At 52.6% G+C, this 114,303-nt stretch overlaps 34 protein-coding genes across 34 annotated transcripts; 13 read left to right on the forward strand and 21 right to left on the reverse strand.

Moving 5' to 3' along the window:
• Positions 1-3,041: 3,041 nt before the first annotated feature.
• On the reverse strand, positions 3,042-3,889 carry SMAC4_06787 (uncharacterized protein; the record flags this gene model as incomplete). Its single annotated transcript, XM_066090517.1, has 2 exons — positions 3,042-3,119; positions 3,251-3,889. 2 exons carry the CDS (start codon positions 3,887-3,889, stop codon positions 3,042-3,044), a joined length of 717 nt encoding a protein of 238 aa, XP_065947292.1.
• A 2,821-nt stretch (positions 3,890-6,710) lies between these two features.
• Positions 6,711-10,138, forward strand: SMAC4_06788 (uncharacterized protein). The gene is made up of 3 exons (XM_003344963.2): positions 6,711-7,252; positions 7,342-8,788; positions 8,870-10,138. The coding sequence occupies exons 1-3, from the start codon at positions 7,161-7,163 to the stop codon at positions 9,791-9,793; spliced, it is 2,463 nt and encodes an 820-aa protein (XP_003345011.1). The 5' UTR covers positions 6,711-7,160; the 3' UTR covers positions 9,794-10,138.
• Positions 10,139-16,659: 6,521 nt separating this feature from the next.
• Positions 16,660-19,962, forward strand: SMAC4_06789 (uncharacterized protein; the record flags this gene model as incomplete). Its single annotated transcript, XM_003344964.2, has 3 exons — positions 16,660-17,615; positions 18,614-18,862; positions 18,955-19,962. 3 exons carry the CDS (start codon positions 16,660-16,662, stop codon positions 19,115-19,117), a joined length of 1,368 nt encoding a protein of 455 aa, XP_003345012.1. The 3' UTR covers positions 19,118-19,962.
• Positions 19,963-20,133: 171 nt separating this feature from the next.
• Positions 20,134-21,406, forward strand: SMAC4_06790 (uncharacterized protein; the record flags this gene model as incomplete). Its single annotated transcript, XM_003344965.1, has 3 exons — positions 20,134-20,235; positions 20,293-20,728; positions 20,778-21,406. 3 exons carry the CDS (start codon positions 20,134-20,136, stop codon positions 21,404-21,406), a joined length of 1,167 nt encoding a protein of 388 aa, XP_003345013.1.
• Positions 21,407-22,221: 815 nt separating this feature from the next.
• Positions 22,222-24,073, reverse strand: SMAC4_06791 (uncharacterized protein; the record flags this gene model as incomplete). The annotated part of the gene is made up of 1 exon (XM_003344966.2): positions 22,222-24,073. The coding sequence occupies one exon, from the start codon at positions 24,071-24,073 to the stop codon at positions 22,277-22,279; it is 1,797 nt and encodes a 598-aa protein (XP_003345014.2). The 3' UTR covers positions 22,222-22,276.
• Positions 24,074-25,358: 1,285 nt separating this feature from the next.
• SMAC4_06792 (uncharacterized protein) lies at positions 25,359-26,045 on the forward strand (the record flags this gene model as incomplete). The annotated part of the gene is made up of 1 exon (XM_003344967.1): positions 25,359-26,045. The coding sequence occupies one exon, from the start codon at positions 25,359-25,361 to the stop codon at positions 26,043-26,045; it is 687 nt and encodes a 228-aa protein (XP_003345015.1).
• Positions 26,046-26,283: 238 nt separating this feature from the next.
• SMAC4_06793 (uncharacterized protein) lies at positions 26,284-28,676 on the reverse strand. The gene is made up of 2 exons (XM_003344968.2): positions 26,585-28,676; positions 26,284-26,528 (listed from the first exon to the last, which is right to left on the reverse strand). The coding sequence occupies exons 1-2, from the start codon at positions 28,208-28,210 to the stop codon at positions 26,409-26,411; spliced, it is 1,746 nt and encodes a 581-aa protein (XP_003345016.1). The 5' UTR covers positions 28,211-28,676; the 3' UTR covers positions 26,284-26,408.
• A 1,063-nt stretch (positions 28,677-29,739) lies between these two features.
• Positions 29,740-31,549, forward strand: SMAC4_06794 (uncharacterized protein; the record flags this gene model as incomplete). Its single annotated transcript, XM_066090518.1, has 2 exons — positions 29,740-31,299; positions 31,320-31,549. 2 exons carry the CDS (start codon positions 29,740-29,742, stop codon positions 31,542-31,544), a joined length of 1,785 nt encoding a protein of 594 aa, XP_065947293.1. The 3' UTR covers positions 31,545-31,549.
• A 325-nt stretch (positions 31,550-31,874) lies between these two features.
• On the reverse strand, positions 31,875-34,148 carry SMAC4_06795 (uncharacterized protein). The gene is made up of 3 exons (XM_003344970.2): positions 33,637-34,148; positions 32,274-33,573; positions 31,875-32,210 (listed from the first exon to the last, which is right to left on the reverse strand). The coding sequence occupies exons 1-3, from the start codon at positions 34,137-34,139 to the stop codon at positions 32,037-32,039; spliced, it is 1,977 nt and encodes a 658-aa protein (XP_003345018.1). The 5' UTR covers positions 34,140-34,148; the 3' UTR covers positions 31,875-32,036.
• Positions 34,149-37,010: 2,862 nt separating this feature from the next.
• Positions 37,011-38,125, reverse strand: SMAC4_08154 (uncharacterized protein; the record flags this gene model as incomplete). The annotated part of the gene is made up of 4 exons (XM_003344173.2): positions 37,011-37,438; positions 37,499-37,527; positions 37,618-37,906; positions 37,949-38,125. 4 exons carry the CDS (start codon positions 38,123-38,125, stop codon positions 37,400-37,402), a joined length of 534 nt encoding a protein of 177 aa, XP_003344221.1. The 3' UTR covers positions 37,011-37,399.
• A 4,471-nt stretch (positions 38,126-42,596) lies between these two features.
• Positions 42,597-44,531, reverse strand: SMAC4_08153 (uncharacterized protein). Its single transcript, XM_003344172.2, has 2 exons — positions 44,271-44,531; positions 42,597-44,210 (listed from the first exon to the last, which is right to left on the reverse strand). The coding sequence occupies exons 1-2, from the start codon at positions 44,445-44,447 to the stop codon at positions 43,275-43,277; spliced, it is 1,113 nt and encodes a 370-aa protein (XP_003344220.1). The 5' UTR covers positions 44,448-44,531; the 3' UTR covers positions 42,597-43,274.
• A 1,058-nt stretch (positions 44,532-45,589) lies between these two features.
• Positions 45,590-46,777, reverse strand: SMAC4_08152 (uncharacterized protein; the record flags this gene model as incomplete). The annotated part of the gene is made up of 1 exon (XM_003344171.1): positions 45,590-46,777. One exon carries the CDS (start codon positions 46,775-46,777, stop codon positions 45,590-45,592), a length of 1,188 nt encoding a protein of 395 aa, XP_003344219.1.
• A 762-nt stretch (positions 46,778-47,539) lies between these two features.
• On the forward strand, positions 47,540-51,757 carry SMAC4_08151 (uncharacterized protein; the record flags this gene model as incomplete). The annotated part of the gene is made up of 3 exons (XM_024655217.2): positions 47,540-48,477; positions 48,536-49,070; positions 49,135-51,757. 3 exons carry the CDS (start codon positions 47,540-47,542, stop codon positions 49,312-49,314), a joined length of 1,653 nt encoding a protein of 550 aa, XP_024511129.1. The 3' UTR covers positions 49,315-51,757.
• Positions 51,758-52,104: 347 nt separating this feature from the next.
• SMAC4_08150 (uncharacterized protein) lies at positions 52,105-57,337 on the forward strand (the record flags this gene model as incomplete). Its single annotated transcript, XM_003344169.2, has 3 exons — positions 52,105-53,210; positions 53,262-54,986; positions 55,099-57,337. The coding sequence occupies 3 exons, from the start codon at positions 52,105-52,107 to the stop codon at positions 57,335-57,337; spliced, it is 5,070 nt and encodes a 1,689-aa protein (XP_003344217.2).
• Positions 57,338-59,403: 2,066 nt separating this feature from the next.
• SMAC4_08149 (uncharacterized protein) lies at positions 59,404-59,809 on the reverse strand (the record flags this gene model as incomplete). Its single annotated transcript, XM_003344168.1, has 2 exons — positions 59,404-59,650; positions 59,715-59,809. The coding sequence occupies 2 exons, from the start codon at positions 59,807-59,809 to the stop codon at positions 59,404-59,406; spliced, it is 342 nt and encodes a 113-aa protein (XP_003344216.1).
• Positions 59,810-60,109: 300 nt separating this feature from the next.
• Positions 60,110-62,036, forward strand: SMAC4_08148 (uncharacterized protein). The gene is made up of 2 exons (XM_003344167.2): positions 60,110-61,472; positions 61,553-62,036. The coding sequence occupies exons 1-2, from the start codon at positions 60,370-60,372 to the stop codon at positions 61,671-61,673; spliced, it is 1,224 nt and encodes a 407-aa protein (XP_003344215.2). The 5' UTR covers positions 60,110-60,369; the 3' UTR covers positions 61,674-62,036.
• Positions 62,037-63,431: 1,395 nt separating this feature from the next.
• Positions 63,432-64,577, reverse strand: SMAC4_08147 (uncharacterized protein; the record flags this gene model as incomplete). Its single annotated transcript, XM_003344166.2, has 2 exons — positions 63,432-64,247; positions 64,312-64,577. The coding sequence occupies 2 exons, from the start codon at positions 64,575-64,577 to the stop codon at positions 64,028-64,030; spliced, it is 486 nt and encodes a 161-aa protein (XP_003344214.1). The 3' UTR covers positions 63,432-64,027.
• A 1,950-nt stretch (positions 64,578-66,527) lies between these two features.
• SMAC4_08146 (uncharacterized protein) lies at positions 66,528-68,247 on the reverse strand (the record flags this gene model as incomplete). The annotated part of the gene is made up of 2 exons (XM_003344165.2): positions 66,528-67,420; positions 67,469-68,247. The coding sequence occupies 2 exons, from the start codon at positions 68,245-68,247 to the stop codon at positions 66,736-66,738; spliced, it is 1,464 nt and encodes a 487-aa protein (XP_003344213.1). The 3' UTR covers positions 66,528-66,735.
• A 472-nt stretch (positions 68,248-68,719) lies between these two features.
• Positions 68,720-69,856, reverse strand: SMAC4_08145 (uncharacterized protein). Its single transcript, XM_003344164.2, has 2 exons — positions 69,235-69,856; positions 68,720-69,177 (listed from the first exon to the last, which is right to left on the reverse strand). The coding sequence occupies exons 1-2, from the start codon at positions 69,635-69,637 to the stop codon at positions 68,849-68,851; spliced, it is 732 nt and encodes a 243-aa protein (XP_003344212.1). The 5' UTR covers positions 69,638-69,856; the 3' UTR covers positions 68,720-68,848.
• A 1,385-nt stretch (positions 69,857-71,241) lies between these two features.
• SMAC4_12945 (uncharacterized protein) lies at positions 71,242-71,436 on the reverse strand (the record flags this gene model as incomplete). Its single annotated transcript, XM_066091179.1, has 1 exon — positions 71,242-71,436. One exon carries the CDS (start codon positions 71,434-71,436, stop codon positions 71,242-71,244), a length of 195 nt encoding a protein of 64 aa, XP_065947294.1.
• Positions 71,437-71,664: 228 nt separating this feature from the next.
• SMAC4_08144 (uncharacterized protein) lies at positions 71,665-73,449 on the reverse strand (the record flags this gene model as incomplete). Its single annotated transcript, XM_003344163.2, has 3 exons — positions 71,665-72,438; positions 72,512-73,207; positions 73,276-73,449. 3 exons carry the CDS (start codon positions 73,447-73,449, stop codon positions 72,079-72,081), a joined length of 1,230 nt encoding a protein of 409 aa, XP_003344211.1. The 3' UTR covers positions 71,665-72,078.
• Positions 73,450-74,181: 732 nt separating this feature from the next.
• SMAC4_08143 (uncharacterized protein) lies at positions 74,182-74,575 on the reverse strand (the record flags this gene model as incomplete). The annotated part of the gene is made up of 2 exons (XM_003344162.1): positions 74,182-74,376; positions 74,456-74,575. 2 exons carry the CDS (start codon positions 74,573-74,575, stop codon positions 74,182-74,184), a joined length of 315 nt encoding a protein of 104 aa, XP_003344210.1.
• Positions 74,576-76,055: 1,480 nt separating this feature from the next.
• SMAC4_08142 (uncharacterized protein) lies at positions 76,056-77,790 on the forward strand (the record flags this gene model as incomplete). Its single annotated transcript, XM_066090753.1, has 3 exons — positions 76,056-76,381; positions 76,468-76,518; positions 76,691-77,790. The coding sequence occupies exons 1-3, from the start codon at positions 76,204-76,206 to the stop codon at positions 77,788-77,790; spliced, it is 1,329 nt and encodes a 442-aa protein (XP_065947295.1). The 5' UTR covers positions 76,056-76,203.
• Positions 77,791-78,256: 466 nt separating this feature from the next.
• On the reverse strand, positions 78,257-79,454 carry SMAC4_08141 (mitochondrial 54S ribosomal protein bL28m). The gene has a single exon (XM_003344160.2). The coding sequence runs from the start codon at positions 79,144-79,146 to the stop codon at positions 78,346-78,348; it is 801 nt and encodes a 266-aa protein (XP_003344208.1). The 5' UTR covers positions 79,147-79,454; the 3' UTR covers positions 78,257-78,345.
• Positions 79,455-79,699: 245 nt separating this feature from the next.
• On the forward strand, positions 79,700-81,131 carry SMAC4_08140 (uncharacterized protein; the record flags this gene model as incomplete). Its single annotated transcript, XM_003344159.2, has 2 exons — positions 79,700-80,017; positions 80,088-81,131. The coding sequence occupies exons 1-2, from the start codon at positions 79,865-79,867 to the stop codon at positions 81,129-81,131; spliced, it is 1,197 nt and encodes a 398-aa protein (XP_003344207.2). The 5' UTR covers positions 79,700-79,864.
• Positions 81,132-81,363: 232 nt separating this feature from the next.
• Positions 81,364-84,410, reverse strand: SMAC4_08139 (uncharacterized protein). Its single transcript, XM_003344158.3, has 3 exons — positions 83,734-84,410; positions 83,508-83,666; positions 81,364-83,440 (listed from the first exon to the last, which is right to left on the reverse strand). Exons 1-3 carry the CDS (start codon positions 83,779-83,781, stop codon positions 81,521-81,523), a joined length of 2,127 nt encoding a protein of 708 aa, XP_003344206.2. The 5' UTR covers positions 83,782-84,410; the 3' UTR covers positions 81,364-81,520.
• A 384-nt stretch (positions 84,411-84,794) lies between these two features.
• SMAC4_08138 (uncharacterized protein) lies at positions 84,795-86,335 on the forward strand (the record flags this gene model as incomplete). Its single annotated transcript, XM_003344157.2, has 2 exons — positions 84,795-84,936; positions 84,995-86,335. 2 exons carry the CDS (start codon positions 84,795-84,797, stop codon positions 86,248-86,250), a joined length of 1,398 nt encoding a protein of 465 aa, XP_003344205.2. The 3' UTR covers positions 86,251-86,335.
• A 19-nt stretch (positions 86,336-86,354) lies between these two features.
• SMAC4_08137 (uncharacterized protein) lies at positions 86,355-89,086 on the forward strand. The gene has a single exon (XM_003344156.2). The coding sequence runs from the start codon at positions 86,416-86,418 to the stop codon at positions 88,573-88,575; it is 2,160 nt and encodes a 719-aa protein (XP_003344204.2). The 5' UTR covers positions 86,355-86,415; the 3' UTR covers positions 88,576-89,086.
• A 419-nt stretch (positions 89,087-89,505) lies between these two features.
• Positions 89,506-91,189, reverse strand: SMAC4_08136 (uncharacterized protein; the record flags this gene model as incomplete). The annotated part of the gene is made up of 1 exon (XM_003344155.2): positions 89,506-91,189. One exon carries the CDS (start codon positions 91,187-91,189, stop codon positions 89,615-89,617), a length of 1,575 nt encoding a protein of 524 aa, XP_003344203.1. The 3' UTR covers positions 89,506-89,614.
• Positions 91,190-91,986: 797 nt separating this feature from the next.
• On the reverse strand, positions 91,987-94,010 carry SMAC4_08135 (uncharacterized protein; the record flags this gene model as incomplete). Its single annotated transcript, XM_066090752.1, has 2 exons — positions 91,987-93,597; positions 93,657-94,010. The coding sequence occupies 2 exons, from the start codon at positions 94,008-94,010 to the stop codon at positions 91,987-91,989; spliced, it is 1,965 nt and encodes a 654-aa protein (XP_065947296.1).
• Positions 94,011-94,611: 601 nt separating this feature from the next.
• SMAC4_08134 (uncharacterized protein) lies at positions 94,612-95,519 on the reverse strand (the record flags this gene model as incomplete). The annotated part of the gene is made up of 2 exons (XM_003344153.2): positions 94,612-95,343; positions 95,407-95,519. 2 exons carry the CDS (start codon positions 95,517-95,519, stop codon positions 94,992-94,994), a joined length of 465 nt encoding a protein of 154 aa, XP_003344201.1. The 3' UTR covers positions 94,612-94,991.
• Positions 95,520-98,004: 2,485 nt separating this feature from the next.
• SMAC4_08133 (uncharacterized protein) lies at positions 98,005-103,333 on the reverse strand. The gene is made up of 3 exons (XM_003344151.3): positions 103,023-103,333; positions 102,229-102,596; positions 98,005-102,062 (listed from the first exon to the last, which is right to left on the reverse strand). The coding sequence occupies exons 2-3, from the start codon at positions 102,465-102,467 to the stop codon at positions 99,005-99,007; spliced, it is 3,297 nt and encodes a 1,098-aa protein (XP_003344199.3). The 5' UTR covers positions 102,468-102,596; positions 103,023-103,333; the 3' UTR covers positions 98,005-99,004.
• A 2,194-nt stretch (positions 103,334-105,527) lies between these two features.
• SMAC4_08131 (uncharacterized protein) lies at positions 105,528-107,978 on the forward strand. The gene has a single exon (XM_066090751.1). It carries the CDS (start codon positions 105,932-105,934, stop codon positions 107,168-107,170), a length of 1,239 nt encoding a protein of 412 aa, XP_065947297.1. The 5' UTR covers positions 105,528-105,931; the 3' UTR covers positions 107,171-107,978.
• Positions 107,979-109,090: 1,112 nt separating this feature from the next.
• Positions 109,091-113,978, reverse strand: SMAC4_08130 (uncharacterized protein; the record flags this gene model as incomplete). Its single annotated transcript, XM_003344149.2, has 1 exon — positions 109,091-113,978. One exon carries the CDS (start codon positions 113,976-113,978, stop codon positions 109,173-109,175), a length of 4,806 nt encoding a protein of 1,601 aa, XP_003344197.1. The 3' UTR covers positions 109,091-109,172.
• Positions 113,979-114,303: the final 325 nt, after the last annotated feature.

Genomic DNA, 114,303 nt, shown 5'->3' on the forward strand with positions numbered 1-114,303 from the left:
AGGTACGCTTTCTCCATACCTCTAAGACTGGATGTTGTCGACTATCTTGTCTTCCAAGCCTCATTCTGTTTAATCTATAATCCCCAGATACAACTGCTCACTCTCATAGGCCCGTTTCTTATTTCTCCCCAACATAATCCGTCTTTGCCCTCATAACTCTTACTTACCGGCGCTCTCACCTTCCACATCTCGTCTCTTCCTCTCATAATCCTTCCGCCAACTGACAGCTCTTCCAGGGAATATCATGTAACATAAGGTAAACGAGGTTGGTAGGTACTTTTTCGTGTAACGGCCGAAAGAGTCAAAAGGACTTCATGTTCCTCCGTATCGGTTTTTTTCTCGGATAGCAGCGTACGTACCTAAGTCCTTTGTCATCATGTGTACTCGTGGAATTTTGGGGTGCTGCATTGTGTGTGTGCGTGTGTGTTTGTTTACCTCTCCATCCACACAAAGAGGTTGCCCCTATGCTAAGTTGGTGTACAACTGCCACCAAATACGTAAAATAATTTTTTTAATTCTTTTTTCCCCCCAAAAAACCCCCCTTTCTTTTCATCAAATATATATATATATATATATTTAAACCCGCCTTAATATCCATTGAAAAGTCTTTTCTGCGGCTCGCCTTAGGCAGAGAGATCGTGAATGTTGCCTGGAAGAGTTCCCTAGGTACTCACAAAGCAGGGTATTCAGGCAATCAGGCAATCAGGGGACAGAGAGAACTCGATACCAGTAGGTAGCCGACTGGAACGACTGGAAAGTCTGGAACGGAAGGCTGAGCCGGGAACCGGCGTGTGTGCCAGCATGTTAAAAAGGATCGATCTACCCATCTACGAAAAGCTAGCGCGTAGATATGTATGTACCTAGCCGCCATCCCTGTACCAGTTGAGGTTTGTTTGCCTTTTTTTCTCTGCCTTGGGGTCCCTTGCTCCTACCGGGGAAGCTTCCTGGTGTCATATTGTGCTTTTTGTGTCTTTCAGCATCTACCCTGAGGTCAGTGTATGACGGGACATTTAATGAGTCTGGAGGGGAACTGTCGTGCGTTAGCAAATTGTGGGAAGACTTCTTGACTTCACGCGATTTCTGAGTTTGGCGATATTATCAGTTGTGTTGTTGTAGTTCTCTTCAACGATGTTGACTTTGGACTAATATGTGTCTGGGTGTTTGCTTCCTAGCCTACCTACATAGATACCTTCTACCCTTAGGAGGAAGAGATTGGTGCTAGCTGTGGGTATGTAGAACAGTCGATGTATCCTGCATTGAAACCCAGAGCCAGAGCCAGTCTCCATCGGGCAGACAATTGTCTCCCGTCCTGACGGTTCGAGTGTGGAATATTAAGAACGTGCCATCTACGACTCTGCATCCATTGCTCAAAGACCGGAGCACAAAATTTGTTCGACCCAAGAGGTAGCTCGTTCTCGCTGAAGCTGAACAGATCAGGCGCAGGAGGTCACTTGTCCTCCTATAGGGTCATGTCTTCGATATTTCAGAAACCGAGCAAGTCCGACTCCGAGAATAGACGGCTGAATGCTGTGGCCATATTGACTTTTTGTTCCAGACTATGGTTGTTGCCTTACAGATGACATTATCAGCGGTTCCTTCTGGTGGCTATAATGCAAGCTTTGTGGAAACTTCTCCTCGGAGGGTTGATGATACTTAATCAATCCTTGAAGAAGGAAAGATTAGATGGTCTCCCTTAAGTTCCAGTTCACAAACTAGACCAGTGCTTCTCCAACAGCGGCAGAGAACTCGTACCCCTGTCTTCGTTTGATCGTGGCTAATGTAGTCGTGAATGCTTGGGGAGGTATCGCTCGTGACGAAGCGTGTACCGGAAGTCACTTTTGCCGCTGGCGCTTCTATCCTGGTCCCATCAGGTAATTAAGTCGTGTTCTTGATCGATAATAATCTTCAATCCTCGATTATTCGCACGCAGATTCGTCTGTTGGGTGTTTATTTTGCAACATTGAGCGAATATTTTCGACCGCGACCGGCGGGGTATAGTTATGGGATGGAAATCTAGCAAGATGGGAGTTAGCATGTATGACATAGTTTGACTAATTGGAGTTTACCCATTGGGACAAATAGAGGATATGGTATCTATTTTGGTTAACGAGGAGGGAAGAAACGACCTGTCGATGGTGGCCGGTAGGGCTTCTTTTGAGCGTTGCAAGGCGAGTAGAGATAGGTCGAAAGCTGCTCGAGAGCCCTTTCCATGATGAAAAACTGGAAACAACAAGGCATCGTCTCTTCCGAGAAAGTAAAGTGTTGATGGTGACGGTTGTTCATGGCATAGAAGATGGGTGGGTAGGTAACTGGGAATCGTGGACCTGGGATGAACCGCCTCTGGGAAGAATTTTACTTGGCAGTAATCTGGGATTGCGAAATCGGGACAAGAAAGACATGCACTCCGGTCACCATAATTCACCCCATTGCGTCTTCCCTAACATCAAGCAATTATTCGACTGCCGGATGCCGAGTTATTCCAGGGGCGAATTTGCTTGGCGATGACCTACGGTGAACGATTGAAGGATGATGCTACTAGGTACCTAGAGGTAGCTACCTGATTGATGTTTGTTTCATCTTCCAACCCAATCACTGTTAGCATCGTCGGATTAACACTATTTGTCCTTCACCGACTAGTTCCCACTGCTACCCAGTATCGATCAATTAATCTGCAATCCAAGGTCATCAATCCAATCCTAACTGTGAGCGCAACGCACTACCAACTCGGCGAATGCGTTTTGTAGCCTCGAGGCTTTTATGGCAACAAACCCGGCTCCATGAAATTTGCCAGTCAGTCTTGGCAGTCCATGTCACAGCCCATGCATCACACCAAATAACAAGCGGCCGGCTGAGGCTCAAGGAGAGGAAGAAACACAGGGTTCTGCGTATATGACCTTGACTGTATGTGCCAAACATTACCTTATTGACGACAACCATCGCAATCCACATTGTCATGGCCGGGGTGATGACAACTATAACCATACGAAAGAATAAATCTATTTGTTCTTCTTGGTCTTCTTCGAAGGGGACTTCTTCTTCTCCTACTCTTCATCGGGACCGTCCTCATAGCGATAACGCTTAGCGGCGGGCTCAGATTGTTTAGTGGCAGCTTTGGCGTCCTGTTGGGGAGAAGCGTGAACATGTCAGTATGAAGAAAGAAAACAAACGGAAACGGTGGATGAGCATACCTGTTCCTAAGTTTTGGCCATGGCTTGGTTACCGGTATGACGGGCTACATCGGCCAACCAACTACAGCTTGCCAGTTGAGGAGTGACTGATCGCGACCAAAAAACCGAAAAGCTGGCAAGCACTTCTGGTTATGGTTTTCAAGGGTGTTCGCAACTTCCTTCCACAAAGAGGTGAGCGCTGCACGAGCTTCCTCGTCCACTGCGGGATCACGGGTCCGCAAAAACTCAATCTCCGGCTCGTTATCGTGAAGTGCGGGTGACAATTTGGCATTCTGGCCACTCTGTTTATCATCGCATTCCCTCCGCGGTCCCAGATCTTTCCATCTCTCGTGAGCATTGTCTTTGTACTTGGCCTCCCAGTACCTCTGCACCTCGCGAGCGTGGCTCGGCGTTTTGGCGCTGAAGCAGACTTTTTCGCCAACTGTGACATCTATGGGCACAAAGTCTTTATTCGCTTCCAGTTTGTGCCCTAGGAACACATCCTTCACCCTCCTAAATGCTTCGTTGGTACGGGGTAATGGCAGTGTTCCGATAGGACCGTCAATGAGCTCCACGAGGAGTGGGTATTCATACGTCTGCCATACCAACTTTAGCGTATCTAAGTCGGGCTGAAGGAGGCGCGCAACCCTTCCGATGTGTTCGTTATCAGGAAGACGTCTCGTATGGAAGGGGATTGTTGCGAAGGCAAAGAAGCTCGACATTTCCTCAAGGATATCGACAACCACAGAGTTTGAAATAGAGAGGTCGCGGCCGCTTTTCGCCAATAAGTTGCCCCAAAAGCGTCGGAAGTGCTTGGGCCGCACAAACAGCCAGTCCCGCAAGAAACAACTGTCTTTACAGACAAAGGGAAGGACTGGGTTCAGGAAGGGTGCCTCCCAGAACATAGGTCGGTGATTGGGAAAATATTAAAAAATGGCATCGAGCCCAGCACGAGAGCCTGTAACGGTGTCAGTGGTGAGGCCCTCAGCGAAGTAGTTATCAAACCCCCATTTGCGGTGGATGGCAGCGTCCCTGTGGACGGCATTGGTTGCACCCCCCGCGAGGTGGACGATACAGTACGCAGCATACGCAGCGTTTATGTCAGAGCCCTCAAACAAGTGAATGACAGAGTCCCTGACGAGGCCGAATACAGTGCCCCCTGGAATGATAATTTCCTAGAAGCCGGCGGGGCCGATGACGGGGCCTGAGATGATGTCAGATATTATGTACCCTCCGGCGAGATTTTTCGGCGTGTTCCTGGAAGGTGGTCTAGAAAGCCCTCTTTGATGTCAAAGACAGCCTCAGGCTGCCCGTCTTCATCGATGTCAGAGACTTGGTCAATATCCAGATTAGAGCTCAGCTTGTTGATTTGCTCGTATGCAGTTCAGTGCCAGTTCCACGTGACCACAAGCTTCGCAGTCGTCGCTTGCTCTCCGCTGGGAAAATCTGTACGCAAGCAAGGTCAGTAGTTGTCAGTTGGGAGGTAGGCAGGATAATGGATGACGAACATAACTCCCTCTGGGATTCCACTGTTCTTCGATTTGTGAAGGATGAAGCGGTTAAATTTCCTTGGAGGCAGGTAAAATTACGACGTTAAGCTGATGATGATGGTGATTCAAGAAGTGTCCCAACTTCTAGCGGGGGGGAGTCTATTATTTGTATGTGTATAGAGGGATTGTCCTGTTAAACTTGTGTCCATCTAGGTACGCAGTTCTCTTGCCATCAGGTATGTTGATTCCACTATTTTTTTTATTTTTTTTAGTTCTGTTACCGTGAGCAACAGCCCTTCAACTGCCATAATGCCATCTGTCTTTTGCTGATAAGGCGGCGGCAGCTTCACTTTCCACAGAATCATGGAAACTGACCTCTACCGGTAATCTGGTGCTGCATCGTGAATCGGGCATTACCTCAAACTTGTCCATGAAAGGTTCTGTCGAAATTATTTGCTTGAGCAACAGCCGCGACATCTTCATGACAGTATATTGGGAAGCAACATCCAAGACTCACAAACTCCCAACAAAGGTTATCGAAGAAAGTGCGATCAAGGAGAGCTCTGATGTGAGAGATTGATGGTGATAGTTGGCAAGAGGGAGGAAGAGTAAATCATAAAACCTGAAGGACTGCCATATCCTTCATCTAGATACCCAAATGTCGATGACTAAGCTGTGAGGGAAAGACAGTCGAGTCAGAAGTTAAGTACATGAAAATCGAGGCGTACATGCAGGTCGGGCCTGCGGTGTTATGCTGGGGAGCGGATATTTTTTTGGTTCGGGACTTGGTGGGAAGCTGCCTACCTGTCTTATGCATGTCCCAAATTCAAGGATGGAGAGACCCAAGTACCAGCTCCCATTTTGTTGAGCTCTGAGGTCCTTTCACATTCAGTTCCCAATCTTTGTTCAAGGCGCCTTCTATGTTGCGGTTTAACTCACATTCATTTGGGATCTGCTCTCGGAACTTCCGTATTTCCATTTGACCCATGAAAAACTGTAAGCTCGTCGATGCTCAGAGATTTTGGCAATACTACATGTAAGATTCTTCAGACCTGCCAAACATTCCTCCAGGTCCCGTTTCCTGCATGACATGAAAGTCAAATCCCACAAGTCCAACCAGACTGGAAGCAGCACCCCCTCTCGTCTCCTTCCTGCGCGATCTCCTTCCATCCCGTCGCTCGCCCGCCCCGCTACCTCTACCCCGCGCCAAACCTGCCTACCAGCAAACAGCAAGCCAAGGGAAGGGTGCCCATTCGGGTACATAAGCTCCCTTACCTGGCCCTTTTTCCGTGGTTGGCTCGGTGGTGTAAAAGGCAACATACCCTGAAGTGGGATGATCTCTCGTCTGACTGAGGTCCTTGAGGATGATACGGGTTTGAATCCTGAACGGGACAACCACATTTCTTTTTTTGTACCTTCTTTTGCACCTTTTATCCATCTTTCTTTTTGTATCTAGATTGAAACATCGCAGTCCCGTTCGGGCGACAGGAAGATTGCATGTATCTCTTAGGTAATCGTTTCTCTTGGTCGTGCAACACACACACACACACTCCTTGATATCAGCTCCCGTCTTTCCGTCGCTTCGCTCACCAACCGTGGCAACAAATTAGTTTGTTGTTGGACGGGACCCTGTACGGCTTACTAGTCCCGTACGGTAGTCGGCACTAGTATCGCGTGTCCGAATTGGTATCAATCGTTCAGTCCAATGACAAAGACGCGAGATGTTTAATAATCAAGCATCACGAGATCTCTGTGGTGTTGAACAAAACAAGGAGAAAAGTGTCCCAAAAGGGTTGCAAGTAAACAAAACCAGGTTGATGTTGTGTGACCCTCCACAAATCCGTACCCCGTGCTATTACTCCACAATCCCCAAACCCCAGAGTCCGGAACTTTCCCCTCTTCTTTGTGCCGGTCTTGTCAGGGTTGTCTTTGACATGCATCAAGGTTGCATCGGGGTGGTACGTACCTTTTCCCTTGGTCAACCAAAAGTGCCCCCCATTTTCACATGTCAGACATGTCCACCGTTGGGGATGCGACGACGATTGGGTGGCATTCAGGTGAGCATGATCATGACGACAGGCTAATCATATGCAATCCCGACCCCGGGCGCCGACGACGACCCTTGCTAAGACATTGCTGCAAGACAACGAACACATTCTCGAACCTCACCAGCTCACCTCCCCTCACCTCACCTCACTTCTTCCGGTTTCATCGATGCCCAACCGGTTTTGCTTCTCTTCCGCCTTCTTTTGCTTTCCGATAACCTCACATTGACCGCCACGCATCCCGACCAAGGCACTTTTCATCATCACGGCCCGTCCCAACCCCATGGACAGGCGATAGAGTCGTGCGAATTTTTGAAGTGGGCGACTGCCGTTACAAAGCAAGAAAGTTCTTTGTTTACCGCCTTGGATTCAGCCCTCTTCGGGCACGTTGGTGCCAGGCCGCGCAACCCAACATTAGGCACCGTCGGGAACTTCGCACTCCTTAACACCCGTTCACCATGATAGACCACGTTCTCGGGCGACCGTCTGTCAAGTCTCGGAGACTGCAGGTATTGGCCGTCTTGGGCTTTTGGTCAGCCTACCTCTTCAAGTACGTCTCTTCATCTGGAACCCTAGATAGGTAGCTTTGGCAACAGTCATCATCAACAGTTTAACTGACACCATCCCCGTGCCCTGCAGAGGTGACAAACATGGCCCGCCCGGTTTCCGCATCTTCTCCCGCCTACTCTCTCGACGTCTAACGACATGGCAAACCGTCATCTTAACCATGATCTACCTGTACGCGGCCCGCAACTTCAGCACCCTCGTCGGGCTCGCTAGCCCTGAGCCCATGGCCAACATGTACGACGCCACCTACTTCCGGGCCACATGGGTTTTGACCGCGCTGGACGCCGGCTTCTGGACTGCCATGAAGATCAAGCAAAAGTGGCTGCGCGACATCTCCAGCATTGCTTTCTCCGTCTTCTACCTCTTCGCCGCCGAAAAGGCCGACGAGAAAGTCCGCAAGGTTCGCGGTAACCTCACAATCGAGCACCTCCGCGTTAGCTGGAACAAGGGCGTCACGTCGCCGTATCTCCGTTTCATGCAGGATCTGGTGCGACCGCGATTTACAAGGTGGCCGCCTAGGCAGATTAGGATCCCCAGGCCGGCGACGAGCGATTATAAGGATCCGGTTGCGGCTTGGTTGTACTATGATGGTCCGCTGGCGGATCTGGAGCATCATAACAAGATCATTCTGGATATTCCCGGCGGCGGCTTTGTGGCGATGGATCCGAGGTGTAACGACGATAAGTTGTTTTCTTGGGCTGCCAAAACGGGATTGCCCATCTTGAGTCTGGATTACAAGAAGGCGCCCGAGTTCCCTTATCCGTATGCGCTTAACGAGTGTTACGATGTTTACAGCACCATCATCAAGACCAGAGGACGCTGCATCGGCTTGTCTGGACGAGAGGTGCCCAAGATTGTGGTCACGGGTGATAGTGCGGGAGGAACGCTGGCGACTTCTATGACGCTGATGATCGTTGAGAGCGGCTCGTCACCTGTTCGTCGCTTCCAGGGAGAGGTCGATCTCAAGGTTCCCGATGGTCTAATCCTCTTTTATCCAGCGCTGGATATGAACATTGGCAGCTGGATGTCAGACGAGCAGATGACCTTGATCAAGGACCGACGGATGCGAGGTACGAACAAGGGAATCGTCCGGCGCAAAACATCGCAGTACAACGACCTAGTCGGCACCCCTGCCCCCTCAGACGACGAAGACGATGGTCCATCATCATCTGGGTCCAACCCCGAGCCGAGTCCGGTAAAGGAGAAGGAAGCATCGGCAGCGGCTCGCTCAGCACCCGAATATGCCCACTCCAGTCCTTCCACTTGGTCCCACAATGACACTCCTCCCTCCGCCTCCCCCACTGCTTCCAAGTCCGAAGAGTTCAAAACCACCGAAAAGCAAAAGGCTAAATCCTCCGCCGTCACCACCACCACACCCACACCCACACCCACACCCACCGCGCCGCACAACCACCACCCCCAACCCCTCCGCACCCGCCTCGCCATGTCATCCATGATCTCCTACTTCGCCGACCGCGTGCTCACCCCCGAGATGATGCGCGCAATGATCATCCTCTACGTCGGCCCGCACAACCGACCCGATTTTTCATCCGACTACCTCCTCTGCCCCATTCTCGCGCCCGACATCTTGCTCGCCAAGTTCCCAAAAACCTATTTCCTGACGGGCGAGCGCGACCCGCTCGTCGACGACACGGTCATCTTCGCCGGCCGGTTGAAGCGGGTGAAAGCCGCGATGGTCGCTTCGGACGGCCAGAGGACGCAGTACAGGGAGGAAGACATCGACGAGGCGCTCAGAAAGACAAATGGCAAGTGGGACGAGAAGCAGGCGGCTGAGGTGAATCTGGTGCCGGGGATTAGTCATGGGTTTTTGCAGTTCCCTGGTGTTTACCCCCCGGCGTGGGGATTGTTTGGGAAGATTGCGGGATGGATGGGGGACGTGTTTGCTGAGGTTGAACGGAAGGAGAGGGAGGAGGAGAGGGTGAGGAGGAAGATGGCTACTATGGGTGTGAAGCACGAGGAAGGGGATGGAGCGGGAGTGGCTGGGAAGGGTGGGAAAGGAGGACATGGAAAGGGTGTTGGCTTCGGAGGTGTCAAAGAGCACGACGCGGAAGAACGAACGGGGCGACGCCAACATCAACGCCGGGGATCGGGAAGTAGTGCTGAGGAGGGCGAGGATCGACCGCTGGAAATGGGCAAGGTCCGGACAAGAGGGAGACCGGCGTTGAAGAAGAGTGAGGGAAGCACCGCAACAGCTAATGCTTCCATGGAAGGCCTCGTAGACAAAGATGCAGACCACCATTTCCATCTCGTCGAGGGCCAAGGACTTGAAGACGAAGAAGCCGGTAGTGATACAGCGACCGAGGCGGCCATTGCGGGGACTGCTGCGACGGCGAATACAAAGGTCAAAGCAAAGAAGCCGCCGAGGAGGATGAAGTCGAGGAGAGTCAAGACGGACGATGAGGATGAGGCGTTGTTGGTCAGGTTGGATAGCTCGGATGATATTTTGAGCAGGAGGATGCAGGGTTTGGCCGGGGGGTTGACGGGGTTGCCGGAGGCCGAGTGAGTGGGCGCAGGTGGTTGGGTGGGGGTTTGGATGATGATGGTTTGTGAGATATAGGTGTGATGACTTTTGGATTTAGATCTGGATGTTGCTTGGAAATGAATGAGCTCCATTGTAATGTGAGGTGTGAATCGCGATGGCTGTGCTGGGTCATGATGTTTCTTGTTGGTGATGGCGCTGATGGGTGCGTTAAGCGTGTTCTGTTACAGTGGGGTTTCAGTGAAAGCTTCCTGTGGCGGCGATGAGGGATTGCCCTACCAAATGAAACAAAATCTCACCTCGGTCACTCGCGCGCTTTGGGCCCTTGAGTGCTTCTCATCATTGTTCCGTCTCCGAATTGCATGTTTTTGCTCTTCATGAGTCGTGGAAAAAGGTTTTGTGATCTTGAAAACATATTTGAGTGAATTACTCGCTAGTGTCCCAGAGGTAATGAAGGTGCGCTGGTTGTGACGGGGACATCAAGACGGCGGGGGAGCTGTCATGTCTCACCTGGTTGCACTAGGGCGCTGTAATTACAGGAGTCACCATCGGACGGGAGTCAACTTGGTCCATATCTCCAATGTTTTTGGTTGAAGAATAAAGGGGATGACAGTAACAAGGTTTAATGGGTTTGAATGAAATTGCGCTTGTATGTATCCTGTTCATACCTCCTTTTTGTGAGTTGGGGATTGAAAATGGGTGTGGAATGTGCGAGTGTCAAGGGGGAGTTTTGCCCTTTCGTTGGCGGCGTTTTCCGAATGAGTGCTTACAAGAGTATCTTGTAGCGAGACTGCATACTTCTAGCTGGCAGGCCGTACAAGTTAAGGGTGCAGCAGTATTTGCAGGGGAGCGGGAGCGAAAGCGACACGCTCGCGAAAGAGCTGGCTCACTTGGCGGACGTTAGGGTGAGTACATCTACCTCTGCTGCTTCCTCCCTATCATATAGCTCCTGACATTCCTTGGTACTGTCAACAGGTGGAAGACATCTTACAGCTACACTGAACATGTTACTGACAAGATACTTATACCAGCATTACGAATATTTGCAGCTACTGTGTGAGTGTTGGCCTTTCGGATGAGCTTGTCGAAGTAGACCCGTTGCGTCTGTGGAGTTTCTGCGCTCCTCTTACGGGAAAGCCTGGTGCATACAAGAAGGGCAAAGTGACTCTGGCTGGTCCAGCTCTGTCTTTAGGTACGTTGAGGCTTTTTGGTTCGATAATCAAGTTTAGTCCACTAACTAACCGATCTCCAGACGACCACCTTTCAGTAAACAAGGAAGGACACATGGAATGCTTTGGTAAAAGCGGAGCTTAATGACACCTCAAGCTTGTTAAATGCAGAAGGTTGAGCACCTGGTGTGCAAATAGACATTTCTGAGTCATTTGGTAGGCATCTCACTGGAGAGCCTCTGGGTCAGAACGGTTAGGTTGGAGTGGGTGGTTGCTTACAATCATTGCATCGGCTGCAAAGACCTGTTGGTTTAGTCTAGTTTAAATTTCTATCATCAACAGAAAACGCGAAAATCTGGCAAATAACCGAGTTTCACTGTCGAATTCGAGTCACGTATTGTGTCTGCACCACTCAGGAAACATCCCAAAAACAACTTCGTTACCTGTCATGCCAGTCTTGAATCCACTATTAGGAAGATATGCCACCGTGCTCAGAGGGTAGCGCAACGAGCGCTGTGCCAAACAGATATCTTCCTATGATATACGACTTAGGTCAGCGGGACCTTCATACACTAGCAGCAATTTGCGTGAATTGGCGGAGTTAACCTACAGAATGTTTTCGCCAGTTGGCTAGTGAGGGCGGGAGCCGGCAGCGTGTTGTCTGGTCCAACGGTGAAGATACAGCGCAGGCGGGGTCCATCCAGCGGCGAAATTTCACAATAGCCTTGCAAGGCAAGAAACATATCAGATGCCTCATGTCACCGGGATATAAAGTGTAAGAAGTCGAGGGGCGGCACTGTAGCGCTCCGGTCTATCTGCCCGCCATAGCAAGTAGAAGAGACGGGATGGGCGATAGAGGAGCCTTTGCTCATCAATGGTCGAGTGTCAAACATGTTGGCGACAATTCAATAATGTCTTTGTTTCGTTTCTGCTATTCTTTGCTTGTAGCGGTTGAGCTGCCTGAAGAGCCGCCTGGTAGTAAAAGAACGGGTAGTCGTCGAGTTGTAGTATGGCCTTCTGATCTGGATCTAACGGAAAAGACAAAGATATTTACTCCGCGGGCTCCAGGCCTTGGCTAGAAGGGCCACAATATGCGGGAAAGGAGTCGATTTCGTAGCGGCAAACAACAACGGCTTTGTCAGAGAGGCCAGCCAAACGGCAGCCGTGCCCGTAAACGGGGAAATTTAACCGCCGCAACGAGCACAATGGCAATTATCCACTTGCTAAGATGGAAAGCAGGCGCTTACTTGACATGGCCCATCAGAACAATGTGTTACCATGTGGCCAAGGAAGAGCGACCAACACTCCAAAGGAAGGGGCCATCAACGCATAGGAAACAGTCACCAACCGCGAATGCTCATTGCTGTGGTTGGTCACGAACGTGGTTGAGTAGTGGAATGTCCTACCCTCAGCGATTGAACCTCCCTCTCTTTTCTCCCCTCTCAACGAACATGTCATCCGCTTGCTTTATCGGGTTGTCAGTCACAGGCCACTTATGAAACACTCGCGCGCGCTAATTCATCATCTGCATCACGGATATGGCCCGTTCTTGCAAGTATATGGCATCCAGTGACGGCACCTGCACCAAGTGTAGTTCTTTTCTGGGTTATTAGTTCCACGTTCCTGCCTCCACTACATTGATCACTGCTCCGAGGGAACGACGCCTTCCCACACAAGAAACACCACAAATCACACGGTGTTACTGACTTTCTCTTTAACTTCACGTGCCTAGGTAGGAGTGGCTGCCCTTGGATACAAGGCCAACTACCTGGTGCAAGCGTGCTCTTGAATCTCTGCTTGACCCGAGAATCCCTTCTGACTGCTTTGACCTTGAAGTCGAATAACTTGCTCTTTTGTCTCCGTTCGTAAGCTCCAGTCTGTTGATGATTTTATGGATGCTTGCCACCTACACTTCATTGGTCTTTGGGGGCTGTCTTTCGAGGCTGAGGAAGGAAGAAAGAGAATTTCGCAGCAATTGTAGGAGAAAACTTCCTTGTCTGAGCTTTAGTTTACGAGTGTGAAGAATATTTCGGGAGGAGTTGGGAGTTCCTGAGGTACAGCTTCAATTGTCCAAACTGTACTAGGATTGTTACCTTTGAGCAGATACATGTCATAGGAGAGCATTCCTTTTCTTTATTCTCGGCAAGGATCTCACCCGCGCGTTTGTTGGTTTGTTAGTCACAGGTCACTTATGAAACACCCGCCCGCGGATTTGACTACAAAGATGACCTGATCCCTTGGGGGTATAAGACTTCCGGTGACATGAACACTTGCCCCAGTTGTCCTGCTTTTCTGCATCATCCATTTTACCTCTACTCAATTTGCCGCTTCGAGGAAACGTCCCTCTCAAAGACCCAAATAAAGAAATACCGCAAACCACTCCCACCACCCAAGACCAGTACAACATTCAAGAATGCATTCCCAACCCATTCTAGCTCTCATCCTCTCCTTCTGCCTAGCTTCCATGGGGTACGTCCCCAAGTCCCTGTCCAACTCTCTGCAATAGAGGGCAGGGGTTCACGACCAGCTGTCCTCCTCGTTTGGAAAACGGGCGGAGTGGAATGACTATGGGAAAACATGCAAGGATTACGATTTCGACGAAAGCACCTGCAAACTCACCGCTCGCTGCCTACCAGAGGGGCAAGGAAGACAACGACAAGAACCGCGTTGGGTCCACGTTCAACATCAACGATTGCCTGGTAACTCTGCTACCTATTCAGACGGAAGGAAAGTGGTAAGGTACCTGACAAGGTCTTTGATTGGAGCTCTGTTCAGCATATAATGGAGAGAAAGCTTAACGAGGAGTGAGTACCTACCTTACCTCTCGTACGTGAATGCATTGAAATGAGCTGCTAGAACTGACACAAACAACCTAGACCCGAAATCTGCAAGGTGAAAAAGAGCTGTAAAATGGACAACGTGAAGGACTTCTACTCGGGCTTGGCGCTGAAATGCGACGGCAATTCGGAGCTGAACTTAGGTACGTTCATTACTCCCCTTATCTCACTCACGTTTGGCTTGATGCTCGGAAAACAGGGGGGACACATCAACACAGCTCGGATGGTCTGTCGACTGATGTCGTCATGGCAATGCACCGTGTTAGTTTAAATTTTTTTTTTTTTTTTTTTTTTTTTTTTGGTTATGCTAATACATCGTCTCTGTGATAGGTTACGGGGTCAAACGAAATAATGACGGATACCTTGTTTGTGTCTAGAAACACTAAAAGTCAGTATGAAGTTTTGGAGAGCGTGGTGCGGTGGTTTTCAGGAATCTGTATGGAATTTGGAGGAGCAGATGGTCGAAAGATGTGAAAGCAGGACTGAGCACAGGCTACGGTAGAATTTTGATGTTTGAATGTCTGTTGACGAGGAATCCGAATGTTCAACTGGCTCTCTTCACCAGCTCATCCCTGATGAAATTGATGGCACCCATTTGAACATGTTCGTTTCTTTCTCATGACATCAATGGAAGTTTTAATCAGCACCTTACTTACCGTACCTTCTTTGTCTGTTTGTACTTGCCGGTATTCCCTTTCCCGTTCTTGCTAACAGTCCTTACACCCAAGAGGTTGGCTGTTGCTGATGATGAGGACCGGCGAAGGTTCCCGTTCGGTTGCCCGATGGAATGGTAATTCGGGGTAGGACTGGATGTTGCGCCCATCGCGGCTTCTTTTGTACTGGGAACCATAACTCTGCTCGCGTGGAAGGTGAAAGGCTGCTAGGACACCGCCCGACGACCGACCGACCATTTGCCAGTCTAATTGGCAGATATCTTCCGCTTCTTCTCGACGTTGGGTAGAGGCCACCGTGATTCCATACCTACGTGACCGGAGCCTTGCAAGAAAGATCTTTCCCGTTGAACCTTGAGGTTGTCATAAAGGTATCAACACACTTGCCATTCTTGGGCTAGTTCCTTCGCTCCTGTCTTGACCTGGTTCCACGCACTTTCTCTCCATACCAGCAGCCAGTCGCATGGTCTTTCCCTCCTCAACCCCCAAGTACTTCATTGATGGCATGAATCCCACGCCCTCCCCTGGCATTCCAGCCAGAATTCTTCTGTTCCCCAGTTGAATATCACCTTGGTCTTTTCGGCTGGTCACTCGGTCATCTCTCTCTGCGCCGCTATACCTCTCCGTTGAGACTATAGTGATGAGCGGAGAGGATTAGAACCATGAGCGACAGGGTAAATGATACAGTGGAAACGATATTTTCTCTCTCCACTCCGCCATCAAAATCCGTCATTGGGAATCACAAGCTAGCATCGAATAGTCCCTAGTCGCTCTCTAATACGCAATACCACGAGTCCCACAGTCGATACCAATACCGAGGACCTTGATACACAGACACTGGTGATTGTGCTTCAACTCCAAAACATCAAAGACCTCCGAAACGAAAGCAGTCAAGAACAGATCTTGAGACAGCGGCCGCCAACCTATAATGCCAGAAGAAGTTGACGTATTGCCGTCGACCACGTCGTTTCTGATAGATCCTTGAGCGAGAACATGGCCAATACCGGTTCCAGCGCTGCGGCCGCTAGCCGCCCAGATTCAACCACTCCGTGCCCGAGACCCTAGAATCCAGCCATGAGGAAGTGTGTCATATGTACGGGTGTTATGAGGCAACGACCTTTGATTTGCAAATACACACAATTACCCTCGTTTTCTTCTCAAAATTTCATGAAGGATGCGCCCTTCCTGCATAGGTATACAATTGCGGTAAGCACTACCAGTTGAAAATCAACGTGCACGACTAGAGTCCCGACAAGTAAGGCGGACCTGAATGCCAATTGAGTTTCGATAACCAGGACGTCGTTCTTTGTCAGAGCTTGAGCCTTGAGCAAATAAGAATTATTCCTCAATGAACAAAGATGCCATTCTTGCCCTCTCCTGACTCCTCCAAGAAGACCCTGCAAGCTTCTGCAAGAGGCCCGTCGTTCTTTTGCTCGTGAAGATTAGTGCAAAAATCAGGCTAGCCTGCAGAGCATCGTCGGTGGCTTGCACAGCGTTGCATCGATCACACGCCACTAACTTTGCACTAACAGAGCTACCAGGGGCCTACTGCTTAAACTGTTAGTAGCCAGCAGAACGCAGGTTAAAAGATGAATGCAACGTGGAGGTGTGTCTCCGTTTGACATCGATGTGTCTCCGTTTGGTGGCGAGCCTAAACCGCCCTTTGCTTTTTCTCCAATCTCCAATTGCCTTCGTCTCGTGTGTCTGTTACTTTTTCCTGGCCAACCTCTTTCCAATGCCAATGCTTCAGGCACCTTCTTGTTCATCTGTTAGATCTTAACTGTTGGCCCGGCCATTTTGGCGAACCTTGTTCTCAACTACGTCCCAAACTGGACGACAATCGATCATATACGACGGGCCCAGAATTCCCAGGACGTGATTCGAACCTTCATTTGACCCAAGGACCCTTTCTCCTCGATCAAAACTTCAGCCACCGGATTTGCCGTGTTCCTCTTGTATCGGAGTTCTGTTCGCGGCTTGTCACCCTTCCATTCTCAGGTGTGTGATGTCCTATCCTGGCCCTTTGCCGTGGCTCGATTCTGGACATAAAAACACACCCGACGTGTTTGGTGACTTTCCGTTCCGGTGTCAAGCCGTGATCTTAAATGACTCCTCGCTTCTCGTCGCAAACCCCGCGGGATGTTTCCAGCTAATAATGGGGTTAAAGCCTAGCGTCAACCCTTCCTATTGTGGCAGCACCGAGCTCGCCAGCCATGGATCTTGTGGTGGATCTCGAAACGGCCGATCTCGATACTCTCAAGCTCACGATTGAGCTTTATCTACAGGATCTCAATGAGCTCCAATCAGCCACCAATGGGAAAGGGAAACGCCGTGAGGGAGAGACGACGGACCTTGAGGTCGCCATTGACACTTACATGGTGGAGCTTTCCGTCGTCAATCAGCTCATCATCGACCGCACCATGTGCGCCAGTATTGCCAACGCTGTTCGCCAGGACGCAGTCACCATTTCTGAATTTGTCCAGGCTGAGGAGCAGGCAAGGAAAGACCACCAGTTGGCCTTGGACTTGAACAAAACAGAAGATAACGCTTCTCATCCTGAGGCTCGACCTTCAGAGTCTACAGATGCTGTCACTGAACGCCAGGACAATGATTTTCTCGACAAGTTGAGCGCCATATACGTCTTAGAGCCAGTGAAGGACGGCGCAGCTGAGTCCTCTGCATGGGCTGCTGGTCGCCAGCGCACAACAACTCCATGCCCCAACCCCGAGGTTCCGGCCATGAGAGAATGCGTGATATGCAGGGACCAATGTCGCTTCTTTGACGTAGCCACGTTTCCATGTCAGCACGATATGTGCCAAACATGTCTAACCAAGCTCTTTACGGACCTGTTGACAGATCAGACATTGTTCCCCCCCAGATGCTGTCACCAGCCAATCTCTTTGGACAAGTGCCGCTTCCTGTTGGAACCGACGCTGGTAGGAAGGTTTTTGGCGAAAAAGCTCGAGTATGAAACCCCCAAGAAGACGTACTGCTACCGACCGACTTGTTCCCAGTTCATACCGTCGCAGGCTATTAGCAATGATGTCGGCACTTGTGTCAAGTGCCGGGAGAGGACATGCATCGTTTGCAAGGCCCAAGCTCATGTCGGTACGGACTGCCCTGAAGATTTAACAACAAAGGAGGTGCTTCAGATGGCGGAGAAAGAAGGGTGGAGGAGATGCTATTCCTGTAAAAGGATGGTTGAGTTGAACTATGGCTGTAACCATATCAGTGAGTTTACCCCATTGCGTAATATCCTGGTGAAGAGTTTGAACATATGATAGATCTGACCGTGGTTTGTAGGTTGTCCCTGCGGCGCTGAGTTCTGCTATGCATGCGGCGAAATTTGGAAAACATGTCGTTGCGAGTTGTACAGCGAGGAGGGTCTCATGGGTCACGCCAACAGGCACGTCAATCGAGATGCGGGAGGTAGACAGCTTCCAGTGCCGGTGAGGCAGCGGCGAGTAGCGGCAGCGGCGCGACACTTGATTCAGAATCATCAGTGTAACCATGAAGATTGGGGCGTGCTTGTAGGGCTTCACCAGTGCGAGCAATGCCGGGACCATCTGCCAGCCTACCTCAATGAGTGTCGACAATGTAGACTGGCAGTCTGCAACAGATGTCGTATGAATCGGCTATAACCAAGTCTACACCAAGGCGACAGCACCACAAATACCTTTAAAGACAAAAAATTATTAGAGGAACGCACTCTGGTGCTTCACAGCAGTGATGCATCCCTTTTCAGGCGAACGGACTTGGGCAAGAGAGGGGTACAGACCGGTTCCAACCCGTCGTTGCAACCACCTCGGATCGATGGAAATTGTTGCATTCAGCCGCGCGCGCGTTCCGATATGAGCCCATGAGGGGTTGAGATAACAGAGTATTCTGTTGACCGAACTCTCGAATTGCCAGGACAAAAATTTATCGACGGCGAGGTAGCGACTTTTCTTTTCAAGTGCCAGTTAACCTGCACCAGCGATGGATATGAAGTCAAAATACGTAAACAATTAGTGCTATCCCAGACATTGTCAGACCAAATATGCATCGACCTTGTCGCCTCGTCATTGCCCTTCTTTTATTCCTCTTCAATCTTACCTCTGCCTTCTCTCTGCCAAAATGCCCACCCATCCCTCACTGGACCCTCCTCTCCGTCAACGTAACCTACAGCAACGACACAAACACGCCCGGCGTGGTCTCCCTGGAAGTGTTGAGCTCGACTACGAGCGCCGCCGACCTCTTCACCTGCAACTTGCAGTTCAACAGCATCTGTCTGCCCACCGAGACGCGACTGCCGAGCGATAGAGATGTGCTGGTGAGGTTTTACATCAACATCGAGCTGGCACGCATCACCTTCAACAAGACGTGGGATTGCGGTGGTGGTGACGAAGGAGGGGCTGGGTCGCCAGAAACGCCGAGGTATGTCCTGGTTCTGTTGTAGTTGACTTGATACTGGCGCTTAAGCGGCTACGCCCTGGTGACATACGCTGACTCTGAGTGTGAACCACTAGGCCACAGTATGCCATCGGTTTTGCCGAGTTCCATATGGCCTGTCCCGAGGTTATCACGGAGGACATGACTTGCGTTGGACCTTCAGAGGGGGTGATGGAGCTTGATGGGGTCATAGTTGAGGCGCCGCCGCCGTCGCAGGAAGAGGATGAAAGCAGTGGATAGATGGAAGAAATGGGATGATGTATGGAAAAGAAGAATCAGACGAGGTGAGTTGCCTCACTGGATGATTCCCACTCAACTGGAGCTGTTGTGGATAAACCACCTGTGGTTATCTGGAATGACGCCAGAGAAAGCCTGGTGATCGGGATGCCGAGGATGATGTTTAGGTTGAAAGAGAGAAAACCTCAAGCATTCCTGGAAAGAATAGTTTTCGTTGCAGATTCTTCAGACCACTTGGCAGTTCTCGCTTGAGCTGAAACCTTGTCATTTTCCTAACCGGAAATCCGGGCATTGCCCAAAGCCCGAACATTCTCAGCCAACGTTCCATTTCACCTCGAAGTCAAATGCTCCCTTATACCAAGGGCTCGTCCCTAGCTCGGCGTAATAGGGGTAGCAACAGAGATGGAAAACGTGGGGATTCTGGGGTATCGGAGGCAAGGATTCGGGCCGTTTGCAACGCTGTGAAGCCGGTTGCTACCCCGGAAGGAAGGCCCAGAAGAGTAACAGAAGCCGACAAAGCACCGGTACTAGTAACCGAAACAACCTAGACCCAACGGTTTGCATGGCTGCATCCCCACAATCTCCAACGACTGGCACCCTGGATGAGCCTGGGGCCCCGGATTTCTGACTACCCTTTTGGCATAAACACATCTGGCTCTCATGCAAGTCATCTGGGCAACTCTGCCAAGGGTGGTATGGCGGTGCTTGGTATCAAGATCACATGTATTGATGGCCTTGGAATGTTGTACCATGCCGGCCGCTGAAGGGGGTATCGAAAGCGCCCAACGTCATCTTTGATGGCAGTACTTCGGTCGTATTAGCAAGATGGTCGAGAAAAACTCTGCGGGCGACGCATGCATCGTGGAAGGGTCTCTGGATGAAGAGGCGTCGTCGTCCTATTAAAAAGTACTTAAAGAATTAGCCAAACCGCCGAGAATGCATCTTGATTCGGACACTCCGACACACTTCCTCGGCCATCCTCCTTCTAAGCTTCCGGTCTTCGTCTTCAACTCGATAATATGAAGTTCTCCATCGTCTCGGCTGTCCTTGCCTCGGCCGCAACGGTCAATGCCCATGGATATCTGACCATTCCTGCTAGTCGTACCAGACTTGGCGCGGAGGTAAGCAGTTGCCCTGACGATCGTTGGAAGATCGATCGTGCTGATCTGTGTTTCTAGGCCGGCTTGGACACTTGCCCCGAGTGTTCCATTCTGGAGCCCGTGACCGCATGGCCCAACGTTACGGAGGCCAAGGTCGGCAGGAGTGGTCCTTGTGGCTACAACGCCCGTGTCAGCATCGACTACAACCAGCCTGCTACCAACTGGGGTAACGCTCCTGTTGTGACCTACAAGGCTGGCGACACTATCGATGTACAGTGGTGCGTTGACCACAACGGTGACCACGGTGGCATGTTCTCCTACCGTATCTGCCAAGACCAGGCTCTTGTCAACAAGTTCCTCACTCCTGGCTATCTTCCAACCGCTGCGGAGAAGCAGGCTGCTGAGGATTGCTTTGAGAAGGGCACCCTTCCCTGCACGGATGTGAATGGCCAGAACTGCAACTTCAGCCCTGACTGCCAGCAGGGCCAAGCTTGCTGGAGGAACGACTGGTTCAGTAAGTTAGCCTTTACCATACAAAAAGACTTTGACTAATCATGACTTAGCCTGCAACGCCTTCCAAGCCGGCAACCGCCGTGGTTGCCAGGGTGTCGACAATGCTCCTCTCGGATCTTGCTTCACCACCATTGCTGGTGGTTATACTGTCACCAAGAAAATTAAGATCCCCAACTACGTCTCCGGCCACACCCTGCTCTCTTTCCGCTGGAACTCCTTCCAGACTGCTCAGGTTTACCTCTCGTGCGCTGACATTGCCATTGTCGGCAGCGGCGGCGAGACCAACCCCTCCAGCACCAAGACCACCGCCACCGCCACGACTCTTGTCACCAGCAGCAAGACTGCGGGCGCTTCTTGCGTTCCGGTTGCCACCGTTGCTGTGACCTTCAACCACCTTGTCAGCACCAGCTACGGCGAGTCCATCAAGCTTGTTGGTTCCATATCGCAGCTCGGCAGCTGGAGCACCTCATCCGGTGTTGGCCTGTCCGCCTCGCAGTACACTACCAGCAACCCGCTCTGGACCGCCACAGTCAAGCTCCCTGCTGGCACCAAATTTGAGTACAAGTTCGTCAAAGTGTCCAGCAGCGGTGCCGTGACCTGGGAGAGCGACCCCAACAGGTCGTACACTGTTCCCCAGAGCTGCTCTGACTCGGTTACTGCTGCTTCGTCGTGGAAGTAGGCTGTTTGTCAATGGGCTGCAGGAAAATAAACGGATGTAGGATATCGGAGTGTCCGGGTGCAAGTGTGTCGGGTTTGAAGGGAAGAAAAGATATGGATGCTGGGGGACAGTGGTGTTAGCACTACTTCTCTGTCTATAATAGGGATGGAGGAGTTGTATATACATTTTCATATTGAATTGGGGAACGAATTCCATGCGATCAAGCACTTTCGAGGTCCAATGTTCCAATCCTTACCGGAATTGTTCTGTCGAAGCTGTCCAACACTGTGCGTGTCAATGAGATGAGGGTTTAACTCTCAGGGTGACGTCTTCATCAGATATCCGTTAGTGCACTAACTGTCAATCATCAGGCGGATGACGGCCGGACCCGCCTGGATGGCATGCCTGGCACTACGCGTACAGTGTATTGAACGAGGAAATGCCACCGCTATAAAGATCAAGGGAGGAAGAAACAACCTAGGGCGCGCCAGCTTGGAACCTTGCGGGAATCGGAATTGAGTGTGTCGATTTATTAGTGTTTTTTTTGTGATGATGATGGAACTGGAAATAGAAGGAAGTGGTACCTCTAACGGGGAAGAAAATTGTGCGGGCGGGCTGTTGGTATCAAACGGAAGTCGCTGGACGATGGCCTGGACGGGGTCGCTGGATCATTCTCACGGGGGTTGTGCCTTCCCATGTTACAGCGCACTCGTCACCCTCCTTAGTAATCAGTAATCACCGATCTCCCTTGAAACCTCCTGCCATTCTCTTTCTTCCTCTTTCTTGACAACATCAACCTTCAAACAATTGACAGGTCACACCGATCACAATTGGAGTCAACCTGAGAAATGCTTATACATCAAAATTTCATGTTGAGTGACTACGGAAATATCAGATGCCAGAAAAGAACGCACCCTCACCGTTTCCTTCGGCCACGACGACGGAGCCGGTCTTGTTGATGATCTTGGTCATCTTGTTCCTTGCCAGCGGCAGGTCGTCATCCTCGTCTCGAATGTAATACGCCCAATCCGAGTCAGGGTTCGTCTCTGTCTGGCTTTGGCCATTTCCAAGATAGGTGAAGCGATTGCCATCGTACTCAAACCTCCAGTCCTCGAATCTGACCTGCCTGATAGTCTCGAGGTAATGCAACGTCGACCCGGGCCACAACGCCGTGACCTTGTCGTTGGACGAACCGGACTTATACCAAGACTTGCACGGATCCGACCACACAGTCTTGGGCATGAACTGGTCCTTGTGTGCAACGAAATCCCGGACGGCCGCCACGTCGGGCGTAAAGGACCGGATGTTGTGTGTCTGCCAGTGGTCGATCATCTTGACAATGTAGTCCGTCTGCGCCTCGATACCAATCAACAGAGGCCCAGTTCCAACCGGAGAGTTGGGTCCAAGAATCATGAGGTAGTTGGGGAAGTCGGCAGCCGCTATTCCCAGATATGATTCCGGATCCTGTGCCCAGACGTCTTGCAGGTTTTTGTCACCGGCAACAATGGGGAACCGTGGCCGATACGAGGAATCGAACCCAGTGGCACAAATAAGCACGTCAGGAACCTGATGCTCGGTCCCATTGTCGCACTTACACCCTTCTTCGGTAACCTCGGCCACTCCAGAGAACACGACTTGGACGTTTGGCTCCACAAGGGCTTCCAGAAATCCAGCGCCCGGACTGAGTCGACGACAGCCAAGGGCAAAGGTCGGTATCAATTTCTCCTCCAACTCCTTCTTTTCTGCTAGCTTCGCTTTCATGTTGTTGAGCATGTACTCGCGGAGGTTGTTGTTGTCCTCTGAACCCTTGATCATGAAAGGAAGGACACTGCTGTTTCCACGTTCGATGCTTTTGCGATAGGCAAGCAAATGACCAGCCTCCTCTGCAAACCGTCGCCTTTCCTCGTCTGTATACTGACGGCCTTCGAACCCAGGCAACGCTGAGACCCAGGTTGCATTACGCATGAAAACCGTGACTTCCTGGACGAGCGGCTGAATAGCTGGAAGGATTTGGACGCCAGATGATCCGTTACCGATAAGTCCAACACTCTTTCCCTTCAAGTCTACCGTCTCATCCCAATTAGCCGAATGGAGGAGAGTGCCCTTGTACTTGTCCAGTCCTGGAATGTTTGGCCACTTCCACTTGTTGAGGAATCCTCCAGCATTGACGAGTATGTCGCACGTATCATTTGCGGTTTCTCCCGTTGTCAGGTCCTTGATGGAAACGTTCCAGCCCGATCCAGTCCACTTGGCTCCCACCACCTGCTGCTGTGTTTTGATGTACTGCCGAAGGCCATACTTGTCGGCGAAGTCGTTGAAATAGGCGTAGATTTCCTGGCTACTGGCATACACGCCTGACCAGTCTGTTTTGGGCTCGAAGGACCAGGTGTAGTTGTGTGCGGCGACATCACAAGCGCAGCTGCCGCCGTTGTCGTCAGTGAGTGCGTGGAAAGTTACGGAGCAAAGGCTGGTGACATACCCGGGATATTTGTTCTCATACCACGTTCCCGATGCCTCGGGGTTCTTCTCATACACCGTCAAGCTAAAGTCGCTAACATGCTTTTGAAGCTTGTACGCTAGCTGCAGGCCTGAAGCTCCAGCACCGATACAGATGACCTTTACAGGACGCTCTGTGTGGATTGGCTTGTCTAACCGCCATTCAGGCGAAGCGAAGGACTTGAGGACCATCTTGAGTCGAGGAGGGTAAGCGCACAAAGACTGAACACGACACCAGTTCCTAACCTCATCGCAGAGGTTTCAGAGCATTTAAGTAGTTTCCATTCCCGATAACACAAGCTCATCTGATCACTCTTCATTCCTCTCCACTCCACTCTCCTCTCCACATAGTCTCGGGTCGGACCGTGACCATCACGGAGTTCATGCCTGATTCAAAGGCGCGAACGGAGGGGATCACAGAGATTTTTGGCCTTCTTAGCTTTTTAGGTGGTAGTACTACTGCACTCCCTCGTAAGTCATGAAACCCTTGTCCATCGAGATGGACTTCGAGGCCTGAGAGGGTCAGCACTTTGCGTGCGAAGCTGAGGGGGATCTACTTGTAAGTTTCCCAATACGAACGAAAGGGTTGCATGGGATGCTCTCCGCTCAGTAAGTGCTGTACATTTAGCTGCAGATTTCCAAGACTTTACCTTCCTTTGAAGGTGCTAGTGACCGACAGCGGTGGTTACAATGCATACGAATCCGCTGGCCGGTCTAAGAGAAGCGCGTAACTGAATGGTGGAGCATCTTGTAACCGACGTAAAACATGGCGGGCACCATGGACGCTAAGAACCGTGGTGTGTGCTGCATTCAGGAATTTGGTTGAGGCGATTTCGAGATGCAAATGTTCTTGTATGGGTAACCACGAGCTTCTTATCTCACGGTTACACACCCCGCCACGCTGATGGATATATAGGATTTTGCTATAAGCATATGAGTGCGGCCCGCCGTGCATGCCCTCTACTGCCGAGATACCAAGAAGTACCGTCCATCTGGGCAAACGCGGATAAAGTGCTGACATGATGTCTTTCATCTGTTGACAATATATCCTTGGATAATATTGTCCCGCTCGTCAGCGGGGTTGAACTGCCTTGCCTTCATTGTCCGCCATGATGATGACTGATGCAGATAAATGAAGGGGAAGTAGTCTAGGTATTTAGAGAAGAAAAAAAATCACAGCCTCCTTGTACTTAAACCCACCGGAGGTCTGGAAGTGCTTACAGTCCCATCAGTCTCTTGGATTGTCAACCGCATATCTGGTTGACGACACCACAATAACACACATTCCATCTTACCACAACCTCTTTATCATCGGTCGTACCCACCCGAAAGTCAATTGCGTATACCCGGCTCGTGCTTGCCTACACCCGACATCACTCGACAGGCACCACCCACGCGTGCCTTCCCTTTTCCACCTTAATCACGCCCTATTCAATACCATCGGTCGTCCCTGCCTTCAGCCACGCACATACCCAATATGTACCTCCTTCCCAAACCTTCATCCCACCTCCTAGGCGGGGTTCTCGCCTCTCTCTCCCTCTCCCTCTCCCTCGTTATCTTCCACTTCCCCGCTTCCGTTTCCGCCTCGCCGGTCTCCCCAAAACCAATACCAATGACAACCCCAAAGCACCTCAGGGACATTCACGCCAGGCTAGAGGTACCTCTATCATACCCAACAGACCTCTGCTCAACAAACACAACCACCACGACTCCCACAAAAATCCCACACCTCTGGTCCGTCTCAGTACAAAACATAACCTACTCCATCCCAGGTATCTACGACGTCCCCGGCACCGCCACATTCACCGTCACCAACACTTTCACCAACGTTACGGAGAAAATAGCCTGTGGGCTGCGGTTCGATAGTCTCTGTGATGTTTCGTTGAGTACCACGAACACCAAGACGCAAAGCGTCGGAGGGGGAGGTGGAGTGTTGGACGTCAGTTTTCAGGCGCTGATTGAGGTTGCTTACGTTACTGTTGTTGAGAGCGTGAGTTGTGAAGGAAAGAACGGCAGTGTGAGTATGAGTGTGGGTGGGATGGCGGAGGTTTATCTGGGGTGTGATTTTGAGGGGAGTCCCAGGAGGTGTTGGGGGGAGGAAGGGGGGTGGGTTGATGCGGAGGTTTTGGGGGAGGTGCCCGGTGGGGAGACTGGTGGTCGGTAGTGAGGGAATGACGGGCAGGGGGGAGTTGACTGGAGGGACCCAGATGGAGGTGTTGATTGGGGGGTGGACGGGAGGTGTTGTGGGAAATCTTGTGATATGAGGGTAGAAGGAAGATAAAGAGGGCGGAGAAGGGAGGCCATAGTGCTGGCTCGGGGCCGTGATGCTGGTGTTGGCGCACCATTTGTTCGAGGTAGTGTGTGGATAGGATAAGCCACGATGGGACGCGGACTGTGTGGTACGATGAGATGAATGAAGTAAGAAACGATTCCGAATTGTGTATCGAAAACCGAAAACGCCAAAGTGGTATCCTAAAATGCAAAACTTTTCCCGAACCCTGACAAGCAATTTTCCTTTGCAATCCGTTCATTCGCTTCCACTGGTTCCATTGACGTGCTCTTCTGCACCGTCGGCCTCAATCAACTCGCTCCCATTTGGTGGGAAGCGGGAGAAGATCAGGACACTCGCGGCGATCATGGCAAGAATCTGTAGCTAACGTCAGTTCCAGGTCACAGATTTGAGATTCCAAGGGATGAACTCACAGCATTGCAATAAAATGTCAAATGAGGCTTCCCGGCCTCTGCTAACGCAGCAAAGACAAACCCAAAGAAGCCCTGCGTTGCCAACCTGCCAATGTTCTCCACCAGGGTCAACGCATTGAGCGCATCAGCCCTTTGTGAAGGCGAGCACATCTCTGTCATCACACCCTTGGCGGCCGGCGCGGTACCACTGGCAAACGGAAGCATAGCCGCAGCCAGGTAGATATGCCACTTCTTGGTTGCCAACGCAGTGCAACAAGTTAACAACCCATCAGCCACCAAGCTCCAACGGAGGAAAAAGAGATCAAAGTGCGTATCCTCCGTCTCGGTCGGTGGCTGTGTCATCATGGGCTCTTCTTCAGCGTGAGTACCCATCGGAGCCTCCAGTTGCTCGGGTTGGATGAGCAGACCTTGAGTAGCTGGATCCCTTGCATCGGAGATGGACTCGCGGCGCGGCCGGCGTTGGGACTGTCGCTTCGCGTACCATTTCCGACCGTACGAGATAATGCGCGGGAAGAGGACAATCAAGAAGACAGCCCGCATCATGGCAAACTCAGACATAAGCCAGCCATTGTCGCTCTGGTGGAACTCAAAGACAGCCGTGGCATACATCTGGATAAGCATAGCCGCAAAGTCCGTCGCCAGCACACCCAAAAACACACCCGTGCACAAAATCAGCACACCCATGTGCTTAACCGTCTTCCCACTTCCCAGTCTCACCCTCTGCGGCGCCAAGACCTTCAACGGCGCAAAAAAGCCCGCAATCCCCTTCGCTTGCGGCCCGGTTTTCTTGCCGCCGGACATGCTCTCCGGGCTGACGTACGGTAGCGCCAACTGCACATAGACTGTTGAGATCAAAAACGCAACAAACGCCACCTCGAACGGCCTCCGTATTCCCCAGGCATCACCAATCATGCCGCCTGTCAAGTAACCCACCGCCTGGCCGAGCATGAAACACCCCTGCAACATGCCAAAAACCGGAGTCCTTCTCGCTGGCGAAACCACTTCGCCGACAATGATGTTGATGATGAGGATATAACCCACCGGCCCGCCCAAGACGGTGATCAACTGCGTCGCCTGAAAAATTACGATCCCCGACCTGCCGCCGGCCAAGACACCCAGAATTTGCGTCAACACGCGGATGGCGGGTACCAAAACCTGGGCCATGAGCGCCAAGCGAGGACCGATTTTCTTGACCAGCCAGCCGGCGAAAAAGAGGTTGACGGTGCCGCAGATGGTGGTGCTCATTGCCAGGAAAGAGAAGTCGGTGGCGGTTCCGGCGGCGATTTCGTTGCGGCTGCAGCGGTCGCCGGTGCCGGTGTAGGGCGGGTGACGGGTGTAGAAGTCGTCGCATTCCATAAGATAGAAGACGTAGAAGATGGGAACTTGGGTGAAGGAGAAGGAGGTGGTTATTAGGAAGGCGGCGAGGAGGATGCGGGTTTCGACGTGTAGGCGGGTGAGGAGGGTGAGGGGGTTGAGTGTCCATTGTGATTTCTTGTTATTGTTGACATCGTGATGGTTTTCGATGGTGTTGGCGATTTCGCTATCGGTGTTTGGTGATGATGATTGAGAATTGTTAGCGTCAACTGTCCCATTTGGGAGCAGTGGCGTTGTCTCGTCGGCGGCCATTGAGATGCCCGTTTACACCGAGAGAGCGGTCTAGGTAAGTGCTTTCGGTCCCGAAGAGGTGAGATGTTTGCTTTAGGATCAGATTAGGAAAAAGAAGAGATGAGGGGGGTGCAAGGTTTTATCGGATCTGAAGTGAACTGGGATTGCTTGCGCCCTTGCTGCGATCATGACCGAATGCACTACCAAATTTCAATAGTGAATCACAATGATGCCGCCGAAGCCGAGAGGGGATCTCATCGCTAGAGGTAGGCAAGCGCTTATCCGGGTCGGGGATCCGATCACGTCACTCGCACAGTGAAGCCGAGATTGATGTAAGTCCGTCCGGGAGGATCATGACCGAAAAGAAACAGTGAGTGGCAAAAATGCACTGGAACAATGTTATCGCGACACAATGGAAGGACGGGAATTGACGCCAAACCGACATCGGAAGGTGTTAAGGGAAGTGTGCCTGTGATAAGAACTTGCAGATGGTCTCACTAACAAGAGTCTTTGTTGATGGTGAGATCAACTTGTTAGTGCATTATCGCTGGGTAATGACACCCGGCACGCCGGTGTGACTGCTGCGGTGCACTGCACCCGGGGTACCCGCTGTTTCGGCGACTCGTCCCCCACCAACAGCGCGTAGTGAGTCGACGCCGTAACACAACGGCCCGGGCGGGCGCCGTGTGGGGGCCTGTGTCCCGTGTAACGTCCTCTCATCCATCAAAACTGACCGACCTTCATCTTTCCTCTTGCAACGAACTTCCATCTCATTTTGACTCTTTTCAACGCCTTTCCCAACGCCCGTCCCGTTCATCCGTATCAATACTTATTAACTTGTCCTCACTGTGCTCGACACGGCTCTCCCGCGTGCATCCGTCAACATGGCGTTCTCGCATCTTCAACCGATTGGAGCAGCCACCGGCTTTGCTTCTCCCGCCGTTAGCTTCGGTATTTGGACGTTGAAAGCTCTCCGTTTGGCTGTTGAGATATGACCGAGCCTCCGAAAAACTCCACTTGACTGTTACTCTGACAATTATCCAGGTGTTTGGATACCAGGAGCTGGAGCTGAGTGGTTACCGGCTATGTGATGATGTGCCAGCCCTTTGTCTTCCCAACGTGCTGGATCTGGGTACTGGACGATCCTAACTCGTTTACCAGACTGACTGAGCCTCCGAGTGACTGCCTGGGTTCTGGAAAGCGAGTGACCCAATGGGGTAATGCAGAAAATGAGGGAGCTGAGGCCCTTGTTCACACCCTTCTTTGACACGACTGCAGTCAACGAGCCCAGTCAAGGAGTCTAGTCGTTTGCTTTCCCGGGATCCCGGGTCACCGACATTAGCGGGACCAGCCTGTATCATCTAACGCATTGGGTGAGGTGTCTCGGTGTGAAGGAGGTCATTACCAAAGACGGACGGCACTTACACTTGTGATACACTAGATATAATATATCACATCTTATGGGCGCCGACTACTTAGTCTCACGGTAGCCCTCTTCTCGGAAACGGTTCTGTTCTGTCATCATCAACCACTTCAAATCAGTCAACATCATGATCGACATCCTCATCATTGGCGCCGGTCCCAGCGGCCTCTGCGCAGCCAAAACCTTCCTTCAACACAACCCAAACAGCAAAATCGTTATTCTCGACAGCCACTCGACCGTGGGAGGAGTCTGGTCCAAGGAGAGACTCTATCCAACCCTCAGAACGAACAACCTGTACCCAACCATGGACTTCAGTGACTTCCCCATGAAAGACGTTGGGATCGGCCGTCCAGGACATCACATCACCGGAGAAGAGATGCATGCCTACCTGACCGCATACGCCCAACACTTCGATCTCATGAAGAAAATCCAATTCAACACTCGCGCTGTTCGAGTCCAACAAGGCCCTACAAACGACGGTTGGAAGGTAGAAATCCAAGGACCAGCCGACCTCATCAGCACAGTCACAATACCAACAACACTACTAGAAACCAAGAAACTCGTCATGGCAACTGGCATCCTCGGCGTGCCCAGCATGCCCTCTCTCAGTGGCAGCTCAACCTTCGACATCCCCCTTCTACACTCCTCCGCCCTCGGCCCTCAGTACCAATCCGTCCTCCAAAACCCCAACATCAACCGCGTCGCCGTCTTGGGGGGTTCCAAGTCCGCCTACGACACCGTCTACCTCGCCGCCACAACGGGTCACAAAGTCGATTGGATCATCCGCAAGTCCGGCCGTGGCCCTTCATGGGTTTTCCCTTCCCACACCAAAATCGGACCCTTCAAAGCGTGGCGCGAGAAACTTGTCAATAGACAGATTTCCACCTTTTTCTCGCCTTGCGTCTTGCCAGACCGATCCGGTAACCAAATCAGTTGGATTCGCGAGTTCTTGCATACCAATAAGATTGGCAAGGCTGTTACGAAGAAGTTCTGGGAGATTATGCACGAGGACACCATTAAAGACTGCCGCTACCGTTCTGACTCCAAGTCGAAAGGAAAGGGCGACGACGAGCGGGGAGACTTTAGTGTCCTAGAACCACCCCACAGTCCCTTCTGGTACGGCACCAGCTCCGGCACGCTCAACTACGAGCAGGACTTTAAGGCCTTGGTGACCAGCGGACAGGTGACTGTCCATCGAGAAGACATTTCCCATATCAGTCCGCATACCATCCACTTCTCCGACAACGCTGGGGCTATTACCGTTGACGCCCTGATCTGCGCAACTGGATACTCAGCTAAACCTCCCATTGATTTCTTCCCGCGTGAGCTACACTTCCAACTCGGTATCCCGACCTCTACCGATTCTCTTACCGAAGAACAAAAGGTTGCTTGGGACGAGTACGATAAGAGGGCAGATGGGATTATAGGAGAGAGATTTCCCCAGTTGGTTTCACCACCCTGGTCCACCACCGATAACAACACAAACCCATCACCGCCATCCACGAAAATAGACACAAAATACACACCCTGGCGTCTCCACCGCGGCATCGCCCCTCCCGGCCTGACTGCTGCCGGTAACAACTCCCTCGTCTTCCTCAGCATGCACAGTTCTGTAACCAACATCCCGCGCATAGAGCTGCAATGTCTCTGGTCTTTATCTTACTTCCACGACAAAGTCACCTTACCCGTACGATCAATCCCCCACAGGGTCGATTGCACCATTTGCGTTCCGGGCCTTGCTCCCAGAATTCCTCCCCGAATTTGCCCAGAAGAGGCAGGGGAAGCAGGGAAATTTGCGTACAAAACCAGCGGGTGCCTCACTTACGACCCGGCTTCAGATCCAGCCTGTACACAAATCTTCCAAGACACGGCGTTATTTCAACGATGGTGTGCGCTTCGATCCCCTCTGGGACATGGAGGACATTATCCTGATTTGAACTTTGATCAGCTGGCTTATTGGGATTGGTTGGTGGGCGATATGGGATTGGATGTTAGGAGGAAGGGTGGACGGTGGTGGAGAGAATTGGTTAGTTCGTATGGGAGTGAGGATTATAGGGGGTTGGTGGGGGAGTGGATTGAGAAGTACGGGAGGGACTTGAAGGAAGAGAGGAACGGGAATGGGAAGGACGAGGAGGGGAGCGAGAGGAAGGATATGGGGTTGGTGGTTGTGAAGCAAGGCACGGAGATGGTTTGAGGGAGTACAGGAGAGGGTTGGATGAACGAGTTAGTGGTGACACTCGGTCAAAGGGCTATGGTACTGAGAGGGGATGAGAAGCTCAAGTGAGTTGCATGCACGGCGTCTGGATCACGGCAACTTTTGCCGATTTCTTGTTCAAAAAGTTCTATTATTGTATATATATATTAACGGACGTCATTACATAGACAACATCAGTGGCATAATTAAAGACACATCATCAACACACTTTAAAGCTTCTTGCAAAGTCTGGTGTTGAACTCAATCTCCTCCCAATCCTCGGTGCCGGGGGTAGACACGGCATAGAAGACACCCAAGGGATCCCACTTCTTGCGAAGCTGCTTGAGCCTGGGGTAGTTGGAGCCCCAGAAGTGGCTCTGCCAGTTAGGCTGGAAGGGGTCGGCCTGTTTTTGTCTTGTTAGTCAACTAATTCCTGTATCAAGGCCACAAAGATCAAGAGAACTCACCTCATTAACATAAGTAGCGCCACTCATCGACACATTCCTAAAGCCCTCATCCATGTTGTTCGTCAAAACATTCTGCAAATCGTCCCTGACCGCCAAGCTGGGGTTCTCCGGCGAGGGCAAGACAACAATCACAAAGTCTGTCGCGTTCCTCCACGCCGGGTGAGCAGCTGACGTTGAGACAGGAACGTTATGGCCGGGGTTGAACAGATGACCAATCATGCCACCAAACAAATCCGGTCTTCCAGCAGGGCTGACCACGTTCCTCATGGCGGCGATGATATCGTCATTGCGGTTGGCAACATCATCGTGGTTGAACATCCACCCGCCCGTCAATGCCGTCTGACCAGCTTGCTCGGCCTCGAACAAGTCGATGTAGAGATCATAGAAGGTGGGGTACTGGTTGATATTGAACTCGTGCGGGATGCCGGCAGCAGCGAACTCATCAAGCATGGGCTTAACGATTGCCTGGAGCTCGGCTTGGGTCTTGCCGATGGCCACAAAGGGGCGCACGCGGAACTGGTAGGGGAAGATCTCGAAGTAGACGTACAACCCGTTATCGACAAAGTGGTTAGAGTACTTGTGGAAGATCTTGGTTCCTGTCCAAATGACCTCGTTGTCATAGGTGTGGGTGGTGTTCAAGTAAAGGGTGGCTCCCGTTGCGGGCAAGTCGGGGAAGGTCTTGACGGTGGTGGAGAGAATGACAGCATAAGAAGCCGGGCCGCCTCCGCGAAGAGCGAAGAAGAGGTCAGGGTTCTGCCACTCGTTGGCGTTGACGATCAGGCCTGAGGAGGTGATCACCTCAAAGTTGAGGACGTTGTCGACGGCGAGACCCTTGAGAGTGGACCAGGGACCGTGGCCGCCGCCTTGGATGAAACCGCCGGAAAGACCAACGGTGGCGCATTCACCGGTCACGAGGGCCATGGGAGGCTTCAGAGCGTGACCGGCCTTGAGGATCTCGCCAGCTTGAACGCCGGCGCCCATGGTCACAGCAGGACCGCGGTAGGAGCCGGGACCGATGTACCTGTCGGTCCATTTGAGGGACTTGAAGCTGTGGGTGTTGATGATCAAAGAGCCGTAGCCGACGGAGCGGCCGAGGAAGTCGTGGCCTGTATTGCGGACGATCAGGCGGAGGTTGTTCTGACGGGCAAAGTTGACACCGGCTTGAATGTGGGAGGCCTTGGTGGCCATGATCACGTAGACACCATAGCTGCCGAGGGTGCAGGGGTCGGAGGGGTTGGAGGTGGGACGGCAAGTGTCGTTGGTGAAGTAGGTCCAAAGACCGTCAGCGGGCTTTTCGACACTGTCGATTTTTGTCAGTTTGGGTATGAATTTGGGGGGTGGGATATGAAAGAGAGTAACATACGTCCACTGCTCGTTGTAGGAGAGAAAGTTCTCCTTGGCTTCAGCGCACTTGGCCTCATCGTAGGTCTGGATGGTACCAAAGGGACCGTCAAAGGTGTTGTGGCAGACAGCACCGGCAGGGACGTTGACACGAAGAGTGCCGTCAACCGTCCTGTTCAGGTTGTTCCACTTGTAGGCAGAGGGCCAGCATGGACGGCCAGGATAGCATTTGCATCCATACTTCTGGCCGTTGTAGGTGGTTGTGTCGAGTCTTGCGGCATCAATCCAATCCAGGATGGTGTCGAGGATGACTCCCTTGGTCGAAACGATCTGGGCTGTTTGGGTTTCAACAATGTCTTCTTGCCCAAGCACCTGAGAAGTGAGAAGGGCAAGCACGGTGGCTGTTGCCCTGAAGGAGGATTGCCACATCATGATGGCTTGCTGAAAGGCAAGGAAGAAAGGAAGGACGGGAGGAAGAGGGGGCGTGCCGTCTCGGTCCCAATCTTTCCTGGGAAGGAGGGACATGGTCTGGGTTTATATCCATCCTGCTTTCCCCCTCGAATTGGTCATTCTCCAGTTCAAGTCCAACCCAAGAGGTGCCACACTCCGGATTCCGCATTCCAGCCCCATCCGACTTGCCCGCTAACACTCGCCATTCTCCGCTTCCAAGACCACAAGGGCTGACAGCCTGAAGATGGTTGCAGCTATTTTCTCCATGCTCTCCCTATTTCCTCCAGCTCGCCAAGCCTCGGTACCTACATGTTCGGAAAGGATTCCCGTCCCGGCGGGCGTGGCGTGCCAATCGCGACGAGGCCAGCTTACCTTTGGGTTCTCGATGAGGTTTAGACGATGCATTAACTCGAACGTGGTTTGCGTCGGCGGATGTAACTGCAACCAGCTGCAGTCTGCTGCAATGCGACCCTGTCGTTTCGCCGTAGCGACTCCTCTAATATGGGGCACCTGAAGGTCTTGAAGTCCAAAAGGGTTCTAGAAAAAGGGCCTGAGCGCTCTCGCCAGTGTTCGCTTAACTCGGAACTCGGTCAACTGCCCGGATCGGCACCATGAAGCAATTTGATTGAAGCCGCTTTTGAGGGGGAGGGGCCGCTTTTGAGGGGGGGGGCCGGGGGGGGGGGGGGGGGGGGGGGGGGGGGGGGAGGACGGGAATGACCGCCTGGGGGAGGAGGATATTGACATGTAGATTGTTGGAGGAGCCGGTTATCATGCGAATTTTGGTGTTCGTTCCAAGTGCTTGTAAATTGCTTGTTAGCGTCTGTCTGTGCGCTGCCATTCTCATTTTGTGGATGTGGCTGATGCTTGGCTTCTGTAGCGTGGGATAATTGCAGTGTTGTATTGCCATCTGCCGTTGGCGTTTCGTTTCTTTCTTTTCTTCTGCTTCGTCACGTCTTTGATGGCCTGCTGCATGGCATCACGCGAAAACGAAGGAAAGCAGTCCGGTCTCCGACTAGTGACTTGGAGATTGCTTTTTTGCATCCTTCACCGCAACGGCAACCACGGCACTTGTCTTCGAGAAACACGTTTCCTCGGTTAGCCATTCCGAGTCTTTGCCTTTTCTGCCTGGGAAATGGTCAGCATACCTAGGGGTATGCCCACGTGCAGCCGATGATACATACCTCTCCTATCCAAACTCCCACGCTAACATGTTCTCCTGTATAGCTTTGCCCATCTCCCTGATTCGACCGAGTGTCCGAGACACTCATGCTTCAGAAGTTCCCTGAATATACCACACTTTTCATTCCCTTTCTCAACCCATCACGTTCATCTCACTAACACCTCTCTCCTGCCTCCCATAAGTCCCACTCGTCAACACAGGCAAATTCGACACGATCGACCATGGCCTCAATACATTCGCATTCGCTGACAACATCTCCCTCGTAAGTCTTTGAAGTGGCCAGAAAACTCTCATCTTTCCAATCGTTGAAACCGGGACATATTTCGTCCTCGCTCTGAGGCACCCAAAGAACATTGTCATCATCGTGCCTAGTGGGCGTGACGTTGACCTCGCAGATAAGTTCTCCGCGCTGGCCCTGCCTGTCCTTCGTTTTGTTGACTTTTCCAGAAAGTCGACACACCCAACCAGGCCTCCCAAGTCTGATGTCAGGAAGTCTGGTGTTGCGAGGTCTGGTGTTGCGAAGTCTGATGTTGCATTCGGAGCAGTGGCCGTCGATGATGTATCGCTTGACGCACCTTGCGTTAGGACATTCCGAAGGAATGAGGTTGCCCCGGTCGGCATGGCGGGACTTTTCGCATACCGTTTCGATCTGGTTCCCAGCCGCTGTTCTCTGAAAAGTTGGCCTTTGAAGGCTGAAACGACATTTCCATACCCATAATGTGTATTCACACATGTTAACAGCGCCACTGGGAATGGCCGTGCTGCTTTCCAGGAAATGAAATCCCGTAGTTCGGTAATTCTGGATTCTGACGATCCTGGGTTGGGAAGATCTCGTGTGGCAAACCAAAATTAAGAGACCTCTGGCTAGCTCAATACGAGCAGGGTGAGCTGTTGAGTGATCGTAGTCTCTGAAGCAAGCAGGTCAACCTATACATATTCTCTCGGCGTTTGACTCAAATAAGCATTCCAGCAACAGCATTCGTCAAGGCGGCTCAGAATAGTGTTGGGTGTGGATTGTTGGTTCGTTGGTTGACGATGTTGGATGATCCAACAACCCCTGTTCGTTTTCATTTTCAACTTCTGCTTGAAAACTTCGGAAACATTAACACCAATGAAAACCTTATAATTGGACATTGCAAGATACATGAACCGCATCCGGTCATGATTTATACAAAAGCTCACATCGTTTTATCCCTAGAACCGTTGCGGCGTCGGCAACCTGGCATCCCAATCAACAGCAGCCACCAACATCCCGCTTTCCGTCGCCAACAAACAATCACCAAACACCCGTTACGTGCCGACGGGTGACGGAGGAGATCTCCTAAGAACTACCAAACCCCGAGTAACTACGGGTTTGGAAAGTTGTGAGCTAAAGGCCTTGACTTTCGTCAAGTTTATCCCGGCTTCAAGTTTCCTTCAACACCGCCGGAGAAAAAGAAAAGGAAAGAAAGAAAAAAGGGAAGAAAAAGGAGAGAGAAGAAGAAAAGAAGCAACAGTTTTGACAAACCCTTTCCTCCTTCCCAGTTTGAGGTCCATCACCTAGACACATACCGCCACGAGGCCAGCCTATACAGTTGTCCTATCTAGCTACTTGTCTGGCAGAACTAAGAAATGTTAAAGAACAGACCCTCTACTCCTCATCCAAACGTAGCTCAGTGTATTCCCATTACGAATCCCCTCGCTCTTTCATGGCTGCTTTTGTTGGGTTTGTTTACAACCCCTGAAAAGGCCAGTCCCATGGAAACACTCTGTTTTAGACACAGGGTGCCTATTCTAGAGACATGAGGTAACAAAAGAAGAGCCTACGGCGTTTCATCGTGCCACTGTTGGTCAATCATTACTGGGACCTGGTAGGCTGCTGACCTGCCACAGAGATGTTGAATTCGTGACTATCGCGAAGTTTTGCAATGAAAAATAAGCAAAGAATGTCGAAAAGAAAGGATGTAAAAGGATCGTAAGAAGGAATCTACCAAAAATCACCAAGACATCCAGTACATGTACCAGGATATCCCTCCAACTATCACCGTCTTTCCAACTCGTGTTTGAACCCATAATGGACCGCCATATCTCCCCTGGGGTCCAGTCTCTCACATCAATCTAACCTCCATTGAACGGGTTATTGAACCCAAACTTGGGGTCTGGACTCTTGGCGCACTCAGCAGATTGAGGCGGTATTTCTGGCGTAACCGTAACGCTGGTCACGATATTAGCTACGGTAATTCTGATATGAAGGAGTGTACAGCATTCCAAGTACCTTGTTCCATGCCGGAATCTGGAGAAATGCTGCGTAGTAGACATAGACGTCAGCCCGAGCTCCAACTACCCGTTGCCCAGGTGAGATTTGAAGGTACAGAACCATCATAAACGACTTACCGGTTTCCATAAAGCCGTTGGAGCTAAGTCCAGGACAGGTGTTGCGCATCCAGTCGATGGCGGCGGCCCATTCGGCAGGGCGGCAAATGTTTGGAGTCCAAGCGCACATGTAGGCCTTGGAGGTACCGTAACTGCTGAACAAAGCACCGGTATAATATCTCAAATTCACCTCCGAATCATAGCACTCGTTAAAGAACATGTTCCAGGCGTGGTCGAAGAAGTCGCTAAACTTGAGCCCGTCGCCGCCGGGGCACGCCGTATAGGTCCCGGCAGGCCAGTTGTAGGCGCGCTTTGCGAGGTTGTTAATGCGCTAGTGCATGAGGCCGGATACCTCACGCTCGGTAGCAGTGTCGGTATTGGTGGCGTTGAGTAGGGTCGTAATCTGATTGCCGTCAGCGTCCAAGGTGAAGAGGTAGGTACCGTCCGGGAGATCCTCTGGAATGGTGTAAGTCCCGGCCAACACGGAGCTGGCCGCAGCGAAGAGGGAGATCAGAGCAGTGAGCTTCATTGTGCAGGAGTATTGGTCGGTGGTTTTCTGCCCAAAGCTCCAGTTGTGATTATTGCTGGGGATTGTTGAGCGTCAACATCATGCAGAGGCGGACATGTTGAGAATATATATACCCACGAGCTAACAAGCCTACTTGACGCACGTCCCACTAGGATATCAAGAAGCCCACTCAAATATTTCGCGATGTCCTCACCAAGACGAAACGTGAAGGCATCATGGCTGCACCCTGCCATGGGCGCCGACAAAGACCACTGGCGGTGACCTCGTGCAGCTGACTCGGGTAATACCCTACTGTTAGTAAGAGATACAGGCATTGCGACGCAAGATACATACCTATATCTATGCCGGAGCTGACAATGTAAATATGGTTGCGAGCTGACTCCTGAGTAAGTCCTGTGCATACCTGACCGAAGCTGTACGGAGGGGACGGTCGTAGTCAACAGTGACAAGACTTTATCTATATTTGTCAGTGTTAGGTAACAAGCGTTGCTGCACTTACAAACCATCTTGGCGTAAGAGAGATAGGGGGTTGGTCGCGTTTGGCTCATAGGTAGGTAGCAACAGGCCATGGGTGCTGTACGTAAGCTAAGTTCACTCAAGGCTCACCTAGGTAGTGTTGGCTTGTGTAAACCTTCACGGGCCTAATGTCGAGTTGGCTCAGAATTAGGTACGACTCAGCTTGCGCACGATACCGCTAAACGAGAACATAGGAACGACGTGCAATTTCCAGGATACTGTAAAGAGCTTTGAGGTCGATTTGAGGACTGATGGGATCGTAGGCAACAGCCTCTTTGGATGGGACGTTTCCGGCTCGATGAAGTGGGTAGGTAAAGATATCCGGGAGCCCAAGGGGAGGGGCAGATGGTACATGGAATATGAATGAAAGCAACCCCAGGTGCTCAAATATAAGGAGATGCGGTCCTCAGATAGTTCCTGTACCTCGAATCAATACACTCACGTGTGTCTAAGAGACGATTGCGATGATGGATAGAAAATCCGAACCTACGCAGTCCAAAATCTAATTATCAACGTCACCATGGATTCCTCTTGTCATGCAGGCCAGCAGTAGTAACTGGCACATGCATGGGGAAGTAAGGAAGGACCGTCCATGTTGACTTGTAAGCCATGGGATGTTATGAAAAACGAGAACTGATGATGGGCGTTACTTTCTCAACAAAAAAGAACAAATGTGCACACCCATGCTCCCCCTTTGAGCAATTCCACAGCTCCTTCCATTCAATCCCCATACCCAAACTTGGCACATTAACAGGGTTCCGCAGAAGCACAACATCCATTATCTCCTTGAAATTTGCACTTGCTTTCTTACTTTCATTACTGTTGACAGCGGTTGGGACGGTCCTTCATTTCAACATCCTGTCATTTTGCCGTTCAACGGAAGCACGACCCGCACTCTCCCAAATCTCTGCGTGCCTTCCTTGTTCCATGACACAGGAAGACACTGCCGGATATTCGTTTCACCACCGTCCACAAACCTCCTCAACTTCCATCACACGAACGATCTGTCGTTCATTTCTCAATATGTCTAAAATTATGGCACCGTCGCTGGCAAAACCGCTCGTTATTTGGTATCTACCTTCTATACGCCTGTATTTGGCGGTTTATGATGCACAGGAGAAATGCTTCTCGAACATAAAATGCTCCTTGTTGGATCCAGGAATGGAGTGAAACATTGACAGACCGAGTCATTAGTATTTGAATATTTTCCCCTGGCTTCAAGGTTTTTTGGTCGTTCTCACGGAATTCGATACTGACTGAACCTAATAAGTAAAGGATGGTGGGCATTCGAATATCTGCAACTACAGTCATCTATCTACGCCTTTCCTCTCTGGGAATGTTTTATCTTCAGCGACTTACTCTTAAGGGGAAGAATGATACCAGCACCGAAAAACAACAAAGGGAAAAACAAAAAAAAAATGACAACACAAACGACACGATCCGTGAAAAAACCACCAGCAACCAACAACACCTATCCTAGTAACAATACCCACGGTCCCTTCTCCCTGCTCGTAGTTCTTTCAAGAAGCCGCAGACCCCTGCGAGCGACATAATAACCCTTGCTGCCTAGAGAACAACACTCAACCTCTATATCTCTAGCAAGTAGAACTAGTGACCAATGGAGCAGACGACATCCTTGTCCTAGGTCCAGGTTTCCCTGATAGCCGCACGGCTGCATAATTTTCCTACCTAGATAGTCTTCTGGTACTGCGTTCAAGATCCACTGCGTTTCGTTACGTATGAAACCACACCTTCGGTCCACTGGCCCAGACTCGCCGTCATCAGTGACATAAAGTCCTGCACAAAGAGGTTCTCCACGGCTGTTTCGAAAGCCGCACCTCTTGCATACCCAAGTTGAACGTGAGGCCCCCAGCTGGCAACGGTAGCAGTGGATGGCGACAGTGAGCTTGGTGGTTTTCCTGTCAGAACAATTCAGGGATTTGTCGTCGTAGGTTTGAAGCGAAAGCGGGCACGCCTGCGAGTGCAAATTTCCCCAGTCATCGTCGGGGTACATGTCAACGACGAGTCGACATGACCAATACATCCGGTTAAACTTGCACATGGGGAGTTTCGGAGCAGTTTTTGAGCTGATCTTTGGCAGATGAAGCCGGTGGTGGTTGGATAACTGGCTTGGTGCCGGAGTGTCCGGGTGACGATATCGAATATGCAACGAGTGGTAGAATTCAGAAGGATGTTGTGCTCATATATGGCCGCCCATCTGCCAGACCAGAGAAGGTTTACTTTATATTCGCCATCCCGTTGGCCCTCGCTTCCTTCAAAGAGTTCCAATCACAGTCCTTCGCCTCCGGTGATGTGAGCCAGCTCTCAGATATTCCAACATCGTCTCCGAAAGCAGCAAGTGTAAAAAAACATCACCAACCTGCCGGCTCATGAATGTCGTTAAGTCCTTTGATTCAGGGCATGAACACAGCTGGTTGTTTCCCTATGTTATCTTGACCACAGTGTATTCAATAGTTCAACTCCTTTCTTTCATCAAGTCGAAAGTTGGTGCGTTGCATGTGCAATTGAGGTGACAGTCCAGGAGTGTCTTTCCATCTCATACCCGGATTCGGCCATCACTGGCTGGAATCAAGCCGTGTGTGGTCTGTGTCGTGTCCACCGATCCGTCAGTCTCCGGGACCGCGGGAAATCCATAGTCCAACAAGCCGTCCACCGAACGGCACCGCAATCATCACCAACGTGCCGCTAGCAAATTCTCGTCTAACATGGGGGACAACTAACCCAGCCCGCGTTTTTGTGGGAGTCCAAATGCCAACACTCTTTTTCGACTTTGTCTCTTGCCATCTTATTGCCGGCAGTAACATGAGATCTGAATACGTCAATTGAAATTGTTCAGCAACGAGCATCTCAGCCTTCTCGACGCTCTCACTGCACGATTTCTTTTTTTTTCTCTACCATCATGCGCTCAAGTCCACCATGATGGTAACAACACGGGTGACACTCGTCAGCCTGATTTATCCCATACTGGACTTTGTCAGACGTTTCGCAGAACCATAGCAGTTGCATCATCATGACCACCACTGCCACCACCACAGCCATCATCATTATAGGACTTTTGATGCCTCTGACCACCGACTTGACACTGCGTGATTCTGATTTTGACCCAAAACCGTACTATTGACTAGAGATATAACGATGCCAACGTTACAGGCTCATAGCCCTGAAGCCCACAAGCCATTGCGCGTGAAGGTTCATGGCAACGCCCAATCAGACTCAATCTCCTTTCATACCGTTTGCACCACTGCACTTGCAGCCCGAAAGCGATAGTCGCGTCAGAGCGTCCAGGTCTACTAACGGTGCAAGGTCCAGCATAAGAACACCCAAGTTCCAGCTGCTAGTGAGCCAACCTAATGTTGTGATCGAGGTAAAGCCCACCTCAGTCTCAACCAAACATCTACGTCATCGCACCCTCCTCAACCAGTCCAAATACCAAAAATGTGCACCTACACCAAATCCCTCTTCTCCTGCTCGCACTCACACCTCAACCTCCTCCACCGATGTTTCCTCTCCCGTCTCATCGGCTTGCCCTGTCCCTCCACCGCCCGCAGCCTCCGAGAAGTTCACACCTATCCCCGCGCTTGCCGTGCTTGTCTCGGAACAGCGCGGGATTCGTATCGGCACCTGCGGAACCACTGGGGTCTGCCCGGACGATCTGAGGAGGTGGAAATGCTGTTACTGCAAGACCGAGTGGGAAGGAGGAGGAGGAGGAGGAGGAGGAGACTGGTGTAATGCGTTGATTACGTGGATTGAGGAAGACGAAAGGGAAAAACTGGTGAGGCAGAGGAGGTGTGGGCATGGTAGGTGTATTAGCTGTGATAGTCGAGGGAGAGTTCTGGGAGGCCCGGGCGGGGAGTGACGGGGGTGAAGGGATGGGTGATTAGAAATAGGATTCGGAAGCTTGGGAAAAGAAGGGTAGGAAATATACGTAATGTCGATCATGAGATTTTGAAACACTGAATGACTGACCAGTCGGGAGGAAAGGGAAGAAATTTGTAATGCGTGGGTACGGGGAGAGACGGGCGAGTGGAAGTTTCTTCCTGATTATGGAGCGACAGGGGTTCAATCGGGGATTCGGGGGACTGGAGAGTTTCCGCGGACAGGGGAATCATGATGAAAAGACCGTTGGACACTCGTCGACCCGGCAGCAAAACTGAAACCCAAACTGTTCCTGAGGATGCGCCAAGCATTTTGCTGAAATGCAGGGATTGGAGGATGCCAAGTGGAAAGATTTGGGAAAAGTGGTTGATTCCGGGAAAGATTCCTGCGAAAGGGCGACCCAGTTGGCGAACCGCGGAGGGCGGGCAGGTACATGAAAGTGGCCGCGTACCCTTCGGTCCTAACAAATGCCAGAATTCTATCTGCAGGTCCCGTCTGTCGGGTGGTGTAATGGCGGGTGTTACCTTGCGTACCTGCAGGTGAAACAGATTGACGACATGGGATGAGATGAGGCTGACAGCCGCTTCCCGCATAGGAAGGGACCACAAACAAACAAAGGTCACAATCACATGCCAATTCGTTGGAAAGAGAAGAATGTAGACCAAAAACCGAAAATGCTATGCTTTTCCTTACACATGCCCCTGGGTATAAACTAGAACGAAAATGAAACCTAAATCTAGAGCTTCTGAGCAACAGGAGTGTAGTCCTCGTTCTTGAGGACGTAACGGTACCTGGGCTTGCCAGCCTCGAAATCGAGGATAGCCTGGTTGGCATCCTTCATGGAGATCTCCTTGACCCAGGGCTCGACCTTCTTCTCGACCGCGAGCTGGAACATCTCGCGGATGTCCTCGGGGGAGCCGATGAGGGAACCGGTGAGCTTGATGCGGTTGAAAATGAGGGCGAACTGCTGGATCTGGGGGAGACCGTCGTCGGGAGCGCCGACCTGGATGAAGGTGCCGTCGAGGTCGAGGAGAGAGAGGTACTCGTTGAAGGGCATGTCGGCGCTGGAGGCGGTGCAGAGAATGACATCCAAAGAGGACCTGTTCTTGGCGAGCCACTCGGGGTCCTCAGCGGTGGCGATGAAGCCGGTAGCGCCCATGGCGACGGCATCCGCCTTCTTGCTGGAGCTGCGGGAGATGCAGACGACCTGGTCGGCACCGAGGGCCTTGGCCCACATGACACCGAAATGGCCAAGACCACCGAGGCCGATGATACCAACGCGCTTGCCAGGGCCGACACCGTGGAACTTGAGAGGAGCGTAGGTGGTGACGCCAGCACAGAGCATGGGGGCGGCGAGAGAAGAGGGGATCTGCTCGGGGATCTTGACGGCGAAGAAGGAGGGGACACGCTGGTAGGTAGCGTAACCGCCATAAGACTTGCCGCCGTTGAGGTAGACACCGTTGTAGGTGCCAACGTGACGGATGCGGCAGTAGTTGTACTTGCCCTCAGCGCAGATCTTGCACTGCTTGTCGGTACGGTTGCGGCAGGAGTCACTCTGAGCACCGACACCAACACGGTCGCCGACCTTGACGCCACCCTCGACCTGAGAGCCAGCACGGACGACGGTACCGACAACCTCGTGACCGACGCAGCAGGGGTACTTGGTAGGGCCCTATATGCATTGTTAGTATAAGAACTTGAGAGCAGTTACCATATTAGGGGGAAAACATACCCAACCGCTGCGGAGGGTGTGAATGTCAGAACCGCAGATGCCGCAGCACTCGATCTTGATATCAATATCGGTCTCCTCCCAGGTCTTGGGCTCGAACTCGCCCCAGACCATGTTGCCGTTGGCAGACTCCTTGTCAAGGCCGAGCCAGCCTTCGAACTTATAATCGGTGCCCGACATTGTATCTGGTGTTGCTGTATCTGTGGTTGTGGGAGAGGTTGTGATAGGAATGTAGAAGCAGTCTCAAAAAATGACCCAGAGTCCTCGGGGTCTTTCACATCTTTATATAACCTGCATCTTGGAACATGTTTTCGATCCACCTCGGGACCGGCATGGATACATCATCACTCAATATCCATGATTTTGCCTCATGGAAGTTTCGCCGTTGGTTTTTATCGGGCCCACAACTGCGGGAAGCGTTCGGAGACCAGGGAATCCACGTATCCACCCCGTGAAGCGTCGGTGGTTCGCTGTGCTTGATAAGCAACAGAATGCTAGAGTGCTGGCAGAGGCAAACAGCGGTAAAAGATTGTTGTGTTGACGAGTTGAAACCTCGGAATGCCATAGGTTGTTTCAGTCTTCTTGATAGAAGATTCCGGTCCGTGTCTTTTTTTTTTCGAGAGGCGGCTCTGACTGAAACCCGAAACTCCGGTTCAGGCACAACTTTCGTCCTAACCTGTGTCTAACCCTTCGTATCATAGCGGCCATTGGCCAATGGCGCTGCGGGATAACGCCTTTGTGGGGACGATTGACGCTGAGTGCTGTCTCCGGAAACTCGGATCTCTGAATCGCAAAATCTGCCCCTTTTATCACCGGACAACGCGGATGGTAACGTATCCAATGTTCGAGTCAGATATCTGGTGAATGGGCTGTTTTGGATGCAACCTGAATATCACAGCACGTGGCAGTGAGAGCCACAAAACATTGTTGTTCTTCGTGTCGTTGGTACTCGGACTGCTTGCCAGATTTGGAGTGACGTGACGTCGTCGAAGAGTGCAAGGATGGGGGCGGCACTTGTCTGAACTGCCGAGACATTGACAGCCACGCGGGGCATGGATGAGCCTGCGATACAGCGGGTCTGTCCTTCTAGGGTTTGCTAGAACAGCTGCTGCAACAAAGTGTATTATTAATAAAAAAGCTGTTGAAGAGTATTTTCCTTTAGCAACTTGTGAGATACGCAAAGACCTCTCGATCATCGTACGTACCCTAACAAGCCTTGGATCGCAAAGCCACGATTACGTTCAAGCAAGATCTTTGTCGTGGGTACGGGACTATGTCCCATCCTATCGGAGAGTATAACGTCAAATCACAACGTCTTTGATTCAGAAAATCATTGATATCCGGACAGGTGCACCAGGCGTTTGGGACACGGCAGTCGATGGCGGCGATTCTAGTCTTTGACGCTCAAGCAGGCGAAGTTCTCGTTCGTGCTGATCCGCAGGCACATACACCCACTTCTGCTCGTCCTTGATCCAACTTCGCGATGGCATGAATGCCTCGAGCATGTCATAGTTGTCGCGGTTGTAGGGGAAGTCGACTGTGGGAGGGCCACTTCGGTCGAGAAATGTATCGGTACCGCTGGCGGCATCGGAGGGCGTCATGCGGAAACGGGATCGTCTGTTGCCTTGATTGGCAGTGTTTCGGCGAATGGACCGGGTGATGGACGCCAAATGCGCTTGCAGTAACCTCACATACCACAGCTGGCTGTGAAGGGCCTTAACAACCACTTGGGCGTGCTCCGCGACGAGTTTCTTGTTCCAATCTGGGTCGGCACCACGGGGGATGGTGGGAATTTGCACGCCGCTGTCCAAGTGATCCTGCCAGTGGGCGAAATCGACAATGATACAGAGGAAGATCCATCGAAGACGACAGGTATAGCAGAAGCAAACAAGGCTAGGGTCAGGGGATTGGACGTGTTTATAGTTTGCATTGACTCTTCTAGGGCTGAGGGCATCGCCATAGGCTTCGTTGAGTGCACGGTGGGCGTTTTCGTCGAGATCCTGGGCCAGGACAGGAAGGCGGAAGCACTTGGCGAGAGAGGAATAGCGCCAAGCTATGATATCGCGAGTGATGAGGTGTTCTTGGGACAGGATGAAGTCTCGAAGTGACTTGTTGACACGGCAGAGGATAAACAGCTCTCTGGGTTCGAGGAGGGTGATGATCGAATATAGGAGCTCGTAGGGGAGGTCGAGCATGCCTCTGGGCGGCACCGTAGAGGCCCGTTTCGCCTTTTCCTTCTCGCGTCTCTTTTGCCTTCGGTCGGTCTTTTTCGAGTGTAACGGTATGGCTTGGGTAAGGTCGACAAGTGGCTCGAGATGGTCGGCATCGGCGTCGGCGTCGGCGTCTTCGTATAAAACGGTGGCCTTTACTTTTGTTTTGGCGTTGGCATTGACGGCGGTGTTGGTGTTGGCGATATCTGGTGGCCCCGCAACATTTACAGCGCTCACATCGCTAAAGGTTGAACTCCGCGAGTGGCGGCTCGATCGCGAAGTTGATGTTGTGGTGGGCATTTTGCAAGAAAAGAAAAGAAAAGAAGACAAAAAGAAAAAGACAAAGGCGGCCTCGCTGGACGGAGCCAGAAGGGCTACGATTTCATGGAAATGAAGAGACGATTGCATGAAGTTGGGGAAGGTGTTAACGCGGGGAGAAATGACGCTGGACACCTCAGCTTTCCAGTGATGCCGGGCGCCGAGGAAGGAACAGGTCCGGGGCAGCTACAGCTCCCGCTGGATGCTACCGAGCCTTATCGAATTGCTGATAAGAGAGCTGACGGGCCGGCAAAGGTGGACTTGCAGCCACAATACAGTTGGCACAGCACTCTGCCGGCCCGGTTGCTCATTCGTACTTTCCGTTGCATCAAGCTTCGAGCTTGGAGCTTCTTACTCGGATCGCCAAATCGGCAGTCAACCCCCACATCGTGACTTCCACTGGGCTTCTTGTCTCCTTCTGCCTGGCCAGATTTCTTCTGCAAAACTGACGGTGAAAATTTCCTCCTCGGTTCTCAAACAATGGCCGAAGCCAGTCAACAGTCAGTCCTCCATGTCCAATATGGAATCACCATGGCAGAATCCAAGGCTCACATTAGCCTGTATCGTCAACTACACCCTCACCGGCTCATACCTCTACCAACAACAACAACAACAACGACAACAACAACAACAACAACAACAACAAGCCATGTCCCTTTTACACATATAAGAGGATGAAGCGAAGCAAGTGCTTCCCCATTCAAATACGATGACTCCTCTTTCATCTTTGCGAAAACTGCTGCGATGACCTCCCTCGGCTTGCTTCTCCTTGGCCTCAGTGCCTTCCTTTCAACGGCATGGTCTTCATCCATCATCGACAACCGCCAGTACTACCCTGGTGATCCCTCGGAAGGTGGACCAGTCACTCCTCAAAGCTGCACAGAGACATCCTTCACCAGTCCACGCTGGGGCATCTACAGCCCAACATTGGTTACGGTGAACGGGTCCAGTGGTGGCTCACAAGGCGATATCCGTTTCTTGACCGTCAACATTGCAACCAATGTCTCCGCAGCCTGCATTGCAAGGAACATCAACCTTGATCCAAAGGGACCAGACGCCCTCAACATATGGCATGACTGCGATATCCCCAACCTCAAGTTCCAGTTCAATCTCACCAGCTTTGATATGCGGTTGCGGGGGACCTGGCTTTGTGAGAACACAACTGGCTTCACCTTCACTGCACAAGGTGTCTGGGAGCAGCCACTGATCCAAGGCTGTCTGGATGACTGGCAAGCCCCACGAGGACAGGAGACCCTGTGTATCATGGGCAACTCGCAAGTCTGGGGATCTCTGACCACACCCGTCCAGATCCAACCTCAACTTCCCATACGCCCATACACTCCATCTGAGCTGCCTGAACGCTGTGTGGACAGATCTTGGGACCCCCAGTGGCTCGTGGAGAGTCTCGTTTATCGGAACTATTCATCCATCTCCGGCGGGAACAGTACAAAGGAGACCCAGGAACTAACATTTGAACTGACCAACATCTCGAATGAGAAAAAGTCCCATTGTCTCGTCACCAGTCTTGGGAACTTCACCAGCGCAGATGGTTCTACACCATGGGTTCCTTGTCAAACAAGCGGCCCTGATGAAAAGCTCAGTGTGATGCTTGCCGTACAAAGCGGCATCTTGGGGGTTAGACAGGATTGGAACTGTTTAGACGGCATCGAAGGCATTGAGCCGTACGTGTGAGGTCTCTAGGTCATCCACCATGCCACTGCTGACAAACCCGTTCTCTAGAAACCACTACAGTGGAACTGGCTTCATGCCTCTGAGCTTCACCTGCGGACCTCCCACGAACCAAACGATCCGATCCCTCCGTGGCCGTGTCTCAAGATCGAAAACCCCCAACACCTTCCGGTGCACCACGCCCGCTACCAACTTCACAGGCTACGAGGCCAGCCAATTGCCCGTCATGCCTCATACACTTTACACAAGAAGCTGCACGGTCGGCTCCGTCACCAATACTTCGTCCCTAATTGTTCGTGGATATGAGATCAGGACCGAGACCATTCCAAGGCCCAGCAAGTCCAAGACGGTATCTGGAACTTTTGACCTGTACAACCCTGGGTCCGGTGACACCTACAGGCTGCATGGGCTTCAGATACAAGATGACGGCGCTTGGCATGAATGCAAACTGGCCCCCACAGAATCAGGAGAGCAACAGCCACTCCCTTGGCAGCTATACCATTGTGAGTACCGTTTCGGCCCTGGGCTGCGCGACATCGCCTTCAAGCTCAAGTGGGAGTGTGATGATCGTGATCCCTTGCATCCGGTAGGTGCTCTTATCTCCCAGCTTTCATCCTCAAAAACTTATTTTGACCCATCGTGCTGCCTAGGTGCTGTTTGCTGCAACGGCAAACTCGAAACTGCCTGCCCAAGACTGCTCTGAGTGGAGAACCCTACAAGGGTTTAGCAGCTCATGTCGCTTGCCGGAATTCTCAATACCTGTTGAGTCGCTGAGTTGGTCTTCACTCTCTTCTCCTATGGAGAGGGGTCCGACTTTACCTTGGGTTTAAAGGCCATTTTGTGCCTTCCGGTCACCACAGGTATTGGCCGAAGGATTAGTCCACTTATTCAAGGTGGACATCCCGACACGGCACGGGGAAGCGGTGGTCATCTCAGAAATCACCCGGCAGGCTCTGAGACTTATCCCACGACGCAACGCAGCGAGAGATAACCTGGGGTCGCCTGGAAGCACCATTGCCCAGAAAAGCCATAAGCGAACTTGGTCTTCTTTTCTCCCGGTGCCTGGATAATCTTTGGTCCCTCGTCCCAAGCCTTAACAGCCCACTTTGCCCCCGGCACTCCCTCTGGTAATTTGCGGTCAGCCTTTGTCCTTGTTTGCATTGCTTCTGGGTTTGCATATCTTCTATCTTGCCAGTGACCAACATTTCACCTTGTCCAGCTCTCCACGCTCGGTAGCTGGTCTCGAAGGCCTATGACACCTTCACCCGCTCATGGACTCCAATTCCATTGTGTGCTCGGCGATTGGCCACAGCCTTGCGATAGGAAGACAAGTCAACCGCCGGGTTGACTAGGATGAGCACATGGGTTGCAATCGAGCTGGCTAGATGTGGGGTTTCCAAAACGATGAATGAGCCTAGAGTGGTGAGGAAGGAACAAAAGGGAGGAACCAGCAGGTACTTATCTGACAGCCCATGTCGAGCAAAGAAGAGCAATGTCAATCTTCACTGCCTGTGAGACCTATCGCAATCACTTATGCAATCACGTATTTGCCCGAGCTCGGAGCTAGAGGATTGCAATACTGGAGCGCAGCCGTGTGAGAGCATGTGATCGCGGACTGCTGTGGGAATGGCAGTTTCAAGCTGGAACGTGGGAGCGAACATCACGTTATGACCGCCACATTGGACCAACGCGTGATAAGGGATTAGGCGATCGTCGTCTTATCTGATATCTTTCGGAGAGCGGGCATATTTCCGACCTTGCCACTCAGGCACACAACCGCCATCGCTGGCTGTTACCACAACACTGGAAAGACTTGTGTGTGATTAAACGATCGGTGCTTGAGAACCTCTATGGCTGATGGGCGTCTCCAAAGATTGACTATCACCGGGCACATCGTTATCGACTCTAGATAAGCCGCGGTGATGTGTCGGTGATATATCTCGGGTTTCTTGTTTTCTCGTGATAACTACTCCAGTGACTGAGAAAGGCATTACGCAGCCTGTCAAGCCTGTCACCCATCCGAAACCGGCTACTCGGCCACGAATAAGCAAAAGCCGGGGACGGAGGAAGGCTGAAAAGCTTAAAGGGTTAAAGCTTAAAAAGGCCAAGGCCGCCAGCCTCGCACCGTCGTCGCCTAAATAAGCGAGTCCCTTACTCTCCAGCACCTAAATGGAAACTTCCGTTCCCAATTTGAGAACCTTGGGGTCCTGAAACGTCATTCATTCATACTCATCTTCGTGGCGTGCTCATGACCATCACTTTTGCCATTTGGCACTCCCGGACTTCCAGCCGTCAACTCACAGTCCTCTGGATTTGGGGCTCCACATGCAGGAACGATTTGACGATCATCGGCCAAGCCGTCTTGCAGATCAACAGCTTTGACAGTTTTGACACCGTCCAACTACCGGCTGACAGGTGCAATTCTATGCACGAACCCGTCAATGATCGACAGGGATTTACCGCAGCCGCTACGATCAACTCAAATATCTCCTTTGAACATACACATATGCTCAAGATCTTCTTGGATCTTCTCATGATCAACTAAGGGGGATTGCTCTTTATATTTTAGGAACGGACAAAAATAACCCCTTTTCCTTCTCTGACTGGATGTTTGCTGGAAATGACCAACTCGTGCACAGAGCAGAATTGCGAGCTGATGGGTTGGAAAGCGATCAATACGGGGAAGAGTGCTTTGCCTCAAGTGGCTTTGTTCACGATAACTCCACAAACGCAAAACACTCAAAGCTCACATGAACCTTCTTCGGACTTCCTACGGTGATTGATGTCGGCTCTTATGGACCAACACTGCTGCCACCGCCGATTTCGGATGCGGCTGGGTACTCTGTCCTTCACCAGTAACACCAATCAACAAAGCTCGAAACGCACTAGCGAACATGATCAACAACACTAAGAGCGGTTTCCAGCCGATGGAGAACACCAAGACTTCGTCACCGTATCTATTCCGTCTTGATTCTCCTGAGGCTTTACCTTGATGGCCCGGGCCCGAGTCAATGATGGCAAACATGCGCAGATTTCCCACAAGCTGTAACTGGATACCCTTTGTAAACCCCAGCAACCGGGCAGAACGCCAGACCAAGACTCAAAGCCAAGATGGTGATGAGCGGTTCTTGGTTCCACTCTCCTTGGGCTCGTCAGCGGTCTTGGGGTGAAGACAAGCCTACTCGCCAAGATTAGACAATCTCCTTCAGCTCATGGAGTACGGTCACAGCTCACGGTGGAACATGGAGGAGAAGAAGGCGCGAGAGACAAAGTTCTCTCGCTTAAACTTGGGTATATCTACTCCATCATCGCTTCCTCGTTGGCAATGTCGGTCTCGATATCTCGTGTTCAGAGTCCAGATCACTCCACGACTGGTTAGAGTAGTCTAACGCTTCACTCCTTTCGCCAAACATTCTCTTTGATCACCTATCCACCTGGTGATATTCTCTTTCACCGCTGCTTTACAGTTGCTCGTCAGCAACTGACCGTGCATATCCTATCTCCGGTCGACGAGCCATCAGCAGCATCCGCAGGCCGGACGTGCTGCTCGACATCAGATCTTGTCAGACGAGATAACGACAACCAGGGTGCTTATCAGTCACCAGTCGTCACACATCATCATGGCATCTCCATACGACACGCTTGTCTCTTACGCACAAGCCACGAGTCAGCTTCGGTCGAAGACGGCATCCGGGCTTGACCCTTCCCAGCAACAACAAGTTCTTGACTCTTTCAAGGCTTCCTACATCAGCCTATCAGCCTTCATCCAGCCCACCTCCAAGCCAGCCCTCAGTACGCCGGACCTAAGCACAGTCCTCACTCATGGCTCCCTCCGGGACTTTGTCAACAATTTTTCTCTCCCTACCACGGCTCTTGACGTGCAACAAAGGGGCAGACTTACCAAACCCATTGTTTGTATCGCTCTCCCCAACGGCCCTGTTCTCGCTGCAGTCTGTCTGGCCGTAGCAAACACCTGCATTGCTTCGCCAGTCAACTGTGACAAAGCTGTTGGGCCGGAACAGTTCCGCGCTGATGTACGGCAGGCGGGTGCTTCGGTCATCTTGACCACCGTGAAGGATGCCGAGCGGTTGGGACTTACGGGTCCTTCATCATGGACTGTTCTTGAAGGGCTAACGGTGTTGCTGATTGAAAGTGACGACGCTGGACGTGGTCAGTCTACGCAGGTTTTCATCAGGGACTTGGCCGGACAGCTAGTCACACCCCAAGCAGCAGGCTGCTCCCAACCAGCGCCAAACGGTACGGATGATGTAGCCATCATCTTGTTCACTAGTGGTACTTCCGGTACCAAGAAGCTTGTACCCATTACGATTCAGAACATTGTTGCAGGTGTAGCCTTCGTTATCGACTCGTGGGGGTTGACACCGGATGATGTCTGTCTCAACATGATGCCCTTGTTCCACATTGGTGGCTTGGTGAGAAACATATTCTCGCCCATCTTCTCGGGTGGGTCTGTCATCTGCTGCTCAGCCTTTGATCCGACCCTATTTTGGGATGTCGTGCAGGACCACGGGGCAACGTGGTACTATGCTTCGCCCTCGATGCATCAGATGATTCTGGATCAAGCGGAGGACCGCCCGGAAGCGCTTGCTAAGAGTAGGGTCCGATTGGTGTGTAATGCCGCTGGTGGACTGCTTCCTGCATTGGCAGTCAAGCTGAAAGATACCTTCAATGGCGTGATTGTGCTTCCAAGTTATGGAATGACTGAGTAAGTGCCTCGTTTGTTATCGTCCTTTGAACTTTCACTGACCCAACCCAGATGCATGCCCATCTCAACCCCGCCAACAGACTACAAACTTGACAAGCCCGGCACTTCGGGTATTGCCGTCGGTCCCGAACTTGCTATCCTCGACTGGAACAACATTCCTCAACCCTCCGAGACTGTTGGTCGCATCTGTGTCCGCGGCGAGCCCGTCTTCCCCGGATATCTCACTGCCGAGGGTCAGTTTGACAACAGCACCTTCACCCCAGATGGATGGTTCGACACCGGTGATCTTGGTCGTCTCTCACCAGACGGCTACCTCTTCATCACCGGTCGTAGCAAAGAGGTTATCAACCGCGGTGGTGAGATCATCTCACCCTTCGAAGTCGAGAACGCCATCATTGCTGCCGCGCAAGACCCTGAGTCACCCATCTTCAACCGGGTCTCTCAAGCCCTCTCTTTTTCCGTCCGCCATGATGTCCTCCAAGAGGTTGTCGGTGCTGTGCTCGTCACGCCTCCTGGTGCTCAGCGTGTTGATACCAGGCAATTGCATCAGGCACTGAAGAAGTCCTTGCAACAGGCAAAGTGGCCTAGCGTGATTGTCTACATGGATGATGTGCCCAAGAGCAACAACAAGGTGCTTCGTATCAAGCTGGCCGACCGCTTGGACATTTCCGAGGTGACGGACAGTTCTCGCTACTGCGATGTTCACTACGAAGCTACCTGCCCGCCCCTCAATACTCCTCTGTCGGTTAGCATTTCATCGGCCCCTTGCACCATTGATGAAACCACGATCTATCGCAGCATAGCCGCTCTTTTGCCGCTGGGCATCGTCCATCGCGTTCACCAGAACCCTCAGTCTGGCGGCTTTGAGGTCTACCTCGCACCAAAAGAAGATAGCCCCGACGTAAGCGAGTTCAACAAGGTCATTGACTCGCTCAAGTCCAAGCTGCCCTCTCTAGTACCCGGGTACCTTGTCCCACATCGTTTCCACATCCTACATACTCCTCTACCGGCAGAACTTGGCATCATGCCCACCCGTGAAGCTCTCGAAACCCTTCTCCACGAGCAAAACAACCGCCCGGGGACTAATGACTCGTCAGCCACGAGCAACACGGCTTCAAGGGTAACCCGCATCATGGCCACCATTCTCGGTCTCTCAGCCCACGAAATTACTGCCGACGCCGACTTCTTTGACCTAGGAGGTGACTCCCTCCGTGCCGGCAAGCTCCTATCTGCTCTCCGTTCCGAGTTCGGTCTTTCACTTCCTATCGACCTCGTATTCCGCGGTGGCTCTGTTGGCGCCCTCTCGGCCTTCATCGATGAGAAACTTGCGTCCCAGCCTAGCTCTGCCAATACCTCCGACAGCGACACCTTGTTTGACTCTGACTCGGAACAACAGACTAGATGCGAAGGACCACCGAAGCCGATCAAGACACACAGCTCGACGAACCCATTCCTGATGTTGTTCCAGCTCGTCCCCTTGGCGATTCTATACCCGATTAGGCGCGGGGCGCACTGGACTGTCTTCCTTCTGGTTTTAGCATACATGGAGCGTTGGCCTACAAGCGGATGGCCCTTTGGTCGATTGGTCAACATTGTGACGACACTGATGTTTGCGCGATTGGTTATGTCGGTCGCGTTGCCCATCTTTGGTATTCTGGCTAAGTGGCTGATCATGGGTCGGTACAAGGAAGGAGTATATCCGATGTGGGGTTTATACCATACACGGTGGTGGTTAACGCAAAAGGTGATTGCTTTGACTGGACAGGGCGTTTTCAAGTAAGTTTTGTGCCAAGTCTTTTTCCCTTTCTCCCATGTAAACAAACACTTGGTGATCATGTCTTATATACGCTGTTCCCGAATAACGTCACTAACATCTTTCCTCTCACAGGCACCATAACTCCACTATTGTCTGGTACTACCGTCTTCTTGGAGCCAAGATCGGTAGCGGCGTAGAGCTGAACGAATGCCAACTGGGTGAATACGATCTCCTGACCATCGGCCCCAACGCATTCCTCGACAAGTGCATCGTCCGCCCCTTCGCCGCCGAACACAACACGTCCATGTATCTGGGCAAGATTACCATTGGCGCCAACGCCTCGGTCGGTCTTGCTGCCAACGTTGCTCCCGGAACCCAAGTCCCTGACGGTGCTTGCATCGGTCCGAACTCGTGCAGCTGGGAGTTGAATGATGCCACGGAGGCCAACCGCGATCTGTCCGTCCACCGCGCGCCGCAGCCGCACTGGGCCTTGACATTGTTCCTGACCATGCCGCTCTACGGTCTTGTCAGTCTGGTTGCCGGCGGCCCGTGGCTGCTCGGTATGGTTGGCTTGGTTGAGAGCAGGCCCGCGAAGGACCCCAATGCTGCTGTTCCTGTTGCTGCGTTGCCGAGCATCATCATCTGGTGGGCTGGTGACAACCGGATTGCGTATCATTATCTGGCTAAGGGCCTGGGAGTGATTTTCAGTCCGTTCTTCGAGTTTGCCGCTGTGATGATTATCAAGACGCTGTTGGATTTCATCTTCGGCAAGCTGAAGCCAAGCAGTGCTGAGGGTCGTGGACAGATTGAACGCTGGAGATTGGATCTCATGAGGACGATTTATCCCAATAAATCGATGCAGAGGTTGACTGGCTTGTTTGGTCAGCATTATGAGATGACTTCTATTGTCCTTCGTCTGCTTGGAGCCAAGGTTGGCAAGCGTGTTTACTGGCCGGGTACTGGACCGGGCATTACGGATTACCATTTGCTTGACGTTGGAAATGACGTTGTCTTTGGGTCTCGCTCATACCTTATCACTTCTGATGGCCTTGGTTCCGAACCTATCAAGATTGGTGATCGCGCTATGATTGCCGATCGTGTGGTCTGTCTCCCCGGTGTGACTGTCGGCAACGACACGGTGCTTGGATCAGGTGCACTCACCCGCCGAAACAAGGAGTACGTCACCAACGGAGTGTACGTCGGCTCCAAGGGCGGTGACTCTCTTTGTCTCTCGACCGGCGCACAACCCAAGGGTGACAAGAGCAGAGTCTCCCGACGCAACGGTCGTGCCGCGCAGCACCCAGCCCTGACACAGGAGAAGAAGTCTTCCATCGAAAGCGTCCGCTACCTTCAAGGCACCAACGACCCCGAAAAGGGTCATAGCACTCCTAGCATCACCATCACCCGCCCCGTCTCGGATGTCCCTGGTGACTTCAACCACTCTGGCTCCGACACCGAAGCCGAAGACCCTGCCAATGACCCCGCCGTCAGCAGCACCCCCTTTGGACGCGCTTTCTACCTCGGACTTGCTCCTTACCACGTCTACTCCCCCCTAACAATTACCTTTTACTCCATCTTCAACCGCCTCTTCACGGCAGTTTACTGGGGCGCCCCCTCCATCTCCACCATCCAAATCATCAACCTCTTCATAACTACCTACCCCCTCCACCCAGTCTCGCACGCCATCCTCACGCAACCCATGGCCCTCTTTGGCTTCTTCGCCGCCATCTTTGCCGTCTTCAACACCTTCCTCGCCATCTTATCTCTGCTCATCACCATCTCCGCCAAATGGATCCTCCTCGGCCGCCGCCAACCAGGCACCCACTCCTGGGACTTATCTCCCTACTGCCAACGCTGGCAACTTTTATTGTCAATCGAACAACTCCGTCGTTCCGCCTTCGCAGGCCAAGGCGTCCTGGGGATGTTAACCTGCACCGCATACACAGTGGCCTATTTCCGCGCGCTAGGCGCCAAGATCGGTAAAAACTGCGCTTTATTCGCCAACGGTCGTCCTTCGCTCATCTTCACCGAGCCCGATCTTCTTGCGCTGGGAGACAGGGTGACGGTTGACGATGCGAGTTTGGTGGCACATATCAATACCAGGGGCAAGTTTGATTTGAACTTCTTGAGGGTCGGGGATGGAGCGGTACTAAGGACGGGAAGCAGATTGTTGAGCGGCGCGGAGATGATGAGGGATGCGTGTCTGTTGGAGCATACGCTTGTTATGGGCGGAGAGACGGTTAAAGAAGGGACGACGGTGCAGGGGTGGCCTGGGGAGGAGTTTAGGAGGACGGGACGGAGATGTGTTGTTGATGGGGTTGGGATTGATGTTACCGGTGCGAAGGGGGGGAGGAAGATGGTTGTTGAGTAAGGTAGATGATGGGGTACACTGAGGATTGAAGGCAAGGGTAACTGGGCTGGAACCAGTGCGTCATTTAGGAGTTGGAACGGAAAGGATAGAATAAAATAGGAAGGAGTAATGTAATTTTGTGTTTCAAACGAATGCTATGCTCGTTAGCACTTTGAACAACAATCGGCTGCGTGCTCATTTGGGTTTGCTTGTGATGAAACCTCGCTGTATGAATAAATGAAAGGTTTAATAAGCATTCCGTTGGCATGCAAGGCTTCGCCCTTGCTGTTTGCTGGATTGGACCGGACCGCTTCAAACACTCGATTACACCACTTGTTTGCGTTAGCCAGTCTGACTGATGGTGATAAGATGTCCGGGTGCCCCTGCTATGAAAGCAATTTGTCGAGTCTATCACATAGCTATATCTTACCCCCAAGCCCCACCTAGTAGAGGCCCTCCAACATTGAAGTCCAGTCACGCCTCCAGCTTGACTGTGTCTAGCCTTCCGCGTACTCTTTCGTCGTTCTACATCCGCCCACCACTATTTCGACCAAAAGTTCAACCGCATCGTCAAGAGGGGCACGTTGATCGAACCTCGAAGAGGAATAAAAAGACCGACTTCCACATCAACCTTTTCCGCTTGCCTTTCCACATTCACATTCCACATGTCCCCATTCAACAGAGGTATGCGGGCAAAATGAGCAATTGGGGCTTTTCTTTAGGTTGGTGACCCACTGCACATGCTAAAGAACGCTTTTGTCCAATCACCATTGTTCGTTATAACCAAACGGGCAACTGGAGTGCATTCGGCGTTATCGACATCTGCCTTGTGTTCTTCTGGAGCCCGGGCAACCTATGTACATACCGAATCACTAGTTCGGGTCTTTGAGACAGGATGCATTGGGAGCAAGGAGCCCTGGTGCATCTTTGGTAAATATGTGCAAGCAAAAGCTCCCTTACAAACACAAGCATCTACTTATCTATGTTAAGCCATGCAGTTGGAAGAAAAATGGAAGTGAGTGATGCGAAAGCTTTCCTAGCCCGTTAGCCGAATATGAGTCGAGACTCAAACACAACCAGATCCGTATGCAACCAAAGAGGGAAACTGTGATGAAAGCGAGGCGGCTCAGGTCGATGTAGCTCACTCCCCGGTAGCGTGCCATTGAGCGCTAACCATAATATCGGTCAGTTATCCGTGACGGTCGGAACGGCCCGATAACGGCGGGCATTGCCTCTTCTTTTTAGTGCCTCTGCATGTACTGTGTATTATGCATGTACTGTAATATCTTGGTAAGCTCGGGGACATCAACAGCAGCAGTTTGGACCTCGCGCACACAGCAGCCATTTCCCCGGTTTCAATTTCACCACCTCGACAACGAACCACTTACGATGATGGCCGCCCATCAGATCCCGCCTGACCAACTTGAAGGACCAAGTGCTTCAACCAAACCCCAACCCAATGAAATCAACACGGCGTCCAGCTGTGTGCCAGGAGTGACTGGGCTAGATTGAAAACTACCCGGTTAACGGCAAGTTGACAAAGATAAGTGTGGTCTGGACAACTGGGAATGGAGAACGACATCACCTTATCTGGCTGCTCAGGCCCTACTCAGCAGAAAACCCCCCATTTTGCAGTCTCTGGAACATTTCTGCCCCATCATATGCCTTCGCGATCCGCCTCAGCTTTTCCAGGTTATTCCGCCCGTACGACGCCAGCGGGTTCTGGTCCCTGTTCGCGTCGTTCATGTACACAAATGGCACGTACAGCGCCCTTGGCTCCGTAAGCTCCCTCCACTTGTCTGTGGTAGAAATCGGCACAGCACGAGCGGCTTCATCGTCTCTGCCATTTTCTCATTCGACAAGGGTTGTCCACCACTGTAGAGCTCCTCCTCTAGCACCGTTCCCCGAGGACCAAAAGTATGACGACAAGCCGAGGGGATTTCCCCACTTTTGCACGCCCTGTCGGACCAGCTCGCTGCTTACTGGACATAGCCGCCGCTAAGGATCAGTCCGCCAACACCAACGGATGGCAAGCGACCACCAACCACCACGACGTTGTCGGCATCAAGAGCGCTATAGACCTCTCCCTAGCATAGACCGGGGCCGACAGTGACGTCGGAGCGATCGCAAGATAGGGAGACGGCCCTCGATCTCTGCAAATCGATGAGAATACCCTCGCTGCCGATGCTGGACGAGCCCGGGTTAGGAGAATGGCCTCCGCTGTGAACTGCAAACTTGGTACCCAAGAAGCTTATAACGCGCATTGCCTTTGAAACATCGGCCGCTTGTCGTGGTAAGACCACGTAGCGCGATTCCATCTGACATGTTTCCGACCTGATGGGACGGTGTTAGCCGTGCACATGAGGCATTCCTCTCAGAATCTGGCGCTTTTACTTACCAGTTGACCTCAACTGTTGTCTGGTCGATGGGTGATATATCAACCTGCTGATTGCCCAAGGCAAAATGCACGACCTGACAGGCAATCTCAATCATGGGGAAGAAGACCGAGCATGGGTGTATTTTCTCTTAAGCGGCAGCGTGGAAGAATCATTCAACCCGAGGTCTTTTGCAAACGAAAAGAAAAGAGAGTCAACAGACTCATTGTTGGTTGCAGCTCCAAAAAGACCCGGTGTCCCGAGGGTAGCTACAAGCGCAATAATGGTACGTGACTTCATTTGGAGAATGTATACATGTTTACCATTGTTTCTTGGAGCCTAGAGGTCCCTCAGGATTTATATATATACTTACGCTGGATCAAGACGACGTGATCACAGCTGACAGCAAGACTGAAAGACCAGATGTGAGGCGGCCAAGTATTGAAGTCTGGGCAGTTTAGGAGCGCCGGGGAGAGCACGGCCAAAGATGCCGGATGGACCTGGTACGGTATCAACACCCTCCCAGGCTCATACTAGATCAATAATAATGGCCAATCGGAATGGGTTACTGAGGGAAAACAGGGCCAGATATTTACTTTTAGTCAAGATGGTTAACCATAAAAGTGCTAGTTAAATCGCCCATGCCCCAAGTATACCCCCAACGACTTCTGTCACTCCATGTCCCCGACATACCTACCCCTACACGTTCACCCCCTCTTCTTAACAACCTCCAGTGCTGGCTGCTCCGCTATTTACGCTTTTTTTCCCCCATTTCCTCCCAAAGTACATAGTCTTTCAAGGTCCAACGTTTTCAACATGGCCACTTCCACCGAAAGTCCTTCCAAGTTCAAGGTGACTCCCGAAAAACAAGCGAGTCTTCCTCACTTTGCCTACCAACAGCTCACGTGCAGACCCAAATCCGTGACCGGCGTCAACCTCAATGGCAAGACAGCAATTGTAACCGGCTCCAATACCGGCGTCGGTCTCGAGACGGCTCGCCAACTGCTTGACCTTGGTATCAGGAAGTTGGTCTTGGCCATTCGCAACGAGACCAAGGGCGCTGCCGCTGTCGCCAACCTGACCAAAGGTCGAGAGGCCAAGCACAAAGCTAACATTGAGGTTTGGAATCTGGACCTGTCCGTCTATGATTCCATTCTTGCCTTCGCTGCTAGGGCCGAGAAGGAACTCACCACGCTTGACATCGCCGTCCTAAATGCCGGTATTTGTCCCGTCACGCGCTCCTTCAACCCACACACCGGCCATGACGAGGTTATCCAAGTCAATTACCTCTCCACTGCATTACTGGCCATTGTCCTGTTGCCCGTCATCCAGTCCAAGCGCCAGAATCAATCCGGTCCCAGTCGTCTGACCATCGTCAACTCCGAGGTATCGGGGTGGACCAGCTTCAGCGAGGTCGTGGGGAAGAACCCGACGCCGCCCTCAATTCTGGCCACTTTGGATGATGACGACAGCGGCAAGAAGGCCGTCAACATGATAGATCGCATGCAGGTGTCCAAGCTGCTGGGCCAGTTCTTCCTGTCGGAAATCGCAAAGGTGGTCTCCCCTTCGCTGGCCGTCATCAACGCTACATCCCCTTCGCTGGTTCTTGAGACCCAGTTTAACCGTGATCGCGACGGTACGCTTCTTTACACCATTGGAAAGCTCGCCATGAAGAAGGTGGCCAATACCGCGGCGGTCGGGGCGCGAATGATTACGGATGCCGCTGTCAACCATGGCGAGGAGACGCATGGAGAGATGCTGAGCTTTCAAGAGCTTGTTCCGTAAGATGAGTTCCATTTGCACCTGGGCCTATCAATCAATCAAAATTTAAAAAGAAACTCACTAACATGACATGATGTAGCTTGGCACCCATTATCTATACGGAGGAAGGAAGCAAGATCTCAAAGAAGTTGTGGGACGAGACTATGACTGAGCTCGAGTTTGCAGGCGTGAGGGAGATTTTGGCTACATTGAAAAGTTAGCGAGGCACACCCAGTTTTCACATCCAATACGTGACATGGTTCGTCTTTCATTGGTACCAGCGACACCTACAACTACCTGTACTTGCCGCCATTAGCTTTCAAATGAAATTATTACTATTACACCCAGCATCCGCATAGTGGGTTTTATAACGTATCGATCCAGAAACTACCTACGCACCTGCTCCACCTAAAAACTATGGGAGACAGACACCTTCCTCTACCTGATTCCGTCGGGTGTCATGGGCGTCTACAAAAGGCAGAAGCACTATCTCTACAGAATTCGGGCAGCATGAAGTGCCTGCCATAATTCTGCCCTCCCTTTCCTGCTCGACAGCCCCAGTCTACACTACTCAGTCTTGGACCAACCAGCAAACCGTCTCTGGAAGATTGAGCTTTCCATCTTTTGACAAGCCAGCTCCCAATCCGTCGTCCATTTCCTGTAAAAGGGCTGATATCCAAGCAGTCCACTCCCAACCCATCTGCCCAAGACCACGCTCAAGGCGATTGACACGCTTTGGCCGAACGGCACCCACCATGGCAAGGACAGATACGTACCACCGGCATTAAATGTCTAGGTAACACCCGTCGTTCGGTCAGCCACAACCGAAAAGAGGCCGATAAAGGATTACGGTAATGTAGGTAAGGTAGGTAGTTACACTCACGCAAAACACCTGGAACAAATTAATTCTCCCTCCATGCACCAGCAGCTCGTCCTGGTAGCCGTACCAATTCTCGAAAAACACATCGGTCAGCTCAAACACACTGTTGTCGGACTTTTCCGCACTCATCAGCATCTTGACAATGTGCTGCTTTTCTTCTTGCTGTTGCTGTTGTGGCTGCTGTTGTTGTGGCTGTTCCTCCAGCAGAGCCGAATACGACCGATGGTTCACGTGCGGTCGGATGGTGAACCGACCGTCTTCGGGAATCAGAAATGGTACTGGGGCTGGTGCTCGTGCTCGTGCTCCTGGTGGTACATGTAGCCGAAGAAGGTATTTCCCGTCGTCGTCGTCTCAACGACCAGCTTGTCCTGCAGACACTCAATGTATTCCTTCTGCGCTGCGTGGAAGTGCATGGGAGGTTTCTTGTCCTTGTCGGAGATGAATTCGGCGCCCTTGTGCAGGTCGAAGGTGGCTTTGATGGCAAAGGCGCGATAGGGGTCGTGGTGGGAGAGCAGACGGGCGGTGACTGCGCCTTTGAGGCGGAATTGAAGTACGGAAAAAAGAGTGTGTGGTCTGGTTGGTTACTATAGGTAGGTAAGGTACGTAGAGGTAGGTAGGCATTTTCTGGTGTTCCAATCTCTGGCTTTTGAGGTCTGTGCTGTAAACTTTTCTCATTCTTTGGTTGTCTCGATGGATTGTGACAACGACGGTATAGGTAGTAACAATGACGGGCATAGAATGGAAAAACAAATAGCAGGGCAATGGAAATAGACGGGCACTCACACTTCTACATTCTGTGTCATTCTCGCTGTATTTTACACTTTTTCTGTCTGTAGCGGGCGGCGACATTGCGGTGGAATTTGGACTGGAAAAATGAAGCTTGACTGGACGGAGCAGAAGCCTGACGACCATACAAGAGTGAAAAGCGGTGGGAGTCAAGAGAAGCCGATTTGGAGGTAAAGAAAGAAAGAAAGAAAGAAAGAGAGTACGTACCTTAGGTAGAGAGCAAGCAAGCCTTTGTTACATTCAGGATGCACCCTACTGGCAATGCCTTATGCTTCGGATCTTCACCAATGACTTGGTACAACTTGCATTGTCTACCTTAGGCGGTTGCAGGATCAAGCAAATGAGAGAGTAACACTCGGTTCAGCAGGTAGGCAGGATGCGGATAGAAGGACTGACCAGGAAAATTCAGTCCCCGGCTAGAAGATACTTTGCCCTGTGTACATACAGGCCTAGAAGAACAGTTACCATAGGGGTCCAGATTATAGTCCAGCTCAATTCGGACACCGGCACAGAGTAGGATTTGTTATAGATGCGCCGTGTGTCAACGTATACGACCCGAGCGCGCCAACGGCTTGCAGATCCGGCGGAGAAGGTTGCTCTACATATGATACGTATAGAGTTAGACTTGAAGGGGGCTGTATTGTAGGACCCGGAGAACTAGGGGCTTTCACTCCAGTGACAGCACTGTTGTTGCGGTACCTGTAACGAATCCAATAAGGTACCCAGGGTTAACATGATAGTACCCTGAATTCAATATGTAGTCCTGCCATGTCGGTCGAGCAGTTCCCCACCACTTTTCTCTGCACCACCATCATTCGCCTCGGAAACAAACCAGAGCATGAATCCTGTCCGCTACAACCTCACTAGGGAATGTACAAGCATTGCGACCTCAAAGTAGATCTGAGCCACTTAGAGTCTCAGGCCATCACCTGCCATCCGCTGCCAACCGTATTCCACCAGCAACCCAGCAGCAATAGCCGCGCCCGTAGGCCAGAACCCCCGCGAGAACCAGGTCCAGCAACTAGCCGGATCCGTCAAGTCCACCAGGGCAATCATGGAGCCGACCGAGACCACACACCCTCCAACCGTGATTGCGTAATACGGCGCCCCCATACCGCCCCAGTACCCGCTGGCGACCAGAAGCGCGCTCATGGTCAGGTACAGGCCAAACAGGATAGGTCTCGCCCAGCTACCAAACAGCATGGCCATGCTCTTGACACCCCACCCTTAAGTCGTCCGCCAGATCCTGGTGCGCGTAGATGGTGTCGAAGATGACCACCCACACGACGCTGGCGGCCACCAGGCTAGACGTGCTGAGATCCCGCCACGGAGCGGGAACGCCCATGCCGGCCGACCCGACCATGATGCCCCATTCCAGACAGAGGCCGAGGACGAACTGAGCAAAGTGCGTGTGGCGCTTGTCATACGGGTAGTAGGTGGTGCCGATGATGGTGGCCATGGCAGCGAGCGTGGCTTGTTGTTGTTGTTGTTATTTTTAACGTCTACTTCCGCCTCCCGTAGGGCATGAGACGTGCCGCACCGGTGAGTCTAGCATACAAGATTAAGAGCAATGCCCTAACTGTCCACCAAAACCATTAATCCGAGGGCAAACCGAGGCCTATTGCCAGTATATATCATGTGTTGCCCATAGCGTAAACGCGGCCCAACACTTGTAATCGAATAGCAGCGAGCGTGGCGTCCAAGGGCAGCGGCAGCAGAAACGCGGCCGCGCAGACTGCCTGGACGCAGGTGAGAGGAAGGCGGCTCATGGGGAGATAGCGCCCCGGGGAATGGGACGCGTCTTTGTGCGGGCGATTTGGGCGTCAATGGGAGCGTCGACGAGGCCGTTCCAGGCATGAGCGGCGTTGCTGAAGAAGAAGGAGCCGGCTAAGAGGTAGCACCCAACGCGGGCGACAGAGAGGAGCGGGAGATGATGGATGGCAGCGGCGTGAATGGCGCCGAAAAGGTGCGGCGCGAAGACCATGAAGAAGGCCGCGGGCGGGGAAAGACGTGAGAGCTGGACGTAAGGAACCTATGAAGCCGGGAGCAGGTCAACCCAGCCGCCGGCGTAGTGACCGCCGTATTGTTGAGAGAGCTGTGTCTTTTTGAGAAGTTGCGTCTCCTCATTGCTGGACCTGTCGCTGTTGCCACGAGCTCGGAGGGCTGTCTTGGTGGTTGATACCGTTTGGCTCATTTTTGCTGATCTTTTAAGAGAACTTTCGCAGCTGCCGGATCTAATGTGTCGAAAAGGAACGGAACGGAACGGAATGCGATGACTGCTTTCATTTTCCCAGGTTGAGAGGCACTTAATATATATCTGCTCCCAAGTATGTCCATGATAACTGACTCCCTGTTCCGTTTTCTTAATTTTCTCCTTCTTTCTTCCACAACTAAACAAACTGAGTTGTCTCCGGAGACATGGCAAGTTGTTCCGTAGCCGATAATAGGTAACAAAACACAGTCCTTTAGCTAAGGCTTGACATGCTCTGACTCGTTTGAATATTACATGGCCCGAGTCCTACCCGACCCGCCTGTCTGGGAGGTGTTGGCGATAGACGCGTCTTCGATGCTTCACACAAAGTGTCATAAGGAAGGCCTTGCTGCGGGCCCCGGTTCAGAGCACAAACCAACAAGGTACCTCTAGGGGAGGTAGGCGCAACAGCATGCTCTCTTGTTTGCGTTGAAGCCAGAAGAGGAAAATGGCCGGGTGAATGTTCTGCGTTACCTTGGATCAGCTCTTTGCCTTTTTCATGCTCGGACTTGGCCTGTTTTAGATAAGTAGATTAAGGTAGGAATTCGCATCAATACTCTACTGTGGAAGCGACAAAGGCCAGTGTTCCATTTTGGCACAGGCCGACTGCTACTACCTACTCCTTCCAGTTGGTCAGGTGGGAGTCGGACTGCGGATCAACATCTTGAACGGTACGCCAGCAACTGTTGAAAGTGCCACTGCCCCTGGGGCGGAGAAGTGGTCATCGTGCGTGAACTCGGGGTTTTCGAGGGTTTCTCGTGTCTGGGGAGAATATGACATCCAAGACCAATCGTTCGTCTACTGTAGGTCACCTCAGGACAGGAAGTCCCGTTCTAGCATGGGCACTTGTTAAAACGGCACACTGTCTGGCGTCCGTCCGTGGGGCGAAGGCGAGGAGGGTCGGTGAATACTGGTAAAAGGGAAAGACGGATAACGGAACGGGTTGATGACATGCTTAGCGCTGAATGAGAGGCTGCCAATACCTCTAGGGAAGGGTAGCAGAGTTACAGCGGTTACCTCTAAGGCGCGTTCAGCACATTGCACGCTCCTTGAGTTGCATACAGGTCTGGTACTTGTTTGGTTCATATGCAAATAACGGATCAGGACGGTCGCTCCTTTCGCATCACTAACCTCCGAATTCCAACTTCCATTCTCTTTCAATCATTCTGGTATGTATGCTAGGTAAAACTGAAATCTAGTACCTGCTTCCCTTATGCGGTTCATTACACACAAAGGCCAGCTGATATCAAGTCTAAAAGTAATATCAAACATGAGACAGCACGCAGTCCAGGAAGTGAATACCGCATCTCTCGAGCTATACAATAGAAACCCGCTGACCAGACATCCCGTCCCATCCTATCGGCCATCACAGTTCACAGATGATACCTAAAATCCAGCTCCCATCCCCCGTCCTCACCTTCCTCGTATCCTCAATCTCCCCCTTCCCAATCCCCTCCTTCCTCCGGTTACACTTTCGAACATACAACCACAACCCGGCAATCAAAAACTCCGCCACGACCAACGCTCCCAGCGAGAACGCATTGCCCAGCAAATACGGCTTCTCGCGATAAATCTGGCCCGCCACGATTCCCGCGGTATTTCCAACCGTCTGCTGGAACCCGATCGCCGCCGCCCGCCGATAGTGCGGCGCAACATTAACATTGAGCAAAGTCAGGTTCAGTCCCGGACCGCTATACACCGCCGAAGCGCAGAGGAACGTGCCAAAGAACTTGACCCCGTTGCTCGTCTTGCATATGATCAAGATATACCCCAATATCCCAAAGATATTGGGAAACGCCACCAGCGGGCCCCTCACACAGAGCTTATCCGACAGGAAAGCCAGCGCCATGAAGAACCGCCCGCCCGTGATGTACACGGGAATAGTCAGGTACTGCGCCTCGACGCTGTCGTGGCCCATGCTCTGGATGATGCTCGGCAGGAACGTGCTGAAGCCGTACAGCAGGATGTCCTGACAGAACTGGATCGCGCCGCTGATCCACATCTTCTTGTCTTTCAGGGCAATCCGGATATCCTCCCAGCTGAACTCCTCGCTGCCCATGTACTGCGCCCTCTACTGCGCTCTGACTCTCATCATCCACTTCTCGTCTTCGTTCAGGAAGTAGGCCTCGGTGGGATCATTCGGCAGCGCGAACCACACCAAAAGTCCAATCAGGATGCTGAAAATCCCTTCGATGAAGTATACCCACCGCCACCCGGCCTGGCCCCCGATTCCGTCCATTTTTAAGATCAAGTACGCCAGAAGCCCACCGAACGCACCAGCGATGGCCGTGTATACGAATAGGTATGACATCCGCTTCGCTTGCTCCTCCCGCTTGTAAACCATGGTCAAATACAAATTCAGTCCCGGAATTAGTCCACCTTCGCACATCCCCAGAACTAAGCGGGCGGCATACAGTCCCCCAATGTTGGTGATAAACCCCGAGAGAATTGTCGTTAATGACCAAACGACACATAAAGTGGTGAGCATAACGCGGGGCGTCAGCCGTTTCAACAAGATGGCCCAAGGCGCTTCGAACGCGACGTAGGTGGCGTAGAAGACGGAGACGACGGTAGAGAATTGCGCGGGCGTGGCATGGATGTCTTCGGGCATGCCGGCGACTTTGACGTTGCTGATGTTGAAGCGGTCGAGGAAGCAAGAGAGGTAGACGAGCATTATGATGGGGACGAAGACGGAGTCGAGCTTGAGGAGGAGGGCAGCTTCGGCTTTGGGGTCGAGGACTTCTTCCGTCTCAGCGCCGGCGCCGGTGGCTGTTGGCTTGTCGGTCATGTTGTCGGTGAGGAAGGACTCATGTTGGCGTTCAGGGTCCGAGTCCTTCTTCTCCGAGAGCGAGGTTGATCGTGGTGGTGAGGAGGCCATGGTGCGAACATTGTTTGAGGACGGATGAGGGAGTGTCCTCGTTTTGTTCTGTCTGCTCATGGTATTGACATGGCTGTTATTGGGTGGCGACGATCGCAACACCTTCCTCACCTTCCTCTGTCGGTCTAGTGAGTCTAGTCATTCCCATCATTGTTGTCTCGGAGTATCTTCGCTAAGACGGACGCAAAGTGTCTGTCGGGAGGTGGACATGACGTTACAATGCAACGACTGGCTCGAGCGGTTGGTATCTCCCATGCGGGGAGCGAATCAGGGCCAAGACTGTTGCAGATCGTCAGCGAACATGTCCTGGACCGGCACAACATCTCCGTTATCAGTCCCGGTACTTCGAGATAGCCGTTTAAACATGTCCCCCTTTCGAGTTTGCTGTGCGAGGTGTCGTGTAACGACAACATAAAGCATCAACCAACGTCGACATCACACACTGGCATCGATCTCTCCTGAGCCCAACATGTTCACCATCCGTTCCGACGCGCTCTATCCAATGACTTTTTATTGCCAAACCCATCCCAAACTCCGAGCCATATAAACATTACGAGATATTATCCTTCCAAGCCATTACAAAACCATGCTAATGCGCCCTTTACAACTTCTCCTTGTTGGAGGGAGCGTTGAAGCTAGGGTAACCCTTCTCCTTCCACTCATAGAAGCTCATGCCGTTGGCACACGAGGGCATGCGAACGACCAGGGGAACAACGATATCCTCCTCGACACCGAGGGTCTCGGCCTTGTGGACAATGGTCTCCTTGAGGATCTCATAGCCAGCCTTCTGGTAAAGGCCGATGGACGAAGGGGAAGACTCGAAGTAGATGGGGAGGTTGCAGCGCTCAGAGAGGTCGAGACCGAACTTGGCGAGGGCAATACCGGCCTTGCGGCCCTGGCATCTGGGGTCGACGCCGATGACGTGGGCATCTGTTGTAGCATGGATTAGCCAATGTCAGTCAGGCCAGAGGGGTAGGAAGAACATACAGATGTAGGGCTTGCCACCAAAGAGGTGCTCCCTCATGTCGTGCAAGGGGTTAAGGACCTTCTCAGCCCTCTCCCTCGCCTCGCCTTCGAGCCACGGGACGCCAAGGTTCTTGCGCTCCTCCTCGGAACGCTCCTTGACGAAAATATCTACCAGACCCATGCCCAAGATCTCGCCGTCGGCCATGTCGATGGCCTTGAAGGTGTACTGGGTGGTCGAGGTGTGCCACCACTCGAGGGTGCCCTTGGCGTGGGCGTCGCGGAACTCAGACGCCTCGGTGTCAACGCCGGGGAAGAGGATCTTGAGCATGATCTCGCCCATGCGCTCGCCCTTGAAGGCGGCGAAGTAGGACTCGTACACGCGACGGATGTCGGGGATGAGGGCGGGAAGGACGGCGATGACCATTTTGGCGGTTGTATTTAGGGGTGTTTGGGATGGTTTGGTTCGGAAAAGAAACGGCTGGCTGTGGAACGGATGGATGGATGGATGGATGGACGTTGGGCGGTTCGGATCTGATAAGATCTCTTGGGCTTTTGATAAAAAATGAAACAGACGGAGAGAAGGGAGCAGGCCGGTTCGTTCCCTCTTTAAAAGGGTCAGAGATCTCGTGTGCGTTCTTTATCTGATGATCTGATCAGATAAAAACGAAGTGCCGATTCCTTTCCGCCACTCCGAAAACCGCAGCCAAGGAGGCCATGGCTAGAAAACTCACCGAGTGCTAGGCCATCCCAACAAAGAGAAGCGCCCAGAACGACTAGAAGACGCCGCCGCGGGAGATGGTGAGCCGTGGTATCGCAGGTATGCGCCAGCTTCGGTGGTCTAGGCAACCTGGGCGACGCCGGCCAACAAGAGTCAGCATGGCGCCATGGTCGGGCTAAGCGACAACGAGGGGACGACCTGGCCTCGCCGTCTTGGGGTCCTCTCCACACCGTGATTCTCGTCCACCAACCCCAGCCCGAGTTTATCCGGTGCGCAAGGAGTGTCTCCAGGACGAGCTGCTGAGCTCGGTTAGAACATGGTTTGGAAGCAGCTGAAAAACAACTGAAGCTCTTACCCAGCGAACCAAGAGACGTTCAAGTATAAAGGAGTGTCTGGGCCATCAAGATTGATGATCATCATGGGCCACATGTCAATTTGATAGTCAGCACGATCCGGGAGCATGGCACCCACGTGTGATGCATCATCCATGGGCACTGAATCTGGCGAAGGAAATGCTGATCGGTTGTCCACACAAGACGACAGCTTGATAGATCCGAGGAGGTGGAACTCACACACTCAAAGCCAAGACACCGCACTGTCTTGGCCATGATTCGATCCGGGATGATTCATGGCGTCGTGCCATTCCTAATTTGTCCACAGGCTGGGCCAGATGTTATCGGTTTGCGCTTCGCATTCGCTCGATACGAGGTTTCCGAGCGTTGGGTGGATGCTTGTCGGGAAAAGTTTGTCCAGCGATGTTCCTTGTTAGTGTTTTGGGTCTTGGAAGGTCTTGGGACCGAGGGGCCCGGCCGTTCCAGCTTCCCCGTTTAGAGTTATCAGATCCGTTTTCGGACCCACCTGGGGAAGCTCGCTTATCGCTGGGGCGGGGATCCGGATGTGTGACAACGGAACTGACAGACACTCGCGCATTTTCCATTGTTTGGAGGTTTATAACTTTGATTCATGACATGATCGGATTCTTGGGACTGATGGGAAAAAGGGAAATACAAGTTTGACTGGGAGAAAATGGTAGGAACCAAAGAAAGAAATAGGCAACTCCGATCCCAACGACTGACCATTCCCAAGCACTCCACTCTCTTGGCCCCTGGCCATCACTCCTTCCCCAGACTCGCGGGAGGATATTCAACCAAAGAAGACGGAAGGAGCGCTGGATGACGAGCAGGGAAGAGTCACCAATTCAAGAGACTCGTCGCCGACCTTTGTAGATACCTATCCGTCACTCAGTCAGCACCTTCCAACTCTGCCCTGGCCTCAGACTCACCGGGTAGACGTACCTTCCCCCAAATCCACTAGGCGTAACTACACGTACACCCCTCCCTCTTTGCGGGATCAAACGAGGGCCAAGGGACGCACAGGTATCCTCTCGGACACGCTACCCCGGATGCTCCGCATTGTGTCGTGGAACAGGGGCCGGTGTAAGCCGCCATTGCTGGAGCAGCTGCCGTGATGCCAAAGAGAATGAGGATAGTCTGGAGGAGTTGCATATTTGTGGATTGAGTATATGGTGTTTTCGAGTTGAGTGATATCGTCCAAAGAAGTCAGGCAATGAAAGATGAAGTGGTTTGTTTGTTTGTCGATGCAAACTAATCACACCAAGAACAGATACCAGGACAAGGCTCCCTTCTTATGGTTTACTCAGAATCATTATGTCTCTGAAATGCCGATCGCAGCTTACAATTGAGGCAGAAATAGGTGCCTAGGAAACAACTCACAACTTATTTGCATGCCGGCCAAGACCGCCGACGGGAACGGAGTTGAGATTGAGTTTAAACAAAGTCCGATACTCAGCCGCAACTATAAAGTGATCATCCGGCTTGGAAGCTTGTACAAACACCTTATTTGTAACCTCTTGGCTTTCTTGGTGTTGTTGGATTCGCGCCGTTCCAACGCCAGCAATATTGATCGTCACCAACCACGCAGCGTCAGCCTGGCTTGGCTTCATGTACACCGCGCGTTCCTTCCTAAGCATGACCGCTCATCACAAATTGGGGAAATGCAACAGCGATAAGGAATGAAATTGAAAAGAAAACGGAAGCATCGTTCCTTCCAAATATCAGAAGTAGAAGCGCCTATGTAGGCAAGAACCATCAACCCTCCTTCCTACTCATCATAATCATCCATCTAACTTAGTGCCTCCGCTCATTCAACTTCTGCATCTCCTTGGCATGCTTATACACCAGCTCCTTGGCCTCGGCATCCTCCAAGTAAATTGTGAACGAATCATCATGATTGCGTCCGTAGGAATACCCGCCATAGCCAAACTGCCAGTACATGTCGCCGGCCATCTTCTCCTGGACGGCAATCTTCTGCCAGCCGCCAATGACCTCGATTCGGGTTTCGTTCTTGACCTGGCCAAGCTGGTCCAGACGGCCCTTGTCGGTCATCCAGCCGTACTCCTCGAGCACGACAGGCTTCTTGGCGGCGCGGCCCGAGACGGCGTGGTCGCGGATCCATTGGTTGGACCACTCGACGCTCTTTGACCACCACTGTCGACATTGTCAGTCAGTTCCATCCAGTTCAGGGTATGTAATGCAAGGGTGAGTGGGAAAAAAAACTTACATCAGGATACAAATGCAGCGTCCCAAAGTCGACATTCCTCAACCTCAACTCCTTATCAAAATCACCTCCATCCCAGCCATTATAAAACCCATCATCGCTCTGCCTGTTATACCCGCCCTCACCACCCCACGTAACCAGATGGTTCTTGTCTAGGCTCTTCACATACGTGCTCATCTCATCAATCCACTTCGTCAACACCTCAGGCGTGCAATTCTCGCTCCTGGGCAAGTTCCTGGTCCCATCGGCACCACATCTCGGCTCGTTCGCCAGCTCCCAGCCCAGAATCGCCGGTGAGTCGCGGTACCGCGTCACCATGGCCTTGACGTACTTCTTGAAGGCGGCCTTGATCTTGGGCTGCGTGTAAAAGTCGTCGTGGTACTTGCCGCCGTTGTTGACGGTGTAGACGTCCATGCCGCCGTAGTCGGCCCAGTTGTTGGTCAGCGCGACAAGGAGCTTGATGCCAGTTTTGGAGGCCGAGTTGACCACCTTGTCGAAGGGGCTGATGTCAATGGTTTGTTTGCCGTCTTTCTCGAACCATTGGAATACGGTCTCGGTGGCGCCGGCACCTTCGCCGCCGTATTGGGGAAGACCGGTGGGGACGTAGGTGCGGTTCTTGTCGTTGAACCCCCAGGTACGGAAGACGGTGAGGCCGGCGGCTTTGGCAGCTTTCATGCCCTTTTCGACGTCGGATTTGTCCTGGAAAGGCGAGGTGAGTTAGCATGTGCGTTTATCATGGGATGGGACGGAAGCGAGAGGGTACTAACGTTGAAGGGAAAGTAGTAGGCATTACTACCGGCAAAGTAGAAGTTCTTTCCATCGAGCTTGAAGTGGTCACCCTCAGCAGTGACAAAGCCCTTGGGGACCTTGCCCTTACCGGGGGCAGCCGACACGCCGGTAGCGAGCAGTGAGAGGAGGGAAAGGAAGTGGCCTTGACGCATCTTGATGAGTGCCTGTGGGGGAGGAGAGAAGACAGAGACAGAGTCAACTGGTGAGCCAAAAGAACTCCATTATTCACAAGTTGCGATGTTGTGGACTTTTATACTCGAACTCACCCATAACGTCACTTACAAAAAGATGTCTTCGGACAATTTCCTAATTGGGAGGGCGGAGGTTGTTACCCCGGATTTCAGGGGATCAAGAGGTGTTAGTCGAGCCGAGGCTTGGCATCCAATTGTTAACGGCGACGGACATCGTTGGCCCGCCCTCGCCGCCGCCTTACCCCATGTTTTTTCTTCTCCAGGTTTCCCGGCCGGTCGGTTCCTGGCAGGTAGGGTTACTCTCTGATCAATCGGTGAGACGATATCGATCAGGATCAGGTTGGCCAATAATGAGGCATCATGAGGGAACCGTGTTGGTGGTTGCGTGTTTGGCGTGTAGCTAATTCTAGAACTGCTAGGACTGCATACTCACGCCGATGCCCCGGGTTCTTGGTTCAAAGACCCTCGTGACTGTCTGGCTTACGAGTCACAAGGAGTGGAGAAACGAACGAACGAACGTAGACTTTCCACGTCCTCTTCTCAAGAAATGAGAGGAGATAGAGGATTGATTCGATAGCCCATCTCTCTACTATCCAACATCCATCTCCAAACAACAGCTCATCAACACATTCAACCACGAGTTACCGCAACACATCTCCCTCGTCTTCGGCCACCGCTCTTCCCACAGACGACCTAGGCCGTGGTGACACACTGCTCGCAAATGGCATTTGCAACCTGTCCAACAACAGGAGCAAGAGTAGCACCGCAGGCCTGGGCAACACAAGGCATCACAGCAGCCTGCATGGCCGCGGCATTCTTGCACTGGCACTCAAAGTCCATGTACTTGGTGCAACCGATCTCGATGGCAGCCGCTTGGATGCAGGGGACCTGAATGGGTATCAATCTGTTAGTCGGCCTGTTGTGTCAAGGAAGGTGAAGAGAGGTGAGTGTCTGTGTCCTAGCTTACACCGCACTCGGGCATCTGAGTTGTGACGGGGCAAGAGGAAGCCGGAGGACCGGTTTGCGGGAGCGCCGATGTGAAGGCGACGGAGGAGAGGAGAGTGATGAGGATGGCGGCGCACTGCATTTTGGCTGGCTTTGGCTGGGGGTTGGGTATGTTGCGAATAGGAAAATTGGTAAGTCACTGAATGTGTAAGTGAAACGTGTCTGATGTTGCCATCTTTATCAACGTTGACAACATCGAGGCTTTATACTTCATCAACTACCTTCTTCCCCCTCCATTTCTTCATCTTCAAAGCTCACAGACTTCTGTGTATTTGTTATTGATGAAGTCCGTTTTCCCACAACGGAAGTCCGAAGGCTGTCATGCACTTGACATGAAAGCCATATTGCTCCCTGTAGGTCAGCTACGAACGTTGAAGTAGGAGATATAGTGCATAGATTTAACCGTACGACTCTGACTTGTGTAGATGCTCGGCAAGGTGAGTCCGAGGTGGTATTCGAGCTCGCCGATGAAGAGACGAGTCCGTTGACAGCAGTGTGCAGTTGGAGAAGTCCGACCGGTAAAGCTCGCCGGGAATATCATCGAGCTCTTATTACTTCATCATCCATTGCCTGTCCCGAGTAACAGGTGCCGCAATCATAAGAATCAGGTCGTTCCCAGAAGCCAGGGAAAATCGTCGGTCCGTTCCATCATATAAGATCGAGTGCAATGGCAAATCCGGGTACCATCGCCGTGCGTAGCTCATCTCGAAGCTAGGAAGATCAACAGCGATGCCGACAATCGGAGCTCAGCCACGAGTCATAGACCGCCGTTCATCGCATTCAGCCTCGTCCATGGCGATTCAATCCCATCACCACCAAGCCTCAATCAATTTCCATCATTCAATCCCAAGATGACGCTTCGTTACATTGAGATGGCTGGGTGTTGGCTTGGAGGTCGGGCGAGATCGGGACGGATAATGATTCCGAGATGCCGTTGATGAGAACAGCTTGATGGCTTGGTGTGGTGAGGGGAAGCTTGGAGTTTCAATGTGAGCTGATCAGTTGTTCGTTGCCGGTGAGGGGTCTGCCGAGGGGTGCTGTGAGGGGGGTCGAGGAAAGATTTTGCACAGGCCCTAGCCCAGCCATTTCTCACCGCAGGTGTCAATCCGACAGCGCCCGAAGATAGGAAGTCGACGCCCTGCCACGCATCTACCACACTTCCATTGCACACACATTGACACGCCTGGGCCAGCCCGCCCGAATATCAAGCTCCACATGTGGCGCCAATTGAGCGGATTGAGAGGCCACTGGGGCCATTGGGCCCTGGACTTGGCGACTGGACAGTGGTCACAGTGGGGGATGCTGTAACGTCGCCGGAGCTAAACATCATCGAGATTGGCCTGTCCTTCTCGTTCCAAACCCAATTCGTCCTGTGTGAATCATCCGACGAGTTCGACACCGAGTCCGATCTAAAGAAGCTGTGTCCCCTTCTTGATCTTTGAGTCGGTCCTTTCCTCTCTTTTCTCCTCCTGTCCTCTCCTTCCCTCCACCACCACCACCACCACCGACTGTCTGTCCTCTCCTAACGATCCTTCCTCTGTCGACAGAAATCGCCCGCCACGATGCTTTCCTCGGTCAGACTTGTTACGCGCAGAGCCGCTGTCAGAAGCGCTTTCGCTTCTTCCGGCCGCAACTTGGTTGCTGTCCGCGCCGCCTCGTTCTGGGCTAACGTCCCTCAAGGTCCTCCTGTAAGTTTTGTCATGTCATGTCATGTCTTTAGGGTCTGGCGCATTGCGCAATGGAGAATGGATGTATGCTAACCACCATGCGCACAACAGGATGTATGTCATTCCTCCTCAGATACCAAGTCACAATAGCTTCAAAAGCTCGAGTTATATCCGTCTTCGCGCTGTGTCTGTCTTCGGTGTTACTAACCCCGCGCTCTTCCGTCACGTCTGACAGGCCATTCTCGGTACGTAATGCGACATTAACACTTCGAGTTGCGCAAAACCACAAAGCTAACATCCTGTCCAGGTATCACGGAAGCTTTCAAGGCCGACTCCTTCGACAAGAAGATCAACCTCGGTATGTCAACACCCCGAGCACATGCTATATTTGCCCCTCACACACAATCACCTGTCGCCGACAAAGGTCCCTGGCTTGGCATCCTACGCGACTCCACCACGATCTGCCGCCATGATATAATAAAACCACACTAGTGTAGCTTCAACAACAGCTAACTAACGGATTCGGACAGGTGTCGGTGCCTACCGCGATGACCAGGGCAAGCCTTATGTCCTCCCGTCCGTTCGCAAGGCCGAGGACAAGGTCATCCACTCCCGCCTGAACAAGGAGTACGCCGGCATTACCGGTGTTCCCGAGTTCACAAAGGCCGCCGCCGTTCTCGCCTATGGCAAGGACAGTTCCGCCCTTGACCGTCTCGTCATCACCCAGTCCATCTCGGGTACCGGTGCCCTCCGCATCGGCGGTGCCTTCCTCGCCCGCTTCTTCCCCGGAGCCAAGAAGATCTACATCCCCACCCCCTCGTGGGCCAACCACGGCGCCGTCTTCCGTGACTCCGGTCTCGAGGTCGCCCAGTATGCCTACTACGACAAGAACACCATCGGCCTCGACTTCGAGGGTCTGATCCGCGACCTCAAGGCCGCCCCCAACAACTCCATCTTCCTCTTCCACGCCTGCGCCCACAACCCCACTGGTGTCGACCCCACTCCCGAGCAGTGGAAGGAGATTGAGGCTGTCGTCAAGGACAAGGGCCACTACTCCTTCTTCGACATGGCCTACCAGGGTTTCGCTTCCGGCGACATCCACAAGGATGCCTTCGCCGTCCGCTACTTTGTCGAGCAGGGCCACAACATCTGCCTTGCCCAGTCCTTCGCCAAGAACATGGGTCTCTACGGCGAGCGTATCGGTGCTTTCTCCGTCGTGTGCGCCGACGCCGACGAGAAGAAGCGTGTCGACTCCCAGGTCAAGATCCTCGTCCGCCCTCTCTACTCCAACCCCCCCATTCACGGCGCCCGCATCGCCGCCGAGATCCTCAACACCCCCGAGCTCTACGAGCAGTGGCTCGCCGAGGTCAAGGAGATGGCCGACCGCATCATCAAGATGCGCGCCCTCCTCAAGGAGAACCTCGAGAAGCTCGGCAGCAAGCATGACTGGAGCCACATCACCAGCCAGATCGGCATGTTCGCCTACACCGGCCTGACCCCCGAGCAGATGGATCAGCTGGCCAAGGAGCACAGCGTGTATGCCACCAAGGATGGCCGTATCTCCGTTGCTGGCATCACCAGCGAGAACGTCGGCCGTCTTGCTGAGGCCATCTTCAAGGTCAAGGGTTAGATGTGTTAAACGACAAAAGATTTAGACTTGTGAAAAAAAAGTTTGTAAAAGGCAGTTTGGAGTTGGTTGGCTGTGGCGGGACTTTCATGATGGTTTCTTTTTTCTCTCTTTTGAATGATACACAAAAAGGGGATGGCGGTTTTGGCTTTTTACGTAGCTTGTATGATGATTAATGGTACATGACGAATCAGAAATCTACGGAGCGATTCCCTTGATATGATTTGGACTATTTCGCCATGATATGATTTTGCTTTTGATTTGCAGCACTTTGGACACTGCCAGTGTAGGTCGCGAGTTCTTTCTTACGTTGAGCAGAAAGGCCTAGCTTAAAGGCCCATGACGGCTCGTAGACCTGTATGAACATAAGACAGCCTTCGGTGAGACAGACAGATCAAGAATCATACAGGACAGTTCATCGATATTACCGGTCCAGCGGTCTACAATACTTGTCTTCAACCTCTAAATCCCATTTTTATACAGACAAAAGATATGGTACAGCCGTCATCCTTCACACTTCAACGGTATTCACACCCTCTTCAGAACCGTCTCTCCGATCTAAGCCGCAATCTTCGGCTTCGGCTCCTCCTTCACAAACAGATCCTCCTCCTGGCCAATCTCCAACTCGGCCTTCTCGTCGTTAATAATCCTATCCGCCTGCCCCTGCAGTTCCCCCTTGGTCTTTGGCTCCTTACCCTCCTCGAACGCAAACCCCGCAAGCTTAAACTCCCTCAGCTGCTCCTCCAGACTCTTCTCGCCCTCCTTAGTGGCTGGCAATCCAAGCATCTCCCTCTCCTTCGCAAACCGCTCCCTCACCGCAGGCGTCTGCATGATCCTCCACCTGAGCATCCATCCCCACGGCCCAAGCTCCTTGACGCGCGCGGCCTTGTGGCCGAGGAGGTACTCGTCCAAACCACCGACTTTGTCAATCGTGCGGAGCACCCTAGTGGTGACGCGCGTGCGCACGAACACGCCCAGCGATTTCGACCAGAGACGCTTCTGCTGCACGTTGGGCCGCCACTTGCGCCGCGTCTTGATCTCGTTGCGCTTGGACACGTTGTTGCCGAAGCGGATCAGCGCGGAACCGTAAAGACCCGTGTTGGATTGGTGGTAGACGCGCCGAGGACCGTACGGGTACGAGGGGATCTCGATCTTGGGGAAGTTTTCGGCTACGTGGGACGGGACGACGCGCGGGTCGAGAGGGACGCGGCCGGAGACGTTGGGAATCGGGATCGAGGAGGAGGGGACGCGGGGTTGGTGGTAGGACTGCGAGGCAGTGGTTGAGAGGGCGCGGAGGCCGGTGCCGAAAGTTGAGGGGGCGGCCGCCCGGAGGCACGGGCGGATGAGGGAGGATGACATTTTTGGTGGTGTGATGTGATTGCGCGATGGGTATCTTAGTTGTTGCGCAACGACGGAGTGGCCGATGTCGTAGGCCGAGGGTGATGCGCCGGGACCGAGAAGGAAGAGAAAATGCGACGGCGGCGCAATTAATGGATTTTGGACGAGCGGGCGGTTATTCGTCGCTGTCGGTCGTCGTCGTAGTCGAGTCCGCGTCGCCGGGAGTGGGAATGTCTCGGACACAGTCAAGGGTTCGAGATTCGGGATTGGAGGTCCAGCTCTGGGTGGGTGCGGCCTGGGCGGGACTCAGCGGCGTGACGGGGTCCGGGTCGGGTCTCTCTGGCAGGCGGCAGCTTGACAATCGGATCCGGCACACGGGACGAATTTGTTTTGCCAAGCCGGGTCCGTGCTCCAATTGCTTGCTTGTCTTTTGTCTTCTTGCGGTGTTGTGCATTTTGTGACCAGCGGATGCAAATAAAGTGGAGAAGTGAGCTCTTACTGCGTAGAGAGATGGGACCGATCAGCTGCTTTCGCGGGGCAGCTCCCGACTGATCCCTTGTCGTTGAAAGCTTATCGGAGCTTATCAGTTGTGATGGTTGGAGATGGAGGAGGTACCTTGATGGGACACGACGCGGTTCCTTTCACGAAACAACGCTGAAGAAACCTTTAAGCACCACAGATGATCTCAAGAGACCGAAGAGGGAGCCAAGTCGCCTACGATTTAGCAAAGTAACGAACCATGCTCCCACCAATTGACAACTCCGTCCTCGAAAACAATCCCCAGTTCGCCAACCTCTACAAGGGTCTAACAGAGCTGCTCCTCAATGGAGATGGTTCAACCAAGCTTCCTCCCCAAAACTCAGTGGCTCAGGAACGCAAATCTGTCACTGATGTAAGTCATTATTTCTCATCTCATCCCATTTCCAACACTACTTCAGAGCGGCCTCTAACATCCCCAACAGGAACTCAATAAACACCGACTTAAAGCTGCCGAAGAAACCCTCCTCATCCACGCGCTTTCAACCACCGGTCCTGATCCCGTGCCTATCCTCATTCCGGAACGAGACTCCTACCAGTCCGGCCAGAGACCTTCGATATCAGGTGGTCTCCCAGTTCAACGCCGCTTCGAAAGACCATGGCTTAGCCAACAATCACCAGTTACTGTTCCGCCCAACTTGAAACAACCACTCACCGACCTTCTTCTTCTTTTGCCGTCCTTTCTTGCTTTGGACTTCTCCTCTTCATCTCCTGAACAACCACTAGACGCCGAGACCCTCTCACTAATCTTGACCTCGCCTCCTCTTTCTCAACTCCCTTCCCTACTTCCCTACCTCGGCCCTCTTCTTTCACAAACCCTCCACGCCCGCGCTTCGGAACTCACCAACATAATCCGCCTCGCCCACCCCTCAATAACCAACTCAACTCCTTCTACCACTACCACCGGCACCCCCAACCTATCCTCTACATCCCGCCTCATCCCCCACCTCCCAAACAAAATCTCAACCCTAACAACCTCCACCTTACCAAACCTGCACACCACCCTCCTAAAATCCCGTCTCACCACCTCCTCGAATATCACCACCCTCCTCGCAAAATACACCCTCGCCCTATCCAGCCTCATCAAAACCCTCGAAGCAAAACACGGTCCTATAGCGCGCTCTCTCGAATTTAAGGCATCTGAGACTGCGCTGTTATCCCGAAAAGCTGAAAAGGAATGTGAATTGGCTTTGTTGGGGATTAGGAGGGAGGTGTATACGCCTGAGGTCAGGAGGGCTTTGGTGGAATGTGGGGCGTGGTTGCGGGGGGAGGAGAGGAGGTTGAGGGAGGAGGTGGAAAGGGGGAGGGGGTTGTTGAGGGGGTATGGGGTAGTTTTGAAGGGACAAGAGGAAGTGGAAGGGGATTTGGATAAGGAAAAGGTGATGAGGGAGATTGCGAGGGTTTATGGCGAGATGGAGAGGGAAGTGGAGGCTGTTAGGAGGGATTTGGAGAGGTTGGGAGGGGTGTGAGGCGATGATCGAGATGGGGAGGATGGATGTTATGGGTTATGACCGGGATGATGAGCTATGAGATATGATATGGGCGTTTGGGCATTGCTAGGTATTATACCAGGGTATAACTTTCGTCGACTACAATGGAATAGAAGGTTAAGGAAAGGTATGTCCCGGCCATCTCCAGTCCTCACATGGAATGTAATTACAGTCACTGACAAGTCACAGCAAGTTCATGAGCACAATCAAGCACCTGCAACAGGGAATCTATTGATAATCCATCCACCAGTCTTACCCGGTGAACAGCATGTGGTCTAAATGGTGCGACGAATCGAAGCTATATAGCAGCATCAGATGCTTCAAACTTTTAGTGCATGTTTTCCAAAACACAACCTAACACGGTGCGCTTAAAAGCGCAAGGTCCAGCCAATCTTAGGTCCGATAATAGGAAGCTCATCAGCAACGCTCTGGACATCCTTATCACCACGACCAGACAAGCAGATGACAACATCCTCATCCTTCTTCATGGTCTTGGCCAGCTCAAGAGCGCCCCAAATACCGTGAGAAGTCTCGAGCGCAGGGATGATACCCTCCAGCTGGGACATCAGACGGAAACCCTCAAAGGCCTGAGAATCCGTGGCAGCCACGAACTCGGCGCGCAGGGAATCCTTCCAGTTGGACAGTTCGGGACCGACACCGGGGTAATCGAGACCGGCAGAGATGGAATGGGTGTCCGTGATCTGGCCGTGCTGGTTCTGCAGGACGTAGGTACGGACACCGTGCAAGACACCCTTGCTACCGGCAGTGAGGGTGGCACTGTGGCGGGGAGTGTCGACACCGTCGCCACCGGCCTCGACACCGAGGAGCTTGACGCTGGGGTCGTTTGAGAAGGGGTAGAACATGCCGACAGCATTGCTACCACCACCAACGCAGGCGACGACGGCATCGGGGAGCTTGCCGCGCTTCTCCAGCATCTGCTGCTTGGTCTCGTTACCGATGATGGATTGGAAAGTGCGCACAATGGTGGGGAAGGGGTGAGGGCCAATAGCGGAGCCGATGATGTAGTGAGTATCGGCAAGGTTGATGACCCAGTGGCGGAGAGCCTCGTTGACGGCATCGCGGAGGGTGCGGCTGCCGGCCTCGACGGCGATGACCTTGGCGCCGAGAAGCTTCATGCGGAAGACGTTGAGAGCCTGGCGACGGACATCCTCGGCACCCATGAAGATGGTGCACTCCAAGTCGAACTTGGCGCAGACGGTAGCGGTGGCGACACCGTGCTGACCGGCACCGGTCTCGGCGATAATCTTCGTCTTGTGGAGTCTGCGCGCGAGAAGCACCTGGCCGAGAGCGTTGTTGATCTTGTGGGAACCAGTGTGGTTGAGATCTTCACGCTTCAACCAGATGTTGGCACCACCAGCATACTTGGTGAGACGCTCGGCCTTGTGAAGCTGACCCGGACGACCCATCCAGGGGTAGTAAGAGCGGTACTCTTCCCAGAAAGTGGGATCATCCTGGATCACATTGAAACCCTTCTCAAGCTCGGAAAGACAGTCCATGAGCGCCTCAGGGACGTACTGACCACCGAACTCGCCGAAACGCTTGGGAATGGTGCTGTGGAGAGCGGCGAGCTGAGAGTTAATGTCGGCCTCGGTGATGACGCTGTCGACAGTGGCGGTACCCGTGGGCTCCTTGGCGGCCTCAAGAGCGTCGCCCATGCTGAGCTCGTGAGCGGATTCGTCAAAGTTGCGGCCGCAGAGGTAAGAGCAGTACTCCTGGACAGCCTGGGGCTCCTCGCCCTCGGCGGCCTCCTGGAGAGTGGCGATGATCATGCTACCAACAACGACACCGTCGGCAATGGCGCCGACGGAAGTGAAGTGCTCATGGGTGCTGACACCGAAACCAACAGCAGCGGGCTTGTTGCCGCTGTACTTCTTGACGCGGCCGAGGAGCTCGGGAAGGTTGGCGTTGAGAGTGCCAGAAGCGCCGGTGACACCCTGGCGGGAGACGACGTAGATGAAGGAGTCGGCGAGCTGGCAGAGAACGCGCATACGGTCGTTCGAAGTGGCGGGCGCAATAAGAGGGACGTAAGAGAGACCACCGCGGCTGCAGAGCTGGCGGAAAGAGACGGCCTCCTCAGGGGGCAAGTCGACAATGATGAAACCGTTGACGCCGGCCTCCTTGCAGTCGGTGAGGAGACGCTCCTCGCCGTAGCTGAGAAGAGGGTTGTAGTAGCCCATGAGAAGGACGGGAGCCTTGAGGCCACGCTGGCGAGCGTCGCGGACCATCTGCAGGGTCGAGTGGATAGTGACGCCATGCCGGAGAGCGATCTATAGGGAACGAGGAGTGTCAGAGAGGCATTGCGCGCCATTGTGATGATGCGGCGCTTCTTCTTACAGTGTTGGCAGTCTGGATGGTTGGGCCATCGGCAATGGGGTCGGTAAAGGGGACACCGAGCTCGATCACGTCGGCGCCGCCCTTCTCCATGGCCAGGAGAACATTGGGGGTCTGCTCGGGCCGGGGGAAACCGGCCGTGACATAGGTGACGAGCGCGGGCTGTTGGAGAAGTGTGTTAGCATGGCGTTTCGGAACAAAGACTGCAGTGGTGATATGTCAAACATACCCTGTTCTGGGCCTTGCAGCGCGCAAAAGTCTGCTTGATACCCTCCATGGTGTAGCGGTGGTGTATGAGTGCAGTGCAGCTGGATGGGGATAATGACTTTTGCACAATGCTAAGCAGGAGGAGTCGTAGAAGCAGTCTTTCAAGAAAAAGACCAATCCAGGAACCGGAGAGGGAATGGAGAGAGTGTTGGTTAACAAGGAACAAAGGATGGATAAAAGGCAAGGAAATGTGGCCCTGTCAGAGTGGAAGACTCCAGTGGATGACTCCAGTAAGATGACAGTGCACACACACAATTGCCCGATGGCTTTGACAACCGAGAACGCGGCCTGTTCGCCCCGCAAAACCCGATGTCGCCTTTGACTCACCCGATTTTTCAGTCTCTCTCTCGATCCGGCCGCCGTGTTTCCAATTGCCCACTGCGGCACGTCTGCCCCGCCATCCCGTTAGACCCGTCCACTGTGCCGTCTTTGACGTTGCCACCGATCCCGGACCCTGCACGGTCCGCTGCCACAAATCGCTAGTGTCTTGGTATCTTCCTCGCCTCCAATTCCACTTTGCCTGTTTGCCTGCCACGGAGCTCCAGCTGTTTGGAGAAGTTGGCCGCCGGCAATTGATGTGAGCTTATGATTTTGGGGTTGATGAGCATCGCCAGAATCATACTGAAAATTTGGCTGTCTGAAAAAGTGGTCCTAGCTTGTTGATCAAGCTGCTACTGAATATGGGCATGGGTTGCCACATACGAGCCAATTTCAAGTCTGTGTCAATTCTCAAATGAACTGCTTGGTGTTGTCAGTCTTTGCCGACTGCTGACAGCTTTGGTAGCTCCCAGAATATCTTGGGTTTAATAAGGAGGGTTAGGGTTGTTAAAGTAACTTTCTCCGGCAGGCAAGCAATCAACAAATGGCTGGCTGGCAGGCATCCCTTTCCTCTGTATCAAGACAGCACCGACTCCAACACACGTCGTCATCATCATTGTCGCCAACCTCCAACAACCTCCTCCAATTCTCCAATTGCATCCTTATCCTCCATTGACCTCCTTGAGAAGCATGCGATAGTCTACAATGAACAGATCACCCTCCTTCTCCTCTGCGTTGTTCCCTTTGCCTGGTGCACCCTCGTCGTCGTGGGCCCTTTACCGTGCTCGTCTCTCGAATCTCCTTCAGAGTGTAGACACTGCTGTCTTTGTCGCATTCTGGTTATTTGGTGCGTCTATACTCTCTGTCATCTGGTCTTCACGAAATGTGCTAACATCTCACACCAGGCCTCATCAACAATGTCCTTTATGTCATCATCCTTTCGGCCGCCCAAGATCTTGTCGGAAATGGCATCCCCAAGGGCGTCGTCCTCCTCGCCGATGTTATGCCCAGCTTCCTGACCAAGCTCGTTGCTCCTTACTTCATCCATCGCATACCCTATGCCTCCCGCATTTTTGTCTTCGTCGCCCTCTCCTCCGCCGGCATGCTCCTTATCGCCTTCACACCGCCGTCTCAATCGGTGGCCGTCAAGCTGATTGGTGTCGTCTTGTCTAGCATCAGCAGTGGTGGCGGCGAGCTGAGCTTTTTGGGTCTCACACATTACTATGGTCACATGAGTCTGGCCGCTTGGGGTAGTGGTACCGGCGGTGCAGGTCTCATCGGGTCCCTTTTGTATGTGATGCTGACGGATTGGATCGGCTTCAGCGTCAAGACCAGCTTGCTCGCCTCTGCATTTCTGCCCATCATCATGCTTGTCAGCTTCTTCATGATCCTCCCCCATGGGCCACTGCGCGCGAGTGCCCGTAAGACCTATGAACCCCTTGCCGATCGTGACTCTTTCCAGGAAGAAAGAGAAGGGGCGGAGGACAACTTTGGCGATATCCCTACGAGCACAGCATCATCCGGCCTTCTTGCTCCCGGACCTGCAGTCGCCGCCACGGCGTTTTCAACGCATCCCACGGAAGATGCTCGGAATGATTCACTTGCTGCGAAAATTCGACGATCCAAGTCGCTCTTCTTCCCGTACATGCTCCCGCTTTTGCTGGTCTACATTGCCGAATACACCATCAACCAAGGCGTCTCCCCGACATTGCTCTTCCCGCTGGATTCATCGCCTTTTACCGAGTTCAGATCGTTTTATCCCTTTTACGGTTTCCTATATCAAGTCGGTGTTTTCATCTCGCGCTCATCGACCCCTTTTATCCGCATCCACCATCTGTATCTGCCGTCTTTGCTTCAAGTCGCCAACCTCGTTCTTCTTACTTTGCACGCCCTGTTCAACTTTATCCCGTCTGTTTATATCGTTTTTGTTGTTATCTTTTGGGAGGGTCTGCTCGGTGGTGCTGTCTATGTCAACACCTTTGCTGAGATTATGGAGAACGTCCCTGCCGAGGATCGTGAGTTCAGTTTGGGTGCTACCTCGGTCAGCGATAGCGGCGGTATCTGTGTGGCTGGCTTTCTCAGCATGGCAATGGAGGTATGGCTGTGCAATTGGCAGGTTGACCATGGCCGGGATTGGTGCAGGCGCATCAAGGTTGGCTGATTGGAGACAAGTATCCGTTGGTGAGGCTGACAATTCCTGTCTGTTCACAACTCTGCACGGCATAAGCCAAGATCTGCATCTCTTTCCCACCTACTTGTGTCGAGCCCAAGTGCCGTTCGCAATCCGCGTGGCCATCTTCCACCGAACATCACTTTTCTCGCTAACATGGACGCGTGTGAGAGCACTAGTTCGCATGCGGCATCTACACGATCACTCCACCAGCTATGTGCTGCATGCCAGGCCATGTTCCCTCGCCACTCTCCATGGCCTTTCGAGAAAGGAACATCATCTGGTAAAACGCTACGTCGCTGTACTTTGAGGGACTTTGAGGTTGCCGCTGCAGCCGGATGTCATCCGTGTGCGAGAATATCATGTGTATTCTCCCGCTCTAACTACGCGGCCGACACAGAAATCAAGCTTTGGGCATCCCGAATGGGCGACATCGAAGTCGAACTTGATGTACGCCAAGGGATCCTACACCACTCGGAGTCTCGTGGATACACACTCGACGCAATTTTGGACAGTCGCGTGGATTCAAAAACAAATCTCGCTATTATGCCCATATCTGCGCTTGGGAGGGATAACTCATCTTTCAGGGCCGGAAGCGTCCCGTTGCCTGACTCCAACATCAGTCATTTTGCCCTGAAGCAAGCTAAGGATTGGCTGCAAATATGTCAACAAACTCACACACAATGTAAACCACGTCAATCAACAAGCAGTTCATGGTCGCAAGAGTCGAAGTCTATACGACTCATTCAAATCGATCCTTCACACGAACAGACGTATACATGCCGGCTCATCGACCATATGTTGAACAAGGATGTCGACTATGTCACTCTCAGCTACCGATGGACGGCTGACGTTAAGAAGACCATGTTATCGCGAGAGAATCAGCGTCTGTTCTACCAGACCATCCCGACAGATGATTGGCCATCAATCTACCGCGATGCGGTCTCGGTGGCTCGCTACTTGAACGTTGAGTATATCTGGATAAACGCATTATGCATTGTGCAGAATGACTCAGCCGACTGGAGGGAGCAGGCCGCTTTGATGAACGTCATATATGAGAGAGGCATTATCAATGTTGCGGGAGTCATGGGCGGAGAAGCAGATGGTCTTCAGATTCATCGTGATCCGCTGACTGTCTACGACTGTGCGCTAAGCCACCCATCTGGAGATAACCGGGTCCTCTTGGAGGAATTTCGCAACCCGTCTCTCGTAGATTTCTTTCCCCTTTATAAAAGGGGATGGACGTTTCAAGAAAGAATACTGTCCACTCGAACCCTACACTGCAGCACACAGCTTGTCTGGGAATGTTACGCTGGCACGGCTATCGAGAGCTCTCCAGTGCCCAATCCACGCTATCAGGTCTATGTGAAGAAAGCCTTGGCAGAACCTACTATCTTGGTCTCGGCACTGACAGCGGAGTTGATCACAAAGTTTTCCAAGTTGTGGTTGAGACTTCTGAACACCTTCAGCAACATGGATTTAACCGAGCCACATGACAAGTTACCGGCATTGCAGGGGATCGCCAACCGACTTGGACAGCATCTCAACCTAGATCCAGCGAGATTCTACGTAGCCGGCGTATGGCTGTCTGACTGCAGTCAGCTATGGTGGGAGAGACGTAGCCATCACAAATGGCACACATCTGATGACAATGACATGGCTTGTTATCTTAGTGAGCGCTCTCCTTCCTGGTCCTGGGCAGATTGCACCGAGAAATTCGAGATCGATTCCATCGGGGTTGGGGCATTCCTAGCAAAGTTCGGATCTATTCCAGTTCAAACCGGCAATGCTGCCCTGCCATACATCCCCTCCCGCGATGAATGCATTTCGGAGGTGTTTCTGGAGAGCAATGCCTCAAGCTCAGATCAGAAAGCACTCACGGGTATCACAATACAAGGCAAATTCATCAATTGGTTTGATACGAAGCCGATCCTCGAGCTCGGAAAGTCCGACCATTCCTTCGACATTCGGGGCTATTTTCCAGACCCGGACAATGTCAGCGAGCAACTCTTCTACGACGTCAATATTATGCTTGATCGTCCGATCATGCAGTCGACCCAGCTGGGCAATTTGGAAGTGTTGCCTCTTTGTTGTGACTTGCGTGGCAGCTTGGTTGGCATTATCTTGACATCTTGCGGTTTCGATTCAGATTCAGGTATGGTTGTCTATAGGCGCTTAGGCTACTGGCGAATTTCCTGGACGCCCGTGAGCTTATGCAAACGTTTCTATCTCAACAGTAGGCCTCGCGAGGAGGGGGGGATACCGCCTGTATTGGAGCGCGAGTTAGATGGGATTCCACCTTTCAAGATTATCTGAAGCTCTCACAGCCCGTCTGCATTCGGGGACGGAAAGACCGGGGCGTGGTCTGTCTTGGGGCGGGACGAATGGCATTCACGAAAAGTTCTTTGGTGCTCAAGCACTCTTCCGCTTCATAACCCTTTCCTTTATAGAATGACTCCCTTCATTCATGTTATTGTTTTACCGTTCACCTCGTTCCACTATCTCCTTCGCATGTCCTCAATTAGCCGCTTCAATATACTCCCTAACCACTCGTTTTGCGGATGTCGTCTATCTTCTTTTGGTCGGTCGCCCATCAATATATTTCTCTTGTCCACCCATTTGCAATGCTCTCTCCCAGATTCTGCGCCTTCCGTCAACATTAGCCCGTCACCCAAAGCCCCTTGCATTTATGTACATACCTACAGTAGGACGACAGTCCCGTCTGTTACCCGCCTGTCGGTATTGCGATGCATGGCATGTGCAGATGACAGTTAATGGGATAAGATCTTTCTCCGCATTATGATCTTGTTTACTGCTCGGGCGGATAGTTAGCTAGACCTAGGTATTGCTTTACTGTTATTCCCAGGCAACTTCAACAGTCACGACGGCCTTCATTCAACCGCGGTCGTGTCAGCCCATACATACCTGTTTGATCCTGTCGCGCAATTTGCAAGCAAACTCGCCAGTGATCGAGCGCATATAACACTGACTGACTATAACGCCCTAAGAATGTGCCAAAAAAAAATAAGAATAAAGAGAAAAAAAGAAAAAGTAGAGTTACAACTCTCCGGGTTTGAGGTCGTAACGTGTACGAGAATGGGAGCCGGGGGCCCGGGGGGAGGGGGTTTGGGTTGGGTTGGGTTGGTGGAAAGGACAGCGTATGTGAAACTTATCCCTTTATCCGTTACGCCATCCCACCAGCTTGCCACGGAACAACCCACAGAGGAAGTAATACATATAATCCCTACTACAAGGGCTGAATTTCTGGATAGTCTAAATGCTGTTCAACCCTCCTCGGGTTATTCAAGTTTCTATGCCGTCAGAATGCCCTGTCACATTCAGAAAGCCATGTATATCACACTCTCCTCCGTTCAACCTCATCCTCCTCATCCTCATCCCTCGCAACCCGCTCCTCCCCCTCCACCTCCTCATGCTTATTCAACTTAATGTTAATAAACATGGTAAAAATCCCCAAATCATACGTCAACCTCAACGCACCCGCCACCACAAACGCCACCCAGAACCTTCCCCCATCAGCCAACACGCCCGTGATACTCGGTCCCATCGTCGACGCCAACGTCCTCAGCGTGCCGGTAATTCCCATCACCGCTGTCCTCTCCTCGGGCTTAACAACCGCAGCAATCAACGCCGCCCTCGGCGCTTGATCCATGTTATTCAAGCCAACCCTAACCAGCAGGAGCGCAAACGTCGCCGTGACGCTCTTGGGCAAAGGAAAGAGCAACACCGCGGCTGAAGAAGGGATGTGCGTGAAGACCATGGTGTTGACAAGACCGATGTGTCGTGCCATGGGGCCCGCGAAGACGGATGAGAGCGCGGCGAGGAAGTAAGCGACTGATAAGAAATCGCCGAGGGTCGACTTGGGTAAGTGGAATTTTTGGTCCATGTAGTAGGTCGTTAGGGACATGGAGACCATGCCGTCGGCGACACAGTCGACCATTAACAACACCCAGAGGACGAGCATGACTGAAAGTGCCGATTTTGAAATCTCCACCTTGTACCAACCCTTTTGCTGCTTCTTTGGTTCCTCTTCCTCCTCACTTTCCTCTCTCTCCACAGCAGCTCGCGACGACCCAGCCTCCACAGCTGCCGCAAGCAAAGGCTCAGTCTCCCTCGTCGCATCCGTCTCCGGCTCCAACACCTGCACCGGTTCCCTCAACCCCCTCCCTTGCCCTCCCATTTTGTTCCCCCGTCTACCACCAAGTTCACACTTCTCGCTCATCCCCCAAACCCCCAAAACGTTCACAACGCCCATAGCCACATACCCCCAAAAAACCGCATGATACGCCTGCTTTCCCTCCCACCCTCTTCGTTCCATCAAAAACTGCACCACACGTCCCGCCACCGCCGTGCCCGCGCAGCTGCCGGCACTGCTCATAGCAACATACCACCCCAACACCTCGGCCCTGGTCTCCGGTCTGGTTAACTCACTAACCATTGACTCCTCAATCGCGCGAAACGGCCCAAAGTCGCCGCCCGTTGCAGAAATAACCCCGACCACGGCCGCGCCTAGGAGAACAAAGTAATTCTCGCATGTCGCAAAGACTATCCCCGAGCAGATCATCATCACCGCCCCGATAAGTAACGTCCTCCGTCGACCCAAACGGTCCGCAACCAGTGTGAGCAACAAAGACAGAACTACGTCCCCTAACAAGGTGAGAGTCATGAAAAGACCAATTTGGCTGTCGGAGAAATTGAGGCTGGAAAAAAAGAGGGCGAGGATGAGAGAGGAGGCGCCGTAGGAGAGCATGCGGGTTGTTCGGTTGAGGATTATCAGGAGGGCATCGTGGGGTGTGGAGAGCAGGGAGGGGAGGCCTGTTAGGGCGAGTAGACGTTGGTTGCGGGTTGTCATTTCGGTACCTCTATATGGAGAGGAAAGGCGGGAAGTGGAGGGGTCGTCTGGCGGTGGCATGGTGAAGGGTTTGTCTTTTTTTTTTTTTTTTTTTTTTTTTTTTTTTTTTTTGAAATTGGTTGGAGGCTTTGGGATGCTTGTTGAGGGTGGCGGTGGTGACACGGTGAGTTGTTGATGTTGTTGATTGTTGACGTTGAGGTAATGTTGATGTTATGTTTGGGTGTCGTACCCGGCTTGGTCGCGTGACCCAGGTGGATGAAGTGACGACTGAAGAGATGGATGTCGCGATGCACCGAAAGCCAGAAGAGGAAGTAATCTGTGTCGACTCAACAATGTGATACAGAAATATGATGAAGCAGAACTGAAGTCTACTCATAGTCCGTGTAGCAACATCGACAACGAGGTATATATCCAAGTCAAACAAGGCTGAATCTAAGGTTGACTCAACGTCGTCGTTGAAAATCACATCTGGATATTTCTTACTCCGCTCGGAGCCGAACCGGCAATCACCATTTTCACCACTGCTAACCCTAGATATCGGCGAAATCCTTCATATGACGCCATTCGTCGAACCCTGGGTCTCTCCCCGAATCGGTTGGTCGGTCCGGTTGGTCGGGCATCCTAAGCCACGCCGACGACGCCATCGGTCTTGGCCAATGGCTTGTTGGTCGGTGGTCGGTGATTGTCCGGGTTTAACGGCACCATGACTGTAATATCAATATCAACAACATCTTGCAACGAAAACGAGGCTTGTCAAAAACAAAACAAAAACAAAACAAAAACAGGATTATGGATTAGCCTACAGCAACGTCTTGCAATAGTCCATCGTTTTCAATCTGACGAACCGACACATTTACTTAGATATGGCCTGTCACACCAGCCCAAAGCCCCTCCTCCGTCCCCTCCATCTGCCTAAACGATTCTCCCCTCCTTACCTTGTCCACCGCCTCCTTTGCAATCTCCCTAATGGCTCTTCCCCCCAAAGTAAAAGGGGTATAGAAAAGGTAATCATCCGGGAAGTTACAGACCGTCACTGTCTCTTCCCCCTTCTCAGCCTCTACATTTCTCTTGATCCTCTTGCCTGCTCCTACCCATGCTGCCTTGCCTTGACCACCTGATTTGTTATGACCAGCTGCGTTACCACTACCTTGACCCTGATCCTGACCAGCTGCCTTACCCTGACCAGCTGCCTTTTTCTGATCACGAGCACCACCACCACCACCAGCAGCAGCACCAGCCTTCACACCCTGACCAACCCGACTTTCCTCCGTAGTCTCCGACGAATTTGAACTCGACAGCTGCAAAACACCCTCCTCCTCCAAATCCATCACCATCTCATCTTCGGACCTAACCGGCTTAACACAAGGTTCCCACACCTGCTTATACCATTTACTCATCGGCTTCTGCCCCAGTCCATTCCCATCGCTGAGCCCAGAGCTGCGCAGTTGCCCTTCTATCAGGGCCGAAGTGAGGTAGCTGACCATGTCGTAGGTTATGAAGTCACGGATGGGGGGCTTCGGCTGTTTGGGCTTCGTTTTTCGGCTCTGGTTGACGATTTTCCCCGCTTCCTGGCTTGCCTTCTTCCGCTGACCTGTAGGGTTTCGCTTCCCGACACTGTTTACGCTTGCACTCCTACCATCAAGTGTCCCGACTTCATTTGTGTCCGCGTCAGGGTTAAGGTAGAGATCCTCCAACCCGATATCATCCGACCTCTCCGCCCAAATGTACAGTTTATCACCCATAACCTGGTTCCACGTCTCGGTCAGCTTCGCGGCATTGCGCATCTGCTCGGCTTTCGAATGCGGAGCTGGAGTTTCCGGACGGTTGGAGCTCCAGCCGGGCGTCATGGAGATGTCGAACAGCGCAGGGAAGAATACGCGGAAGGTATCAGGCTTAGCTTTGGCTGTCTTTGCTTTTGCCAAGTTGGAGACAGCCACGCCAGCTGCAGCGGTGGACTTGGCTTTATAAACTTCGGGGTCGATGATCTTCATTGGGCCGGTCTTGGTCTTGGTCTTGCGCGGGAGAAGTTTAGGGTTGCTGGACAAGATAACCGTCGTGTTATTCTGTAGAGTGCTCTCGTAAAGACGCTCTATTTGCTCGATGACGTGGTCGGTTAGCTGGTCAATGACGGCCTTTCCGGTAGCGACGGGGAGAGTGGCTAGGGACCAGATATCCCATTGGCCGAAGTTGAAGACCCAGAGCGTTTCATTTGCTTTGGGAAAGGTAGTTGAGTTTTGTAACTCGAGGAAGGTTGTTATTTGGGCGCTCAGGTCCGGCAACGCTTTGGATACGGGGAACAGTCGAGGTTGAAAGGTGTAATCGTAGCCTGGACCTTGGGTCTTCTTCAGTTTTGTCGTGTTCTTGATCGTCTGTCTGACGGCTTCAACGTAGATATCGTTCGAGATGAGGGAATGGGCCGGCGGGTGGATGTTAGGAGGTATGAAGGAGAGGTAGTGGGAGCATTTTAGCTGGAAAGGTTAAGTTAGCACGCAACAACAGTCACACCAGGAGTTGATAACAGACTAACCTCCCGACACATAACTTCCGTCCAACCGGGAGACCGCATCTCCTTCTCTCCCCGTGTCCAAGCGGGAGTCGCTACATCGTCCTCTCCAAAGACGACCACTCGCAGTCCGCTGGGGTATTGTTGCGACTGGAACTCGTAATGTACATTTTCGTCCTTCATATCTTCGCTTTTGTTCTCAGACCATCGGAAGAGATCGGTTGAAGATAAGTCCTCGCCAAAACCCCGTCTAATGACGAGTAAAGTGGCGAAGATCATGGTTGAACCGATGATGAGTTGCAGTAGGACTCTCGGTCCTCTGTGCAACATTCGCGCCGAAAAGAAGGATACGAACGTGTGAAAGTCGCATGGCTTCATTGTGCCGGTGGGCTGGCCATGAAGGACCATGCCGTTAATGGGCGATTTGGGTTGACGGAGAAGTGATTGCAGAGTGTCCTCGAGGAGTCGCAGTCGTGGTGCGCTATTGTATACAGTGGACTTGACGCAAGAGTAGTTGATAGGTATGAATGGCGCAACCAGACACAGAGAGCGATGGTGATGTCAATACGAGGGACCAGCTTGGGGTATAGTGCGACAAGAGAGATGCTGTTGATCTTCGATCCAGAACGAGAGGTGCCGGAGGGGTAAGTTGTTGGGAAGTAGACAATCAGATGGAGTTCTGCTGGAGATGTTAAGCGTGTTCCGCTCAAGTCTAGCCTTGAATGGGACGACTCACTCGGTACCTGCCCTGAGAGTTGGGTTGAAACGACCGTGAGATCAGAGTGTCTGTGACGTAAAGGTCCGGGTCTGGATCAGTGCTCCGGGGGAAAGGCCGGTGCCCAGTCGCTGCCAAGACGGAACTTCAGGGGTAACTAACGGGGCTTCAACGGTTGCCAAGGGCCTGAAAATAGGCATAGATCCGGGGGCTAGCGGTGATGAACTCCGCTGTGGTTTAGTCGTTCGAGAAAGAACAAGCCAGAGAGAATGGAAAATGCATTCATGACGAATCGAATGTTACCGGCGAGAATCTGAGTAAAAGTAGGCACATACAACGCACCGTCCCAAGCACGAGTCAAGTTTCCGTAAATGGACTATTCGAGAGCGGATCCATACCCCCGTGGCCCTCCTATTTCCGAACCCCCTTCAAAGCCACACCGGCGCCGCCCGGACGCGTCATGTCTCGTTCGCCAGGGTGAAGGCCACGTAAGTGATCTCCGCATGGATGAGAGCACCATGTATGCACAGCAGCCGGCTAGACGCAGTGCCATACTGAATCTGTTTTCCATCAGGAGACCTGAAACGCGGGCTTCGTCACCCTCTGTTTCCCAAGTCTTCAGCCTCGCAGTGTTCATCTTCCACTCACGCCTGGAGCCTGTTAAGACGCCTCGTCTCGAGCCATGCCCCCAAGATGGCTAAAGCAGCCAATGTCGGGAACAGCTTTCCCTGAGGAAAGTCGGTGATCTTGCCGAACTCAGGATCGGTTCCTGCAGTGTTGGGATACAGGATTGCTGCCACACCTGCCAACCAGTAGACACTTCCGAGGAACCCAGCCGTTCGGAAAGATTCCTTCATCCGCTCACGTCTCTCGGCCAGTATGGCTGGTATGGGGACCGGACCTGATTTTGAAATACGGCCGGAAGGAAACCAGGTGTAGAAGAGGGTAGCCAGACCCATGACGACGGAGATGGTGATAGTCTGGCCACAGTGAAACCTGCCGAGGCTGCTTTAGTACGGGACTCAACATTGTACGATAACCGATGGGAAGGGTACATACTTTGCATGGGGCTTCCAGGCCGGGTTAAAGATGTGGGTTTCGCTGTAGTCGGCCGCCGGGGTAGCGAAGAGGAGGAAGAGAGAATCGATGGTGAGGAGGATCTTGCCAAGCATGGTGGTAATGGAGATACTGTTTGACTGTCTGTTTGTATGTGATCTATATGGTCTACGTTGGTAGTTAGCTGTTCGGAGGAAGATGAAGCCGTGTCGACCACGTTGATGTCGAGTACAATGGTGGTCGACGAGTCTTGTATCTGTCCGGTTACTTGACGAAGAACGTAAACATGGAAACAGCAAACCAGCTACTTTCCCTTTATGTCACCAAGAACGACATTGACGGTGGAACAATGCCGTCATAGATGTTGAATATCCCATGCATTGTACAATTTGCCTGTAATGATGCATATTGCCGTCCAGAGTCCATCGAGAGCCGCACAATGTGCCGAAGGCCATCATCGTCTCCGTCAACGTGGCCACCATTATCACCAAGGTCAGTATACCTAGGTAAGTTTAAAAAATGCCCATAGTCAGTGGTCAAGACATCAGGTGGCTGGTGTGATCGTGAGCGATGCCCTGGGCCTTCCCACGACAGTTCCACGAGATGGATGCCGAGATGGCCAGTGAAGGCACTCAGCGTCTTTTTGATATCCCGAGTCGGGCAACTGAACAAACAATGGGACTCGAGCCCAGCTCATTGTCCGCGAGGTATCCATCTGAACTGTGGCAGAACAGGTGAATGGCTTCCTTAAGCGGTGGTCTGAAGAATGGGTTGCGAGGGTAATGAAGGTTTGGTGATCATGGTGTGACAAGACAGTCGGCCCATATATTCCACTTAAACAGCCCAGGTGGTGGGTGATAAGTTCCTTGTGAAGCCCTAAAACCTACCACAAACTCGGTCGATTGCGCTGTGGGCTGGCCACCCCTCCGCTGAAGGCTGAAAGCGTTACGGTGCCGCCTTCCTCCCGCCGCTGGCACCCCCGCAAAACCCCAAAACCAACCCAAAACACAGACTGGATTCGCCGCCAACCGACCAACAACGAACCACAAAACAACCAACAATCCATCCTCCCTCGTTTTGGCAACAGGAAACCTTTTTGACTCTGTTACCCATAAATTGATTCTTCATTGGTTTGAAACCATTAATTCCTATCATTACTGTTCCTCAATTCTGCTATTGCCTCGACAGCTTCTCCGTTCTGCGCAAGAACCTCGATGGCCGTCCTGATGACAAGTACCGGTCTGGAGCAAGAGCGACGGTGAGTATCCTGACGACACCTCATTGTTCAAATGCGCATGATAAAATAAAAGAAGCTGACATCGAAGCTCTCCTAGCAGGGTTTGACCGTCGATGCCTATCGAGATGACATCATGTCCTGAGACGGAGGATATCCCAATGATCGCCCTGCCTCTGGTTTTGTCCGCTCCTCTTAAAGGTATGGGCGCCTCGGGTCGCTGTCCCTCGAATGACAAGATATCTTCGACACTTCGGAATTACGCTTTCGCTAGGGCACAAAGCCGCCAAAGACACAATCACAAAATTACACGGAGTGGTTTGACATCCCACAACCCTCGTTGGCGCAAATGGCGCTCGTCAGAGGCCTGGCAAGTATCCGGACGTCACTGTCACGAGCCGCTGTTAATACAGCGGGGTTCCTGCAACCAACCCACTGCTCCCCTCGTTACCCCAGGGCGTGTGGCCCACAAGTCTTCCACGAGTCACCCACGACTCCCCGCCCCATGCTATAATTCATCCCAACCATAGCCCTCTTCGCCAGCTCACCTCAGAACATGGGAGTTAGTCACAGCCCAAGACACAAAGATCAGTCAAGATGGACAATTGAGTCCAAGTTCGACGTCTTCCGCCTTGAGACTCCTACTCTAGACCCGACGGTTCTACAAGGCCGAAACACAAAGCCGCCTACAACCAGTCGTCGCCAACGTCGTTTACGTTTCACAACCCAACATCATATCAAGACAAGGAAGACAACCCGTCACACGCCCGCGCTACTTATTCACAGGTATTTCACCGCCTCGAAGCTAAAGCAACCCTCTCTGTTGCTACCCGACCTTGCCGTCATCGCCGACCAGGCGGCCGAAACATCATACTCGGATATCAAACATCGATCCTCATGTAGCCGGACATCCCTAGTCAGGGCAGCTGATCCACAAGCGCACATGGCTCGAAGTCGTCATGGTCCACCTGCTCTTCGCCCTTATCTGACCGAATCCACCGAGTGGCTTGGCTAGTCGGAGGCGAAAAGACGAAAAGGTTTGAAGCCGATGAAAAGCTTTTAGGAAGACCATGCCATGACCTTTTGCGCCAGCTATTTCTGAACCGGAAGTATTTTTGGCGTTCAAGAGATACGTACGACCCGAGCCCGAGACGAGAAGAACGGAACGAGCCTCAAGCGACGGCAATGAGGGCGAGTGTCGATCGACACATGGCTGGCAGCGATATCCATCAACGACATCGACGTTATGATCCACGTCACATTCCTACACCACCATGACTAACGGCATCCTGAGTCACGATCAGCGACAAAAACCATCGGGAGCTCGAGTCCTATCGCGAACATAATCTAAGAAGCACTGCAGCGAAGACACTGTCAACGATATCACCAAGGTGATATCTTTTGGAAAGCCAGCATGCGAAGCGAGAGCCAACACACAAATAATGGTCAACAACTCATGAGTCACGATCACCGACAGACACCGAAATCTCGAGTCCAATTCACGAGGTAAGTAAGAATCATCCCATTGTCTAACCTACTACCATAACTCCCCAAGTCATCCATCATGCATTCTCAATTCCCATCTCGTCCATCTTGCTAAAAGCGCAAGGCGCGAAGCAAAGCAAAAGACCGACAGTCAGAAAAAGCAACCTCATCGCGAATCATGCCCATCATCATCATCACCAAGCAAGCAAACACGCATAACGCAGCAGAAAAAACTCCGTTTCCTTGCAAATTCCTCCTATTATTTTATCTTTGTTTTTTTGCCCCAGGCAACGCCTTCCTTCCATCTTCCATCATCATTCTCATCATCCGCTACCTCATGTTGTTGTTATGAGTTTGGAAAAAAGCAAGCGAAGCAAAGAACAAGTGGGCTAGCGCTATTGGTTCATTCGTCCTCTCTGTATCCCCAACGGAGAGACGAACGATAAACCACAAGCTGCCACTATTCTTTGCTAGTTCCAAGCGGACACACACACACAAATGCGGCGGCCGCTGGTAAAATACGATACTAACTGATTTTGCTATGGAAAGGGAGAGCGAAAGAGAGACGATGATGACTCACACGGGGTGCCAAACCCGAACGGTCAAAATATCGAGGTATAGGTCTCAATGTTGCCCTTTAAACTTGGAAAAGCCACGCAAATCGTCGGCAAGCCATGAGGTAAGTAGTGCCCACCCAGAGAAAATGTCTGCCTGAACAAGCTGAAGTAAGATAGGCGAGAGAGCATGGCATGATGGCACATACATGTTATCCATAAAGTATGGATGTCGAGTCGAGCAAGAAGAATAGCACATCGGACGGACCTCATCTGAGTGGGACTGGAGGTAGAGGGCAAGCAGACCAAGTGGACGCGACGAACCCTCTTACTCCTCCTCGGAGCTCTCCTCATCCTCGCTGTCTTCCTCGCGATGGTGCTGCGGAGCAGGATCAACAGAAGCCCTTCCCGTACCCTCGATCGACTCCATAGGCTCTTGACTACCGGAGCCTTGGCGGCCGGCCTGGGCGCGAAGCTCGTTCAACTGTTGGAGTCTGCGCTCCTGTTCCATCTTGCTCATCGGCTTGTTCTTCTTAGTCTTCTGTACCGGTTTAGACCTTTGCGGGGCAGGTGGGGGAGGAGGCGCCGCCTGGGCCGCCATGGTGCGTTCCTTTTCCCTTTGCAGGTGGGGGAACGCCTTGATGGCAAGATCATAGAGCTGAGTCAGGGCTTCTTGGGACAGCTGGTCTATATCCAACTCCAATTCGCCCGAGTCGTTCTCGCCCGTGCCGGTGTCATCCTTGATAATCTGAATGGCACGTTCAAGTTGGGAGCCTTCCAGCTCAGCAATACCGGCCGCAATAACCTCCTTCTCGACCGTGCCCATCTTGCGCTTGGGTGCGGGCTTCCGAGCCGCCGCCTTCTTGGGCATACCTCCCATACCGCCTCCATGACCACCGCCCATGCTCGAATGGCCACCGCCAGTCTTCTTGGCAACATTGCCACCACCAGTGTGGTGAGAGCTGCTGCCACCGGACGGCATGGCCTTCTTGGGCTTGCTGGCCGCAGGCTTGGCATGGTGCGGCTTCGCAGGCGCAGCCTTCTTCGTCGGCTGCATGGAGGCGATCTTAGACCTCTCAGTGATGATCTGCTTCTGAAGCATGGCGACGACAGACTGAGCGATCTCAACGTCAGCCATGTTAGGGTTCATCTCGAGCATGATGTCGTTGATCTTCTTCTGCTCCTCCTCCAAACGCTTCATGTAGCTCGCCAGACGTTGTTGGGCCCCCTTAAGCTCCTCATCCACCTCTGGCTCACCTTCAGATTCGGGCTCGTCCCAGTCTGACTCGTCCTTCATCCTAGGACTAGTGTTCGATGAATGATGAGCCGCAGGAGGAGGAGCATGCTTAGCCAACCACTCGTCTTTCTTAGACATTTCACGGCGGTAAAGACTTTGCAGTCGCAGGGCCTGGTCATATACAATATGCTGCTCGCCGTTGAAAAGCCTACAGTTCTTGATGATAAGGTCAAAGTCGCGCTCAAACTCCTTGGAGTTGGCGTAGTCGCCCGCGTTGAGCTTGCTCTGCATCGTCGACAAGTCCATCGGCTTCTTGATGATCTTGTGGTAGGTGGGGATGTTAAGGGCAACAGGGTCGACAGGCTTCTGGAAGGCCTCGTTGAACTCGTAATATCTCTGCTTGCGGAGTTCAGTGAGCACCTCTTCGCAGAAACGGAGTTCAGGGCTGAGCTTCTTCTTGCGCTTAGTGTCATAGACAAGGTCCTTGGAATGAGTAGGCTTCACGGGGCGCTTGGCACGGCTGTCAGGCTTGGTGGAATCCCGACGGATGAGGGGCATGCCATTGTTGTTGGCAGGGATGGCGAAAGCAGGAGACTCGATGGGCTTTGAGGACGAGGGGGTGGGCACCGCCGCGGTGTTGACGCGAGGCTGTTGAGGGCGCTGGGGAAGATGCGCCGGGGGAGAAGAGTGGTGAGTAGCCGATCTCGGTTCCGCATGACGGGTCGTGTGCTGCTTCGCAACGTCCTTCTTCTCGGGCCTCGACGGCTCAAATGCTGGGCAAGTACCTAGTCGAGACAAGATAGTATCGCGACACGACCGAGCCGCACCAGTAACGTCGTGAAACTCGCCGTTGAAGGTGATGGAGTTTTGCACCAGCTTGTCCAGATCACGCTTAAAGTCTCCTAGGGTCTGATACTTAGTCAGGGTCCCGCGGAGCCGCCTCTCCATGGTCTGAATGTCGACCGGGTCCTTAACCTTGGCCGAGTACTCATTCCACAGGCCAGGCCAGAGCTCGGACACGGGGAGACGGAAGTGATAGCCCGCTTTGGTCTTCTTGACGCCAGCCAACACCATACGAATCTGGCGGTTCATGTAGTCCGAGATGGGCAAGTGGTTGATCGAGTCATCCGCCAGCGACTTGGGTTCGTTCCTGGCGGGGGCCGGAGTGGATGCAGATGACGCGGCTGGCTTACTGTCGACGTCCATCTTGTCCTCTCTCTTGGCCTCGCTCTTAACGCTGGCCTGGTCTGCGGCAGGGGACACCTTTGCGCGTTTGGCGACGGGCTCATCTTCGCTGTCTTCCTCGCGCTCCCTGTAGGGCTTGGATGATGACGGGGGCGCGTCCGACATGCTCGTGTCTGCGGTAACGGGAGCGGCAGGGGATGGCTGAGGCGCGTCCTTGTCCTCCTTCGCCTCTTCGCCAGCTGGTGTGGGGGGCGGTACGTCACTGACAGTAGTGTCTTGCGTCTCCTGTTGAGTCGCTGTGGGTGTCGCCTCGGCGGGCTTCGACTCTTCTGTTTTGGCGGGCTCCTCAACGGTCGCAGGCGCATCAGTCATCTCCACGTCTTCTTGTTGTTTTGCAGGAGACGCGGGAGGTTTTGGCGCGGGCTCAGTGGTGGGGGTTTCAGTTGCGGAAGGAGCAGGGGCCACATCCTTCGCTTCGTCTGCTTTCTGTTCCTTGGCTTCATCCGCTTTCGCTTCCGTGGCTACGTCAGCTTTTGGTTCGGCAGGCTTGTCCTCCTTGGCCTCCTCGGCAGCAGCAGGCTTCTCTTCCTTGCTCTGTTCTTCGGCGGCCGGTTCAGGAGCCTTGTCCTCTGCAGGCGATGCAATCGACTCCTTGGGCGCATCACCCGCCGGTGGCTCTGGCGCATCAATCTCCATCTTGTCGCCCTCGACCTTTTCCTCCTCTGGCTCTGCTGGTTCCTCGGCCTTCTTTTCCTCTTCTACTGGAGCGGGCTTTTCTTCCTCTTTTTGGGCCTTCTCGTCACTCTTCGCCTCACCTTCCTTTGACTCTTCTGCTTTGGGGGCGTCTCCTTCCTTCTTTGCTGGAGTGGCCTGTGCTTCTTCCAAAGGTTCGTCTTTAGGAGTGGGGAGACTATCGGTTTTGGTTTCTGGCACGAGAGTTTTAGGGGAGACCTCTTCGTCGTGACTACGGGAAGAAATTAGCGTTCAAGGTTCAGGTTTGGAGGGGTTGGCGGGATATAAGGTTTGATGGGTGGCGAAGCGGCGCAAGTGAATGCGTCATCTTCAGGTGAAAGGGATCTGAGACAAGATCGGTAGGTACAGTAAGGTAACTGGCAGGTAATGTAACTCACCCATTCACTTCTGTTTCTTTTTGATCACCGTTTGCAACATCCTTCACTGGCGCATCAGGGGTTGGTGCCGCAACAGCATCAGCAGTAGCAGGAGCAGCAGCAGCAGCATCACTCTTGGGCGCCTCCGCTACAGGCGCATCTGGAGTGGTAGTAGAAGAAGCCTCAGTAGCCATGGTGACGACGGGCTTCTCGGGGAGACCCGCGACACCGTCAGCTTGTTGGCTTGTCATAACTGCCATACAGTAAGATTGAAAAGAGAGCTAGAAGACGAGATGAAAGGATATCCACGTGGATATGCTTTGAGTCTGTGTGGTGCGCGCAACTGAAAAGGGGGGGTATCTAAGCAAGGATTTGGGGCATCAAAACAACTGAAGAAATCGTGTCAGCGAACGCCGTGCACTTTGATGCAAAAGTAGTTGATTCGGTAGCCAGAGTTGGTATATAAGTTTATCAAATGGATGTTGTGGTGCTATCGCACGAGTGCAGTTGTGGATGCAGTGCAGTGTTGTGTGTGACACGACAACAGCTGGTAAACCGCCGCAAGTGCACGCAATTGCGACCTGAATGCGGCTGCGAATAGTGGCGCTCGCGATGCGGCGCGCGACGACGACAATTGAGGTGGAGTGGGAGCGCTCGAAAGTCGGGAGTTGCGCGAGGGTTGGGGTTGCGAGAGGCGCGAGTGGTGGTACGTGCACACGCGTCGGTCGGTCGGGTCAGATCGGGGGATGAGGGGGGAAGAAAAGCGGAAAAGAAGGGGGAAAGAAAATAAAAATAAAAAGGTGGCCACCACTCACGAGTTTGCGAAGTTGCGTAGTGCAGGGGGACTCGAGGCTGAGTAAGATCAAATCCGGATGTGGGCCTTCAGCCTTGCGTTGGAAAGTGTGCGATGACGATGTCGGGGGTGGAAAAACGTCGTGAAATCAGACGGTCGAGGGCTGGAGTGCAGTGATGCAGGCCGCTGATTTTGAAGGTGTGGCTGGACTGGGCTGGTTGGCTGTGCTGGTTGGGCGGGCAACAGCAAAAAAGATATTTTTTAGTCAAGGGTTGGAACTTTTGGACGGAGGGATTCGCAGGTTCTCTTGTACAAGTCACAAGAAACAATGGGAGGGGGAGTGGGGAGAAGCGGCTGGCGTCGCGTCAGAGTCAGGCAGCCTGTGAGGGGGGGTCGTGGCTTCTATGTTGTTCGTGGTTGCTGATTGGCTGGATGGTCGGCAGCGGGGGGGTGTCTTGTTGTGTTGCGCGTCGCAGTCTCCCTTTTTTAACAGAAATTCGGGGGTGAGAACACATGTCAGTCCCAGTCGGCAGCTCGACGCTATTTATGAAAGCTGTCCGAGCTCCCCAGCAGCAACGAGGCCCTGCGGGTGGCTCCGCCTTCTGACTGGCTCCCTTGGTCAGTGGAGGCGGCTTTCGAGCGTCTGGTTGGCCACTCTGTTGCATTGTGGGTCGTGCGCGATCGACACCAGGGACTCTTGGAGTTGCAAGAACATGCGTCCGTATCACGAAAGCCGTGGACGCCTTTTGATCTCTTCATCGTGGTACATATATCAGCCAGTTGTCCTCATCCTCTTCATTGCGCCGTTCTCTTTTTCCATCGTCTCAACAGAGTCGCCGGCCCCCTTCGTCAGGTTATCTGTTCGGATGCAAAGATGTCCAAGCACTGGCGCAAACAACACTTGTTGGGCTCGGACAGACTCGCGTCGGGAATATTGCATCGGTGCAAGTGCCAGCCCGGACACGACTGGTTTGATGTCCTCAGTCGCCTTGATGCTTCAGAAAAGGAAGAAAATTGTCATGAGTGTCAAGGAAATCTTGCGAAGTAGGAAGATGGATGTCGACAAGCAACAAAGCACACAGCCTCATCCTGCCTCGGTTTCGTATGGATGTCAAAGGTCTTCGGAGAGAACCCAGTAAATTGCAGCAACCGAAACAACCAAACGGCAACGGCAACGGGACGATGAAGAAAAAAGGCATCTTTCTTATCGCTGGACAATTGGAGCCTGCGGTAGCAACCACGGCCGACTCTTTGAACAACCACGGGACTGAACCTGGGTGTTGTGACGGGGGGGCATTCCGATATGTGAAACGTTTGTTGCACTCGACTGCAACTCGGTTGCAAACGGCATGCCACGACTGACAGGATTCGGGGTACGCGACAATGACGCGACGACTTACACCAAGAGATCGATGATTTTGATGACCGCAGGTAAGGAAGTTCTTTGCACTCGAAATGAAACCTGATGTTGAAGAGGCAGCCAAGAAAAAGAGAATGAACAGGTCCAAGATCATCGTAACGCTTGTCGAGGTTGAACTTGGCCGACCATGTTGACGTGCAAGTGCATGCCTTTTGAATTTCTTGTTTTGGCGGAGAAGGCGAGTGCGGAGGGGAAGTCGCAGTGCAGAAGCAAAAGACGGGAAGGTGAGTTCGTGGGAGGGGGTGCGAAATCAGACCGGCCGAGCCCTTTCCCATCGTACCTAGGTAGCATTGCTATTTGGACAAGCGAGCCTTGTCGTTTTGGGCCATGTCGCGCTTCCTTTTCCACAGTGGCAGCCTCCGGGCGTTCCTTCGTCGTCGAATTTCCGTTGTCTCGAACAGTTTTTGTTTCTCGAAAAAGAAGCCCGAGAGTTCAACAGGGTCGCAAAATCGATGACCGGGATCTGGCTTCAATACAAGCCCACAATGACCAATCCGTATGCGGCATAATCCACTCTCGGTGCAAGGGTAGCTGCTGTTCAGCCCGTCGCGTGTCCAGCTCGATTTCACCTTCCATTTCTCTCACACCGCGACAGAAGGACGCATATCGAACCAGATGGAACACCCTCTGCAATGATGATGAGGTGTGAGTTCCGACGATATCCTTGGAGGTTTGAAAGTGTTGAAGTGTGAAAGTGCTGTTTTCAACGGGGGGAATGATGTTGATTAGAAGGAATGAGACAGGCAGCAACAAGGCAACAGTGAGTTCGAGACGGTTTGATTCAAAAACTTTCCTGTTGTGCTGTTGAAGCTCTGGCCAATGAAACAGACCCCCTCTTGGCCGCAATCAGCGTCACGGTGTTGTGCAGCCTCAAGGGCAAATTAATCACGCAGGAATCCGCTCCCGTAACGCACAGCCACGCAGCCACACAGGATCTTGACTCACCGTAGCAGATGGACTGTGCGTCGCGGCTTTTGTCACATGATAAGTCACGAGCAAGAAACAGCAGCAGCACGGACCACTTATGCAGATTCAGTGCCAAGAAATCTCCAAGATACCTTGTACTCCAACAAAGTGGGGGACCGTGGCAGGGACCCGGTGGACTGCAGCGACTTCCACTTGAAAAAAAGTTTGGCCGCGATCCCAATTTTTTTTGCAGCAGCAGCAGCTTTCGAACAGCTTTTGAACAGGCAATTCCAGCCTGCCCTGCAACTGAAGTTGAATTCCCGGATTCACTCGAATATCTTGCATTTCTGCGTCTCGCATTATCAAGGACGAAACAGAATTACCATTGCTGTGGTATAAACACTACCGTTTATCATAATCCATCCGACCAATTGGCGGCATCAGATACCCTTTATCAGGTCCATATAATTTTCAATCGATAAGGAAAAAGGAAGAGATTCTTTCCCACGCGACAATCCAAGCCTCGACTTCTCGACGCTCTCTCCTTCCTTCCTCACGGCAACCTCACCACCCCCATCCACATACACACACAACCACTACCAACCATGTCTACCAAGAGGAAAGCGCTCGCCCTGGTCAAGCCTGTGGTGAAGCCCAGTGCCAAAGTCGCAACCAAGTCCAAGATCGACGAGACAAGGACGGCCGTCTCGACCGGCCCAGCACTCAAGTCTGCCACCAAGGCCGCCCCCGAAACCATTGAGATCTCCAGCGACTCCTCCAGCCATTACTCCGACTCCGACAATGAAGACATGAACAGCGACAACGAGGCCGAGGCTACTGTTGAGAAGACCACCAAGAACACCTCCGAGCCTGCTACTACTCAACAAGACGAAGCCGCTTCTGACGCCGAGAACGACGACGACGACGCCTCTCCCACATTCGGTGACCTCGCCCGTGGCAACGCCACCATCGACGTCGCCTCCGCCCTCGCCGCCCAAGAATCTGCCGCCGCCGATGCCTCCAAGGCCAAGACTATCACCGTCCAGCGCGCCAACGGCCAGACCACCATCTCCGCCACCTCGCTCGGCACCGTGCTCAACCAAGCCCTGCGCACCGACGATTCGGACCTCCTCGAATCGTGCCTGCAGACCTCTGACCCCAAGATCATCACCAACACCATCACGCGCATGGACTCCGCTCTCGCGGGCGTCTTGCTCTCCAAGCTCGCGGCTCGCATGCACCGCCGTCCTGGTCGTGCTTTCGGTTTGATGAAGTGGATCCAGACCACCCTCGTCGCGCACGGCGGGTCGCTTGTTGCGCAGCCCGAGGTCGTGGCCAGGCTGGGCGAGCTTAACCGGGTGCTGGAGGAGCGGGCGCGTGGACTGCCTGCGCTTTTGGCGCTCAAGGGAAAGCTGGATATGTTGGATCAGCAGATGCGGTGGAGGAAGTTCATGAAACAGGGCGGTGGCAAGGAAGAGCAGGAGAATGGCGAGGAGAGTGAAGAGGAGGACGATGTTGATGAGCCTGGTGTGGTGTACGTGGAGGGTGATGAGGACAATGAGAGCAAGTCCGCTGTTAACGGCGGTGCTGAGGAAGACTTTGCGCTTATAGATGTTGGTGCCGATGGCGAGTCGGACGAGGAGGAGGGTGATGATGATGATGAGGATGAGGAAGACGATGAGGAGTTTGATGATGCCGAGAGTCTTGACGAGGACGAGGTTGATCACGATGATGTTGAGGAGAGCGGTGATGAGGATGAGGAGGACGATGATGAGGATGATGAGGAGGAGGCGCCACCAGCCAAGGTGCAGAAGACGTCGTTGAAATTCGCAAAGAGGAAGTAGCAGAATTCCTCTGAGGAAGAGGAGGACCAGGACCTGGCGCCACCGCCAGCCAAGGTGGAGAAGAAGTCATTGTCATCGGAATTCGCAGCAAAGAGGATGATGAAGGCTCCTCCTGCTAAGAAGGTCGAGGAAGAGGACGGTCGTGCCCCCGCCACCCAGTCTCAACAACAAGCGCAAACTCGGCCAGAACAACCTCAACAAGAGCAACCTCACCAAGATCTGCCTCTACAACAAGAGCAACCTCAATCACGAGAAGAGGAGCAATAGTACCAAGCCGAAACCCCTCAGCAGAGACGGTTCCGGGAGTGGGAAGAGGAGGGGGAAAGCTTAAGCGGGTGGACCGCTGGCGCCTGAATGTGGCTAGAGCGAGGGGGATGTGGAGGTGATGTTGATGATGTGAAAGAAAGAAAGAAAGCAGGGTGTGGGTGTGGGTGTATTGCTGTCTGTCCCTAAACTGGGGTCACATATCCCGTACAGGTTTTCGCATCCTTTGGGGTTAAGGAGTTTATTAATCGTTTCGTGTTTGTTTTTGTTTTTATTCTGGTTTAGTAAAATGGGGACTTTGAGTGTCACTATTGGGTGAACCAGTTACTCGGTAAAATAGAGATTATGTCAAGATTGCCCAAAGACGTTTACTTGCCTTTCGTTGTCCTGTCTAGTTGTTTCCGGAACCCTGGGAGTCTCGCTGGCATGTTTTGTTCCACTCTGTTGGTATTCAAGTGCGTGTTCTATTATTATGTCTTGCATCAGTCAAATTCGACAGTAGGTAAAAGCTGTGTTACATACCATCAAAGGAGAACAAGGAAACGCACAACTTGATGATCCTCACGCTCAACGTCCTTGACTCGTTACATGTAATTATTCTGTGAATAGACCGAGAAACATCATCATATCCCAAAACTGCCCATGGCCAGATTTGTCGGTGTTTTTCCACATCACTTACTCTACTCATTGTACTTCAAATTTAGGTTCATTCACTCTCTTGTTGGGTAGGTAGGTTTTCAAGAGTTTCCCTTCAGTAAACACTTAGACGTACAAAAATGTCAAGGTTCATGTTGCTGTCGAATTATTCAAGAGAACATGTATATATTAACTTTTATGATTCTCACAGACTTCTGGATGCTGTACACTGACAAATATTTATCAACATTCAATTTCAAACCTGATTCCCTCCTCTGAGAATGCAACTCGATGTCTGTCTTTCTCAATAGTCTACGAAAGTAACGGAGAAGCCACCAAATGAAGCCCATGGACATAGACAGCAATTGACGCTTCTCACGCTCAACACACAAATTTTTTTTTCCCAAAGACGTTTATGTCTTCCTTTACAATTACTCGATGTATGCTTTTCGTGGGTGTTTACTTGTCGAGGATTGAGCTTCTGGTATGGTTGATGGTTGGGTAACCCCATAATGTGTTCGAAATTCATGGGGCTAAGCAGTCAGTTTGTACATCACTTGGTATCACGTCAAGCAGCACCACTTCTCAGCACATTTGTACATATTTTCAGTGATCTTCTTTTATTCTCCTCGCTTACATCTCCGCTCGTTGTGTCTCGAACCTCTTCCATCTATCTATATGCAAATAATGACCGCGTTTCTTCCGCTTCCTCGTATGTCTTGCCTTCCACCCACCAAGTTTAACCACCTTGACCACTACCACTACAACTAAACTACATAACAAATAATATATGCAATAATGACAGCTAGCTAGCTCCTAGGATATGTTACCGAGAAGCAAAGGTCTTTGGTAAAAAAAAAAGGCAAAAAGGCAAAAAGCCAATAAGGAAAGCCAAAGCCAGCTAGAGACAGCCAGCCAGCAAGGTGAAAAGTTATATACTATGTATGAATGTATGTATGTATGTATGTATATATGCACGAAGCGACAGTTTTGTCTTCCAATGCCCATTTCCCCAACCAGGCCAATATGATGCGATATATGTATGTGTAATGTAGTTATCCAAAAGGACTGTGATCCTGAAAACGAAAAGAAAAATGGGACTCTAAGGCATAACACTCTGCCTCCACCTCTCAACCATATCGACGCCTCCAGGCCCCGGCTGCTGTACCATTCCCATGCCCATCTGTCTGGGCAGCGGCATCATCTGTCCCATGGGCATCTGTCCCATCATCTGTTGTCCATGTCCCGTCTGGAACTGCATCGGCACGCCGCCATAAGCACCATAGCTAGAAGCAGCGGCACCACCCATTGGCATACCCATGGCCATCGGCATCTGCATCTGCATGGGAGCCATAACCGGTTGCCCATAAGCACCATACTGCTGCGGCGGCTGGATATAACCACCACCCATACCATACTGCGCACTTACACCAGCGCCAGCACCATACTGAGGCGCACCAACAGTCATAGTACTAGCCCTCCTGGCCGCAGCCAGCGGCCGTTCCATAACTTGCTGCTGCGCGAGCAGTCCTCTGGGCTGAATAGCATTAGCCTTGGGATCGAACCCGATTCCCAGTCCCTGACCAAGCGCAGGGTTAGAACGGTTACCGACACCGCCACCGTTATACATCCCGCCCATAAACCCGCCTGTCCTCGCGCCGATAGCAGGTTGAGCAAGCTGCTGCGGCATCTGCGCGCGGATGGCAGCCATCTTGGCTTCTTGCGCGCGCTGTTGACGGAGACCTTCGGCTTCGCGGCGGAGACGTTCTTGTTCGACTGGGTTGATGTTGCCGAGGGCGGAGTCGACGGGGTGAGAGTTGAGGACGTCTGACAAGGAAAGGCGGCGGGAGAGACGGGCGTTGTTTGCGTGGTTGGCGGCATTGGGGTCGAAGGGGATGATGTTGGAGAGGCGGGAATTACTGTTGTTCATGTTGGGGTCGAAGGGGATCAAAGTCGCCGAGTCACGGCGGTCGCGCAGTTGGTTTTGGGGAACGGCGAGTTGAGGAATGGTGCCTGCGAGGGCACCAGCGGCCATTTCCCGCTCGCGAGCCTCGCGCTCGGCTTGGAGTCTCTTGCGCCGCTGGCCGAGGGTCTCTTCTTCTTCGGGGACGTCGGAGGCTGGAGCTTTGCCCTTGGAGTCCTTGGATGAGGATGTGGGACGGTTCTCTTCGTTGCCGTCAAAGCCAAGTTCGCTGAGGAGTTCGGAAGAGAAGCCGGCGCTGACGGGACGAGTGCGCGGGAGAGGGTTCTCTGCAGCTAGACGGGCCTTGCGAGCCGCGAGGGTCTCACCTTCGCCTTCGGCGTCGCTGCCTTCTGCTTCGAGACCTCCTGCCACGGATACAGGTCCGGAACCGTTTGCAGAGCCGCGCTGCAAAGGCAGGGTCAGTCTGGATTGCGAGCGGTTGCCGAGGGCGTTGGGACCTCCGAAGGGAGTCAGGGTCATGTGGGACATGCGCTTCTGCATCTGGTTCAGCGACATGTGCGGTTGACTTTCGCTGCCCCTGAGCCTGTTGCGGCGTTGACTGAGCGGCTCGTTCTCTTCCAGTTCACGACGCTCCATCAAGCCGAGAGGGCGGTTAACCTCGCTCATGAGGATGGCAATGTCGGTAGAGTGAGGATCCTTGGCGCCCACGGCCTTGGACGCGTACAACATGCCAAGAGGGACGTCTTCATCCTCGGACTCGGGTGTAGAGTTCTGAGTAGGATCTTCCCAAGCAAGGTTGACACGCTTCTGAATACGTTGCTTGCGTTCCACCTCGGCCACGGCATTAAGTTCGAGCAAAGTGGCGTGTAAGCCGTGGGGGTTGATGGATGCAGCGGGGCGCATCATCATCTTGTTCTTTTGCTTCCGCATCTGCAACTCGGCGAGAAGTGTCGTGGGCGGGCCGTTAAACACCGGCTCCCCATCAACTAATTCCTCCTCCTCTTCCTCCTCCTGGGGGTTTGGTGTGTGCTGGCCAGAGGTCGCGGCAGGCCGCCGACTGCTTGGGCCAGCATCATCGGCATCAAGACCAACGCTCGTCCATCCCTCATCCTCATCACTATCCTTGTTGGCCTTGACGTCAAGCAGATTACTGCTCGAATTCTTTTTGACGAGCTTCTTGCGAGTCTTAGCGGGAGCCATGGGAAGCTGATCAGCGGTGACCGACTTCGTGATCCTCTTCCTCTCAACACCATACACCTCGGGGCCCAGCTTTCCAGCGAAAGCGTGGTCTGTAAACGCGCTGACGGGTGCTGTAGCCGAGGCATCCAAAATGGTATCCAAAGTCGCCGTAGCAGACCCATCCTTCAGCTCGATGTGGGGCGTAGTAGTAGCCGTCGGCAAGTCAAAAAAGGCACTCGCGCGGAGCTGAGGTGGAAGACCGTTGAGCATGGTGGCGCGCGACTTACGCCTGTCAGTCTCGGTCAACCGTTGCGGTCGACGAATTTCTCGCTCTGGCTGCTGCGCCGGGAATGCGCCTGTCTCAGCCGGTCCCTCCGCAAACGGCAAGCCATCAATTTGAGGTAGCTGAGGTGGTGCGTCGCCCGCACCGCCTGCCATCATTGGCAGGTTGTCTCGGCTTCCATCATAAACTGATGACTGCTGCATAACACTCAGGACCTGAGACCTACGCATGTTCCGGGCACCAGCAGCGTTAGTGTTCTTACCCAGCTTGGGCGGCAGGTTGAGCATCGCGGGAACTGGCGCAGGGTAGTAAAGCATTTCCTGGCCGGTGGAAGGGTCAAAGTAGGACTTTGGTCGTGGTTGCAATGTCTCACGACGCTTCCTTGGCTGAGGAGCCGGTTCTGCTGGCTGCGGGAGCCCGGCAAAGTTATCTACATCTGGATCGCAGTGGACGCCATCGAAATCACCGAATGCGTCGTGTGCTTGTTGGAAGGTGTTGCGGGACTCGGAGGTAAGTGGCCTACCGTCGTATTGCCGATGGGCATCGTAGGGCAGGTAGTCGACGGGTTGGTGAAGTTGTAACCGGGGAGTGGGCTGGTCGAAGAATCCGTGATCGAGCATTGGCTGTCGTGCTGGGTCGCTTGGTCCATTGAGGTCCACGTCATCCATCTCGTCTGCATACTGCGGCTCGATTTGCTGATGGGCACGGGCTGCGATGGCTTCGTCGTCGTCCTGAAGGCCCGCCCCGGTGGCTGCAGCACGGTCTGCTTCGTCAATGGCGTCCTGGGTAATGGTCATTGGGTGGTCCAGCTCGGCGATCTGTGCAAGAGAAAGTCTCTTTGACGCCTCCCTGACCGAACTCTTCCCTGGTCCATGGCGAGCAAATGGGAACTCTTCTCCATTACCGGCTTGGATCAACTCGGAGTTCTGGGCACTGGCACCCTCGACAGGAGGGGACTTGGGTGATAGCTCTCCAATAGATCCCGACTTGCTTCCGGAGCGAGCGCCGCCCGACAAAGAGTGGTTGGGCATCATAACATAACCTCCAGGCGAGTAGCCTCCCAAGCGCGCCGCGGAGTTCAATGCCCGAATGGAATTGGTCCTGCTCGTCGATAGTCGCGGTCGATTGGGGGATGATCCGGCGTCTGATGTTGGCGACTTGTTCTTCGGGCGAGTCGCTTGGAGGATAGCCGATCGGCGACTGTCGCTGCGTTTGAGTTCGTCGTGTTCGTTTCGAATGGCCTCTTCAATTGAACTGGTCAAGGAAAATCGTTCGGCGGTGGCCTCGAGAGCAGCGATATTACCGACGTAGGCACCCGATCGCGATCGCTTGCTAGTGTCTGGTGTAGGGTGGCTCAGGGGGATGCTGGCGGTCGAGGATGTTCTCGGCGGCGGAGTCTGCTGGAGGGCTACTGTCGAGCTGCGCGATCGCTGTGTTTTTGGGCTCTTTGGGCTCTCGGGCGTTGGTCGGACAACGGTCGTGTTGGCGATAGCCGTGGCTGTTGTCGCAGCCGCAGACGGTGGCGGAGGTAGGGAAAAGTTGTTTAAAGGGGTAGAAACGTCGTCGTGTTGGTTGTTGTCTTGGGTTGATGGTGAAAAGGAATAATCCCCTGTCGTGACGGCGGCTGTGGGTTGCGGCACAGGCCGAATTTGGTTACGCTCGTTATCGGGACTGGGATAGTTAATGTCGTATTGGTCCTTGTTAGCTGCAGCCGACTTTTCCTGGCCCCTGTTATTGTTATTGTTATTGTTGTCGGTGTCGGTGTTATCTTCCTGATGAACCATGGACGAGGATCGGGATCTCGACGGTGATGGTGATGGTGATGGTCCTTCTCCTCCACTCGCCTTGGACGACACCTGCACCAGATCGTATCCGGCGGCAATCCTGGCTGCTCGTAGCGCCTCGTAAGATTGGACCATGTAGCTGACCGTGGTTGCGCCGCGTGCTGCCAACTCTGCGAGTGCCGGGATGGCAGGTGCGCCTGGCGGTGGAAGGAGGGCCTGAGCTCCAGCGGTTAACGGAGTGTTGCTAGCGCTGGACCCGGCCGATCTGATGCTGCTCGTGCTGCTGGCGCGTCTAACGATTCCCGCCGGGCTCAACAGCCGGGTTGGAGGATCCCTTTCCAGACCCAGTTGTTGATTTTCATGATTCCCAGGATTTCCATCCTGATCGCCAGGAACAACCGTCTTTTCGTCGTCCAGCGGAGCAAGGGTGTGGTCGGCCAGTGACAAAAACGCGGACGGGGACGGTGTCGTGGCCATGGTTCCTGGCGTCGCCGTGCTGACGGTGGCGGTGGAGTGCGACAACGCTGGAGACCTGGGAGACTGCGCTGGAGATAATGCCTGCTGGACCTCGACACTCGGAGTATTTGTGCTTGTTGTATTCTCTAAAGTTGATGTTGGGCCTTGTTGATGTTCGACTTGTTTACTCGCTGACCCATCCACGGCGACATCATGATAGCCCAACGAGTCTTGGATGTCGTCATCCACGCCTTGGCCCAGGGCGCTGTAGTTGGCGGCCATGTTGGTCGAGGTTTGGCGTTGGCAGAGTGTTTTTTGCTTCTTATATCCTATTGTGATGCAGTCGAAGTCGGTTGACCCGGGGACAAGGGACGCAATAGGTCAGGAGGCAGTCATGTGGTAGGTCAGACTTGGTGGGCATGCCTCTTCCTTTTCTCTTCAAGTTGTTGTGAGGTAACAACGGACAGCAATCCGTGTGCACCTCGAGGACGGACAGTCTGGTGATGATGACCTAGATCCAAGCGAGGGGGAGTCTGTCTAGTTTATATGAAAGATGTCTCCTCAATGCAGACGCTGTGGAGTTGGCAATTCTTCCCTGTCGGGCTGG

The sequence above is a fragment of the Sordaria macrospora genome, chromosome 5, assembly GCF_033870435.1.
Source record: "Sordaria macrospora chromosome 5, complete sequence".
In the NCBI taxonomy this organism is placed as follows: domain Eukaryota; kingdom Fungi; phylum Ascomycota; class Sordariomycetes; order Sordariales; family Sordariaceae; genus Sordaria; species Sordaria macrospora.

Bases quoted from the DNA above. Each gene is read 5' to 3' on its own strand.
- SMAC4_06793 (XM_003344968.2), bottom strand. From the start codon at position 28,210: ATGGCCGCCGACGAGACAACGCCACTGCTCCCAAATGGGACAGTTGAC. The intron at 26,529-26,584 runs GTGAGTTCATCC...CGTTAGCTACAG, and splicing joins TGACATTTTATTGCAATGCT to ATTCTTGCCATGATCGCCGC.
- SMAC4_08141 (XM_003344160.2), bottom strand. From the start codon at position 79,146: ATGTCATCCTCCCTCATCCGCCCGTGCCTCCGGGCGGCCGCCCCCTCA.
- SMAC4_06795 (XM_003344970.2), bottom strand. From the start codon at position 34,139: ATGTCCCTCCTTCCCAGGAAAGATTGGGACCGAGACGGCACGCCCCCT. The intron at 33,574-33,636 runs GTATGTTACTCT...AAAAATCGACAG, and splicing joins TCCTACAACGAGCAGTGGAC to TGTCGAAAAGCCCGCTGACG. The intron at 32,211-32,273 runs GTGAGTTCTCTT...AGACAAAAACAG, and splicing joins GCGCTACTTATGTTAATGAG to GCCGACCCCTTCCAGCCTAA.
- SMAC4_08153 (XM_003344172.2), bottom strand. From the start codon at position 44,447: ATGTCGGGCACCGATTATAAGTTCGAAGGCTGGCTCGGCCTTGACAAG. The intron at 44,211-44,270 runs GTATGTTTTCCC...CAATGCATATAG, and splicing joins ACACCCTCCGCAGCGGTTGG to GGCCCTACCAAGTACCCCTG.
- SMAC4_08133 (XM_003344151.3), bottom strand. From the start codon at position 102,467: ATGGCAGTTATGACAAGCCAACAAGCTGACGGTGTCGCGGGTCTCCCC. The intron at 102,063-102,228 runs GTGAGTTACATT...TTCTTCCCGTAG, and splicing joins AAAGAAACAGAAGTGAATGG to TCACGACGAAGAGGTCTCCC.
- SMAC4_06788 (XM_003344963.2), top strand. From the start codon at position 7,161: ATGATAGACCACGTTCTCGGGCGACCGTCTGTCAAGTCTCGGAGACTG. The intron at 7,253-7,341 runs GTACGTCTCTTC...CGTGCCCTGCAG, and splicing joins TGGTCAGCCTACCTCTTCAA to AGGTGACAAACATGGCCCGC. The intron at 8,789-8,869 runs GTCGGCCCGCAC...TTGCTCGCCAAG, and splicing joins GCGCAATGATCATCCTCTAC to TTCCCAAAAACCTATTTCCT.
- SMAC4_08148 (XM_003344167.2), top strand. From the start codon at position 60,370: ATGTCCCCGACATACCTACCCCTACACGTTCACCCCCTCTTCTTAACA. The intron at 61,473-61,552 runs GTAAGATGAGTT...GACATGATGTAG, and splicing joins AGCTTTCAAGAGCTTGTTCC to CTTGGCACCCATTATCTATA.
- SMAC4_08139 (XM_003344158.3), bottom strand. From the start codon at position 83,781: ATGGAGGGTATCAAGCAGACTTTTGCGCGCTGCAAGGCCCAGAACAGG. The intron at 83,667-83,733 runs GTATGTTTGACA...CTTCTCCAACAG, and splicing joins GCTGCAAGGCCCAGAACAGG to CCCGCGCTCGTCACCTATGT. The intron at 83,441-83,507 runs GTAAGAAGAAGC...CGTTCCCTATAG, and splicing joins CCATCCAGACTGCCAACACT to ATCGCTCTCCGGCATGGCGT.
- SMAC4_08137 (XM_003344156.2), top strand. From the start codon at position 86,416: ATGGACGCGTGTGAGAGCACTAGTTCGCATGCGGCATCTACACGATCA.
- SMAC4_08145 (XM_003344164.2), bottom strand. From the start codon at position 69,637: ATGGTCATCGCCGTCCTTCCCGCCCTCATCCCCGACATCCGTCGCGTG. The intron at 69,178-69,234 runs GTATGTTCTTCC...ATGCTACAACAG, and splicing joins TGGTGGCAAGCCCTACATCT to ATGCCCACGTCATCGGCGTC.
- SMAC4_08131 (XM_066090751.1), top strand. From the start codon at position 105,932: ATGTCTACCAAGAGGAAAGCGCTCGCCCTGGTCAAGCCTGTGGTGAAG.